This window comes from Anastrepha obliqua, chromosome 5 (genome assembly GCF_027943255.1).
Source record: "Anastrepha obliqua isolate idAnaObli1 chromosome 5, idAnaObli1_1.0, whole genome shotgun sequence".
In the NCBI taxonomy this organism is placed as follows: domain Eukaryota; kingdom Metazoa; phylum Arthropoda; class Insecta; order Diptera; family Tephritidae; genus Anastrepha; species Anastrepha obliqua.
In genome coordinates, this window is record NC_072896.1 from 67,266,858 (window position 1) to 67,394,290 (window position 127,433).

Genomic DNA, 127,433 nt, shown 5'->3' on the forward strand with positions numbered 1-127,433 from the left:
TTAGCAGCTTTTAAAACAGGTACAAATAAACAAATATTCCTTTTCTATATGGTATATAAGATAAGAAATTTCGTGTCAATGCCCGCACTATTTTCCCTTATATTATATTTCTTAGAATTTCTTTAATCTTTGAATATTCAGAATTTTTTTTTGTTAAAAATATTCACACCAGGATACAGATAGCCGCGAATAGTTTTGTTGGTGTTTAAGAATTACTCATGAAAATAAATCATCAATTGGAATGTCCTGTTCTTAGTGACTACTTGCCTTTCTGTATTTGAAGACGATGTTCCACTCTAACGTATATACATATGTATACAAATAGTCGGAGAAAAATGTTGAACTTGCTAGAAAAAATGTAAATAAAAAAAGTTGAAACCGGGATTGCAGAAAATATACAGAAAGATTATAAAAGAATATATTGTATGATGAGCGCGGATGTGGGCAGAGATATAATGGGAATAACTACGCCAATATATTCTATGGCATTTAAAGCTATTTTGTCCCATGACAGTTAAATTTAATACGTACAAATAAATATATTTGTAGACAAGCAGCGAGTAAAGTGTTTTGCATATCATTTGCAACGCTTCAACAAACTTTTGAAGTGTTTGTGATTGGTCCACTTTCTATTTCATTTTTAGGTACCGACTTTTTTATTTTTCGTAATTATTTGCTGTTATTTCTCGCAGTTAAAATAAGCATCCATGTGAAATGTTCACTTTTTCTTCAAGGCAATCAGGATGTTTACATATACATATACATACGTGCATATATGTGCGTAAATATTTCCTGTGTGGGTCTGCATGAAAGGGATATTTAAAGAGTAAATATGGGAAACTAAAATATTGCTGCCAAAAAGTGTTGCCTAAGCTCGGTTAGGCGTCTTCAAATATTCATACAGAATTTTCTTTATATGAAGTTTGGCATTCTCAACCCTCAATATCGCAGTTCAAAACTTGTATACTAAAAATAACTCGAATGAAAATTTGCAAATTTAGTCAAAGTTCTAAATTTAAATAAAAATAGAGAATGTAAGTAAATATATTTAAGATACAATTTAGAAATTTTATTTCAAGTCATATTTTAAATTGGAATGATATATGAGGTATGTATTTCGGAATCACAACCTCCAGTCACCGTTGCTGCAGCTTCCGATATCCAAATTGAAAGCATTGAAGGTATCTGTTCTGTCTTATGCTCGTACTTCTTGGTTATTAACTAATTTGGCAATATATACATATAGCTTCTGCTCAAATATGAACGAGACGTTATCAATAAAACGGTCCGCGGATGACATATGGCAAAAATAAATTTTTTGTTTTTTGGTAGGACTGTTATAAGCTTACATGGCAAATTTCAGCGTGATATGTCACATAGTTTGTTTTCTGTGCTACTGTAAACAAGTCAAGCTCGAGTGTGTTCTTCGAATTCTCTTTTATGACTTCAATTGTCTTAAAATGTTTTCTACGGAGCGGCAACTTGAGCTTGGGAAACAGGAAAAAGTCACATGGAGCCATATCAGGTGAATATGGTGCCTGCGGAACGATATTAACATTATTTTTGTTCAAATAATCGCGAAACCTCTAAATAATATTCAGCGTTAACTGATCGGCCTTGCGGAGGGAACTCCGAGTGCACCACACCTTCGTAATCGAAAAAAACAGTCAGCATAACCTTAATTTTTGAGCGACTTTGGCGTGGTTTTTTGGGTTGATGTACGGCCCTCTTTGAACGATTTGTACCACTGGAAAACACGTGCACGCGATAGAGCAGAGTCTCCATAGGTTGTCTGCAACATTTTTAAGGCGTCTGAAGCCGAAATTTTGTTGGAATAACAAAATTTCAAACAAATTCTTTGTTCAACTTGAATTTCCACCGTTAAATTCGAAGAACACACTCGAGCTTGACTTGTTTACAGTAGCACAGAAAACAAACTATGTGACATATCACGCTGAAATTTGCCATGTAAGCTTATAACAGTCCTACCAAAAAACAAAAAATTTATTTTTGCCATATGTTATCCGCGGACCATTTTATTGATAACGTCTCGTTCATATTTGAGTAGAAGGTACATACATGCTTAGACGGAAGCAAGGAAAATATGAAGAGAGCTGTGTTTGCCATAACAATCCAATTGATAATGGAATGTTCTTCATCTGACAGCAATGATGAAATGGAGCAAATTATTTTGTAAAAACTGAAATCATGTGATCCCTAAGCTCGTTATTTTGCATAATATTTGCTTTATTTTTTTCTAAATTTAATACGAGGTAACTCAATTGAAAATTTTTTTAATTTTTGTGATTTTCCCGCCAACAATTTAATCAGCTTTTCGCAAAACTTGCAATTTGTTACTGGTTTTGTGTTCATGTATTATACTTTTCCTTCTCGGAAATTAAGTTTCTGGATAACTTTTACATGAACATACCCAATATGACACCACGTGAAGCAGCCCCACCACCATGTGCCATCGTTTGTTTTACTTGATGTTTTTGCAGATTTTCATGCGGGCGGGGGCAGTAATACTGCTACCCAGCCGACTGAAAACGGTTAATACGAATCTTATTAGACCGTATCACCATTTCATCAGCACTCCAATGTTTGTACTATTTGCAAAATCTCAACCTGACTTTCCCGTTTTTGTGGCTTGATGGCGGCCTCCAACCCGATGTTTTTCGGCGCTCTGCGTGCTGTCTACTAACTGACGGACTTTTTAATCTTTTGTGCGGTTTCTTTTTTGGTGTTGTAACTGCTTGATGAGTAAATAATCGCTCTAATGCTCGCGCATCTCTGCCCGAAAGTAGATTGGGGCGTTTTTTGTATCCTTTATATTCCGTCGTTAACATTAAGTACGGTTTGATGGCAAATTTCCAAGCGTTGTGCTATTTCCCTTGAGTGCTCATTTTTAATCAATGAAATCATCTTCAACCTTTTTACCAATTTTCATCATTTCGATTAATATATGAAAACAATCCTTTTCATCTGAACAAAACATGTTTTAGATTTGTTTTGCTTATCGGGAGTCAAGAAACGAACATTTTAAGAATAAAGCTTTACTGATGAATTTGAATACATGTAAAATTGGTTAAACTCAATTATTTGCTGTATTTGTAATATTATTTTATTTTTTAATATTTTGTAAATTTGAATTAGTACGTTTTATTTCTTAATAAATAAATCATTCAACCTGAAAATTTGACACATCATTATTTTGAAAAATTACTCTAAAGTAATCAAAAATGCATGAATGTGGCAAAAATGTAGCCAGTTTGCTCGCCACTGAACATATTTGATTGTAATAGCAGAATGCGACATATTTTATTCCAAATTGTAGGAAATTTCATAAACTTTACTTCTACTGAAATAAGCGAAATATATATATGTTTAAGCGAAATATATATATGTATATATATATAATTGGCGCGTACTCTCTTTTTGGGTGTTTGGCCGAGCTCCTCCTCCTATTTGTGGCGTGCGTCTTGATGTTGTTGCACAAATGGAGGGACCTACAGTTTCAAGCCGACTCCGAATGGCAGATATTTTTTTATTAGGAGCTTTTTCATGGCAGAAATACACTCGGAGGCTTGCCATTGCTTGCCGAGGGGCGACCGCTATTAGAAAAAAATTTTTGTTTTTTTGATTTATTTTAGTCTTTCACCGAGATTCTCTCTGAAGTCCGAATACCTTATCTTTAATATAATAGAGCGATTTCATGTCAAGTCATCCAGGTATTTTAGGCATTATCGTAAATTTTTCAGAAAATTGCTTTATCTGTTGGCTTGGGGGAAATAAGAAGTAAACTGAAAACTTTTATTCCATCCTGAAAATGTTGGTACACGATGTTTCAAAGTGTTTTTTTTTTTTAATTTTTATGTGATTTTTTATTATTTTCAGGATAAAATATAACTAATGCCCCAAAGATATGTTAATTACAGCATCAAGTTTTTTGTACCAAAGTTATCTAAATATAAAAGTAATGTAATCGATTTATAGTTTGTATTTAAATACCCTGCTAATCAAATATTTGGAGTTACGCATAAAAGAAGTTTTCGAATGTTATTATACTCATATTTATACCCTCAAACGTAGGCTTGGGAAATATTTTCAACAAACATAGAAACTCTTATTCTATAGCCATCTACGCCCATATCGATAACCAAATGAAGCGAGAGTGATATTTAATTTACACCGAAATTTTATATTCGCTTGTAGCAATTAAATTTGTACTTATGTATGTATGCATGTAAGGGTCTACGTGCAATACGTAATTGCCTAGGGGAATAACAAGTTTTAATATTTATAAATACCCAAAATAAATAGAACGGTTAAAGGACACTCCAGTACAATGCGCCAACGTTGGGCAACAAAAGTCAAATACAAATAAGAGTACATGAGAACAAAATTACGTGGGACTAATGAATAATAAATGACTGCATTGACAGTGAAATTCTCAGGTGTGCACGCAAGCAGAAGAAATAAATCTAAAACTCGTGCGAAACACGAAGGAAAAACAAGAAGAAGCATATGAGCGTGAAAAAGTAGGGAAAATAAACTCAATTTCTAAAAAGTAGACGCTAGACCACCATGCAGTATTTATAACATAAATTGTATGCGTATGCATATACGTAAAAATTAAAAACAAAATTTTTGAAACCAACTGAGGAGATTCCCATACTCACATGCCGATGCATAGTTAATTTGTAGAAAGTATAACTGTGAACCCGAAATTCTTACATGAGCCTACAGGCGGGCGCTATCTATGTACAAATGCGTGAATTTTTTTACTCTGTGAACGACATGTGTCAATCTGAAAATCCAGTTCACAGCGTTAGAAATTTCTTACAACAGTGATTTTCCCCCATGCTGAATTGGTTCTTTATACTACTAGATGAGTAGCATAATATATTAATTATGTAATATTTCATGAGCTTCTCAAACGAAGTGCACTTGTTAAAATTAATTGAGTTGAATCGGATATCCGAATAGCAAAAGAGGCAATGAAAAGTGATTTTTGAACAGGAAAATGTTTCATCACATCGAGCAAAGTACAAAAGTGCAAAAAGAAAGTAAAAATTGTAAGTATATAGAAAATAAAAAAGATGTTCATGCTAAGCCTTCGTTTGACCCACGAGCACCGGCCTCGCTTTGGATCAAAATGTTTCGAATCCTCGTAAATAATATATTCATCTACTTGATTGACGCAATAACCGCTTAAGCGATTTTGGCCGAGTTTAACAAAGTGCGCCGGTCGTTTCTTTCTCGTGCTAACCGGCGCCATGTGTCACCATGTGAAGTCAAGTTCTTCTCCACCTGATCTTTCCAACGCAGAGGAGACTTTCCTCTTCCTCTGCTACCACCAGCTGTTACCGCATTGCATACTATCAGAGTCGGATTGTTTATATCCATTCGGACGAAATGACCCAGCCAGCGAAGCTGTTGGATCTTTATTCGCTGCACTACGTCTATGTCATCGTAAAGCTCATACACCTCAATATTCCAGCGTTTACGAAACTCGCCGTCACCAATCTTCCTCTTAAGGGACGCCTAATCGGATATTAACATCGTCCAGCTTCTGCGCCATGCGATAGGACGGGCATGGTGAGAGCCTTATAAGGTGTTAATTTGTTCGTCGAGAAAGGGCTTCACTACTCAATTGCCTACTTAGTCCAAAGTAACATTTGTTGGCAAGAGAGATTTTCCATTGGATTTCAAAGCCAATTGAACTGTACAATGTGATAAAATATGCAAATTTTTTGTTTTAAGCCTTGTAGCGTTCCATAATAATTATTTTAAGATTTTGAAATTTCTGTTGATTTTGCCACGCTCCCTTTTCAATACCTACCAGTTCTCATCACAAGACAGGTATTAGCAATTTGTTCCCGAAAATTCCCAAAACCTTCCACGGTTGCGCGTATACAACCGTACAAATCACAGATCTTGACACGCGACACTTGTAGGCAAACAGTATCGTTTAAATAAGATTTTTTGCCCGAGTTACATGTTTGGTTCTTGTAGGCAGTACTTATAGCGATTACGTTTCTCTCAAAAAAGTTTGCCTTTTCATTGCCCTTTATTTTCTTCTTTTTCTTAAAAAAAAAATCACTCAACGAAGGCAAAGAGGTAAATTTTTCTTATTGCGAAGCTTTGTGAGGGGAGTTGGTTGCCTTGAAAATCAGCTGACTACCTAATACGTTAATATTAAGAAATACGTGTGCCAAACAATTGTTGATATGTATATACACGCAGTGTTTTGTGCTCTTTGCATATGCATTTTTTCAGAGTTGTGTGCAAGGCAAATCTACATAGTATTAAAAGTTGTATCGGTAATTCAGTTGATTTGCTTTTTTTCTTTTGCCGTGTACATTCAGATGTTAGCATAAAATGAAAGGCGAAAAGCCGTTCCATTCACACTATTGTCAGCTGTTCAACGCAGTTCATCCTTTCGCTTTTCTTTTCTATTTTCTTCTGTCGTGAAAACTGACGTTGTTGTTGGCCTAGCACCATTACTTTTAATGAATGCACCTTGGTTGAGTCCAACATTGAACAACATGTACACTGTGGAAGGGTAACATTGTTTCGTAGAAAATATAAAATAGTTAAACTGATTAAAACTAAAAAATTTTTTTGGCCTTGTTTTTCGGCCTAATACCATTCTCTGTCTGGTATTAGTAGTATTAGTGATGAGATATGTCCCTAATTGATGTATGGATAAATTTGAAACTAAATAAAAAACAATTAAAAATATGAGCTATTATAGCCCAAACGTGCTGGACATTCTTTGTATAAATAAAAAAATAGAACGTTGCTTAAAAATAAATTTGCGCGCAGTGTATGTGTCTATGCAAATATTAAGTGCGCACGTGTGCGCGTAATAAAATGTATTTTTAACTAAATCTGCAGCAGAACTTTTTCACACTCACACATAGATAACTCTCACAGCATTGCGTTGACCTTAAGCTGACAGCTGCTGTTGTATGTATGCATTGCACCTTGCTACATCTACAAAGTAATTATATATTTTATTTTTAAATTGTGAATTTACCGAAAAAGGTAGAACGGTAGAAAGGTAGAAATTGCCACAGTTTTCCTCTAGTGCCTACATTTAGCTGAAGACAATTAAGCTTCAAATTTTAAAAGCAAATATATTGCAACAATTAAAATTGTAAGTGTGTTTTTAATTAAAACAGTCGCTTGGGGTTATAATAAAAATATTGAGTCACGTGCAATCTTCTTAGGTGTGTAGCTCGAACTTTGCCTAAAGTGTGGCGTCCTACAGTTTAATGCCGTCCATGAGCGACATTTGACTACAATTGCCTATTAAAATGAAGAGTGTTTTGTTTTATAATACCACGTTGTTCAATAAGTTTTGCAGTTCAATAAGAAAAATTGAAATACACTTTATTATTCAGTACAGTCTCCCCGCGTGTCCAAGTTTATAGCAAATTGCAGAACTTTAACGAATTTTGTCTCTAAATATTATTTTTCAAAATTGCATTCAGCATAAGACTAACAATTTTCAGTATTTCTATATGAAGTTTAATGATCTAAAAAGTTAGGAAACGAAGTTGGTATTTATTTAAAAATTCTTCCTTCTTTTTTGGTTAAAATTGAACGCTAGTTTTCAAACATTTCCCCAAATATACCAAAAAAATTTACTTTTAAGTATCCACATATGAGTCACTAGTTGCATACACTTAATACGAGGGTTGCTATTTATATTTCTCGCCTAACAATGGAAAAATTAACCTTTGTGGTTGAATGCTGTTTTTTTTTTTGGTTTTTAAAATATTCTCGATTATTATCAATCCACTTTTGCATTCATTTACACCAATATTCTAAGCGCTTTGTTCAATCGCTATTCCAGGTATTTTTTTAGTTTTGTGGGATTCAACGCGAACACATTTTTTTTTACCAAAAGGTGATCATACATAATGTTATTGCTGCTCGTCATACTATTGCCCAAAGATGCCTCAATATCACAGTACGTGACATGACGATCTTGCTTAACTATTTCGCTCACAGAATCCATATAGGTATACTTTGTGGCACAGTAACTCATTCGCGGAATTCGTCGGTTAGTGAACAGCGATCGCGGGAAAACTCGTTCAACCAATTTTTTACGGTCCTGCCTCGCTGAATAATAGTTTTGATCCATCGTTACATCTTTGCCTTGTTAATGAATGTCGAAAATTGTGTCGTACCACTGGAAGTGGAGCTAATTGAAAAATTAAAATAAAAAAATATAAAAAATTGGTTCACGCTCTCTAGCGCTATCCCTCAAACAAGCTCGGGTAGTGCCAGTAGGGTTTTTGGCTTTTACAAATATGTATGAGTACATAAGAAAAACAGCTCAAGGTGATTAAAATGTTTTCTATTACTATCGATATCATTTTTGGGCAATTATTTTTATCAAGGTCTATAAATGATCTTAAATGATCTACATATACACAAATACACTTTTTCTGTACAAATTTGAAATTCTGTCTTCACTTAACGAGTACATCGTCTTTTTATGATACCTTCTACAGCAAGATCTAATACTGCACGATTTACAGAATGGAGAGGTGTGGCCAACATCAGACCGGCTCTCAGCGATTTTGAAATAATCAGCTGATTTGCTTAGGTTATGGGAGATTATGACGGTGGTTTGTTTATGAAAAAAACTGAAATTATGTTGGTGATATAAGAACCAAAATCAACGCGACTATTACTCACATTTCTTCGTTGTCGTCTGTGAGTGATGGTGACGTAGCAGTCAAAGATGCTCTCATTATTTTGTTTCGAATGGCCATACCTAGTAATATATCACATTTGGTAATAATGAATCAAAGCGCTTTATTTTCTTTGATAGAGGAAAAAGCTCACCTGTTAAACTTTCACTAGATGTATAAGGGAGGAATCGTTTTAGTAGCTACACCATTCGATACAGTTGACGACGGTAACTGTAAGTGCGAAGGCATTTACCCACCACAAAAAAAAACATTCCATGCGATCCTTTAAAATTTTGCAGATACGTTAAGTTTTCCGTGATGCTATTGTATGGCATTTGTACACAGCTTAGGTCAAATGCATTAGAAGGTAAAATTAGTGGATATTTTTCAATTGAAATCAGGTATTAGGCAAAGGAATATAGATGGTATAGTCAACTTCTTGGTCACTCTCACATCAATTTTCTATTTTTATATAAAAAATATTTGTTTTGAACTCATGTCACCTGACAAAGGCACTGGTGACTGAAGAGTTAAAGGTCGTTTCTATATTATCCGCAGAACATCGATCTTTAAGAACACCCTCTCTCCCAGCTCTAACGTGGCCTATTTGCTGCCCGAATAGATATTTTGAAATTATTGCGCAAAATATTTTTTATAGAATTTAACATGAGGTGTGTCTGAAGTCTGTCTTCGAATCTTCAGTTTCTATTCATAAGAAGTCGATACTCCTCCCTTTAATCGAAATTACAATATTTTCGAAGACATAGGCCAATGATAGTCCCAAATTGGCTCCCATCTGCATATGCTTAGGTTCTTCGACAAAGATGTGTGAGTTCCCCAAACCCCAGATGCAGCAATCTCGTTTGGTAGTGTATTACGAAACTTCTTTTCAATAAACGTACAGTTTTGGGTATTCGCTTTTGAATAGAGTTGGCAACATTTTAATTATTAATATTTTTAAACTGACACTGGATTTCTGACACGCTTTTGAGGGCAAAACAGCGGCCAGTTTCAAAATAATTTATAGGCCATAAAGAACACCCGCCGATAGACCTCTATTTAATACTAAAATTGCACGAGATAAAGAAAAGAATAAAAAGGCGAGGATGAACATAGAAAGTTGAATTAACAGAATTCGTCTGTAGATAAAACACACTACTATGTGTAAATGAGTTTACTCTTATTTCGATTACTTTTAGTATGATACTTTAATTTTGTCGCATAGTGTTTGAGTACTTAGAAAGCAATAAAAACGTGTTTAAACAATTTTTTGTGTAGAATTTAGAAAGGAATGCATACATCTGCATTTATTGCTCTATGCAAACTACATACGTACCTTCATACCTATGAAATAAAATTTCTTTCGCTGGCATGAAGTGCTTTTGCGTTTTTTTTTTTATGTAAGTACCCATTTGTGTAAGTATCCACTAACAACAGCAATTGAATATGAGTATCTACATACCTATCTATGCATTTGATAAGTTGGTCATGCGAACCGGTTTTTCGGTTCATTAAATCAATTGCAGTGCAGGGCCAACCAGTTACTGTGTGCATTGGTAGTTGCCTGATTGAGCTGCCTTCATGTGGTTGCGGCTTTTCAATTTTCAGCTGTTAGAATTCCAACCGCAATCGAAAGTAAAACTCAAGAAAATTATTAATTTCAAAAATTAAACTTTCACCGCTACTTGTCTTTACCTACCGTTGGAGTGGTACATTTTGTATGCATATCGATGGTTTTCGAGAAAAGTGACACAATTCAAAAATACAAAATACTCAGGTGGGTCAGTTTTCTAGATAATTGAACGCCAATTCGATCACCTCACAAAATGACACTAACGCCATCTCTCAGAATTGCTTCAAGATTCGCTTATGACGCTTTTCCAGATAAAAATATATAAACTCTGTAGTTGATTTTTGCTTTTAACGGCAGAACTCCGAATTTGAGTTAATTTGGAGTTGTGTCGCTTTTCTCGAAAACCATCGGCATGTACACACACACATGGTGTGTGTTTGTGTATTTGTTATTAGAGAATTACAGAGCCTTTCCAAATCGTTATTCAAATCGGCTGAAAAATGGTAGAGTTATGGTAGACCGAAATTTAATTTCGATGCAAATTTTCATTATTTTAGGCATTCACCTTTTGCTTGTATTTATTTTTCAACGAAACATAAAATAATCCCGCTTTAGGACGATAGCCGTTTTTAAATGAACGCTTTGCGACTTTTCGAATTATATTCGGGTAAAAATTTATAATATTATAAGGAATGTAAAGAACCGGCCTATATTTACTTTTGTAATGAATTCTTAAATTTACGACAAAAAATTAAAAAACTTTAAATTGGATTATTTGAGATTGAGGATATTGAAAATTTAGTAGCTTTTTTAAAGCCCAAACATCGAATTTTTAATATATTTCAAAAACCGTTCTACGTTTATATTTTGCGATTACCATATCTGGATTTAACAGAAAGTTTTCTATAAGAATAACGTATGAGGGAAATTCTTTTGACGGGTAGTGTTATTCATACGCAATCTTATTTTTACCATAAATGAGTAAATTTCGGATAAAAATCGAAAAGCGAAAATTCGAAATCGGAATTGGCTACAGGAATGGTGGAGTCTAATTGAAAATTCTATCGTTCCAGACTGACTCAAAGATACCTACTTCGAAAACTCCGTGAGCGATTAGGGGGAGGATGTCAAGGCGCAGACTGCAAGTTGAACGAGAAGTTTAACCATCTCCCGATAAAGGACTTTATTTTTATATATACATACATAATTCTATATTCTTAAGGTCGAATGGGGCATACAATTATATTCTGGTTCCTTCTGTTGTCTATTATAATGAAACTCAAGCAAATTCTTCTCTAGATGTAGCTGATATTTATGCAGATTTACGCCGTCTAAATTCTGAATTAGACTCGGATTTGATTAATGAGTATCATTTTAACATGAATTTCTCGGTAAATAGTGGTTTGTTAAACTTCCGATGTTGAAGATGAAATTCGGTAACTCAAAGCATCAACAAAATTGGTGTATCTTTTTAAAAACCACTCTGCAATTGCCCATCCACTTTTATTAAATTTGAACAAATCCCTAGAATGGGGAGAGTTTATAGATACCTGGAAAGTACACAGATATTTCAAAAGCATTTGATAGGGTTAATCACACACTTTTAATTTCCAAATTCAGAGCTATAGGATTTCACCCCACTCTTTTAAAATGGATTAAATCCTCTCTCATCTCTCGGAAATGTGTTGCTATTGTTGATGGTGCGCCATCAATTATTTTTATAATTTTTGTTAATGACATTTCTAGTTATTTTAATAACGCAAATTTTCTTTTGTATACTGATGGTTTAAAAATATACTCGGCGGTTGCAAGTACAGCAGACTCTATAAATCTTCATTATGATTTAGATAAATTTAGATAAATAAGAAAAAAGTTAAATTTAAATATAAGTATGTATTTTTATGCCTTTTATTCTAAATTTTCTTCTTCTATATCTACTTTCTACCACATTGGTGGTTCTAGATTATGCAATCCAATTGAAATTATTGATTTTGGTTCGAGATTTGACTAGGGAATTTTCTTTTCTTGCTTTTATTCGACGTTTTAGTTCGGCTTATATTGACACTCTAAAGCTATTATATACCTACCCTGTGCGTTCGAAGCTGGAATATGTCGTCCTTATTTGGAGACTATATTAATATGTTGTCATATTAGTAGGCTTGATAGTGTCCGTTATGCTTTGTGTTCTTTACATTTCGCTGATCCAATTTCTTCCCATAAAAGTCGGTGCTTGCTCATTAATTTAAAAACATTGGATATTAGAAGGATCACTCTCTCCCTTATTTCCGTTTTCGATTTGTTAAATGGGTCAAGTGACTTCCCGTCGCTACTCGAGAAAACATCACGCTTCTGAGGCTTCATTTGAAAGTAAAGATGTGCAGCTCGACCAAATTTTTGTATATATTCGCGGTATTTCTCAATCCATTTTTGTTTGTGCCTCCTATATTCCGCCTAACAGTAGCTACAATCTCTACACAGTCCATATCGACAACATTCTTTCTTTGGCTTTGAATAAAGTAGGCGATGATATTTGTGTGCTGGGCGACTTTAATCTCTGCAATGTCAACTGGTCAAAAACTTTATCGAAATCACCTCTTATTGCCTGCGATGTTAGTAGTCCTGGTGAAATATGCTTAATTGATAGTTTTTTAAGTATTGATATCATGCAAGTCAATTGTTTTCCCAACAAACTTGGTCGTACTTTAGACTTGATATTTTTAAGTAAAAGCGTAAATTTTCCCCTACTTGAGTGTGCTCTATGTATTATAAAATCAGTAATGCATCATGTACCACTAGTTTTTACACTTGCATTTTATGATTATGTTGAAACTAGAAATTTTAATTCTAATTTTTCGTTTAATTTTAAGCTATGCGATTTTTTTAAACTGAACAATCTTTTGCTGAACATTATCTGGGATTTCTTGTTTCAACATCTTGAAGTTTCTAAGTGTTTCGAGATTTTTAGAACCACAGTGGTTGACGTTTGTAAAAGTGTAATTCCTCCTGTAACAAAAAAAAAAAAAACAATATAAAATACTCTGGCACAATGCTGCGTTGATTGAACTTCGAAATAAGAGAAACAAATTTCTCCGTAAATTCAAAAAATGTAAAAATTTAAATTTCTTTGCTCTGATAGGAAATTCGTCTGTTTGGATCAATTTTTACACAGAACCTACGTTTTTAGATTCGAAAAAAGTTTCAAATCGAATCCAAAAAATTATATTCCCAATATTCCGTCCGCTCTTTTTTCGGTGACAAAGCTGCAAATATTCCAGCCGATGCGGTTAATCTCTTCGCTAAGTTCTTTCAGTCCAATTTTACATCGGCCTTCGACAGTGAAGAAAAAGTTTTCTTCGATATACAATCATCTACTTCGACAAGCTAGTATTACTGAAGATGTCTTTAGAGGCATTACTCGACTTAAACCCTCTTCAAACACTGATGTTGATGGTTTGTCTGCGGTGTTATTCAAGCAGTGTGATCCTTTTCTATACCCTCTGTTGTTAACCTTTAACAAATCACTAAATTCGGGTACTTTGGCTTTCATTTCACGCATTTTCTAGAGCGGTAAACGCTAAAAGCGATATTAGTAACTAGAGGCCTATTTCGAAGCCTTAAGCCACTGCAAAGCAAGAACATGGTGCGTCCGGAGCAGCATGGCTTTCTTTCCGGACCGCTCAACATTGTCTAATTTAGTTGTATTTTCCGATTATCATATCGCTGCCTTCCAATCAGGGCACCAACTTTCCTAAGGCCTTTGATCGGGTTTCCCATACAATATTTATAAAAAAATTAGCCTGCATTGGCTTCCACTCAGCCCTCTTACTTTCAAAATCGCCATTGCTTGGTTGTCGTCGACAATGTTAGGTGTCTTCCTTTCGTTGCTTGCCCTGGGGTTCTACAGGGTAGTATTCTGGACCCGCTTCTTTTTGTTCTGTTTATCAATGATATTTACTCTTGCTTCTCGTTACCAAGTTTCCTGCTTTATGCAGGCGACTTTAGGATTTATTCGACGATTACTAGCTCCCTCGACTCTGAATTGATGTAAATTGTTTTAAATAATTTCAGCAACTGATGTCTAAATAATCGTCTATCGCTGAACATAAATAAGTGCTTCCAAATTACCTTTTCCAAGCGTGCCACTGTTATTGGCTCCTCTTATCACATTTCGAGTACACCCCTGTCACGTGTTAATTAATTAATTAAAGGCTTGGGTGTAATATTTAAATCGAATCTTACTTTTCCTAGTAATATAAAATTGCCAAATCTTACGCCGTGCTTGCTTTTGATAGGCATCATAGATCCGAGCTTTTGTATAGGCCGCTGAATCTTTTGTATAGGCCTTCGTGCGTTCCAAACGTGAGTATGCTTCCTTCATTTGGTCTCCGTATTATGCGTACCCTGCTGCTAGACTTGAACGAATCAAAAAGGTATTCTCACATTTCGCGTTGCGTAATTTGTGCAGTTTGGATCCTATCCCTACATATGAAGCGCAATACTTATTGATCAATTTAAAATCATTACAGTGCAGGAGAGTAATTCTATATTTATCTTTAAAATTTGACTCAATGCTATAATATTCCGGGCAGAGCTCTAAGTAGGTCGGAGTTCTTCTATGTTGGGTTTTTAGAATCTCTTTATGCTCAGAATAATTCTATAACTAGAGCCTTAATTGAGTTTAATAAAATCTCTAAATTTTTTGAGATAGATTTTTCATTTTCAAAAGATCCCCTATAGACATTTTTTAAATATTTATTATAAATAGTTTAATTGTACCTCCTTTTTTATTGCCTCAAAATGTGTCCACTTAGCCTATAAGAATATATTACTATATTCATTGGCTTAATAAATAAATAAATAAAATTAGATATAAATAAATCATGATATTTTTTGGTTAGGGATGATTAGAACTATCATAGTTATACTTCCAATGCTCCGATTTCTAGAGCGTCGAGAGAATTTAATACAAATTTCAAATCATATTGGCCTAGAACTTTCTTCCAGGAAGTACGACTTCAAAATGTTACTAAATTAATTGCTGATCTCGATTCTAAGTATTCCCTAATATTATTTCTCTGCAAACTATTAGAAATGTCACCTTTTTTCATTAAAACGAAATGTCTAAATTATAATTTTGATTTATTTTTGATTGAATTATTTATCATTAATCTGGTTTTCATAGTCTGTAGGAAACACTGTAGTTTTAGATTATTAAATAAATAATCAAGTACATTGGATGAGGGTACAGTCTGGAGCCTAATTTAGGTAGTTTCGCCATTGCTACTGCGAAGTTGTGTACCAATGCATTTTAGTTTTACTTTTTTACCCCACATCTAATTATTTCGAATCGATCCAGCTCTGTAAAATATGTGCCGGTGATTGTTTTACCTTTTTGTAGACAAACGATGTGATTTCCGAGCTCCTTTTAAAAACCATCTGCCACTCGGAGGTAACATTAAAGTGTAGAGCACTCAACTAAATATTAAAATGTATAGCGTAGAAGGTGACTCTCCGCCAAACAGCTATATTTTGTAAGTAAGCGCTTTCTTCCTGGAGTTTATTTCTCAGATATTCGACAGATGGTTTTTTAGCTGCCACAAAAAAATGGTTAAAATATTTGTCACTCACTTATGCCAGTATTGTGACTAAATTTGTGCTTAAAATGTTTGATCACATCGAGCCAAAATCCTATTGACCACTTGTCAGCTGTCAGCTATCACGTAATGACAACCTTCACAGCTTTTGTTCAGGAACTTAGGTGGCAATACGTTTTCGCGTGCGATGTGCCCCCTTTTCCTTTGCTTTGGAAGTTGAATTTCATTTTTTTTAGAGTACTGAAGAAAGCTAATCAATTTGTAACTTTTTTTTGCTTCGAAGAGTTATGGTTTGAAGTTACTCTGAGCTGGCAGTGACTGATGACTTAAAGTGGCAGCCACCGCATGGTTCTGGTAATATATTTTCATGTCCATTTATTTTTATTTTTTGTTTTGTTTCTGTGTTTTGCAAAAATTAACACACATACACACACACACTAGCGATAGCACTCGAAGATGGTTATATGCGCCATTTACCGCTGCTCCCTCTCAACTGTTGAATGTCAATCAAAAATATTTTCTAAAATTGCACAGATATGCTTTGCCGCACGAGCAGCTAAACAAAAAGCAGAAATACAACCATTTTAAACGGTGACTATACAAAAAAAGAAAAAAAAAAAACGCCAGCCAAGTAGCTGTAGCGAACGAGTGAATGTGCAACAAAGCGTGAAAACTGACAGGAACAAAAGACATAAATGTTAAAGGTTGGTGGTGAGAAAAAAATAAAATAAAATGCTGTTAAGGTGACGAAAGGAAAAACAAATAGCTGTGTAAAAAACGAAGAATTAAAGTACAAAAAGTGGAAAAAGTAAAAAAGGTAAAGCATAAAGCTGAATTAAAGCAAACAAAAAACAAAAAAGAAGACAATTCCTTTAAAATGTACAAAAGAAAGGTCTAAGGTGAGTGAGCAACCGGTGTTTTCAGATGCAACAAACGGTAAATCGATTGTTTAGAGAGGAGCAAGAAAATAAAGAAAGCGACATCTGCACATCTGTGGAAAGTGGCTGTAGTGATAGTGCAAATAGCCAGCAAATGTTTTAACGAACTGCGAGCGAATGTACCTGAAACTGACAAATAATTTTACTTAGTTTATGTGATCCATTAGAGAAAAACTAGACGAAAAAAAAACTTAATTTAAAAAGTAACTCAAATGCTGTTTAACTGCTTTAGGAAAACAAATTTATAAACATTTCAGTTTCGCGCCATTTTTATGCTTCATGCTACAAATATTTAATGTAACAACGTAAAACTCAAAACTAAACATATCACAAACAAGTAAATACCTAATAGAAATTCATTGCTAATTTTATTGAAAGCCAGCAGCCATCACATCCGACGCTTTAGTTGAAGTACTAGTGGCAAAACAACCCATCCACACGTACATAGCGACACCGATACCAATCTGCATACATACATACATTCCATCCAGCGACATTCCAAGCTGAGTGAAAATAAATGCACCAGCTGAGTTCACATTCCGTCTAATTATAGTATTCGACCCATTCGAACCTCCTAACCACCACGGCTACTGCAGTTGCCTTTGAAGTTGGTGTCACCTACCAAAACTAATCGAAGCGTCACATACAGTTAATTAAATATCGCAAAAAAGTCGTGCGAGCAGTGTAGAACGGAAGCACATAGGTTTCACTTGAAAGGTGTTAATTTAAAATTCATCAAAACGGCTAACGAAGCGTTCGCCCTGGCGGCTATATCAGCGCCAACAACACCACCAGCATCAGCGCTGCTGACACCTACATCGTCCACACCAACGACATCGACGCGCTCACCAGTGGAGACGCCAAGTTTAGGAGTCACGCCGACGCCACCCATTGAACGGGAGGTGGTGAAGTCAAGGTGTGAGGAGGAAGTGCAAAAGGTGGAAAGCGTGCGCGAAGAAAACGTGGGAGTGGGAGAAAACGAAGTACTGGTTGTGGAAACGGTGTTGGCGCCAAAGGGAAACGGTGCCAAAACATCAACAGCAGTGGTGGTTGAAAGCAGAATCTCAATAGACGGCCCCACCGAAGCTAAGCCTGTTGCTGTGAGTGCACAGCAGCCCACAGCACAACAGGACACTTCAGTAGCATCAGCATTAGCGTCATCAACAGCGGCAACCACTACGTCTACTGATCACCAGACGAAGCCGAATGAGTGCAGCAACATAAACGGCAATAATAACAGTTTTCGTCGCAATAGCAGCAGCTTAAAAAGCAATAGAAAGAATATTGCTACTGCCAACTTTGCTAAAGGGGTGAACAACCAACATAGCACTGGACGCACCAGCAACAACAATAAAGCGAAAATTACTCTGAAAATGCGTTTCAAAGTTGCCAAGCGAATTTGCCAGCGACGATTGCGCACAAAAAATATCGATGAAAACTATCCACAACCGCAGTAAGTCTAAAAAAATAACACTAATTTGGTCTATCAATACGGAAATCTTATTTTATTAAATTCAGTTAGTTTAATGTAATTAATTTAATATTAAATTGCTAAAATAACAGTAAACTATGAAAATGTTACAAGTGAAAAAAATCATAAAAAAGTTGTAAAGCATTACTTGGTCTGAGAGATATTTAATTTCTTTGGAGTTTAGGATAAAAATGAAAGAAATTCAAAGAAAATAATTTTTATTTCAATAGTTAGTAAAGCCGTTTGTGAACTTTTCAACTGAACTTGATGAGACAATGGTGTAAGTAGGAGATACTGAATGTTACGCTGTCACATCGTATTTTGAAATAACTCTATTTATGTCCACAGTCTCATCCAACAGAGTTTCGTAGTAGTAGTCCCTTGTCGCCTTATTGTACGGCTATTTGCATCGCCTTGTTTTAAACGCATCCTCTCTTTCAACGTTCGACGGCTGAACTTCTTCTAGTTTAAACGAATTCATTTGAATTGATGTCAACTCACTGGCACTGTCTCAGCTATTAATGAAAATAATAATAAATAAATCTGATTTTTTTTTTATTCCTTGATATCTCTTGTCAAATTAGCAATAAATAGTTTGTACATGAAATTATTTATATAGTTGTATGAAGAAATATCGCTCTTAATCAGAGCATAGGGCGGAAACAAACTCAGACCAACGTGAGCGATCTTGTGCAATTTTTCGAATTTCATGCCAGGAACATCTTGATTGGTATTCCGCGTGTGTTGATCGCATCCAAGTTGTTTGTGGTTGTCCTCTTCTTCTGGAACCTTGTGGATTCCATTCTAGGGCCATCTTTGCGATGTCATTGTCTTCTTTGCGTAAGGTGTGCCCAATCCAATGCCATTCCCTTTCTTTGATATCAGCTGCGATGGGCTTGCACATCGAAATATTTAAAAGATTTTCGTTGGTGATAACTCTTGGCCAAAATATGCGGTGAATAATGCGCAGACATCTGTTGATAACTGTTTGTAGGCTACTGTATATGGTATCTGTGACTTTCCATGTTTCGCACGCATAAAGTAACACTGGTTTGATGCTTGTATTGAAAATCCGCAATTTTGTTTTTGTGCTGATATGTTTTGATGACCAGATTCGATTCATCCTGTGGAAAGCGTGGTGAGCTTTGCTTATGCGGGAACTTACATCAGCTTCCGCTCCACCATTTTTTGACACTATGCTGCCAAGGTAGCAGAAGTTTTCGATTAACGGTTTCAAAAATGAGAAAAAAGTGTTCCCCAAATTGTTTTTTAACGAGTATTTTTTTCTAAAAAATAAAATAAAAATTAATAATTTATAAAAGTGTTAGAATATCTGACTTCAAAAAACTCTACACAAAAATTTTGAAGAAAATTTTCGAATTTTTAAATTTTTTTTCAAAATATTTCAGTTTACTTTTTATTATACTCAAGCCTACAAGTCAATTTTTAGAAAAATTGAAGGCCATCCAAAATACTTGGATCACTTGACATAGCTCACCCAGCTATCCCACCCCCATTCAAGTGTGCGGCTACTTGATTGCTTTCATGGAATCCTATCAGCCAAGCGATGGTAAAAATTGGCTGTTCGAAAAATATTTTCGGAACACAAAGAAGGGAACCCTCTTGTTGGAACTGGCTGCCTCATCTAGCAACCCTTAGAAAGAAGAAATCCGTACTCGCAAGTGTTCATCAAAGCGTACCTTGGATATGGAAATATTTGAGAGAGGAAAAACATTGTTCTAAATATAGTAAAAGTCATAGGCTTTAGGGTTTGCAGTAATTATAGTTAGAAGGACGCAACATGCTAGTACCAAGTGGTTCCTTCTTGCTGGACAAAAAAAAAAGCACAAAACTAGATATTCAGAGTTTTTGACATACAATAAACTTTGCGCCTCTGGAACTGGAGGAAGGTTTCAAGGTTTAGAGAAAAGGAACTATAGCTGAGGTTCACCATTTAGGTTTCTGTCTTTGACCAGCTGCCCTTTGATTTCAGGGTTTTTTTTCTTCTACTTGAATTTGAAACTTCCTCCTGAGCTATTACACCGTTAAAGTAGTTCATTATAAATAAAGTGAGTCCTGTAAATGTATAGCACCTCCGAACACCGAGTGACATCGATGAGAAACTGTTCCATTCACAAATGCATTCAGAGGTTTGCCGTTGCCCGTCGATGGCGAAGGTTACCAGAAAATTATTTATCTATCATACTGACATAGTGAGCACTCGATTTACTGCCTGTATGCCATGCTCAATACACTCTCGGTTTCAACGGCTGACCTTAAATATTTTTAGGAAGACCTGGAGTCTTCATCCGGAAATAGTGCCTTGGATATATGCAGTTCTATTGTGCAGCGGATTCTTGGTTTAGGGGGCAGCCCAACGTAACCCATGTATCATTCCGCACTAGGAAGAACAGAGAGAGACGTGCATTGGGCCGATAGGTGCAATGAGAACTTCTTCTCTGGTTGCCCTCTATATCTCGTTCCTATTGAACTACATATAATATACACCACATCTCATCAACATCTGTCAGCTCTGAAACACCTAGGTAGGAAGCGATAATCATGGTCAAATGATTTGTGTTTACTGGTCAGCATAAAATAGCACAAATTTGAGATATCACCTTAAAGCGATTACTTACACACAGACGATTCCAAGCTGAATCGTGAGTTTGAAGCTCGAGCTTCCTTGGCGTCTAGAGAAAGCAATTTCTTTAATCCTGTCGGATTTTGCCAACAAGTGCTACTTTGGTGAGTAGTAAAGTCCTCTCTCGACGAACAAAACTAACACTTTATAAGGCTCTCATCTAGACAAAAATCACTTAAGCGGTTTTTGCGCTAATCAAGAAGAAGAAGTCGGACAGCAAATTATAACCAAATCTCAAAAAGCAGGATTATTTTGCTCCACCATTTTTCAGAAGTCGGATCGTAGATGATTATGATGTCAGGCTGCCTAATTGTCGAACACAAATGACCTCAATACAAACATAAAACAAAGAAAATTATATTTATCTGACGTCGGGCGGCTCGCTGTCGTTTTTACTTCGAATTGACTTTTATTGGATACTTCGTACCCAAATATAGCGTATAGCATACAATGACTACTCTCTGAAAGATTTATCGGTCGGTTCGGACACAGTCATCCGAGGACGATAGTTCTGGAAAGGACACTTAGTTAATAAGTGGGCATAGTATTTGGTGGAAAAGACTCGTTTACTGGGCGTTCTGTTGGGTAAAGAAAATTTGATGCACTTAGTAGCAGAGTTACTATGGGAATACATTAATATTCCACGCATTTCATTCATGAAGTAGGATTTGGCGTTTTATATGAATATATGAGGAAAGCAGTGTATTTATAACCTTCCTTGACATGAAATAATTCTATCACTCGTGACGCAGGAAGCGTTACTTTAAACCCCTAATTTCCATGTACTCGTACCTCAATTTTCTCGAACCAATCGCCTTCAATTCAGGCGAAAGTTTACTTCAGAAATTATACATACACTCTCACACCTACATAGAATCTAAATTTACACACTGATATGTATGTACTCAAACATCACTTACTTTCGCCCACTTATGGAAAAATAAATATACGCAAATATTCGACTAAGTGAATACAATTTATATTTAACTTTTTTGAAATTGGATTAGATATGCTTATCATCACTGCTACTGTGACAGTCATCATCTCTGCTTGTCTGCCTGTCCCCACATCCACCACCCATTACAGGCACTCACAAACGACTAACCGACTGGCTCGTTCGGCTGCATGACTAGTAAGGTGGGTGGCTGCTTTTTTGGTACTTTAGCTACTCGCATGGCGCATTAATGATTTAAGAAGCAGAATCTGTCGCAGCTATAGCTCATTCAAATTCTAATGCGGGCTCAAAAAATAAATATAAATACTATATGACAGACACTAAGTTTTCAGACACACAACTATAGTTAGATGTTGATTTGATGCGGCTTCTGGTGGGTATGGGTGAGCGGATTGGTTTACGATTCGGTTTGTTGCACTGGTCGGTGAACGCTTTGTCCTGCAATTTCTATTTCGGTACAATATTCAATTCACTTTCAAAAAAGTGGCAAAAAGCGCTACACTCGTTTTTTGTTGTTGTTTATTTGTAGTTTTTGTTATTAGGCTACTATCGACATATGAACTTGTAAGCATACATTTTTACTCACCTTTTCTCTGATTTTATATATTTTTCTTTAACTTTTGCTTGATCTCATCTCAGCATCTGACTATGCCTGAAAGGACATCATATTAAAAATTTATTTTTGCTTTGCACATTTTCTCGTTTTTTGTTTTTTTTCCAGCATTCGCATCTACGCGCATGATGAATTTAAACTATCTAAATGGGGATGCGTCATTAATTCATAAGCTAAAGGCCATTTATTTTCGTATCTAACTTTCGAAATTCATTGGTAGTGCTTGAGTTTGCCAAAGATATCTAAATACATTTTTAATTTGGTTTAAAATTGGGCTAACCTTCATTATTTTACGGGAAATTACGTTCCAAGTCCCACACAAACTGAGTAGAAGCTTTTGGCGCATTTAAGGTTATCTAAATTTAATTTTTCATACTTGACTTTTAAAGAAATCAAATTTGATGAAAAAACATCCTAATTAATTTAATAAATCGAACGACAATGCTGCTTTGGGTATTTTGAACTCAAGGCAAAATTTGTGTTCCAATTTGATAGAATTTATCGGAGTTGGTTCTAATGAGCGTGAAAGCTTCACACTAATATTTTTCCCACTTGATAAACTAATCGCAAGAGGCAAAAAATTTAATTTTTACATATGAGATGACGCAATGAAATTCGAGTATTAGCTGGTATTTAAATACACCTGACATTTTCAAAAAATTAATATGTCTCAAATAGAATGCACACGATTAAACTTTGTATACAGTCTGTTTACTAAATGCCTACCACCAAGCCGCATTCCCGATGACTACACAAATATGAGCTTATTCAACACAGTGAAACCTCCCTTGGGTGGACACTCACCGTCAGCCAACTTTTGTCCGCCCAAGAGAGGTGTCTGCCCAAGGGGAGGATAGCTTAATTCAGAACATATAAATTTTAATAAATAATTGAATAATATTTCTCATTTAAATGAAAGATATTGATATTATAGTAAATCGTTCATATTTTTGCAAAAGTGCATACTTCATACTTACAAAGTGTAAGTAAAGTCATTCTCCCATCCATTTTGACCGAATAATCTCTTTGTTTTTGACGATGAACCTGTGTTTCTCCAATTTTGAGCATACACCTGGAGAATTGGACTTATTTCTTTTAAAATTTCATGCAGAGGCTCACTAGTGACATCATACCAAATGTACTGAATTAATTATATATATCAGGAAAAATTATGCTTGCATTTAATTAGTAAAACTAATAGTGGCTAATGCCTGGATATACAAGTTGTTTTTCTCGTAAGCGTTAATAAAATTACGGCACAAACCAAATAAAATATTAGTTTTGGGAAAAAGGAATACAATATTTTCTCGGTAGATTTGTAAAGCGATCGATAACTCGTAAAATATCGATCAAACAATTTAAATTTTATGCTCGTATTTCACACTAAAAAAAATCTTTAGCTGTTTTTTGTTTTTTTTTCATTCAGTTGTGAGTTACAGGGTGTTCGGTACATTTTACAGTTGTTCTTTGGTAAAGGCGAAAATGCAAGCCATTTGGAATGGTGTTTATGGTGCCGAATTTGTAACAGGTAATTACGTGCAATTTTGGTTTCGTCGATTTCATTCAGCCATTTTCAATATTAAAGAAAATGTCGATAAAACTACAGAAATAATCGAAGTTGATCGGCATATTAGTAGTCGTTGCATCGCCCAGGAGCTAAAGATCGACCATAAAACAGTTTTTAACTATTTGCGCATAAACTTTGCGCAAATACAGGGTGGCTGATGAATTTTGCTACATTAAGAAACTCAAATAACTTTTTTTTTAGTGTATGGAATTCATTTATTTTTTTTCAAGTTGAAGGTCATTAAATTTTATTAAATGTAGCTTAACTAGTTTTAAAAATAATTGAATTTAAATGCCCCCCATGCTCGTTGACACAAGTGCGGCATCTTAGTAAAAAGTTGTTCATTGCTGCTTTGACAGTTGCGACAGGAATAGCCGCAATTGTTGCCCGAATGGATTGTTTTAGTTCATCCAAATTTGTTGGCTTTGTTTTATAAACTTCTTGTTTACATAAACCCTACAAGAAAAAGTCAGGTGCAGTAAGGTCAGGCGACCTGGGGGGCCAACGAAATTCGGAGTTTCTTGAAATCAGTTTATTGGGAAATTTTCGTCGCAACTCTGTCATAACAGTCTGGGCTATGTGAGACGTTGCCCCATCTTGTTGAAACCACACAGAGTTGAAAGGAATTCTCTTTCGGCGTAGTTCTGGATAGAAAAATTCTTTCAGCATTTTCAAATAACTGTCTCCAGTAACCGTAACGGTGTGACCATTTTCTTCAAAAAAATAAGGCCCGACAATACAGCGTGAAGAAACCGCACACCACACTGTCACGCGAAGAGGATGCAATTCCGTCTCGTGGAGTATCTGTGGGTTAGAAGTGCTCCATATTCGACAATTTTGTTTGTTCACATTGCCGTTTAAATCGAAATGGGCCTCATCAGACATGAAAAGGCAGTTTAACATATTTTGGTCTTCTTCCACCATTTGCAGGATCTTCTGGCAAAATTCCAAGCGAATCGGCAAGCCTGCTGCATTCAGTTTGTTAACTATTTGAATTTTGTAGGGAAATAAGTCTAAATCTTTGTGCATTATTGTTTGCAAAGACTGTCGGCTGACACCAAGTTGAGCAGATAAGCTTCTTGTTGAAACCATTGGATTGCTTTGTATAGCTGCAGCTACAGCAGCGATCGTTTCCTCCGTCCGAACTGGTGGGTTTCGATGATAAGGCCTTCTTGCGACTGTTCCTTGCTCAGCAAAATTATTCACCAGTCTCATTATGGTCCATCTGCTCGGGGGATCGTCGCCAAACATCCGCCTGTACTCTCTCTGTACCAAAACTACGGACTCCAGTGCGTGATAGCGGCGGACTATCCAAATTCTTGTTTGCGTGTCCCAGTTATCCATTTTAATAAATTTTAAAGATCAATCTGCAAATTAAAACAAAAATGGAACAGATAACTTAAAAAGAAAAAAAGTTATTCAATTTTTTTTTTGGTAGCGGCTTTCATCAGCCACCCTGTATAAAGGATTTCTTTTACCCCAAACTAATATATTCATGTAGAAATATTACACTTTATCCAGGAATTCATCTTTTTTCCATTTAGTTAGTATACTCTCTCAATTTTTTCATATTTTGTCCGCCTATGAGGAGTTCGTGTCCGGTCAACAGACGTGTTTGTCTTGTCCCTCTACCTCGAAGCAGTCCCGGGGTGGAGGGAAAAATCCAAGAGAAGAGGAGGGATATTTTTAGTGGTTACTATATGGTGCGAAGGCATTTTTAACCCAACCTCACTGCCAAAAAAAAAAAATTGACTAACTGGTAATTAGCTGCATCATAGCATTTTGTTTTATAGGTCAATCTTATCCTCGAACATTGTCAAGCAGATTAAATAGCCGATAAGCGGCGTACGCGGGCATAACTTTCAAGAAGGCTCCTAAGATACCGAGTCGTAGTGCCCAAAATACATTGGTTTTTTATAAAACGTCTTCTCTACCTCAGGCCCTAGCCTACTTTACTTTAATACATTTTATATATATTAAATAAAAGCTTCATAAAAATATCAACATCTTTGACAAATGGCTGAGCCAACTCATGAAAACGCCAGACCCAATGCATTTACTTATATAATGGAAGCAATAAATGCATACCAATCGAGAAAAATGTATAAGGAAACACACGAATAGTATAGATGCTATGTCTGCGCATAGGTACATACAAACTGCAATGCTTTCATAAGTCTGAAGTGAAAATTCCAGTACTACAGGAAATAGAATAAATAGCCATAAGACCATTAATACTTTAGACCTATAATTTGAAAAAATAAGTGGATGGAAGTGCAAGGGTTCTTGGGCATATAAGCTGAAATTATTTATAGATTTGAGTTAATAAGTAAATATTACTATATGTGAGTATTAGGGCGGGTCGATTTAAAAATCGCTCATTGCTCTGTGAAAATCATATTCTAGGGATCAAAATAAGAAACTTTGCCGAAGGAACCATACCTCTAAAACGAATTCTAATGTCCCCCAATTTGGGTCGAACGAAAAATCCCACTTTGACCCATTTGTAGTGCTCCAATCGAGTCCAAATGTATGACCGACCCCCACTAACTTTGGACGGCCGATCCACCCATGCCAGTGTCACACCCCTTGGAACTCCCCTGGGGGACTCCCCATACAATCATTTAAAAATATCACCATTTTTGGCCTTTACATGAGAAAAGAAACTAAAAAGTTCGACCCAAATTGGGGGACATCAGAATTCGGTTTAGAGGTATGGTTCCTTCGGCAAAGTTTCTTATTTTGATCTCTAGAATATGATTTTCATAGAGCAATGGGCGATTTTTTTTTTGTATATGTTTGTATGTATGCAAGTAAAGGGTTTCGTGCCTATATTCGCGTTACCTTGTATATTAGTATTTCATTTTAATTTTTTTATTATTTTCAGTTTACATTTCTAAAGTTAGTTTGCGCTTCGCATAGCAACAAAGGAAGCCGCATGTTACGCATACGCCATGTTGGCCGGAAGTGCGTGGGCCACCCGCTGATACATACGTGTCATCCCATAGATTCCGTGGGACAGATTAAAACTACTCAAGCTATACAGTTATACGTGGTGCAGATATTAATAGTAGAGGTTTTTGCCAATTAATAAAAAGTTATTATTACAATGGAAGTCGGTGTTTTGTAGTTTTTGCAGCCATTGCGAAAGCTAAATATCTCACTCGATACATATATACACAGATAATTTGAAGCTTAGTGGTAGAGTAGGTGATGGTGTGTAATTATCATCAATCACTCTTTAATTCAATTATCTTCTCGACTACTGCAGCACCTTTTAGACTAATTGAACTGCTGATTAGCAACAAAAGTGATACATATATCTTTAATTATAAAAATTCTTTAATTATATACATATATCTTCTTTCTTTATTTATTTTTTTCTACTGGATTAACAGCAAGTTATTCATCACATTTAGTTTATTATTCTATAACTGGTGAATTGAAAAGTGGTTCTTTAAATGAATTAAGAGATGCAGGATGAGTTATGTTGCGTGGTATAAAAGGTTTATTGATTATGAGAAGTATTGGTAGTAGTATACTTACATGACTAATTTGTCCAACTCCTTATATAATTTGTTTACCATTTTAGTTGAAGTCATTAACTTTATGAAAATAGGCCTACTATAAACAGTTCTCCCACATAGCCTTAAATCGTAATAGTTCTACAATTAAGAATAGTTTAATAAATTCCTTGATCCGATAAAGCTAAGGTTAATTGAGTAGAGTCAAATGGACGCATATAGACGTAAATTGATAAATAATTGGTGTACAGAATCGCAGAATCGTTGGATCAATTATAGTCTGAGAATGCTTTTGGGGAAATGAGCTCGGTATATTTCGTCTTATAAATGGAATTATGTGTGTCCCAAGTCTAGATATATTTAGACTTAACGTGGGCAGGAAAATATTTGTATGCATTTTTATACGAAAAAACAAAAACGTGGCTTAAACTGACCATTCCAGTCACCAGATTTTAATCGCATCTACCACTTTAGACGTTGCACGCTTTTATGAATTATGGACGCGGGCTCTCTTGGCATGGAAATATATACCTAAAAAATCTAGTAGAGAGTATGCCAAAAATAATCGATGCAGTAAAAAACACGGTGCAACACTGAAAATACACCTGACAAATTACACACTGTAGGTTGTTTATATGGTCGAATAATGCATAAAAATATTTTTGTTATTTTTGTTGTACCCTTCAATTTTTATTTATTTATAAAAAACCGTTTTTTCAGACTTTGCGCGGTAATCTACGGATATCTCGGTCATTTTTTCACCGATTTTCAATATTTTATTGGAAGTTTGAATTAGTTTTAAAGGTTTTTTTCGAAGATTTGGGGCTTTATTGTGAAAAAACGGTACAAAATATTTTATTCGAAGTATTGGCCATCGCTAGCTACAACTTTCGCCCATCTTTCGGGCAATTTCCGGATGCCGTTTCTCCAAAATTCTGGCCGCTGCTTGGCTATCCATGACTCAACCCATATTTTGGTAGCCTCGTACGAGGAGAACCGCTGGTCCGCCAAATCGAGACTCATATTCCGGAACAAATGATAATCGGAGGGAGCTATGTCTGGACTATACGGCGGGTGGGGTAACACTTCCCAGCCAAGCGTTCCAAGGTATTTTTTGACAGGTTGAGCAACATGCGGCCGAGCGTTGTCATGTTGCAAAATAACCTTGTCGTGCCTTTTTACCGTTTCCGGCCGTTTTTCTTTCAATGCCCGGCTTAAACGCATCAATTGCAGTCGGTAACGATCCCCCGTGATTGTTTCGCCCGGTTGGAGCAGCTCAAAATATACGACGCCGACCTGATCCCACCAAATGCAGAGCATGATTTTCTTGCCGTGAATATTCTGCTTGGCCGTCGACGTTGATGCGTGGCCGGGCAAACCCCATGATTTTTTGCGTTTTGGGTTATCGTAGTGGATCCATTTTTCGTCGCCAGTCACCACCCGATGCAAAAAACCCTTCCGATTTTGTCGCTCGATCAGCAATTCGCACGTAAAAAATCGCCGTTCGACGTCGCGCAGCTTTAACTCGTACGGGACCCAATGTCCTTGCTTTTGGTCGAACTTTTTGGGCTGGCCAAGACGCTCCTTGTCTTCGGTGTGAAAATCACCACTTTTGAATCGTCGAAACCAGTACTCACATATTGAAATCGACGGAGTATGGTCTGGGTAGGCCTCCTGCAGCAATTCACGGGCTTGGGCTGTATTTTTTTTCAAATTGAAGCAGAAAAGCAAAGCTTCCCCCAAATTGCGTTTCGACGGCACGAAAGTTGACATACTCGGAGCACGAAAACACTGCGTTGTTTATACTTCAGCGAAATGACAGATACTGATAAACAAAGCCTAGGGATGAGGCTTTGTCATGAATATATATTCAGTATTGCCAACGCGATAAAGTGATAAATAGCGCCATCTGTGTATCACCTTTAAAACTAATTCAACCTCCCAATATATGTTTTGAATATGATATTGTCAGACCTTTCAAATGATGTACAACAATTAATTATTCAAACTAGTTAGTTCTGATTTTTATTTGATTAAACCTGGAGAAAGTGCTTTTTTATCATTTTTTTAACTCAAAACTTACCGAATTAGAGAGAGGTAAAGTTACTGCGTGGGAGGAGGAGGGTCTCTGCGCCTCAGAAATCGCGCAAAAATTATGTCGCAAAATTATATAGAAACACGTAAACCTTTCATTTGTAATTTATGATAAATTGTCATTGTCAAACATTTATTGTCAATACATAAAGAATGCAGTGATTTTTCCAAGTAAATAATCATCAAAGACCAAAACTATGGTTCCACAAATGGATAGATATTCAAGGCATTTTTTTCTACAATATTTACGGAAAACTAGCGTAGTTTACGCAATTTTTGTCCGATTATTGAAAGTAATACATTAATTTCTTCGTTAATAAATGCACTCAAAGAATATTAACAAACATCTTTAATTTTGTAGTAAAATTATGCAATAAAAAATTGTTAATGTCAGGTGTATTTCGTTTTTTTTTTTTTTTTTGTAGCACTGTGAAATCTGCCATTAGTCATACGAAATCCTAATGTTTACCTGACTCCGCTCTTAAGTCAAGGGACAAAAGTATTCACATTGGGCTGTTTTTTTTTTTACTTTATTCGTATGAAATGAATATATTTACATTTTTTAGTTAGTCCACTGACATACTTTTAAGTTCCTTTTTATACTTTCCAAAGTTTTTGAGTTTCGATGAACAATTTTGCCCTTTACTGTAGCCTTTGTTAAAAGGTAATGATTCTCTTTCCTTACATAATATTATTATGTACCGAAAAGTTCCAAATTTGTAATATATACCATATCGAATAGTGATGTACTTCAATTTTAGCTAAATTAACATTAAAATAGGATTAACGATATTAGTGAAACCTTCCAAAAACTTTTATCGACATTTTTGTAATTATTGGCAGTTACAGGGTACTCACAACAGAATGGAAAAAACACAGTAAAATAGTTTTGTTTAGTTTAAAATATCAGTTTGACAACGAGCATAAACTTGAAATTCTTTGGTCGATACTTTACGAAATATCGATCTCTCCACACATCTATTGAGAAAATAATGGATTTCTTTTTCACCAAACTAATATTATTTTGAGGCGGCAAACGCAGGCCTGGTTACATGGGAATAACTAGGCGCATGGGCTTAAAACCGCCTTACTCAAAAACGCCTACATTTCAAACTACCACTTTTTCTGTTATTTATATGCACATTACTTACAGAATATTTGATTTTTTTCTTTTGTTTTTGAGACATATATATAATTGGCGCGTACACCCTTTTTGGGTGTTTGGTCGAGCTTGCGTCTTGATGTTGTTTTTTGAGACATAGCGGATGTTTTTTTAACTGCATCGAAATCATTAATTATGATTTGAAAGCTGAGAATGGCAAACTGTGTTGACATTTCTATTCAGTAAGGTTTGAAAAGTTTTCATGAATCGTATAACGCCGAACAACACTTCCAATTTGTGGAAATTTATTCGAAAACAAACTAATTTCACTGTAATATATGTGTGTGTGTGCGTGTGGACCTAATAAAGTCTGCAATTGCTATAATTGCAATTAAAATGGCCTAAAGCAGCAGAAAGTGAGAATATTAGTGGTATACATATATAGTTACATACACACATACAGGCAGTTGGCACGACGTTCGAACGATATGCAATTAGCGATTATTGTAGTCATAAATTCCCCAACTCACAGCGTACTCGTACATTCATATATAAATACATTTATTTTTTTCATACATACAGAGGTACACAGCTGCTAGTAGATGCTGTATTGGTATAACGCTGTGCTAACTAATTGGAAGGAAAGTGAAAATTTGAGGAAATTTGTGAACCATATTGATTCTCTGCTTTTGAGACAATCGAATTTTGTTGGATTCATTCTTACAAGAACACGAGCAGCACTACCTTTTTACAATGTATTTGTGACTAATTTTTGGTAATTTCGCTTAAACGTATGTGTATCTGAGGGCGAAGATTTGTAAAGTCAGTCAAGGTCATAGGCGGCATTTTGACATTTTGTCTTCGCTTACTAAAAAAGTTGCTACCCTTAAATGCCATGCTAGTCAGTCATTAACGCAAGGTCCTTTGGTGTCCTTCATGACAATTTTTGTCAAAATGACAAGTATCCGTTTGCGTTTTTTTTAATTATGTGCCTTTTTGCTTGGCGGATTCTCGTGTTGGTGGCATGTTTGCGAATATGTTAAATCTAAACTTAATTTCTTGCGTGTTGTGCATAACAACGAGCGGCGTTTTTAAAAGGCATTTCACATAATTCACATTATTTTGTTTAAGGTGAAAAAGTCTTTTTTAAGTGTGAGTCGTCTTATTTCGCTTATTAACAGGCCTTTTAATGGCTGATGGGTGATTAAGCAATTACTAAAGAAGCATGCTACATCTAGCACTAATTTAGCTGCAACTACACCTATGCCATAAACGAACTCTTATTACTAATGAGTAAAACAAGTGAAATTAAATGCTGCCTCAAAAATGTTTAAAAACAGTGTCTTTTGCACCTTTGAGACCTGATTAAACAAAAACGGTTTATGTGACTAAAAAAATAGTAGTTTCATGCGACCTCAAATTAACCTAAAAAATTTCAAACGAACTAATAAAGACTATATAACTCATTCAGCTAAAAAAACACCCGAAGTTAGGATATTTATCCAGAATGAACCGAAAATATTTTAATGCAACTCTATGAGTCTTTAACAAAATATAAATAAATTTTTATTTTTCTTAAAACTACGATCAGTTAGATTTTGCCTTGACGATCGATTGGCAATTATCAGATTTCAGTAAGCTTATAATAATAATGCAATTTCAATCAAGTGATTCAAACATTTTGGACATAGTCGTACATTTTTCTGAAAACTGGTTTATTCGTAGGCGGGAGTATCAATACGAATCTATTCCAGGTTATACCAGTTGGTTGGTTGGTTAAAGTGGTGATTCTTCTCGAATTAGCGCTTCCGCACCATTTTGTTGCTCCATCCTCGTTACCAACTTGTTTAACGGTTATTTACAGCATGGCTATATCCAGTCTGTGCGGTTTAAGAACCTTATTCGATTGATGACGTCTAAGGCAGCCAGTTGTTCGGGACGCTCGAACAACGATTTGCCGAGGGTTAACATTCTGTCCTTCCATAGGGCAGGGCATTCACAGAGGAAATGGAATATTGTTTCCTTTTTCTCCGGTTGTTTAAAACTAATAGCAGTATGTGTTTTAAGAAAAAATGTAAAAATACTTATTTAATCGTTAATTCGGCCGCAGATTGGTGCGAATTGGTTGGTGCGCAAATAATATCTGGAAGTATCCGGCTTCGCAACCGCGAGTATAAAACACAAATGCACACCAAAGTTTTTTCTAATAGCAGTCGCTTCTCGGCTGGCAATAGCAAACCTCTGTCGTTTGGAAGCGGCATAAAGCTGTAGGTCACTCTATATGGAAGAACATCAAGATGCATACCACAAATTGGAGGAGGAGTTCGACAAATTAGAGGAGGAGTTCGGCGAAAACACCCAATATAGGGAGCAAGACCCAATTATATATGTACATACACATGTCACAAAAAGTATCCGTACATAAAGAAATGAAAGCAACATATTAAGAAATTCATTGTAAAAAAATTAAAATAGTCTAAACTTTTATGAAAAATATTTAGTTAGTAATTTTCTGGACAATTGGGGATTTGTGTTATACAGCAACCAGACCTTAATATTATATGCCGAATGCTTGGGATCATTATCATGCCGAAACCAAAAATCATCACCAAGCTCCAACTGTTGAACGCTTTGCATCATGCTAGTCTTTAAAATATTTAAATAATAAAATTGATCCATTGTTGACTCTATAAAAACAAGTTTGCCAACTTCTTGCGCCGCCATACACTCCCAGACCATCACACCTCGCCCGCCATGCTTCACAGTTGGTACAAGATTTTCTTTTTCGAGCGCAGTACCGCTCTTACGCCAAACTAGTTTTCTTCCCTTAATGCCAAATATGCAATATTTGCTTTCATCCGAAAAGTATTCTATTTTTCCAAAATTCTGGAGACTAGTTAACATGTTCGTTTGCAAAATCCATGCGTTTTTTTCTGTTGATTTCGGATATGTACGGTTTTCCACGTGTTACGCGTCCGCGGTACCCATCTTTTTTAAGTACAGTACATATGCTTTCCAATGGAAATATTTTTACATATTTGAGAAGCTGTAATGCCAGAATTATTTTTCACTGATTGCAATGTGGTTCGTTTTTCATGCACGGTCAGCTCGCTAGGTCGGCCAGAACGTGGCTTTGACACAATTGAACCGGTTGTACGAGTATTGTATGTTTGCACGACATACTGCATAGAAGAGTGACTGCTTCCTATGATTTGCCCAACTTCGCGGAAAGATTTGCCTTCATTTCTAAGTTTCAGGATAATTTTTCTCTCACCAACACTAATTTCCTTAAATTTCTTAATATCTTGCTTTCATTTTTTTTGTTTTTTTTTAAATTTAAATTGGAACGAAGCGAAAAGCTTAGCTTGAATCACAGTACGTAGAAATCGTTACGTATATTTTGCATATCATATTTGCATATAAAGGTTGTCAAAAAAGTCTTGCGGTATTTTTATTGAATTTTCTATTGTTCATAAAATTGGTTATAATAATGCGATTTAAGTCAAATATGCGCCGTTTTGTTCGATGATGAGTTCCCAACGAGATGCCAATTTCATAATGCCCCTCTTATAGAAGCTCGCTTCCCTATTGTCAAAAAACTCGGTGAGCCAATTTTCGCAGGACTCTCTTGTGGACAACTTCCGACTACCAAGCTCGTTCGCCATGGACAGAAATAGGTGGTAATCACTTGGTGCGAGATCCGGACTATACGGTGGATGCAAAAGAATCTCCCATCCGAGCTCCCGGAGCTTCTGGCGCGTCACCAAAGATGTGTGTGGCCTGGCGTTGTCCTGATGGAAGACAATTCGGCCTCTGTTGATCAAAGATGGCCTCTTCTGCATGAGTGCTGCATTCAAGCGGTCCAGTTGTTGGCAGTACAGGTCCGAATTGAGCGTTTGGCCATAGGGGAGCAGCTCATAGTGGATGATTCCCTGCCAATCCCACCAAACACACAGAAGAACCTTCCTGGCCGTCAATCCAGGCTTGGCCACCGTCTGGGCAGCTTCACCGATTTTCGACCACGACCGTTTGCGCTTCACGTTGTCGTAAGTGACCCACTTTTCATCGCCAGTCACCATCCGCTTCAAAAACGGGCCGATTTTGTTGCGATTCAGAAGCGATTCGCATGCATCCATACGGGCAAAAATGTTTTTTTGCGTCAAGTCGTGTGGCACCCATTCATCGAGCTTCTTTTTGAATCCAAGCTTCTTCCAATGGTTTATAACGGTTTGATGACTCATGCCCAGCTCTTGGCCGATGCTACGGCTGCTACTATGCCGGTCTCTTTCGATCAATTCAGCGATTTTATCGCAATTTTCGACGACAGGCCTTCCGGACCGTGGCGCATCTTCGATCACCTCTGCACCAGAACGAAAACGTTGAAACCATCGTTGTGCGGTGGAAATGGAAACTGTATCGGGTCCATAAACTGCACAAATTTTATTGGCAGCATGAGATGCATTTTTGCCTTTATCGTAGTAGTACTGTAAAATATGCCGTATTTTCTCTTTATTTTGCTCCATGTTTGCGACGCTATAACTCACGAACGAATAAAAGTAAACAACAATTAATCAAACACGTGTTATCACGTGAAAAGAGCTTTCCAAAAAGCTCTAGAGTGAACCGATGCGACGAATGCAACTAGAACTACGCACTTGCAAAGACAAGCTTGCGGAAATACCGCAAAACTTTTTTGCCAACCTTTATAATATTTTAAGAAGAAATATCTTCGGGTTTTTTAACATTTCAAATCCTTCTTCCTTTAATTTTTAGGTAAAATATTCCGATTAAAACACAATATTTGGGGAAAAAATTTAATTTTTATCATACAATTTTTTGGAAAAAACTAGCTTGCATTCATGGAAGAAGCGGGTTGGTTTACGGACACCTCTTTCTTTCTTTCCTTTCAGCATTAGACCTATGCTACCAATAGACACACGCCTTTTAAGAGCAGTCCCGCCAATCTTACCTAATATAGTCGATATTTTACGTATAAAGTACGACCAATTATTAATGCGTACTTTATAAGTTATTCGGCATTCGTACATCGTACACCCAGCAAACTAGCACACAAATTTATATTTTATAATTCCTGATCAAAATTTTGTGCACAACTACCACTGCAAAACCATAACCACAGGAAGCTGATTCGCTATTTTCATAAACAAGTTACTAGGTCACGCACTACTACACATGTGTGTATGTGTGAGTGTGCAAATGCTTTTAACAAATAATGCCACTTTGGGAATTAGTAGGCAAGAAGTTTAAAATGTACTTGGAAACACACTCCTTTAAGCGCATTTGTCGCCACAGATGAGGCTGATGCTAAATGAGCGACCTTATTGTTGCCACGCGACCAAAATAACTTGCACAAACTTGTGGTAGGCTGGCATTTGTGCGTGACGCGTGTCAGGTTTTACAAAACCATATATAAAATCTTAAGCGTGTGTATTAACCAACAAATATTTGAAGAAATGTCACTATTTGCAAAAGCTTTAGTATTCATAAACATATTTGCATATACCCTGCAGGGCATTTTACCGCTGTGTCCTACTTGCGAGCTGCAAAAAAATTATTAGCATTGAGAAGCATAAAAAGTTAGGTAACGAACTGGCAAAATATGGTTTTGAACTTTAATTCTAATCGCTTGTAATAATACGCTAAATTAAAAATAAATTGGTTAATCTTAATATATAGAAGTCGAAATATATTTATATAATTTCCTTTAACTCTGGTTGGAGCGTAGATCCAGGAAATGAAGATAATGGTAGCTAAATTTCAAACTCTGGGCGCACCCTAGTAGCTATGCTAGTAGTGATTATATTCCATTCTTGGGAAATAGAAGAAGTACTCACTAAAGATGTCGGTATTTTTCAGTTCTCAATAATTCCTGTATTATTTGCCAATAATGCCGGGACTTGTCGTTTCTTACGAACCAAATGAAATGCAGACAAAAAAATGCGTTTTATAGTAACAAAGCAACATTGAAAAGTCCCTTGTAACTAAAATGATTTTGTAAAATGCTGGGTATTTTTTTTTTCAATATTCCACTATTCAAATGGTTGGGAGTATTCGTTTTGTATCAAAATACATTAAGATAATAAATATGGGTAAACGACTATCCACTTCAGCTATCCAATTCAGGTATGTCATCATCATCTTCATAGTATTTCCACCCTGGGTTGAGCCAATGCTTCATTTACTATTGCGCTTCATACATCTCGGTTCATGGCATGGCTTCTTCGTGCGTTTATGCTAAGCAGGTTGTCTTCTACATCATCTGCCTACCATCTTGGTCTCCGTCCACGCTCTCTGCTGCCCAAAATGTGAGAGTTAAAACTCGTCTATGCAATTCTGTTGTCATTCATTCAAAGTATGTGTCCTAGCACTATTTTTTGCCCATTTATAAGTTCTTCGATCCCTATATTAGTAGTCAGAACCCTTGTTTCACAATAAAACATTGCTATAGGACTCATTAGGGTCCTAAAAATGTGTAGCTTACACGTCCATGACAATAATTTGTTTTTAAGCAGTTCAGATGTGCGTAAAGCTTTTATTTGCAACCTGCAGTCTATCGTTTATGCGGACAAGCGGACCTGCTTCAGGCATTTATGTATATAAATGAAGTTCTGACTATCATTCTTAATTCAAACCATATTAAATGGATTTTATCCCGCACAAATCGGTGTCAGAAAACTGCTTCCCATTTTTAAGTTTTTTTTTTCATTGATAGCGCTTTTTCGACATACCTTAAGTTACCTTATCAAATATTACACCGTGCGAAAGTTATTAAGACAAATTTTCATTTGCACGGGAAACTATAGATTTTGTATAGTAATGCCGCATACTTATATTTTCATTTCCTCATCAATTTAATTATTTGAACGATTAAGTTTTCAAGAAATGCTCATAAATACTTACATTCACTTTGTCATATTAATATGGATATCTGACGAAACAGGGTCTAGCCAGCTATTAAAAATTGCTTTCTTTACTTGTCGCCCAGACAAATATAGTAAAACTAGATTTAACCCGCGGCCCGCTCGCGTAGGAGTAGTTTTGAGGGATTTAGGATATGTATATAAAAGATTTACAAACAATAATTTCATAGAAAATAATTTTTTATTAAGAAGCATAATATTACAATACCCGGCATCCATTGCTATGCCTCGTTGAATAAAATCAAAACAACCAATCAGAAAAATATCAAGCAAAATTATTTTTATTAATTTTCTATCTCAAACCGTTTTTGAACTTTGCATTTGGGTCATAGTTGAACAGCTTATGTGGATTATGAAGTCTAGAGTGGGCTATAAATAGTGGTTATTATATATATATAGTGGTCAAATATTCGGTTATTAGTGAGAGTGGTGGCGCGGCCTGGGGGCTGTGGGAAGGGAGTTCCATCATAAAAACATGCATATAACCTTCATTGGGTGAAAATATGAATGTATAAAAATGTTTACGTCATTTGGTGTTGTCGTTTCGTAGTGATGCGCGGACAACGTACAGACGTTCACCTTATAGTATAGATAATGCCTTTGAATAATTGTTCGTTAAATATTTTTGAAATTTCCTGTGGTAATACTTCAAATTCGTTCTCCTCCTTTATAAAAATGTCAACAAAATAGTTGAACTTTTATTTTAGGAAAAAGGTTTTCCACAATGGATGGCTCGACTTCCCCTTTGACGTGCATATGAAATTTTAAATATTGCCTTTTGTTTTGTTACCGCTTGGAATTACCGCTTTGCTGTTGTCTACGATACGATATTGGATTTATAAGCAAACATACATTTTTTAAGCCGCCTGTTTCGAGTTTTTATGTTTTTATGTTATGTTTTTACCTTCTTTCACACAACTGGCTCCACCAAACACACAAAAATTTTAAAGAATTTTTTCAAATATAATGTTACCTTTAAAACAATTAATGGCATATTCGGTATTAAAAAATGTATTAAAAAACAGCTTCTCACAAAAAACGATTTGCCGTTCGGAGTCGGATTAAAACTGTAGGCACCTCCACAATTAGGAGAAGAAGCTCGGCGAAACAGCTAACAGAAGTGTTCACGCCAATTTTTTATTTACTTTATTTATCTTTATAGCATATTTTGATGCTATTTAAACTTGCCATAAAAACTTTTTATTTCACCCACATTCCCCTTACTTTAAAATAATAGGGAGCCAAAAGCAGCAAGAGGCCTCTGGCACTTTAAGCAACTGAACATGAATAAATACAAACGTAAACGGATTTAACTCCAAGCTCAGGCTAACTACTCGCACTGCTCAATAGCAACTTTCCATACGTTGAAAAAAAAAAAAAATGGTCGGCTCATTCTACATTTACGAGTATCATAAACTATTTATATTTTAGATATAATATTGTGTTTAAAAAAGCAAAATTTGGATGCTAAAAAAGCCTGATTTTGGTTCACATACATATATAAATATGTATATAACGTTTTTGTTAAATCTCAATCCGCATTAAATGATTTGAAATTAACGAATTTAATTAAAAACAAACACCAGCTTAATGTGTGAGCGTCACATGAATTGGCAATAGAAAATTTAATAGAACGAATTCCCATCTGTCAACTCTTCTAAAAAATTAGGAAATCGAGTTATTTATAAACCGAATGATTGCTGATGAATAGAAAGATAAGTAGGCCTCTGGGAAAGAGATTTGAGAGGAATATATTAAGAGCAACTCGTTGAAATGAAATATAATATAAAATCGGCGCATACAACAATAATATAGGCAAAATGTTTTATCAAATGACACCAAAGCTGGAAGCTGGACAAGATTGGAACGAAGTTCTACTTACATAATATGTTATGAGCTGCTCGCCTCGAATCAAATGATTGATTTTGAAATCTACTGTGAGTAATAAATGGGATTAAGGCAAGTAATCCCTTTGAAATGTTTAGAAATGATCAGCGGAAAGTGTGCCGAGTCTCATCATAGCCAAACCAAGGCATCTAATCCCACTAAGTTGGGCAGATATCAAAAACAAAGAAAACATGGATTGAAATGACTCACATTTGGTTTAACAAACTTCATAACAAATTATAATAAGTAAAAATGCATTTGCTTCAACTTTTAAGACTATTCAGTAATGCAGAATAATTTACTTGACTTGAAAACAGTTATTTCAATATAGTTCAATATATAGTTAGTGATTGGTTTTCTCTATCGGGCATTTAAGCGCTCAGTTTTGTCACATACAACATATAAAAATTCTTCCCTTTATTTATGTGTACTCATTATGCTTTTGAAATATTATTAGAATGCAAAGCGTGAAATACACAAATACATGAAATGCCACTCACTCGTATTTTACGAGAGAAAGCATCAGAGAAAGTTTATTTCTATTTGCCAAAACTTGCTGATGAATTTCCGTCGTTGCATTGTGTTTAACACGTAGGAGAGAATAAAGCGGCATTATAAATTTCTTTGCGGCTTTTTAAAACCAGAAACCTAAGAAGCTGTAATGATTTTCTGAAAAGAGAGATTTAATTAAAAGAGAATGCTTCAATTCGTATCATAATATATCATTACGTTGATTAATTAAATTACATAGTACATACGGGTATGTATGTTGAATGTTGGCTAAGTGAAAGTGGCTGTATGGTAAAGTATGTGAGTGTGTCCCTCCCTTAAAACTCAAAAAGGATAGAGAATTTTTGCGATATGCTTTACAAAATGTAACTGATTTCCAAACTAATACGAAAAGTTAGAAGTTAGTTAGTCAGAAGTTAATGCCGAAACTAAAAATCAATATCGCCTTAGCGGCGAGAATAGAAGTTTGAGAGGATGGGAATTGGGATTGAGAATGAGAAAGATGCCATCATCATCATCATTTTCTTGAAAGATGTCACATCTTTTTCCTTATTGGCGCAGTAACCGTTCAGCGATGTTGGCCAATTTCCTCAAAGATAGCTAATCTGTTTTCCTTGTGCTTACTGACGCTAATTGAAATTACCAAAGCTAGGTCTTCCATTTTGCCTTTCCAATGGAGAAGAGGTATTTCTCCTCCTCTGTCAATAAACTATAAGTGGCTTCCCCATCGATTACTTTTAGGGTGAAAGCGTTAGTGTCCACTCTTATGGCATCATCGAGCTAGCGCAACTGCAAGATCACTATTCTCGGCATTAAGTTTATGACGCCATGATTTTCATACAGCACATCGCTCCATCATCTGTAACATCCGCCCTCATCAACATGCAAATATCCACAAATTAGTCGGAAAATTGTATAGCCCCACTAGAATGAGTCCGTTGCATTCATTGTGTCAGCGAATTTGAATGTCAGCCGAATCGATTGTCTAAAATTCTTATATATACTCGCCCATAAGACAACGGAAAATTAGGTGAAATTCTAAAACGTTTATAAGGATGAGAACTTAAACTAAATGTTTAGATTTATTTAGATATGAATTCAATGTAAAAGGTGAAGTCCAAAATAAGCAAGACTAGCGTCATAAAAATGTTTTTGATGGCGCCATCTTTTTAGTGAGGTAGAAGTTACATCTCTAGCTGACTTCCAGTGAAAGCTTGGTGACATTCGGTTCAGTGGAAGCGAAGTTATTGCGTCTAAAATGTCAGTATGTTTGCGTCAATGATACAAAAATAGGTTTCGAAGAAAGAGCTAATATCAAATATTGTTTTAAAATTGGTAAAACGTTTACCAAAACATTTGAATTGATGAAAAAAGTCGATGATTGTCTATCTCGTACCAGAGTTCATGAGTGGCTTACACGTTTCAAAGATGGTTGGAGGACATAAATGGTAATCACCCAAAATCAGTAATCACCGCAAACTCCATCGAAATTGTTAATCACAAATGAACCGAAATCATCGTTCAAATTCATTCCAGACCGAGAAATATGCAATTTCCCATCAAGTCGATTTTCAGTTTCAGAGGTATTACATTTCCCTTGGGGCTGAACTGTTCTTCGAAAATCTCCTCTTAGTTGAAGAATTAACTTTTTAACAAACTGTAGCTGAGACATGGGCTTCTCATTTCTTTGTACTTCGGTACCTTTATACAGAATGTATGCATTTACTACGGATACTTCCAGTCCCCAAAAGAAAAGTTTACGCCACCATTTAAGACTTTTCCTCATAAACGGAGGAAGCTGCTCGATCGACACCACCCATATTTTTAGTATAATCTAAAACTATGGTGGGTTTTTGAACAGTCTGGACATGATCAACAAACCAGGGATGTACCAAATTCCAATATATGTTAAATAAAACTACAGGGATGATAAATAAATGAAATGAAAACTTAATTCTTTTCTTGCCCCGTATCGATGCCTTTCGTTTTCTATCGCATAAGTACTATGCCCCCGTAGCGGGGCTTTTCGGCCGTTAAGGGTAAGAAAAGGAAGAATTAACGGTTGTTGAGTTCATTTAAATAAATATTGTCGCCATACGCCAGCAATTGTGCGCTCTTTTACAAGCTTGAGCGTCTTATGATTGAACAATATTTTGCACCAACGAATTAAGGAAATCATACGGTAGGAAAACACCCGTATTATTTCAGCAGTATTCAAACTGATCCCTGTGAGAAAAATTACGACAAAAAATTATATTCCAGATTAAAACTGGAAAAGTTTATTTTGTGTAACCCCTAAAAAGTTCGGTAAAACGTTTTGTGAGCTGAGCTTGTTCAACTCTCTCCCCGAGTATCTTTTGGGGTGGGCCATATAGCGTTTGCTTTTTGAACCACCTATTTTTTTGAGAAAGGTAACACAAATGACATGTCAAATGTGTTCATAATTTACTTAAAGGTTTGACATTTACGAAATGGGACGCTATACGCTTGAACAAAATTGGGAAATATTGAAAATCTATTTCTAAAGTGGTGAGTCTTCTTCTTCTTTTCTGATTTTCACATCGGTGGCTACGTCAATAAGCAAAATTGTCGGATTTGGGGCTCAGAAAATCCACACGTTACTGTAGAGAAGCAAATGCATCCACAACGAGTCACTGTTTGGTGCGGTTTTTGGTCTGGCGGCATCGTCGGGCCATTTTTTTTCTAAAATGAGCGAGGAGCCAAAAATTGAAGAGGATGACATGGACGACAATTGGTTTCAACAGGACGGTGCAACATTCTCAATCGCATCTTATCATTTCCTCAAATACGCCTTCGATCAATATTGACAAATTTTCAGCTTAAATTGTTCAAGTCGCACACACAATCAAAATTTTATGTAGGCTTACATCACATATGAGCACGCGATAGCAATCGGGTGCTGGAAATGTGGCATTATCGCATCCGCCGTTGCTTGTGTTCATCGGGTGACTCGTGCACGCCAACTTAACGATAGCGCCGACCGCCACATCTCAGCTCAGCTCAAGTCAGTTCAATATGAACGCGACGAAGCGAAAATTAATTGTCGCGCTTGTCAATGGGCAACGTGCAACTTGCAACAACGAACAATGGCCGTTACAAACATTACTAAATCATCACCTTGCTATGAGCGATAGGTTAGATGGAAAATGCTGTTGGGTGTTCGGGTTGTTGCTAATCAAGGTGGTGAAGGTGAAGATGATTGCGGAGTGCGGGGATAGGCGAGAGATAGGACTCATATTGCATTGTTTAAAATATTACAAGCTCTTGTGTATGCATACACACATCCATGTGAAGACTAGAGCTATTCCCCTGTAGTATAGGGCAGTCCGCTGAGATGACGACCAAAGCAAAGACAACAACAAATTTAATAGCTAAGCGGCAGCAATATAGAAATCGCATTCTATGCCTGATGAAAATGTTAGCTTGGTGGCGCTTCCGAATGTCAACGGTTGACATTATTGCAACAAAATGTGTATGTTTTTTTTGTTTTTAAATTCTTGTCATTCCTCTCTTCCCGCTCGTAATGCTTGTGTTTGTGTTTATGGCAAGCCTTGCATTTGAGTTGATTTCATTAGATGAATTGTTATTATTGCCGTCTATTTGCGTCTATTAAATCTTTGTTCTTGTTATTGTTGCAGTTCTCATTCTCTCTGCTTGAGTGTTGTTGTTCGGTGTGCTTTTACAACGTCGCAAGTTTATTAGTTTATGAACTTGATATGACAGACAGTGTGTTGTTGGTCTTGTTGTTGCCTCTAGTAGTTTCTATCTGTTTTGTTGTTTTGTTACGACTACCTTTGTTGTTCTTAGTATTGTTATTACTGTTGCAATTGCCGAAGGTGGTTACACCATCCCACTGATTGCTATTGTAGTTTACTTTACATACCCGTATATGTATGTGTGTATGCATATATGTACGTATGTATGTATTACTGTGTACTACAGTGCACTCGCGATAACTCGAACTAATTAAAACAGGCGCTGTTCGATTTATCGAATTTGTTCGACTTATCAATTGAGTGTGCTATGTTAAAAAAGCAGTCATCGATATCGGTTTTTTTCAATTAAATTTATTTATTTATTTACATATGGATATGAACATGAATATGTTTAAAATAATTAATTCGTTTCAATATTTTTCATCAAATATTTGGCAGTTACACAAAAAAAGTCAGCTTTAACAGAAAAGTTAGGCCGAAAAGAAAGTTGTAATGTGTGTTTGTCTTTTCTTGCCTGCAGCAATGTTGAAGAGTGTTAACCTTTGCGGGGCTTACTTGTTCAGTTGTGGCCCACTGAATTACCTTATTGATAGAGCTAACTGCCCCCTCAGATGATATCCGCTCACATGTCTCAGTTGTGTTGTTAAACTCAGACTCAGAATCACTAGTTTCAATTATTACTTCTGTGTCGGTAAATTCGGCACCATCATTCCATTTGTTAACATCATAAAGCGTAAATTCGACCTGTAAATTATGTTTTTCATGTTATGTTCTTTCAAGATGAGTCCACTTATTGGGTAATTCTTTTTTCTTTGGGACAGAAACCATTTGTATAAAGCGGCTTTCATTTTAGGAAACTCAGAAGCTTTTAAAGTTCTCCTCTTCCCAGGACCCAAAATCGTGTTGTTTACTGCTTTTAAAATTGCCTTGTCTTTCTTTTTTATAAGACTTATGGTGGACTTGGCTACCCCATATTCCTTCGCTAGAGAAGTAACACTACATCCACGTTTAATTTTGTTAAGGACTTCAGCCCTCTCTTTTAATGTTAAACACTTCAACCTTTTACGATCCATTACTCACATGCACTGATACACTACAAATGACAAATTTAAAGCAATTTGGTCAATGCAAGATGTTGTTCCCAGAAAACTAACGGGATATTAACGTCGAAATATTCATATGGACAATACACTAGTATACATATAATTTATATCCATATACTATTACATATGTATGTATGTACAAAATGTACATGTTTGAAAAGAATGTGTGTACAAATAAATTTGTTTTTTTGTTCGAGTTATAGCGCTTTAATATTGTTCGAGTTACAAACTAGTCAATAGGGAAAAAATGTGTTCGAGTTAGCACGTCGTTCGACTTAGCGGCTATTCGAGTTACCGCGAGTGCACTGTAAAACATTTTAACGAAACTCCTTAGTCTGATTACTTTTTAATGAAAATGAGGAGTTATTGAGGAGTTTGTGCTAATTACTTTTTGATGACGAAAATGAGTAGTTTGGCCCATCAGTGCTGATTACTTGTTGAGAACAAAAATGAGAAGTTGCCTTGCCTTTAGAGCATAGTAGATATATTTTTCAGCTATAAGAAATAGCTATTGGTAAAAGAGAGATAGAATATCACACCGACAAGAGGAAACTATCAAAACTTTTCCATGGCTACAACAAAAATGTGTAGTTGGATGAGGATAGTGATGATGATAATATGAGTGCTTATATGATAGTCAGCTGTCTTGTAGGGGTATTAGAGACTAATAAAATACTTGTAAATGTGTTAGAATTTTTGTCGAAAGTGCTCAGCACTGTGTTGTAGGGTGTTGTTACCCCTGTTACGTCGGCCAATCAGTTGATTGCTGAGAGCCGAATAGCGGGTTAATGTTGGTTCCACCGCTGACATTGATAACTGGGGACTATAATTCTATGTAACGAGAAGAATTATGAATTAACTTGGACTCATCATTTATGAGCGACCAGATCGGGGCAAATCTTCCACGACTTCTCGGTCGTCTGCAAAAGCCTTATACCACTCGTAGAGCCATGTTTTTTGTAAAGCACACTAAAGCATGTTTGTTTTTTTGGCACACGAAATCTGGTTCAAAACACAAAATTTAAGAAACATTTTTTGCTCGATATTTTTATCCATGGTGAAAATGGCAGAGCACACTTGCGCTTGACTTATATAATTAAATGCCAAAAACAAGCTAATTAACAGATTACACAAATAGGAGAAGGAGCTCGGCCAAACACCCAAAACGGGTGTACGCGCCAATTAAATATATATATATATATATATATAATAAATTAAACAAAAAGATATTCGTATGTTATTATTTCGGATCATTTTCGTTTTGACGCTTGATCAATAAAAGCAGAATATTTCCCTCAAACACTCCAAGACACGCCTCATAGGATGTTGCCATCGTCCAAGCTTCTACGCCATGCAATAGGACGGACATTACAAGAGACTTAAAAATAGTCGTTTTGGTTCATCAACAAAGGACTTTACTGCTCAATTTCTTATATAGTCCAAAGGAAGACTTGTTAGTAAGAGAGGTTCTACATTGGATTCCAAAGCTGGCATTATTATCGGTCTTAATGCTGGTTTCCAAGTAAAGGGAGAGCACTAATAACTACTTCAAAATTATAACTTCGAGGTACTTCGTTTTGTCTTCGTTTACCACTATTTCCACCCATTGCTGCTGCATAATTACATTACATTAATTTCTTTTGTTAATACAAAACAGAAACTTTTTACGGGTGCAGTTTTTGTATAGTCACGAAGATGCTCCTTTAAAATGATTGGTCATGTTTCCTTTGCATGTAGTAGTTAAAGGTAGTTATGATTGATTGAATATTCATTTATTTAAATGAAACCTGAGTAGTTTTGCATGCGTTGCGGCTTGTCTTTTTCATTATTGTTAAATAACATTTGTAAAATGCACGTCTGTCCTTAATGACATACGAGTATGACAGGTAACTTTTGAAACTTTTGTATTCGGGCTCATAAATTTACATAAAATTTTCCAATGCAAATTAATACTTTTTGCTTACTCATATTTACTTCTATTAAATATACCCACGCGCACTAGTGCACAAGGGTATTATAAATTTGGTCATATATGTATGTAACTGTTCTTTGAAACTCTTTGAAAATTTGAATTAGAAAAAAACAAAATTCATACACACTTATGTATTCCTCTTTCTCCAAGAGAGTTTGGTATTCAGAATGAGCGGAATTAGTCCATGGTTATTGACCTCCTACATAACGGTAAATTTCGCAAAAGGAAACATCGTGATATCTCTGTTATCAATGAACCAAAATTATTCCAATTTGGTACAGTTGATGAGCCCAAACAAAATTATGAGAAATGGGGAGTCACGTCCACTTTTGGGTAAATGTTTGTAACTCCTTAAGGGCTTCATAAGAATTCACCAAAACTTGGTACATGCATTGCTATCGACCTCATTTAGGTTCGGCTTAAATATTATTGAGGTCGGCCTAAAATCATGCCCGTCCGTTCGTCTGATATTTCAAACTATAACTCGGAAAGAATTGGAGCAATTTTTGCAAAACTCAATCAGGAGGACACTTTAAACTTTGACTAAGTTGTCAAATGTCAAAATGAACAAAATTGGTCAATGACCACTCCATCTATCCATGTAATGGGCATTTTCAAGCAAGTAAGAATTGCCTAAACTCGTACGGAACCAAAATTTATATATGTAGCTGTGCACATTTTAATAAAATGTAATTTGCACTGGCTGTTAATTTTTGGAATCAAACAAAATCATAGACAACGAAAAATGAAGGCATATCTCCTATATTAATACATATTCATTAGGCCGTACCCAAGTAAAATTTTACTAAAATGTGTGGCGATATAAAAAATTCTGTACGGACCAAATTTCGTAATATTATTTTGCGGCTAAGCTTGAATACGGGATCATTAAAGACTAGTTTGCGATCAACAATACCAAACGCCTAGAGCGGCTTGCTCAAAGCCGATAAAGAATATACGGCGAATTTTTGAGAAGGCAGAGGAGGTATAGAAATCTGAAGTACGCTCTACTTTGGGAAATCTTTGTATGTATTAAAAACAATCAGTACTTCAAGTATCAAACGTTAGTTGACTTACCCTATATACGATTTCTATAAATATCTCGACCACACCTTTCTGGGCATTCCCACAACAACTCACCAAAATTTCAATCAGATGAAGGGCATAGCAATGTCAAAATCACAAACAAACAATATATTCAAACTGTTTTGTGTGAAATTAGTTTTTATTGATTTCAAAGACAAAATTGTACAAAAATGAGTACAATATCTCACCACCTTCTGCCTTGACTATAGCCTTCAAACGGTCAAAAAATGAGTTGAATGCGGCACGAATGTGATCTTGAAGTATTTTGGCCCATTCTCGTATAATCGCTTTTTTCAGCGCATCCATACCTACTGGCATATTTTTTAGTCCTCACCTTGCTCTCAAAAATGGACTAGATGGAATAGTCCATCGGATTTGCGTCTAGCGAATTCGAAAGCCATTGTGTGGACGAAATGAAGTGTGGAACATGATTTTTTAACCATTCTTCGTTCACACGAGCTTTATGAGATGGTGCCGAGTCCTGTTGGAACGTCCATGGTCTACGATCGTGCGTGTCCACGGCTCTAAAGCAGCTTCTAAAACATTTTCCCGATAATAAGTCGCATTCACTTTGAAACCAGGCTCGATAAAAACGATTGGAGAGCGTCCATCAGCGGTCACTGAGGCCCAAACCATTACTTGCGATGGGAAATTGCTTCGCGTGGCCATACGTAGGCTCAAATTCTCGTATGAGCATTCGGTCAAGTAAACACGATCGTTTTGAGTGTTTATGAACTGCTCAATTGGGAAATTTTTTTCATCAGAAAACATAATGTTAGGAAATTCGCCATGTTCGTGCAAGCGCAACAACTCCTTTGCTCTTTCGCACCGAACTCTTTTTTGCTGGGGTGAAAGATCGCGTGCTTTTTGGAACTTGTAAGCCTTGACCTTGAGCTCATTTTTCAATATGCGTCGAATGCTGTCTTGCGATATTTTCAGTTCTTTGGCCATTTTTCCTCCACTTCGACGTGGATTTCGTTCAAGTCGGGCCTTCACTTTCCGAACCATTTCTGGCGTTGTTGCGGTTATTTTGGTCCACCTCCATAACGTTTTGCAATTCTACCAGTATCATTGTAACGTTTTATAGTGTGATACACAAACATTTTATTCACTTTGAGGTGGCTGTGATTTTCCAGCCAACTATATCGCAATCACACTATTACGTTTGAATTCCGTCACAGAAAAACAAATTCAACAAAACTGAGATGCAAATGCTTTTGATGGCTTATAAACAATATATTGAACTGTCATTAGAACAATTTTGACGTTGATGTCATGAGCTGTTTTACAGATACCAGCAGTGGGAAGTTGGTAACACTTCATATCACCCTGTATAAGAAGAACTCATTCACCCTGTATATGGAGAATAATAAATACATATTTCTCCGATCTTGAAATACTAACTTAGCCTAACCTGAAGGGCACTAAGTAAATAAATGACCGACGTGTAACAATTAGATTGCGAGCGCTCTTCTAAATTTTCTGTCACATTATGCGTCAAGCTACAACATAAAGGATAGCAATAATTCTGTTTTTACTTGTACATACATACTTGACCAAATGCCATTTCTTAAATACGCTTGACTGCATTGCCAATAGGTACTAATCAGATTAAAAAAAATATGTGTATGTATAGTATCCCCAAACTCAAAACAGTTTTTATGTGCTTGTAGCTACAAAAACCACCACCCATACACACTTGCCCACAAAAACTTAAAAACTTACAAGCTAGTCATTACTTTAAGTTCAGCTTTTTAGTAAAGCTCATAATCTCAAGCTTTTATTATTTCTAAGCTTTTCTCATCAATTTTTGTAATTTCCCATTTCTACGTGCATAAATTGACATTAACGCGTTCTCCATATACGAATACAAGTCCGTCAAAGCGGAGAACATTGTGAGATGGCAACCTGATGTGGAACATTCACTGCTGTCGCAAGAAAACTTGAATGAGTGAGTGATTGAGTGGCAGGCGCACAACGAAAAGCTGAGTTGGGTGGGTTGTAGTTTGGCTGTTAATGCTGCGTTGTAGTGTAAGGTGGCTTTTAAATTTGTATGAGCGTGAACGTATAAATTTCTGAGTGCAGTTATTATGGTTGAATTGGCGAGAACAACAACAACATCTGCAGAAATGCATTCAAAATTAGTCATCTTCAATATTAGGGGTTTTGCTTGCATTACTATGGAGTTTTTTTTTAGTTTAAAGTTTTTTTGATAGAAAACTAGCTGTACCCGGCGCGCGTTGCTACGACAACAACAAAAATAAATTTAAGAAAAATAAATTAAAATATACAATTCATTCTAAACCATTTTATTGATTTTGTTTATTTCGAAAAAATCGGTTGAACGGGGCAGAAGTTGCTACTCTGCAGCGCCACCTGGTGGCGAGTGGCAGCAATAAGCATATTCTACAAACCTTCTCCGTGGAAAAATACATATATATACCAATTTTTTTTAATAATCGGTCCAGTAGTTTTTGAGTTCATCGAGGACATACAGACAAACATTCATTTTTATATATAAAGAAGAAGATTAGAAAAAAATTTTGTTTCGTTTTTTATTCTTTTATTTTAATTTTTTAATCTCATGGAAAATCAATGTTGGCAAAACATTGCATTATAAAATCTCTTCTATTCGCCACTTCTCTGCTCGGTTCACTAGACGAAAAAATTGCGTCGGAAAGCAACAACAAAATTACCGAGCAAGATTCGCCACTACCGAGTATGGCTATATCTCCGAAAACTGATATAACTCACTATTTTATAAACAGCGCTACCAAGATACTTTTATTCATACCAGTTGCTCCATCCATTCGCCATCTGCTGACGCTTGGCGAAAAGAAGAGGCCTATAATTACAGAACATGAGAACGCATACAAATGCATGTATCATATGTACATATGTAGGCGTAACTATTATTATTTTACCTGCTAATACAGCTTTGCTCTCTACAATGAATAGAACATTCGTTCATTCGTAGGCCGGTTCTATGTAAGAGCTAAACAAATCAGCTGATCGTCATCTTTCCAAAGCTAACGGGTATATTTTTGATATCATGTGGATCGACTGCAAAAAAAAAAGCAAACAACTGGTAACAATAAATGATGTGAGACTAGACGAACGAGAATTAATGCTCCGTCAGACAAAAACATTGTTATTAATACGGAAATGAGTCATACAGATTAGGGAAAAAGAAAATATTGAAATCTAATAGTTCGAAATCTATGAAATGTACATAGAAGTGTGCGCCCCATTGATTTTATTTGAATGGGGACTGGGAGGAACTTGGGTCAATCTCAGAAGGCTAAAATGGTTCACATACGGCTCGAAAACAAATACTGGAGTCGGAGAGGGACTATGGTCAAACACAAAAATCTCTGATCCAGTGGGCAAATGGTCTAACGTCTTTCATGCTGAAAATGAACCAATTTCAATCTGCGCGAGAATATGAGGTTAACAAGGGAGAATATGAGGTCAACAAGGGTGCCCACATAGCTGTATACTCGGGGAGTCAAACTGCATTAAAATCACTACCTTCACACCCTGTGGAATCGAAACTAATGTATGAATGCCTTTACAATAAATAAAATTGTACTTTACTGAGATCCGGGCTACTCTGGAATAAAAAGTATTGAAATTTCTGATGAACTCGCTAGAAAAGGGTCGGCAGCAGATTTTCGCGGTCCAGAATCATACTGTGGTATAAACTGCGCAGAAAGCTAAATGGAGGGTAAATAGCTGCGAAAATTCTCAAAGAATTACGTATTGGGAAGTCACAAAAGTACTCCGTCAAGCCGAAACGTCCTAAGGAAAGTAGTCCTAAGGAAAATGGTTTTCAACCAATTCCCAACCTGAGGCAGGTAGCATCTAGGTTAAATAGAACCTGCTGCAATACATTTAAGGTAGTAATGTCAGTCCATAGGACTAGTATTAACTACTTGTAAAACAAGTAGTAAGACACTACAGATAAAAAATTATTATTATATTAACCTTCTGAGTGAATAGCGTGCAAGGCGGGAAGTTTTGTTGGAATCAAATATACACCAAAAATACTCGATTGGATATGGTACTTAGCCCATTATGGCAAAAGAGTCTATCTAATACAGCCAACGTTTAGTAGATCTAATAGCTGAAAGATGAAACGCATGTTTCCATCAGAGACTCTCTAAATTCCCTCGATTTATCTGCGCGCCTAACAAATACTCGCAGAAAAACAAGAAGGAATCCTGTTCTATTTTGGTGAAAATGTAGGAGTATTACATATTTATATTTTATATAAGATGATACAAACAATTTATTGTTGTCAGACTTGGTAATAATAGTGCGAAGCGAATGGGTCTGGTGGTGAATGAGGACAAAACGAAGTACCTCCTGTCATCAAACAAACAGTCTGCGCACTCGCGTATCGGCACCCACGTCACTGTTGACAGTTATAATTTCAAAGTTGTAAAAGACTTCGTTTATATAGGAACCAGCATTAACACCGATAACAATGTCAGCATTGAAATCCAACGTAGAAACTCTCTTGCCAACAAGTGCTTCTTTGGGTAAGTAGGCAAATGAGCAGTAAAGTCCTCTCTCGACGAACAAAACCTACACTGTACAAGGCTTTCATTATGCCCGTCCTAACGTATGGCGCAGAAGCGTGGACGAGGGCAACATCCGATGAAGCGACGCTTGGAGTGTTTGAGAGAAAGATTCTGCAGACAACGGCGAATATCGCAGGCGATGGAGAGATGAGCTGCATGTGCTTTACGACGACATACACACAGCGCAGCGAATAAAGATCCAGCGGCTACGTTGGTTGGGTCATGTGGTCCGAATGGATACAAACGTTCCGGCTCTGAAAGTATTCGATGCGGTACCAATTGGTGGTAGCAGAGGAAGAGGAAGGCCTCCTTTGCGTTGGAAAGATCAGGTGGAGAAGGACTTGACTTCACTTGGTGTGTCAAACTGGCGCCGGTTAGCACGAGAAGGAAACGACTGCCGCGCTTTGTTAAACTTGGCCAAAATCGCGTAAGCGGTTATCGCGCCGATTAAGAAGAAGAAAGATGAGGTGTGACATGTACAATTCTGATAACTAACTTTTCGCCGCAAGTTGGACCAAATTCATATCTTTTTTCTTCATTTCGGAAACGCCACTTTCTAAATAGGTACATAAAAATACAATTTTTTATTTTTGAATTTACATTTTTAAAGCTTTTTTGTTTAATTCACACTGACAATCTTTGACAAAACTTAGTACAACACACAATTAAAGTACTAAGTATACAATGAAGCAATGAGAAAGACTTTTTGAACTTAGAATTTTGTTCTAACAAATTATATAAGCAATTACACTTTGTAGCCCAGAAAAGCAAGCGCATTTTATAAATTTTATTTATGGTATTTTTTCTTCCCGAAAAAAGTCCGCTCATTATATGCCAACGCTACGGAAATATTAAAATGCGCCATACGTGAAAAGGTTGTATATTTCATATGAGAAAAGAAGAAGAAAAATTCAGTACTTCCTCAAATTATAGACTTACATAATAAAAAATATACATTATATACACACGTACTGAATATAATGAAATAGAACGATTTACACAGATTCACAATAACACTGGTACACAAATAAACTAAAAGCGGAGCATTGTGCTCACATCCACTTTTTGTAGAGGATAGAAAATGCCACACTTTCGCCTGGTGCGAGTACAACAGTTTGAGAAAAGAAAACGCTACTCTATGAATATGCGGAGAAATGCAAACGAAAATTTGACAGCCCTGGCACAGAGTGAAATAAATGCGACATTATTAGGAGAAAATAAAACACACTTAGATTACTCATGCGTGAAAGATAGAAAGGTGGAAGCGGACGAATGGAAAGTTGAAATGAGCATTTTCTGGTTGAATTTGATTGTCAGACGCAACAACTATTTCATTGCAATATTTGAAATCATCCAGAAAAACAACGTGAATTAGATTGGTAAGGTAATGGATCCATCTGGATAATCCAAAGTGAAAAAACTCGAAGAACCAGGCGGTGTACTTCAATATCAATGCCTAAGCTAAATATCCATGGCTCGAAACTCGTTATTTTTTAAGTTGAAAACCTATAATGGGAACGCACTACTGAGGGCAACTAATGCGCTTTTTTAGCGGCTCTCCAACAGATTGTCGGTTTGAGCCTACATGAAATCATTTCTTTAGGACCAATTATTCACGGCAAGCGGACACTGGTTCTTCTAAGCTTGACATGAGCCGAACATAACGCTTACATCCTTTGTTGGGTGTTTGACCGAGCTGCTCCTCTAATTTATGGTGTGCGTCTTGATGCTGTTTCAAAAATAGAGGGACCTACAGTTCATGTCGCCTCCGGTAAATTAGTTTTGTCAGAGTTTTCGTGGCAGAAATATACACGAATGTTTGGCATTGCCTGCCGAGGGCGACCGTTTCAAAAAAAAAAAAAAAAAAAAAAAAAAAAAACATTTGTTATTTTTTCGGTATTGCCGGTTTTAAAGCCGTGCACTTTCAAATGACAGTCTTTCACCAACTCATTCGGCTATAGCGGTCACGTGCCGTGTCTCACCCATAGGTGACGAATTGAAGAATAATTTCACCGGAGTATCATGGTCCCTATAAATGGCATGGCTAAGCTAACGCACGTAGTCGAATGGGTTGGTGCATGGCTACCATTCGGAATCCAGAGAGAACGTAGGTTCGAGTCTCGGTGAAACAGCAAAATGAAGAAAAACTTTCTTTTTTTACACCTCGGCAGGAGATGGCAAGCCTCCGAGTGTATTTCTGCCATGAAAAAGCTCCTCATAACAAAGTATCTGCCATTCGGAGCCGACTCGAAACTGTAGGTCTCTCCATTTGAGGGGCAATATCAGACGCTCGCCACAAATAGGAGGATGAACTCGGCCAAACACCCAAAAAAGGTGTACGCGCCAATATATATACATAAGCTAACGCACTCGTTGAATAAGCCTCTTATGCACAATGTCTATACCATTTAAAAGTTTTTACAATACATCACTATATCTATTTCGGTACCCACTTTTGTACGCCTTCAACCATTTGTCAATGACATATAAGAGGGCGGTCAAGAAAGTGTGATTTTTGTTCGCCGCGAAATGACTCTTGCTCTCGTTTGCTTTTCGAAATGCTTAAGAGTTCCGATATAAGAAGAAGATATCAGAAGAAGTTTCGGGCCAAAACAATGGAATCATTACTCAAGAGCTTTGAAAACTACGAATTATTTAGTGAATAATAAATTTTAAAATACAAGATGTTTATTAAATATTATTCATGCAAGATGGGAGAAGAAACAAAGAGACCAAACAAGAGCTAGAACTGCAGGCGTCAAGCAATCGCGAAATAGACAATGCAAATCGTTCGTAATTGAAGCAAAGTCTGAGTGTCGTGGATCTGAGTGCAAATCAACAACAAACAAACAGAGTGCATAGATCGGTAGTAAAAATCAACGGTAAACAAGGGAGCGAACAAACAAAAAAGAAAAAAGAAAAGAAATGAATAACAAATCAGACGCAGCCATAAAATATAAATCAGAAATCATCCTATTAAAAGGCGAAAGGCTGAGGACAACAAAAATAACACAATAAAAATAGCAACAAGAAAACTAACGTCTGTCAGTGAAAAGTGAGTGGCTGGCGGAAGTGACGAGGCAGCGATGATGATGAGAGTAATAGAGATAATGAAAGTAAAGTTAAGTTGAAATATGAGAGATTAAAGCGTGGGTGGGCGGTGCACTGATGAAAATTACTGAGATGCTAGGAAGTAGCCTATCAGAGAGCGTTGCAGTGTAAAGTGTAGCTGAACAATTTAATAGGTGAATCAGCCGAGCATTGCAGGCAACTGACAGGCACCAGGAGTATTGTCGTCCACAGTCACGGGCTGTCAAGTTATCTGACACTTGAGCGTCAACATGCGACGATCAACGCGCCACATGTGAGAGTCAATTTGAGTAATTTGCTTGTAAGTGGGGTATCAAGATAAATGACTGTGGCTTAATGTCTGCGCTCTCAAATTAAAAGTCATAAAAGACACAAAAAAACAAAAAAGCACTAACAAAGAGAGACTAAAATAAATCAAGAATTAAATGAAAATAAACTAACATATGTATGTATGTATATACATACGCAATACAAGAAGAAGAAAAAACAAAAATCGAAAACATACCAGTAAAAAAGTGGACAATACAAAATAGGGGAAAAATCAGCGATAAGCTGTTAGTATTGCCGGAGCAGTTATGGTGACAGATATGCGCGAAAAGTGAACACGGACAACAAATTTGATGAAGGGAGAAATTCCACAAAGGAATAAAATTTTATAGCAACAACAAAAAGAATGCTTAAAAGCGCTAACACATAATAAACTATAGAGTAGTAGTTTGAAGCAAGTACGAGTGGAAAATCATAGCAACAATTCCAAGAAATACCAATACGTGCCCCCATAGCGTAACTGATTCAGTACTTCATTTATTTTGCCCAGCGTTTAGTTTGCGCGGCTAAGCGCCAGTGAAAATTTGTGCGCCATACCAAAAAATTCAGTTGAACAGCTAAGCGTGAACGAGGTAGTGCGAAGTGCGGTTCGTTGAGCGAATATTTTACGAATATCGTCCTTTAACGCTAGAACACAAAAAAATGATAAAAATAAAACACTGCGTGATGCGAAACTAGAAACAACTTCACAAAAAATAGTAAAATTAAAAACTCAATAACAAAAAATAAGTATTTAAAAGATTTGAATTATTGTAATATGTAAAGCACATACATACATCCACAAAAATTTCCTACAATCTACAAAGAAACTTGTGCAAACCATTTGGGAGACATTTAAACTTGTGCTTACATCATTAAAAGAAAAATTTATATAAAAAGTTAATTTTAATATTATCCAATAGAGACATTTAAAAGACATACTCAGACCATGAGACTTGGATCACTGCTCTGACCAAAGATTCAACATCAACAAAAAAATTTCGAATACGAAAAATACAATCGCAGAAGATGACGACACAATACAAAAATAATTTCGAGCTACGCTTTACCGATGAGTATGTGTAAAGATTTCAGAAAAATACGATTACATATACATATTTAATATTTTGAAAAAATATATTTCTTAAGACTTGTATGCATTTCGTGTGGACAATATGGTCCTAAAATTTTGTTATTGGTTTTAGTAGTTTTTCAAATTTCTATGAATGAGAAATGTTTTTGAGCTGAACACGTGATAAGGTGTTCCATTTTCCCGTCTAGAACATAAAATTATTCTTATTTTCTTATGTATTGTGTTACATAAAAATTTCATCAGATGTACTGTTGCAGCACTCATTGGAGTTGATACGGGAGTACTGCATATAAGAGGAATTGATGCTTATAAAAAAACTCATATTAAATGAGTCTTATGACTGAATTTGTGCTAAAATGTGTCCTGAACAGCGTATCCTGGGCATAGATATATTTGTATATATTCAGAAGCCACAAAAAAAAAAACACTTCTTAAAATGGATTTCAGAAATTATAATGTACGCATTAACTGCCGAAATGTCTATAATTTTTGAAACCGCCCTATCCACACTGCCTCAAGAATAAAAATTCAGCAATAATTTATTATAAAGGGTAAATATGGGAATAAATGAACATTTTGTTTTATTGTAGTCGTGAATAATAAATTTTCGTCAAAATAGAATGTAATCCTCAGGGACCTACAGTTTTAAGCCGACTCCGAACGGTAAATGATTTTTTATAAAAAGCTTTTTCATGGCAGAAATACACTCGAAGATTTGCCATTGCCTGCCGAGAGGCGACCGCTATAAGAAAAAAACTGTTTCATTTGGTGTTTCACGCCCGGAATTTCGAACCTGTGCAGTTTCGAATGGAAGAACATTGATCTTATTGGTTGTTCTGATTCATAAACCAACTTCGTTTCTCTCCTCATATAATATTCGAAAACATACCGTCATTGAAATAGATGCACTATATCGAGATGCTCTATATCGAGAGGTTTTGATCAAGTTTTTTTTTTTCTTTTTATTATGATACTGGCAGCGAATTGTCGATATTATCATCTGCACAATAAGGTGTTGTAGCCTATTTTCCACTTTACTAAAAACTTGGATGAACAAATATGTAATTATCTTAAAAACAAAACTAAATCTTCAATACGAGAAGACTGTTAGGGGAATAAAAACTGCTCTAAATGCAGCTTTTTTTTCAAAAATAATGGGTGACGACCGGTTGTGTTAACCGCTTCAAGCTGCTGCTGAATTTCATGAGGTGCTTAATATCAAGGCCTGACATATCAGCAGGTGGAGCCGGCCGCCGTAGCCGAATAGATTGAGGCGTGACTACCATTCATAGAGAACGTAGATTAAAATCTTGGTGGAACACCAAAAAAATTAAGAAAACGTTTTTTCTAATAGCGGTCGCCCCTCTGCAGGCAATGGCAACCCTCTGAGAGTATTTCTGTCATGAAAAAGCTCCTCATAAAAATGTCTGCCGTTCGGAGTCGGCTTGAAACTGTAGGTCCCTCCATTTGTGGAACAACATCAAGACGCACGCCACAAATGGGAGGAGGAGCTCGGCCAATCACCCAAAAAGGATTAGATGGAATAAGAGCCAAGATACCTTAGTCCTAGCCCTGCGAAAGGTGCTGAGATAATTCCACCTCATACTCCATACAGCTGATGAAAAATGGGCTCAAAATAACAAACAGGTTCACCAGGCCCTGTCTCCAAATGCGGAAATGTAACTTGCCCTTAATCTTTTATAATACAAGTATAAACCTTCCAGACCAGATTAACAAATTTGACTTAACTAAGATATATGTATGACTAAGAATTTAAAGATTCACGCACTGAGCCAAAACAAGATCTCGGGTGAGCAAAATCTAAATCAGGGCTATTGAATATTCTATTGCATTCGTCGAGAGCTCTTGCTAGAGGGTAAATAAAATTCTAGTTAGTTTTAATCACCTTGGCGCGAAATGGAAGCTGAAAGTCTAGACTTCCATGGAATAGAAAAGTATTATACAGTTCACAGTCAAATTCACAGTTAAACATCTTGAACAAAAAAACCTATGAGTTGACTTTGAAAAGACGCGCCTAGATGTTGTTTTGAAGTAAAACATTTATGAATTTAAATTCTCTCAGGTTTCGCTATTTTTACTCAAAATATGGCTTTTAACAATTATATGTGAAACTGTCCGAAACTGTCGATATGTTTGTGATATGTTGTTCTTAAAGATGGACTATTTTCAAATAATTTCTACACATATCTACTTGACAAATGTTAAAGATGACACACAAAAAAGATACTGTCAAGGAATTACTCACTGGGGTGAACTTAAAGATAAGTCATATGAGACTGATTATTTTTGAAATTACTATTTCAAAGAATATGATTAGAAAACAAAAAAGGAAAATGCTTTAACTTTTCTTTTCATTTCTTGATTATAATTTGAGCCCCTAATAGCGAATTTATGTTAACTCTAGGCAATCTTTCGTCTCGTTAGGTCACAAAATACTTGATCCCAGAAAACGCTTTAGTTATAGAAACATTTTCTTTATCGATGGGCTGAAGAACGAGTAAATATCATTCAAGTAACGAATTTTATATAACATTTGAGTAAACGGAAATGAGTTATATATTATTATACATGATTTTACTCTCATTTATATGAGCAAATAGATATAGTTAATGTCTCTTATCAAAACTAATCGCATTATAGAGCGATTACTGTATTAATTTTTATTTTTATTATTATTATTATACTAAAATGTTACTCTCATTTATATGAGCAAATATATTTAGTTAACGTCTCCTACCAAAAATAGTTCACATTATCGAGGGAATACTGTATTAATAGGTCTATCGATAAGTTCGTGCGGTTTTACAACAGATGGCGTAACTTGATTATTATTCCATCGATCCACATTTCCAAACATTCATTGGAGAGCTACTGTCGTAAGGCACAAACGTCAGTATAAGTTTTTTATTTGAAGCGTAAACAACAATATTTTTACCACACTTGAAAATGTCGAATTTCGTGCCAAATAATGTGTTTTTGCGGGGAATTCTTCTTCATTATTTTAATATGAAGAAAAAAGCAGCCGAAAGTCATCGTATCTTGGTGGAAGTTTATGGTGAGCATGCTCTAGCTGAGCGAACGTGCCAGAAGTGGTTTGCACGCTTTAAAAGTGGTGATTTTGGCTTGGAAGACGAAGAACGCGAGGGTGCGCCGCCAAAGTTCATGGATACCGAATTGGAGGAATTGCTCGATCAAGATCCGGCTCAAACGCAAGAAGAGGTTGCAAAAACTTTGGGAGTTGATCAATCAACCATTTCCAAACGCTTAAAAGCCATGGGAATGATCCGAAAGGTAGGCCATTGGGTGCCGTATGAATTGAAGCCAAGAGACGTTGAACGCCGTTTTATGGCATGCGAACAACTGCTTCAACGGCACAAAAGAAAGGGTTTTTTGCATCGAATTGTGACTGGCGATGAAAAGTGGGTCCATTACGACAATCCAAAACGTCGGGCAACGTATGGATACCCTGGCCATGCTTCAACATCGACGTCGGCGCAGAATATTCATGGCCTGAAGGTTATGCTGTGTATCTGGTGGGACCAGCTGGGTGTTGTGTATTATGAGCTACTGAAACCGAATGAAACGATTACGGAGGATGTCTACCGACGACAATTGATGCGTTTGAGCCGAGCACTGCGAGAAAAACGGCCGCAATACGCCGATAGACACGACAAAGTTATTTTGCAACATGACAATGCTCGGCCACATGTTGCACAAGTGGTCAAAACATACTTAGAAACGCTCAAAGGGGATGTCCTACCCCACCCGCTGTATAGTCCAGACCTTGCGCCATCCGATTACTATCTCTTCCGATCGATGCAACATGGCCTGGCTGACCAGCACTTCCGTAATTACGATGAAGTCAAAAAATGGATCGATTCGTGGATTGCGGCAAAACCGACCGAATTTTTCACAAAGGGAATCCGTGAATTGCCAGAAAGATGGGAAAAAGTAGTAGTAAGCGATGGACAATACTTTGAATATTAAATTTGTAACCATTTTACGTCAATAAAGTTTCAAATTTCGAAAAAAAACCGCACGAACTTAAACATAGTCCTATTAAAATGAGGTTTTTTTCAAATGTTATTAATTAAAAGTTGAAGGCTTCTGTATACCAAATATTCCGATATATAAAGTTATTTTTCGACTAAAGCATCAATTGCTTGTGGCTCCAGTTTCATATCCCGACCCACTTTCATGTAATATTACATAGCACATCGACGCCTTGAATTCGATTTTAATTAAAAACTTATTTAAAAATTAGTTAACTCAGTAAAAACAAAAAAAATCTTACTTTTCCGAATCTTTAAAAAAAAAATTTTAATTCACAAAATATCCAAAAAGAAAAAAATCTTCACCATCAGCACATTTCAAAGTAAATTCGGCTTTAAAACTTCCTCAGGCTTACGTCTTAGTACGTTGATAAGTTATGTCAAACACAGTTAAAGTCACGTTTGAATAATATTTATTTATTTTTTGTTTTCTTTCTCAACTTTATGGTGCCAAATTTCGTTTTTACTATTTTTTAATAACTGTTTGTTTTTTGTTGTTGTTGGCTATTGCTGTTAACAATGCATTGCAGCTACTTTGTTGCTATTTTTCTCTTTTTTTCTTTAACTATGCTTTGCTTTATCATTCAATTGAATCCAGTCTCAGCTCTAATTTCATTCTATTCTACATTTCGGCACGTGATTTTCCAGCTCTTGTGCTCGCATTTCACAAAAAGGTATTTGTTGTGTGTCTGAAACTGTTTATAAATTTTGTTATATTTATAATGTGAATGAAATTTAAATTCATTTAATTTTTAATTTAGTTTTTTAGAATGGATCCTAAAGTTAACTTTAGTGATTTTTAGTGTCAGAATAATGCGAGTATTAAGAGGTAGGTTCTGGGTTCTATATGGTCGCGAGTGTTCATAAAGGTGGTAAGGAGTAATCGGTGAATGTCATTGATAACCTATCTGCATGCTGTGAGTTGGTATTCCGGGTTATTGTGTACGACCGGATATTGTCAGTTAGTTGTTAACAATGTCTTCCAACAAACCTAAGAGCTGGTTCAGCCTGCAGTTAACTTGGTTTCGCTCATTGCGTTCTACTAGAAACCGATTACCTAGACAGGCATACACCGCCAACAGATCGTCTTAACTGTCATCGATAAACGTTTCTTTGCTTTGTCCTAAGTTGTACTGTCGACTTGAAGGTTTGTTTTGCTGCTATGAACCTTAATTGGGCTCGTCTCACCCGCTTTCGTAGAGTTACACGTAATCTTAAAGCAGCATGGGATGCATATACATACATGTCTCCTGTTTCATCCATCTATTGGGAAAGCTCGCTCTTTAACTACTTTAAAATCAGCTTTATAGTATAAGGCAAAGTTGGATAAGAGGGATATTTCTAAAAACAAACTTTGTTTGTCGTATGGAACAACTTGAATTATTTGAAAAGAATACAAAATCTATGCCCAGGACAATTGATTTCAAAAAGACAATGCTATGTCTTTACAAGAAAGGTTCGGTTTATAATACATTTTAGCCTTTTATATAGGGTAGGATTAGGTTACAACTAGCACATAAGCATATCGTTGTCTAACTTAAGTAAAAGAGATTAAGTAAAAGCCTAAGAGGTAAGGCCTTTATAGGAAATTCAAAAATTATTATCTTTTATTTAAGAGATTCCCTAAAAAAACATGGTGAAGATATTAAAGAAGAAACCACTTACTTCTAATTTTGAATTTTGGTGCATTCCATCACAGTCAGATGCTCACCGTATCGAAAATCTTAAACGAGGTTTTCTCAAAACTATATTTTTTAAGGCAGCCAGACCTACAACTCGAGTAAATCTTGAAATAGTTGTATTTTAATCCCACTGTACATTCAGAACTACATTCTCCAAGGCAATACGGAGTGTTAGATTCATATAAAATAACCCAGAAAAACCTAAGTAAAAGTAAGAAAGCATTGTAAATTCAATTGCCCTTTAGAAAAACTATATGAGGAGGCGCAAAATTAATCACCCTGTAGGGATATTTATAATTTGTTGCAAATGACACCATACGCCTATCATATTTGAGACTTGTGGACTGGACAGTTGCAGAATATAGATTTAAATTACTCAACCACATTTTTTTTTCTTATTTAGTAAAAAAGTTATTAAAGAAAATGTATGATTAATGTTGTGCCACCTTGTATATCTCGTGATCTTACATATACTCAAATAAAGTCAAAAATCATGTTGATTGCTCGGAATATCTGGAAAACATCCTGTGGGTATTTTGAAGTGTGATCGGATTCTACTCGTCAGTCACTTTTGAAAAGTTGTATTCTAATTCTTGGTTCTGAAATCAAATCAATGTTCTTGGTTGCATCTTTAGTTCAATATTTTCGAGATGAGTTGAAAATTTTGCTCTCTTCCTAAAAATACATTTTTTTAATTCATATTAATACATTGTTTTTTTTTGCAAACTCATTTGAAACACATTGACGGCCATTTATTATTGTTTTGAACTAAAGTCATCCATACGAGGATATCATCGCCCCCACGACGTCGGTTCTACGTAACCGGAACGACGCGCATTTATACTCGGCCAAGGACTGTCACAGCAGCATTCGCCATATACATATACTCGTATGTATGGGGAATGTTTATGCTACTACAACCACAACAACACCGAGCATATCATCATTTGTCCAATATCCCTTATTCCATCACTGGCAAGCCAACAATTAAGCACTTGCAGCCAACGAAAAAGGATGATGACGTGCACTGACGGTTGGATAAAAATTAATAATGAAGGCATGACACACGATAAGTGGGATATGAAAAGGGCATAAGCGCGCAAGTGGGCGAGAATGAAAGGAAATTTGATTCAATTAATCAAGTAAACATCAGTCAAGGTTAATTTAAAATGACAAACTATGTATGTGCACAAAACAAAAATTAAATAAAATCAGAATAACCGAAAAAACGAGCCGCCGATGAAATAAAAAAAAACAAAAACATAGTTGCATATGTATTGTATGCATGTTTGTATATTTGAATTTGAGCCACAATTCCATTCAGGAACGCACATGCAAATACACTATGAGTATGTGTGCATCTGTTTGTATTCCTGATTATCGACGTCGTATTCATTTATCTTCCAAAACAGCAGGACAAATAAGATAAAGAGTGGATATAGGCATATTATGTTCACGCCTGAAAATAAACATCGTAATTAGTGCCGCATCATAGTGGTCATCTACATATGTATGTACATCTGTATATGCATACATACGAGAATGCATATATGTTCATATGTATTTACAGATTGCAAATAGTTAGCGCATACAACCATTATTGTGTGTTTGGCTGGGTTTATTCTCCTATTTGTGGAATGACCCTTGATGCTGTTGTCCAAATGTAGAGATGCGCAGTTTTATGCCGCTTCCGAACAGTAGATGGTTTTTAGAGTAAATTTTTCATGGCAAAAATACTCTCGGAGAATTGCCATTGCCTGCTGAGGGGCAATTGCTCAATCATGGACGATTGAAAATACAAAATTTTTAGACTTAACTTAACTTAGGTAAAAACTATAAAAACCAGGAATTTAAAGCAAAGAAAATTAAAGTAGGAAATCCACGTTCTACAGAATGCAGAGGTGTGACTAACATCAGCCCGTTAATAGGCTCTCAACGGCTTTGAAGGAATCAACAAATTGGCTTACGTCATGCGGGTTGTAACGGTAGTTTGTTTACAAAAAAACTGAGATTGTGTTGGCGATATTCGAAAAAAATCACCACAGCCCTCAATCATTTTACTTCAATACCGCCTGAACAACGACTGTTTGGACGAGTGTGGCAATTAGAGAGAATTCTGCTGCCGAGTCCCAGGAGACGTAGCAGTCCAAGTTACTTTCACAATTTTGCTTCGAACAGTCAAACCTGGTAATCTATAATCTTTGAGTAAAACATATTTCCGGCGGCCGCCGTAATCAAATGAGTTGGTGCGTGATTACCATTTGGAATTCACAGAGAAACTCCAAAATTACCAAATGAAACACCAAAAATTAAGAACAACATTTTTCTAATAGCGGTCGCCCCTCGTCAGGCAATGGCAAACCTCAGATTATTTTTCGGCCATGAAAAACCTCCTCATAAAAAAAATATCTGCCGTTCGGAGTCGGCTTGAAACTGTAGGTCCCTCCATTTGTGGAACTACATCAAGACGCACGCCACAAATAGGAGGAGGAGCTCGGCCAAACACCCAAAAAGTACGCGCCAATTATATATATGTATATTAGGCCAGGCCGCTTTGTGGGGAGGCAAAATAATCGCCCATTGCTCTGTGAAAATCATATTCTAGGGATCAAAATAAGAAACTTTGCCGAAGGAACCATACCTCTAAAACGAATTCTGATGTCCCCCAATTTGGGTCGAACTTTTTAGTTTCTTTTCTCATGTAAAGGCCAAAAATGGTGATATTTTGAAATGATTGTATGGGGAACTCCCCAGGGGAGTTCCAGGGGGTCTGCCACTGGCATGGGTGGATCGGCCGTCAAAAGTTAGTGGGGGTCGGTCATACATTTGGATTCGATTGGAGCACTCTAAATGGGTCAAAGTGGGATTTTTCGTTCGACCCAAATTGGGGGACATCAGAATTCGTTTTAGAAGTAGGGTTCCTTCAGCAAAGTTTCTTATTTTGATCCCTAGAATACGATTTTCACAGAGCAATGAGCGATTTTTAAATCGACCCGCCCTAATATATATATAACATATTTCTTTAACAGGGGCGCTCGTGGCAAAAAAATTTTTTTTTTTTAATTTTATGCCTCGCTGTGAAATAATATTTATAATAAGTTTTAAAAAATTTCACGGATTTTTGACAACGTTGAAAATAATCTTCATATGAAGAGAATAGATGGGCTAACTTTGCCCATTTTCAGCAAAACGAACCAAAATGGTAAAAAATCAATGCTATTTTTGAGCCACTTGAACTTTACATTTATTATATTAAAATTATATCGGCTACAAAATTACGCAGTCGAAATTTTTTCAACAATTCTGATTAAAAAGTAAGAAAAATTATGACCATTTTTTTTTTTAATTTGCATCATTCAATTTTTTTTTACTAAATAAGCAAAATAATTTTGAGAGATGGAGATCTTAATTTTTACCTTCACGAGCGCCATTGCTTGTCTGTTTATATATTGCAGGTGTAGAGTTCACAAGTGTCAAATATTCCGAATGTACGATGCCATATACAAAAATTAAGTCCTCCCATATGATGATTAATTTTGTGCCAACTTGTAAAAGGTTTTTGTACTATTCTTATAATAAAATAATAATATTTATTATATAAATAAATAAATAGTTTTATTTCTTCCCCTGGTTAAATATGTTTACCCAGCGCTTGTGCATCAGGGCTAGACCCGACGCTAACACATGTTTTGTCTTCCTTTCTACAGAAAAGTTCCATTGGAGTATATTCCCAGGTTAATAAGATGGTGATTCAATCTACAATGCTCTATTAGAAATCCTGAGATGATTCTAACATTATTAATATTTAATTTGAGACAATATTTAAATCGGTTTAGGTTAAAGCTAACTATTATTGATTTTGGTAGCGAGCGTGGGTGAGAGAAGGTCCGCTAAGCCATAAGTCCCAGTAGCACTGTAAGCTCACAATTACTCAGTAAGGTGAGCAGATATCAGCGAGGTGCAACGTTAAAATATAATCTGCTACCCCCGACTTCAAACAAATCAAGCTGATCAATAGCCAATTTGATGTGTAATATGGGATAGGATCAGAAAATTTTACTGACCCTAGTATCATATTCAGAGACACCTTTTGTACACGTTCGATCCTGCCGATTAAAAATGTGTGGAATGGCCTCAAAATAAAGGCGGCGTATTCCAACCTTGGCAGCATATGATTTGGATAAGATAAAATTAATGTGACTATTATATGAAAAACTACTGTAAAAAATTACACCTAAGTCTTTAGATTCTTTAACAGATTGAAATACAATATTAGTTATAAAAAGTTTGAAAGACAATAGGTGTTTTGGATAAAGTGGCATGATAGCATATTTTGATACTTAAGGAAAGTTGAGCTTTTTGGCACCATATAACAAATTTTTCTATAACTGCTTGAAACCTGCATCCGCCAATTGTGTTATTTATGATATAACCGAAAATATTTTGAGTAGTCAACTACTATACTTACAGAAAATTGGCAAATGAGAAGCAATTTCTAATGTGTTTGATGAATAACATAAAGAGTAGTGGACCTTAAGCAATTCCCTGAAGCACTCCAGAGCAAGCAATGAATGTTTCAGAGGATACACCATCAATTGCGATCACACAACGCCATCGGCATAAGCAGGATTTTAACCATTGAAATTATACCTTGTGTATAAGTGCGATCGAATATGAATATGATTCACAACAGTGTGGGTTGACGAAATCATTAAAGGTCCGTTCTTGCACACAGCATATTGGTGGCACTGAATAGCCTTGTAAATGCAAAAATCCAGCCCTCCTGCCGGCACATACTCTTTTTTCCATTCTTTCTTATCGCTATCTATTAAAGGGGAAAACAAAAGCTCTAGATTTCGCATTGACATAAATATATGTATATGCATATACACAAAATACATACATACATAATACTATATAATATATGTAAAATACATATATAAGTATATGCATGCAGGTAAAAAAAAGCTCGCAGAATTATGGCTCAACGCATTAATACATACAGTTTAGATTTAAATTTAAATTTAAAATTAAATAAATTGACGCCCTTGATGCACTTCAGTGCAGTAACAAAATTATGTTTATTTAATTAAATAAAATATAATAAAGTTAAATAGCCTTCAAAACAAAAATCTAACTGCACATTTACATGCATTTAATACTTTTACAAGGCAAGTGATTCACCCTACTGTGCATTCAAAATTATCATTCTATGTTATCATATTCCATTTGTTTATTGTTAAAACCATTTCCGCATTTGTCGAACAACTTGCAGCAAGTGCGCGTACTTTTGTGTTTCATAGACTTGATGTGCAAGAGATTAACACACCCACAAACACAACATGCAACTCACGATGAGAACGAAAATGATGGACGGCGCATATAGATACATATGTACTTGTATGCACGAAGATATTTGCATACCCCATAGGGAAATGCAGAAGCACCCATCAAGGGAATTTATGGCTACATAGAGGCTAGTTTGCCTTCCTTCTCTTTAACAAAGAAGTGATTGGCACACCCTATGGAAGGGCAATTGCTTCACACTGCATATCTTTCGCGTTAGTTCGGAACAAATACTAAAATTGAAAAATGCGATCTAGTATACTAGGATTTCTTCTTTGCACTTTTAGCTATGAAAAACACCATTTAGCATGCGCTGAGGCCGTTAAACTCACAAATTATGGGTATTCGATTGATATTTGTGAGGTCTTAATTATGGTTCTTCGAGTAACTAAAAAGATTTTCCGTTGTGATTTAAATGTCTAGAAATTTCAATTTTCATATGAAATGACGATATATTTTCTGATTATATGGAAAATATTATATTAATTTCGAATATATTTTAGATGAAATATTTTGGACAAGTGGCGCATTTATTCACGAATCCGATCAAATAAAAAATTTAGCTCGCACCTCTGGCTTCTCGATTGAGTTTGCAAGCGCACAGTTCAGTTCATCTGCTATTCAATATTTACGTTTAGCTACATATGTAAATAATCCAAGGGAATTAGTCATAGCGCTCGCATTAAGCACGTCCAGCTTGCACATAATGGCAACTTCAAAAATGCAAAAAATGTTATATTTGAGTAATTGATTACTGTATTAGAATTGTTTTTTAAATTATGATAACGGAAGAGCCAAATACACTTGTTCATAAACTTTGGATAATAGGCGTCGCCCCATTTACTTTCGGGTGGAAAAACAAATGCGATTTATTTGAATTTAAAACGTGCGTCAGCATTTTTTCACTAGTACAGATTTTCGCTGCAGGGTATGTAGAGTGTGTGGATCACTGCATTGATATATGGACAGTAGGCAGTTAGTCTGTTAGTCTGTTAGTCAATCTTTATATCATAAGCGCGACCAATTGTATATCTTAGCTTAGATTTCATATCATGACCGCTATGGTGGCGAACCGCAATGTCGACGCAATGATAATCTATTCTACAAAGCTTCCAGTAAGAGTAGTTAGCAGCCTTCAATCTGCACCTTCGTTAACTGTACCGAATTACTGCTTGCATTTCTGCTTAGTTGCTTTTGTTTCTTCTCCCGTTTTTTATAGTAATTTTCAAATTATGATTAGTATTATTTACATTTTTCAAGTGAACTATTTGAAATTGAGAAGAGGCGTCGTACCTAGCGGTATGAGTCGTCAATCTAAATATATGAGTACTTTTTTCCGCTCAATCTTCAGTGAACTGCTGCACACATTTGTTCATACAAATACAATTTAACATTACGCCTGTGATTAACCACTTATTCTAGTCGGTAACAGACTTTCGAGCAGCCACTTAAATATTTTTTACACTCAACCATGCTGATATACATACATACATACACATATATGTACATTTCTACATTTTTAAGAAATGTTCTCAGCGCTTGCGTTTGAAACATTTTTCATGGCTGCGCGTTTGATAAAGATTTCTGGATTTTTATTGTCATCTGTCCAAATTGAGATTAGTGGCTTTTTATTTGACAGACAAGGCACAATTTACTATTTACTGCGGATAAAGTCTAAAACTGTGTGCGATTAGCAATAAATATACTTATTATCATATATATGTATGTGTGTATAGGCGTGTGCATGTTTGTGTGTAATTGAAATTTAAATTTAAATTAAAGGCTCAGAGCAACGCGCCTTCCAGCCAGAAGGAAATTTTATAGCGGCTATTGTTGCAGACCGGCTTCAGCGAATTGACGCTGGGAATAAATGCACGTGACTACATCAGCGTTATATTGCAAATGATACGAGACTTCACTTCGATTCCCCTTACACTTCTACATCTTAGCTGGTTTCTTTGTATTCTTTTATTGTACTAATCTCGTTGCACTAATTGAAATCGAATCACAGTGTGTAAAAAATTAATTTGACTGGCTTGATTTGGTTTGCTGTACAGCTACTGAAAGTTTATAACCAAAGAATGGCCGAGCCTCGGTTATGTTCGTATGCACAAGTTTGGTCCGGTTTCACCCAAGAATGTGCATTTAAACAAAATTTGAAAATTGAAAAAAGCAAGCCAAGAAGCACTAAGAGATTTGGTAACTCCTAAAACCCTCAGGCTAGAAGGCCCATTGCATTTAAAGCTTTGGAAAGTAAAAGGAAGGAAAGGAGGCAAGTAACAGAAGGAAGATGATAGAATAGAATAAAGACATAGAAGTAGCTAGACGTGTGAGAATTTTCCAGATTCTTTGGTAAATTTGAAAACATCCTTCAGTTTGGGAGAATGTCATTCTCAAGACAGGTTAGGTTAGGTTAGGTTGTAATGGTTGCCCAATAGGGCCCACTTGGACGAAATAGTTTGGTTCGTCCTTTGTGATACCATTGAAGGACAAGGAGGGGGGAAGGGAAGGTATGGGGAGTGGTGAGTGCTTGTGGACTACGAACGGTGACTAGTCCGCGGTTGTGTTAACCTCATTATGCTGCTGATGTAGTTCATCAGATTTTTGTTATCAACGCCTGCTATATCAGCAGGCGCAGAAAAGAAGTGAGAACCAAGGTATTTGAATCTTAGTCCTGCGAAGGCTGGGCAGCTTAGGAGCAGGTGCTGAGATGATTCCGCCTCATCCTCCATACAGCTGACGCAAAAAGGACTCGAAGTAATTCCGAGTCTCACGGCATGGGTACCTCGCGGACAGTGCCCCGTGATGATGCCCACGAAATTTGAGAGATGACATTTTGTCATCCCCAGGATATCCCTCGAGCGCCTCCTATCTAAACGTGGCCAGAAGGACTTCGCGACCCTACACGTTCGTGTACTTGCCCAGCGTTCGCTGAGTTGGTGCATAGCACATCCTTCCAGGAGTAGAGCGCAGGTTGTCAGGGGGATCCCGATTCTCTCCTTTCGCGGACACATTGCCTCACAGGTCCCCTGTCTGGCCAGCTCGTCGGCTTCGCAGTTTCCTTCAATGTCACTGTGACCAGGTACCCAAATTATCTTAATGTCGAAGAATTCTGATGCAATCGAGAGTGAGACCAGGCATTCCCTGACCAGCTTCGAGTGCACCATAATAGAGCCTAGAGCCCTAATGGCCGCTTGGCTATCGGAGTAAATATTTACCTTTTTTGCAGTTATTCTCAAGACATTGGAACCCAAAATCCACAGCCTTGCTCTAGCAAATGCAGGACATTCACATTCAGTGCTATCCGCCTTTTCTAAGCAAGACAGGCAAATCGGGTCCTTAATGATTTCAACGGTGGTCATATGCTGACCCCATGGATTGTGTCTTGTAATAATACCGACCATCAACCGAACGTCTTTTCTTCCACGTTTTAGAAGAAAGTTCGACAGTTTTCTGTTCGGGCTTGTCCTAAAACACTTTGCAGGTCTGCGGAGTTCTAGACCGGACCATCGCTGTTTATGTAGATTGCATGCATAATCCATTATCCACTTTATGATTCCTGCAGAACTGATTCCAATTATTGGCTCCGGTTCCTGTGGCGTAACCGCTGATCCACAGTTGGCCAGTTCATCGGTAATTTCATTCCCTTGAACACCGCAGTTTCCTGGAAGCCATATAAGTACGAGATTATTCTGTCTTGCAACATAATTAAGCTTTTTCTTAATTTTTTGAACAATCTTTGAGGTTTGCTTTGTATTCTCCAGATCCTTCGGTGACTGTAACTAAAGAGACCAATATGTTTCCTGCTCCATCTCTTCTCAATTATCCATTCTGCTACTTTCAGAATGGCAAAAATTTCCGTTTGAAAAACAGTTGCCATCCCTCCCTTAGCGTAATGATATTTCTTACAATCGCTTAAGTACCATCCGGCTCCAGAACCTATTACGTTCTTGAACTCATCGGTAAAGAAAATAAATAGTTATGGTATTTTCAATTGGATGAACTTATGAAATGAATGGAAAAAAGTTCAAAAACATTATATGTATTTAAGTGGGAAAAATATAGCATTTCTGTTGAATGCTTTGAGGTAGATGCATATTTAAAGTCTTTCATTCATACTCGAAATTCTAAATGGAAATTTAAAGATGATGGGATGTTGTTGAGATTTAGAACAGTTTTACCAAATTGACCCGGTTTTCTCGGCAGACATATCTGGCAGCCCTACTGAAAGATACTGTTAGTGAACTTTCTACAATTTAATCGAAATACATTTCAGCTTTCTTTTGGTATTTTTAAATATCAACTGAAACTAATATGCCCTGATTTGTCTCATCAATACTTTTTTTAAGTGATCGAAATTCGATTCGGCTTCGGCCTCGATAAGTATTGTTCGGTCGTCCCTTCTGATATCTAAAACTGCGTGGAAAACTGACATCTAGACATATTACGATGAAAACGCATAGTCATTTATGTATCTTCCTATGTTTCACACAAACGTACATTCTTCTTCTTCTAAATTGGCGCAATAACCGCTTACGCGATTTTGGCCGAGTTTAACAAAGCGCGACGGTCGTTAACTAAACGGCTAACCGGCGCCAATTGGACACACCAAGTGAAGCCAAGTCCTTCTACACCTGATCTTTCCAACCCAGAGGAGGCCTTCCTCTTCCTCTGCTACCACCAGCTGGTACCGCATCGAATACTTTCAGAGCCGGAGCGTTTGTATCCATTCAGACCACATGACCCAACCAACGTAGCCGCTGAATCTGCGATATTCGCCTGCGATATTCGCCGTTGCCAACGTGCAAAGGTCCAAAAATCTTACGCAAAATCTTTCACTCAAACACCCCAAGCATCGCTTCATCGGATGTTGTCATCGTCCACGCTTCTGCGCCATACGTTAGGACGGGCATAATGAAAGCCTTATACAGTGTAGGTTTTGTTCGTCGGGAGAGGACTATACTGTTCATTTGCCTGCTTAGTCCAAAGAAGCACTTGTTGGCAAGAGAGATTCTACGTTGGATTTCAAGGCTGACATTGTTATTGGTGTTAATGCGGGTTCCTATATAAACGAAGTCTTTTACAACCACGTCGAAACAGTGACGTGGGTGTCGATACGCGAGTGCGTCGATTGTTTGTTTGAAGACAGGAGGTGCTTCGTTTTGTCCTCGCTCACCACCAGACCCATTCACTTTGCCTCTTTATCCAGGTTGGAGAAGGCAGAACTAACAGCGCGGTTCTTAAGGCCGATGATGTCAATATCATCGGCATACGCCAACAATTGTACGCTTTTATGAAATATTGTGCCTGAGCGATTAAGTTCCTTTTCGTACTGTCGAATTCAGCTTCGAAATCGACAAAAAGATGGTGTGTGTCGATTCTCCTTTCATGGGTATTTTCCAAGATTTGGCGTATTGTGAATATTTGGTCGATGGTAGACTTTCCAGGCCTGAGGCCTCACTGATAAGGTTCGCTAGAACCTTATAGGCGATATTTAGAAGACTAATCCCGCGGTAATTGGCACAGATTGCAGGATCGTCCTTCTTATGGATTGGACAGAGCACTCTTAAATTCCAATCGGGAGGCATGCTTTCTTACCAGCTCCTCGCCGCCATGTTTTAATAGCTCGGCCGGCAGTCCGTCGGCGCCCGCGGCTTTGTTGTTCCTTATTCGCGTTATCGCTATTCTCACCCCGTCATGGTCGGGTAGCGGAACGTCAAATCCGTGGTCAACGATTGGGGTATCGGAATCTTCCCATTCTTGGTGACATGCGCAGCTGTTACTGCTTAGCAGTTTCGAGAAGTGTTCCCTCCATATTTTAAGATTTCTCTGTACGTCAGTCACCAGATCGCCGTCTAGGTTCTTACAGGAAAACGCCCCGGTCTTGAAACCTCCTGTAAGCCGCCGAACATTTTTTGCGTAGGTAGGTTTTTTGCTGCACAGAGGCGTGTGCGCAGTTTGGCTGCAACAAGGTAATGATCCGAGTCGATGTTTGGTCCTCGGATCGTACGTACATCTAATACACTAGAAGCGTGTCTTCCATCTATAACAAGATGATCGATGTGGTTTCGCGTTTTTCGATCAGGGCACAGCCAGGTAGCTTGGTGGATCTTTTTATGCTCGCATCTGGCACTGCAGACTATCATGTTTCGGGCCCCGGCGAAGTCGATCAGCCTTTGTCCGTTACCGGATGTTTCGTTGTGCAGGCTGAATTTTCCGACTGTGGGACCAAAAATTCCCTCCTTGCCCACCCTGGCTTTGAAGTCGCCAAGCACGATTTTTATGTCGTGGCGGAGGCAGCGCTCATAGGAACGTTCTAAGCGCTCATAGAAGGAATCTTTGGTCGCATCGTCCTTCTCTCCTTCGGGGCGTGGGCGCAAATGAGCAATATGTTAAAAAATCGCGCTTTGATGCGGATTATTGCGAGACGCTCGTCCACCGGAGTGAACAACAGTACTTGGCGACGAAGTCTCTCTCCCACAACAAATCCGACACCGAATTTGCGCTCATTTACATGGCAGCTGTAGTAGACGTCGCAAGGCCCTATGTTTTTCTTGCCTTGTCCCGTCCATCGCGTTTCTTGAATGGCAGTGATGTCAGCCTTTACTCTCACGAGGATATCAACCAGCCAGGCAGAGGCACCTTCCCCATTAAGGGACCGGACATTCCAGGTGCATGCCCTCAAATCATATTCCTTATTTCGTTTGCAGGGGTCGTCATCAGTAAAGGTAGTTCTCATCCGAGGCTTTGTAATGCTTTTCATTGGGGGGGATTTTTAAGTGGCGGGTCCCAAACCCAGCGCACAACCAGCTACTCGTATCCTGGAATGCTTCGCCTTCTCACGTTAGCTCACTCACGAACGGGTGTTCGGAAGCTACCCAGAGGATACGTGGGCTAATCCCGGACTTTGTGAGCTACTTGAACCATATGCAGAAGAATCGCCCTGGCCACTCCCAGGTGAATGGCGATCAGTAACTTTCCCCACTTGCGTGGACTTCTACACATGGAACCATCTTCCATACGTACATACATATGTATATAAAAAGCTGAGCTCGAATGGATTATTGGATTAAAAACCTCTGACAGCTATTTGCTTTTTCACGTATCCGATTCATTTGACGATCGGTGATAAAGTGCAGCGCGGTGCACCGACTTTCAGGAACTTTTAGCGCGTACTCCCCTTTTTGCACTAATTAAGTCAGCTTTATGTTCATATTACCCATGCTTACATGTGTAAATACAAAAAATATATTACATTTATAGGAAAATGTGAAACTTGTACACGATTGAGACTGTAGGTTCGTATGACTCGCGCCACGCTTATTAAATCAACTAAAATATAAACAAAACTTTTCACTTTTTTCTTTTGGATAACTAATTAACAGTGGTTACAAAAAATATGACTAATATGCTTTTTTTTAACTATTTGGAAGAATCACTTTCTTTCCGATAGCCAAACTAGGATCAAAGCCATGATGACGCCATGGTGAAGATCCGAACTGGTAAACTCCTGTAAGGAGGAGATCAAATCTCTTAGGTGTGCAAGTAACATTTCTCTGATCTACGTAAGCAACAGCTCGTTAAAGGTGCTTTAGTGCTACTTGAGGAGTGCCAATCAATATTAGCCACTTGGCACATACCTACCCACCTAAAACTCATAGTATTAAAATCGTAAAAAAAGGTTTAGGGAAATTCTCCTAGCCGTTATTATGCTGCAACTTAGACTGTGTGACTATGTGAATGAAATGGTAAGCCAAAAATCATTTTTCATTGAATTTAGAATGCCCCAATTAAGAGGGATCAACTGTCAAAACCTTCCCCATAGTTTTGAGTTTACATAGAGTTATTCATAATTTTGGGTAATTTTCTCTTAATTGTAAACTGTCCTAATATTTATTTAAGTGGAGTAAAACATTTTCTGTTGCCGGCTTCGATATTTTTCTATTAAATTCGACAAGGTTCGAAGTCAATTGTGGGCATGAAACACCAAATGAGAGAAAAGATTTTTTATAATAGCGGTCGCCTCTCGGCAGACAATGACAAACCTCAGAGTATATTGCTGCCATAAAAACCCCCTCATAAAAAGTTCCACATAAAACTGTCCTTCCAATTCTGGAACAAGATCAAGATGCACACCACAAATTAGGGGTGGCGCTCGGCGCAACATCAAAGGCTGCACGCGCCAACCAGACATGTAAATATTGTATAAATACATATGTATACTCGTATATACCTGTACATATATACTGCACTTATTTTCCGCATTTTTAATCCACTACTGTAAGTTTCTTCTTTGCGAATAAGTACTCGAATTGCATGTAAACAAGCAGCGCGCGGCGATTCACTACTCTCCGCTGTGGATAGTATAATAATTTTGATTATGGCTTCAATTTCAATTTTCACAATTTCTTGGTTTCTGTTATATGTTTTGCATTTTGAATTCACAATTCATTGACAAAAATAACCAGTGTTGTTGTTAGCTGCTATTTTTAGCGCACAAAGTGCAATTGCTTGCGTCAAAATTTTTATGTAGCTGGAGAATTTCCACTTGCATAACTCATTTGTAGAACAATAAACCGTGTTTGTGTGTATACGTGCGTGTGTGTGCACTCTCATAAATGTACTAGGCTAACTAATTGAAATTAAAATGTTTTTGGGTTACTATTTAATCACATTTACATACATACACACGAAAGCACATTTATGATCATTGGCGTAATTAAGTGAAGAGTTACGATGAAAAGAGGACAAGCCCACAAAAAAATCAAATTAAATAAACTTATTGAAATTGTTTAAAATAGTGAAGAGCATTTCCTTCATATGACTGAAAGTAGTGAATATTGTTTTGATGGTGGAACAAACTTAAGGCTAATTATAATAAGATTGTCAAATGAGAAGAAACGTGAAGGTAGAGATTGATTGCATGTAAACAAACAAATTTATGGGCATCGCCTCTGAAGCAATTCGTAAATTTTGACAAGAAAGGCGTTTTTTAACATACTAACGTAACATAACTAACTGCATTTAGTAGATTTTAATGCATTTACCAGCATTTTTCATCCTTAAGTATAGTAAATAGATACAGCTCTTTTATTTATTTTTCTTTTTAATTTAAAGAACCTAGTATGATAAATACTAAAAAACCATAAATATGTAAAAAAAAATAATTAAAAATAGTTGTAAAATGTAATCACGTAAAGTGAAACTTGTATTGTATTATTGTATATTATTTAATTGCTATTATTTCGTTTATTTTAATTTTATCGCTTTTTGACACTGGCCATTAAGCGATGTATATAAATCCTGACCAAATTGTTAAACAACATACTTAATGTCAAAAGACAGATGTATAAAATAAATGGAAAAAAAAAAAAATTTTAAGAAAATTATAAAACTAGAATCAAAATAAGTTTTAGTGTACTAATGTCTTCCTTTATTTCGAGTTGTTATGTTTAATATATACGAGGGGTGCCTTCGCAACCCTGGTGTTGCAATCTGGCAACTGACATCGCAAAGTTTGACATTTTTTGACTTTTACGTACTCAGAACGTTTTGAAATACCAGCGCTATTTGTGTTGTTTACAGTAACTTAAAATATTCATCTCGGTCCAAAAATTTAAATCGTGAACATTTTCGTGCGATTATTTTTTACAACTTTCGACGTGGATTAACTCAGCAACATTGCATGGATGAACTTAATTCATTTTTTGGCGATGAAGCTCCATCAAGGACCAGTGTTTATCGATGGTATGGTGAATTCAATCGTGGTCGTAGTTCACTCCAAGACGAATTTCGTGAAAGTCGTCCAAAATCAGTTGTTGTTCCGAAAACCGTTGATGATGTGCGCGAACTAATATTGCAAGATCGTCATGTGACCTATCGTGAGATTGAGACAATCTTAGGCATTAGTGGGACCAGCATACATTCAATATTGCATAAACATTTGACTGTCAAAAAAATTTGTTCGCGTTGGATCCCACACAATTTTTCAATCGCTCAAAAAAAGGCTCGTGTCGATTGGCCGAAGGAAATGCTCAAAAAATACGATCGCGGGGCTTCGAAACACGTCCATGACATCGTGACAGGTGATGAATCATGGATTTACGCGTATGAGCCCGAAAGTAAACAGCAGTCGACTGTATGGGTGTTTCAAGATGAGCCAAATCCAACAAAAGTTGTTCGCGCACGAAGCACTTCCAAGCAAATGGTCGCCTGTTTTTTCGGAAAAACTGGACATGTCGCAACCGTACCACTAGAACAACGCAGAACAGTAAATTCTGAGTGGTACACAACCATTTGTTTGCCAGTTGTCTTCCAAGAAATTAGGAAAATCAATCGCCAAAGACGGATCACTCTTCACCAGGACAATGCGAGCTCTCACACATCGGCTCAAACAACTGCATTTTTGAGCACCCAAAACATCGAATTAATGGGTCATCCGCCTTATAGTCCTGACTTAGCACCGAATGACTTCTTTTTATTCCCGTACTTAAAAAACAAACTGAGAGGTCAACGTTTTTCGACACCTGAAGAAGCGGTTGCGGCATTCAGAATGCATGTTTTGGAGGTACCTCATTCAGAGTGGTAAAAGTGCTTCGACAATTGGTTCAAACGCATGCAAAAGTGTATAGATCTTCATGGAGAATATTTTGAAAAACAATAAAGTGATTTTCGATGATTAAAATTTGTTTTTGTTCTCTAATCCCGACATATAAAAGGCACCCCTCGTAACAATCCCAACAGGCTGAAAATAAAATGAAGTAAATAAACTTCAATCTAATTAGATAATAAAAAGTAATTACAAAATAAATAAAAAATAGACAAAATTAAAAAAATATTATAGTAAAATAAAATAAAACAAAACCCAAAATTAAATAAAGTAAAATAAAATAAAATAAGGAAATAAAGTAAAATAAAATAAAACCAGGTAAAATTGAAATAAAAAAATTAAGTAAAAAAATAAAATCTAGTGAAATAAAATAAAATTGTAAAAAACATATAGTAAGATAGAATAAAAATAAAAAATTATGTGAAATAAAATAAAATAAAACCAAGTAAAATAAAATAAAATCAAGTAAAACAAAAAAAAATAGAATACAATAAAATAAGAAAATCAAGTAAAACAAAATGAAACCAACTAAAATAAAATAAAATATAATGAAATCAAATTCCGTTTCATTAATACTTCTTTGGTGGTTTTCAATTTACTCGTAAGCATTTTGTGGGAATTTCGTCTTCAACATATGGTAGTTGCCGTGCTTTACAGCAACTGCGCCCGAAGTGAATCCAAGTTCTGTAAAAGAGGCTTAAACTCGGAGTTCTGAGCGATCTCTGCTTTTTTTAACTAACTCCACAGTACTACTTTGTTGAAAATTGCGTAGTCACAATCGAGTTGTTGCAGAGCTTTGTCTGTGTACTAGTTGTCGACCTCTGGAAATAGAAGAGGAATAAATTGTTTGTGTTAAAAAATATCAATGTTTACATAATTACAGGCGGGTGAAGGAAAGGTTTTGAGGGGCCTGCTCCTAGCCTGTCCATGCTTGAAAACGTCCTATAATATTAAAATTAACACACATATTGACACACAAAAATATAAAGAAGACGGCGATATCTGGTAGATAATTTCATGGCATTTATTTTTAAATCACATGTTCCATTCGATCAGCCCAATTTTTGACTACTTTTTCCAATAATTCTGGCCGTATGGCGTCAAGAAAGGATTGGATATTTGAATAAATGGGTTGATAAGCGCGCTGTAGGGTAAGTTCCGTGTTTTTGGAACGAAATGTCTTCGATGTTTAACTGGTTAATTTTTGGAAACAAAAATTCAGTCAGCAAGGCTCGATAGCGCCTGCCATTCATCGTAACGACAGCTTCTTCCTCATTTCGAAAGAAATAAGGTTAGGTAAGGTAGCAATGGTTACCCAGAGAGTGGGCCCACTTGGACGAAAGAAGTATGGTTCATCCTTGGTGATACCATTGCAAGAGGGGGCAAAAACGATAGGACAAAAAGGAGAGGGGTGGGAGGGTATCTGTGGACTAAGAACGGTGACTAATTTGCGGTTGTGTTAGCCTATTTATGCTACTGATAAAGTTCATCAGATTTTTGATATCAAGACCTGTTATATCAGCTAGCGCAGAAAAGAAGTGAGAACCAGGATGCTTGAATCTTAGTCACGCGAGAGCTGGGAAGCTAAGGAGCAGGTGCTAAGATGTTTCCACCTCATCCTCCATACAGCTGACGCAAAAAGGGCTCGAAATAATTCCGAATCTCACGGCATGTATGTATACCCCGCGAATAGTACCCCGTGAGGATGCCCACGAAATTTGAGAAAGAAATAAGGATTGATGATAGTTATTACTTCGAGTTTTTAAGTAAATTTCCACAAATTGGAAGCTTATAGTAAAACGGAAACAAAATGCATTAACACACATGTATATATATATTATATATATATATAATTGGCGCATACACTCTTTCTGAGTGTTTGGCCGGGCTCCTCCTCCTATTTGTGGTGTGCGTCTTGATGTTGTTCCACCTACAGTTTCAAGCCGACTCTGAATGGCAGATATTTTTATGAAGAGCTTTTCATGGCAGAAATACACTCAGAGGTTTGCCATTGCTTGCCGAGGGGCGAACGCTATTAGAAAAAACGTTTTCTTAATTTTGGTGTTTCACCGAGATTCGAACCTACGTTCCCTATGAATTCCGAATGGTAGTCACGCCCCAACCCATTCATCTACGGTGGCCGCATAAACATACACGTCTTTTAAATTTTCCATATTATTGATATACTTTGTTTTTAATAAAAAACATATTTGTCATGTATTCAAAGTTTGTAGTTATTAGCAAATTTTCATGCGCAAATTTTCATTTAATCTTCCTCATTGCAATTTAAGTGCATTAGAATATATTTTATTAGCAGTTATATATAATTTGGGTTAGTATTAAAAACAAAACAAAATCAGGTATCTGTCAAAAATTTGTTTTTTTGGATCTGAGTGCAGTCAATGCTTCAAATTTTAAATTCAATAATAGCCTAGGCAAACGACGGCATTAATGGGATTACCGGTGCAGTTAATTCTGATTAAAATTGTAGTGTCTCAAACGGTGGTTACACGGATTAGTGAGTTTTGTCAGTAAAAGATGGATCGCAGGCGACAAATACCGGTATTAGCTGTTTTGATACTAAAAAATAATTATTTATTTAAAGAAAAATCTTAAAATGCTATTTCTCAAACTGCTCCGCAATATTAAAACAATTAATGAAATTTCAAACGTGTTAGTGCAAACTAGCATTGCATCTCTGCATTTGCGCGTCCTCCCCATTGGTTATGAGCGCCTGTTCATCCCTCTCCGTCCAAGATGAATGTTTACTTCTACTTGCCATTTGAAATTGCAAAAACGCATTTTTAAGCTTAAAAATAAATGGAAATACCATAAAATATTCCTGTTGGGCTAATCATATTGTTCCAGAATTTTAATGCTCCAATGATTGTTTTTCCCTAATCCGCTTAAATTATTAGAATTAAGTCTAGTTGTCAATCCGAATTAATTCCTGAGATAATTTCGTATTAAGTCGTTAATCCCGATTGACGCCACGCTATAAACCACTTAAGAGATGCCGAAATGAGCTAAGTGAATGCGGAGATAAATAAATAAATAGCGCAACTTGCTGCATACTTACAGGCGAGAGAAATATTAAGCACTATTCGCATAAACAACCATCATTAACAACATAAAACAATGAAATTTGTTCGAAGCAGCCTTTATTAACATCGTATGGCCGATATTTATTAATATTAGAACGCGTAAGATGTCACTTGGATCATTTTTTATAATTAATAGGCTGTCGCGTAGTGTGATTATGAATGAATGATGCCGTTTTGATTATATACATAAATGTAAATAGGTATAAGGACGTATATATATTCGCATGTATTTTGGTATAATTGCCGCCCACTGTACAAATCCGCTACGTGCCACTCCAACACCAGACTACAAATAGGCTATTGCGAGCCTGTGGGCATCGGCCCGCAGATGTCATTTAGCCAGTAAACGATTTATGTACATTTATAAGAACAACAACAAAAACAACGCAAAGGAGGGATGCAATAAATGATTGCAACATTAATTTTGACAGAAAGAATAATAAAATAATCAAGTACATAAATCTACGGCCTCCTAAAAACAAACAATAGTCTTATTCATTTTACTCATTATTATTGTAGTACTTTAAGTTTCTTAGCCAGCCAAAACAAATTGTCACTTAATTTCATTTTTGTTTCTTTCTTGCAGCGAGGTTACAGAAGGTGCCTTACAAGTATGGCGTGCGCTACCCGAGCGCATACGTCAGGACCCGAGCTTAGCATCGTTCCGCTTGGAACATGAACGCATTCATGGCGGTGAGTAAATAGAAATGAGAGTAAAATTATAAATACAAGCAAACCTGTAAGAAAATTTATATAAGATAAAAGAAAGAAGAAAGAAAAGAAAATTTATATAACATAAAAATAAGGGATACTTGGTTTTTGCTACTCTACTGCATAAGAGATCGCTTCAACGTATGGTGTGCAATTTAGAAGTGCATGTGATCACTTAATTGCCTGTAGTGCAGTAGGTATTGCCATCGCGATTGCCTTCTTTGTCTAGTTCCAAGGTTGACTTCTTGACTATTTTTCGTGATCTGTTGCTCAAATTTCTTTTCCCACTTATACTTATATAATAACGCACTGGGTAACATGTCAAGCGCTTTCAAGGGACACAGAATACGTAAAGCTCAGTTAGAGGATTTTAAAAGTTACTTTGAACCCTGTAGCAAGCAGTAACTTAGACTTAGTCTTTTCTGAATTAGCTCTTTTAGACTTAACGGATTTGCTCCAATTGTGTACTAGTTTCAATTCAGTCATTCCGCTTCCGCTTGCAAAAAATATCATTAATTATCAAGACTTTTGCTTAGCCGGAAACTGTGTTCTTTTTTCCTCTTAGGCCATAAATAGTATTTAAGTGTCACTTTTTATTGCTTCGCGGCGTAGTTGTAAGCATTTTTGTATTATGTGGATTTTATTGGTCTGGCGGTCTAATGTTTAGACGGTCGCCAAATGTGCGCCAAAAATATATTTACATTAGGGTTCCTCATCAAAAAAAAGTTTTAGTTTTCGGTAGGAATTATGAAATTTATTTTGTTTTAAGACTTCCGTCTGGGTCTCTCTGGCCGTGTTCGGCGTTTAGCCACCTTACTGCAACCATGTGTGTGTACTGAAGGAGAATGTCCGCTCATTATTGGCAGAAACTAATCATTCAGGACCCGCCGATAAGAGACACCGTCCACAGAAATTGCTTGCCCTCAACGATTTTAAAAAAATATAGTAAAATTATTCCACAGCTTGATAATGCACACCAAACCGCCACTTTGGGGCTGTGAAGTAGCTGTTTATGTTGTGGTTTCTGTCTTTTAGGTGACCAATATCGGCAATTTTGCTTACATGCACTTCAATTTTCCTCATTCCAAAAGATAGTGTTTACCATACGAAATCGCTTCAGAGTTATCTCGCAGAAATTTCAAAAAATCGTAATTGTTAGGCTTAAGGGGGGGGTAGGGTCACAAAATCGAAATTTTTTTTCTTCACTCATCTTATAGTAAATCATTTCAAGAATGTTGTGTCAAAATTTTAAGTGGATCGGAGCAGAACTCTCAAAGTTATAGCCTTTGTAGGCACTCTACCTCGAATGCGGAGCATCGATAATTTCTCAGAGTCATTTTTTCAAACGCGTTTTTCCCGAAACGACTTCTTAAAAGTCGGTGCCAATCACAACTCCGAAACTATTCAACCGATTCTTTTCAAATTTGGCACACATTTTCTAAATCAAAAATACCTCCCCCCTACACTGTTTTTTTTTTATTTTTTGTTTTTTAAGGTTGTTTTTCACTTACAAATATGGCGAAATTTTTCGCCAAAAATGCTCGTTTTACGTTTTTTTGCCACCAAAACTACAAAAATGAAAAAAAAAAAATTTTATTAATGTAGGGGGGAGCATTACGTCATACTTTAACTGAAAAATTCGACTTTTTTAGTTTCAGATGATTCTACGACGAATGCCGATTGGCACCGCAGAGCACCTCTCGAAAAACATATCTCCAAAAAAACTCTGTCATGGGCTTATTTGTCAATATTTTATTATTAATATTTTTTAAAAACTTATTGAACAGATGTACAATAACATGTAACTGATTTTATTAAAGTATCTTAAGCCATATTTCTGTAAAAAATTAAAAAAAAAAAGTGTTTTTTTTTAGTGCTAAGCCCTACCTCCCCCTTAAGTGCTTGCAGGATTTCACTTTTGAAAGGGAGATCTTTCCTCAATATTTCATCCAATATAGTTTTTGGAAGTTTCAGCCACTCTCTTGTGCACAGACTGTTTGTAGGTGGGCTGTTTGCCACCGAACTTGTTGCCCGAAACCTTCGCACTCATGAACGAATAAAATTTTCACTTGGTGCATCATGTAATGATCAAAATCTATGACGAACAGTAGCATATGCATCATTGACCTTGAAATATGCTTCGATTGTCACGTTGTCCACCCATCCAACGAAGTTAACGAGGTCATCTCACACTCATGTGCTCGGCGGTTAGGGAGAAACTTTTAATTAAAAACCACCGGACACCCTGTATCTCCAGAAATCGAGAATTTTGTTAATTATGTTTGAAAATTGGATCAATTAAATCAAAGCAATGAGATTTTCGATGCCATTTTTTGTGCTTTATTTGGGATATTGGTTTAAGGAAACCTTGAATAAAATCTTCACCAATTTAGACTTTAATTTTTTTTTTTCATATATCGCTATATTTTGAAAATTTTAAGCATTATTAAACAGACCCTTTAAGCTTAAACTCTTTTATCATCTGAGGTGCTCTGTTGGGAAAAAACACTTTTAAAAACTAATTTTATTTATAAAAACTCGATTTTCGGAGGCACTCTTAAATCGATCCAATTCCCGCAAATCTTGATAAAAGTCTTAATATATAATCTTTTTTTTTTAATTCCCCTGAAAAACCAATACCCCTTTTATTTTGTATGAAGAGTGATCACCCTATTGTGACAATGACAATTTGCAAATCGCCGCCGCCATCGCAATGGATATACCAATGTAAATGTGTACACATGCGAGTGTATGCATGGCTATATGAACTTTTATATCTATTTTTGGGACTCAACTTCCATAATTCCAAATATACTCACGCCCATACTCACATTCACAGAAGCATACACACATATTTATTTCACTTTCAATTACTTGTGCACACCATAAGTGAATACACTCCAGCTGAGAGCAATATTTACCTAGAAGTGTTGTTGTTATTATCTCACAAAATAATATAAGCCTTAAACATCTGTCTGGTTTTAATACAATAATTTGCATTCATTGTTTAATCATTACTGACTGAAGTTATAAAATTATTACATATTTACGAATAAATTTGTCTTTTCCTTCTTAATGAACGCTGTAGCTGCCCAAACGGTTTTTAGCTGAATTCCAGATAACACGCCAGTTGTTTACTTTTTCTCGTGCTATTAAAGGAAGTCCTTCTCTACTTGAATTGTTCAGCGTAGGCAGGTTTGGGCATTTTGCACCACCACTAATTTGCACTATCACTAATTTTTTAGTGGTTTTAAAATAAGCGTTTTATTGTCACTAAATCTTCAATTCACTAAATCCGCATATTTTAATAATTATTTAGTGCACTATGCCCAACCCTGAGCATAGGGAAGGCCTTTTTCTTCTTCTGCCATCAGTAGCAACTACCGAATTGAGTAGCTTGAGGCGCTGCAACTCATTGTCTGATCGCCTGCGTTATTTGCACCTACCGCAGAATCATTCTCTCGAACAGTATACTGTCTATCAGAGAACTAAGTGTACCGGGGTATCTACTGCGCACAATTCGTAGTTACTTCACCAACAGAATTTCGAAATACGATGCAGAAAGCGACCAAACGCACCAAATCTCTAGCGGGGGTTCCCCAAGGATCTGTCCTTGGTCCAACACCTTGGAATGTCATGTAGGTCGAGGTCCTCAAACTAAAACTACCAGACGGTGCTACTATCATAGGCTATGCGCATAATATTGCGCTTGTAGTTACGGATATATACATACATAGGCCAGCTGGAAGCAAAAAGCCATGACGTAGCAGCAATGGTGAGACTATGGTTGGTAAAGACCGGAATGGAATTGGCAGCTCTAAAAGCCCAGGCGGTACTTATTAGTGCGCGGAGAAAAAAGGAGGAAATACTTCCTAAGGAGTCGATTAAGTACACTTATCAGCGCTCAGCGCAAGAACTTATACCATCAGTGGAACCCTAACACGAATGCTACCTAATATTGCGGGACCGTAAGACAAAAGAAGACGTCTCTTAGCTCCTAGTTCCTAATTGAGTAAATAGAGTTCTCTACTCCTTCAAAATTATGACTGTGAACTGTGGCATTGAGCTGATACCTAAAATGTTAGGCGAGAGATTTCATGACAAGAGATACTCGGTCTTTTCCTCTTTTCCTCTTTCCCTCAAGACCCATGCACTTCAATTTTTATGCAGACATAATCAATAGCTTCGATGATATCACCCCCTACATTTGACGACGACACATTTAATTTGGTTCGCGCTTCTTGATTAGCGCGATAACCGCTTTAGCGATTTGGGCCATAATTAATAAAGTGCGGTAGTCGTTTCTTGGTTGCGCCGGCGTCAGTTGTATGCACTAAGTGAAGCCAAGTTCTTCTTTACCTAATATTTCCAATGCAAAGGAGGCCTTCCTCTTCTACTGCAGCCGCTAGCAGGTAACCCATCGTATACTCTACTTTCAGAGATGGAGTGTTTGTCTACCTAGCCAACAGAGTCGCTGCATCTTTATTCGCTGCACTATATCTATATCATATCTATGTATATTCAGCCGCCGTAGCCGAATGGGTTGGTGCGTGACTACCATTCGGAATTCGCATAGCGAACGTAGGTTCGAATCTCGGTGAAACACCAAAATTAAGAAAAACATTTTTCTAATAGCGGTCGCCCCTCGGCAGGCAATGGCAAACCTCCGATGAAAAAGCTCCTCATAAAAATATTATATCTTTGTTCCAAATACTTTTGTAAAATTGTATATTTTATTCTGCAAAATTACAAAATAAAATTATAAGAGTTATACAAAATTTTAAAAATCTCTATACCATAATTTTGAACAAAGAATAAATATTTCAATTATAAAAAAATGTTTCAAACATTTTTCACTTTACTTCTTATGATACTCAAGCCTACAAATAAACAAAAAACTTTTCCGTTCCGTCCTTTAGCTAGTCTTCCTGGATCGTCATAGTTAAGTATTTGTCTTGATATACCTGGTGCACTTTTACTCTTCAAGAAAATTTCGACTGAAGACCTTCGAAATCCTAATTTTTCACTTAGGTTTCGGGTTGCATATTTTTCTTTCCGAGGGATCAACATTTTGCTTCTTTTATGGTTTGTCATTTTCTTCTCCGCAAACTTTCGACAAATCTTCTGTTCCTTAACTACTCCATTTGCTACCCATTGTGATTATAAATATTCTTTTATGACATTCCCAAGCACTGTAATCAAACTTCATTATTTCTTATAGTAATCACTTCTGTCACTTCCATCAACACGCCCACTCCTGATACAAACACACCTGCATACATATATATTATATATTTGTTTATATCACTTCTTGTGTCCTTATTCTTTTCAAACAAATTACATTTATTCGTTTCGTTTCCTTATTCAACATAATCCTATGCTGTAATCTTTGTATAAAAGGAAAAAAATATATGGGGTAATTTTTCTAACTAAATCAAATTCTGCCCCATGAGCAGTAGCCTAAAAGAATGGGAAATAATAAAAAAAGTGCGACGTGATTGCGCGAACAAATCGTCGAACTGAACATGTGTCAATTGACTGCTGTCAATATTGTTTATAGGAAAAACGTAAAATAAAGTAATGCACATGTTTTTCTTAACATGTCCATTTTCGATAATTTTTTAGACGACCCATGACCCACTTCAAAGCGAATGCTGCGAGTGTACCATAATTTCCTGTTTGTTAGATAAACACAGACACGAAACGCAAGGAACGCAACATTGCGTTGGGTACCGGAATAAAGCAGTTTGTTGTTGTAGCGAAGGACCTTCCTTTGCGGTTTTGTGTATCCTTCACCCAAACCTGCCAATCACCCAAGGCTGCCAATTGTCAATTGTCCACCTTTCGGCGATAATTCCACTTTTACCTCCTCTTGAGTGTGTATATATTCTTATTTTTATTTGTCTTTTTATATATGTATGTAAGTTCAATAAGTAAATAAAATTAATTAAATTGTGTATTATATGGTTAGCAAGGAAGTGCTAAGTATCAAATTTAATTTTTCTTCCTCTTCTGATGTAAACAGACTTGGATGCGTTGCCTTCGCCGGATGTGTCCGAACACTATGTTAAGTCGCCAAATGCCTTTACCAAGGTGGGCATCAATGTGACCAATGAGCTGGGGCAAGTGCGTATCTTGGAAGTTAGGTAAGTGCAGAACTGAGTGTAAATTAAACCATAGAATTACCTAAGCGATTTATTCCTTTGCACTCAGGGACATGGAGAATAATAACGAAGATCATCATGACGAGCACGATGAGCCACATTCGCGTAGGAGGGTAAGTTCAATTACCGCTAAGATTATGTACGACTAGTTAAATTTTCATTGGGTAAAATCCATCACTCAGTTGGCACTTCACTACATTTTACATAAATTTAGTAGCAAGTTTCGAAAAAATTGCTATCGAGGTAAGCCTACGAATTGTTTAAAACACAAAAACTTAAAACAGCTATACAAAAAGAGGCTGAAACAAAACATTCTTTGGAGGCGCACCTAGGGTGACGGAAATACTTTGACTGGTTGGACTATGGCTGCGAGAGAATTCGAAATGACGGCCAAAACTAAATAATTATTAATGGGTACGAGAGGCCAAATAAAATCAAAAACAGGCACAACTAGATTCTACTACCTCAAAAAACTTCATTCGCAAGAGAAGTTCTTTCTTTCAAACAATTCGCTCACTTCTATCCGGCAATCGCAAGTCCATTCGAAGCCTATGCACCGAATAGAAAAATTATTTGCTGCAGATGAAGTTATTAATGGCTCTACCAGTACGTTCATATCCCAACCAGGATTGACCGCCTTCTTGGTGTCCACCATGGTGGCAAACAACGTCTGAAAAATGTTCATTAGGAATAAGCGTTTCTTACTTTTCATTTGCCTATTATGATTTTCTAGTCGGTACCATTTTGGCGAGAACTGTAGGTATTTCTCTTAGATGACAACGCGCACCGTTCCCCTGTCTTGCTGTTACATCGGCGATTATTTAATTCAATTAACGGCCAGTAGGGTGTGCTCATATCGAATTGAAACAGAGAAAAAAAATGATTTGTTGCGGCCACTTCGTGACATGAACTTCAGGATATAATCTATACTGCATACAGTGGTCTGTGTTTTTTCTTCCCTCGCTTTCTAAGAAAACGCGGGAAATTTCACAAACTCAAAGATTTCAACTTCTGAGGCTCTACTGGCAGAGCTTTGTCTAAGATAGGTATATAACTATTACATCGCTGCGTCAACTATTATATAATAAAGTCTAAGGTTGCAAAAATGCCCAGCTGGGGTACATATCGTGCTACACAAACGCTAATTTCAAGCTTGAAACTTGTCGATGAAAGCTCTTGTTGTGTTTCGAGATCGTTAGTTTTAGAATAAGTCAGTCATTCAACAGTTGAGTGTTCTTAAAAACATAAATTGAAAACAATCTTCAGCAAAACACAATTTATCAGCTGCAAGTACTTAATGCAAGGATATGGGATTGCACTACATCTATAAGGCCAACAGCAGCAAGCGAAGGTCTTATTGCCTTCTTTAACAAAGGTCTTATTGCCTTCTGTAATATGTAAATTTTCTTGAGTTGAATTTTCGAAAGTCGAACGCTGGCTGAGAGTCACTGAAGACTAACAGCTTATTTACATAGCTCTCGGACGGCGCCCGTAACTCAACGACTTGAGCCTCCCTGGTTGATGCAATGGTATCAAATCCCGATGGGACAAATAATTGCCCGGCATATGATGAAGTTCCCTAGAATGAATATTTCTCATATCTATCAGCCTGAAGACCCAGCCATTTAAATGGGTAAAGTCTATGCAATAACACATTCGAAACTTTTCGAGTTCTCTTCTGTAGAATGCCAATTACGGCTAGATTCGTGTTATAGTATATCTATGTCGCAGTAAATCTCATACAGCTCATTGTTCGAAAGGTCCAAAGATATCTGTCCGAGATACCGCTATGAGATAATTACCATAGACTGACGTTGTAAAAAAAATTATTTTGATTTCATTCTTCTAATATGCAAATAATTCTTTATTAGATGTTTGGCCGAGCTCGTACTCCAATCTGTGGTATGCGTTCTAATGTTGTTTCTAGAGTCGTATGTCACTTCCAAAGAGCAGATGATTTTTTATGAGGAGCCATGACAGAAATACACCTAGCCGGATGGTTTGACACTGGGATACAGTACTTGGCTATACACATTTTTATATAATCGTTTTAACGTATGGGGAAAAAACCTACTTGGGGTAACCACTGCGAAACGGGATTCTATGCTTGTAACTGCCGTTAATAAATCTGTTAAAGATTCTGCTAAATACTTAAAGCTATATGTCAAAACTCTGATTTAAATTCAATGATCTTTATAATTATTTTTCTTTTTTCATAACTTTTTCTTTTTAATTATTTTCATTTAGAATATATTGAAGTGGTTCAAAATTTCGGTGCTAATAGTAGTTTGGGCTGTGTTTACTGCATTTCTTATGTCGAATAACGAGCATGTCGATGAACTCAGACTGATGAGTATTCCTAAAAGTGGTGAAGAAAAATGTAAGTATTCGAGTTTCATTAACTTATTCTAAATTCTTAAGCCACGCGTTTTTTCATACCCGCCTAGTGTTCCCCATAACGACCGCTTCGTTGTCCCGTGTCGGGCTCAAGCTGAAGGGCGCCTTCCGCCAACAAGAAGCCGAGACAATTGGCAAAAATAAGAGCGCCTACTCCGCACCACCAGCACTCCATGTACAGATCCAACGCAAATACTACAATGCCAGCGGTGATGAGTTCTACGTAGAAGATGCTTCTAAAGTTTGGAAATTATCGATCGTCTATCCAGAACAGTTAGATGTCACAAAGGAAACGTGGAAAGCGAACAATTATGACATATCTCCAGCCGATGAAGAACTACTGCTGCAATCCAACTACACCCAATTGAATTTGCGTTTCATCACCAACATCGAAACCGAATTTCCATTGCAGCTGTCTATCGACGAATCGCCCATCTACAAGAAGGAGGGTGTCATCTATGCGGCGATAGTGCTGTGCGGCCTGTATATTATGATTATTTGGGAAATAGTCAATCGTACCTTTGCGGCGATTATTGCTTCCACGCTGTCGATTGGTATTCTGGCGGCACTAAACTCACGTCCCTCCATGGCGACAATAATGGGTTGGATCGATGTGGAGACTTTATTGCTGCTCTTCGGCATGATGATATTAGTGGCCATACTCTCCGAGACTGGCATTTTCGACTATTTGGCTGTGTATGCTTATAAGGTACTGAGTTGGATCAATTCAGTGGAAATATAGAGAACTGATAAGCTTATGTTGCATATTTTGCATATTACAGATAACGAACGGTCACATTTGGCCACTTATCAACTGTCTGTGTTTGTTCACGGCGGTACTTTCCTCATTTCTGGACAATGTGACGACCGTATTGCTGATGACACCGGTCACTATACGCCTCTGTGAGGTTATGTCGCTGAATCCGGTGCCTATACTGATGTGCATGGTGATTTATTCGAATATTGGTGGGGCGCTAACGCCCGTCGGTGATCCACCAAATGTGATAATTGCTTCGAATAATTTCATTGCAAGAAACGTGCGTTGCAGTGCGATGACACTGGTGTTGTAAATAAAATGTAAAATCTGTTCTTCTCCCCTAGGGTGTCAATTTTGCCATATTCACGCTGCATATGCTACCTGGTGTGATATTGGTGATGCTGCAAACATATTTGCAGTTACGTTTTAAGTTCCGCAATACGAACGACCTGCAGTTCAAAGACTCACCCGAGGTGGAAGAAATACGTCACGAGATACATGTGTGGAAGCGCGCAGCCCAAAGTCTGTCAGCCTATTCCAAAGACGAAGAAATTGTGCGTCAAACGCTGATGAAAAAAGTGAATCGTTTGAAGCATAGTTTGAAGAAGCGTGTATCCGAGGCGGTAGAACCGGCGCCGAACTACAAACAAACATTGACGCAGTTGCAAGCGAAAGTAAGCTTTTACAAAAGTATGCCACAGTAACTACTCTGAACTTTCACTCAATTTTCGCAGTATCCCATCCGCAACAAGTCGCTGCTTATCAAGTGCTCATTCGCTCTTGTCTTTGTCATCAGCTTGTTTTTCCTACACTCAGTGCCCGAATTACAACGCCTCTCTTTGGGGTGGACTGCCCTCTTGGGCGCCATATTTCTGCTCATCTTGGCCGATATCGAGGACATGGAAGCGATATTGGCACGTGTAGAATGGTCTACGTTGTTGTTCTTCGCGGCGCTTTTTATTCTCATGGAAGCGCTTTCCGAACTGGGTCTCATTGAATGGATTGGCCAGATGACAGAGAGCATCATTTTGGGTGTGAGCGAAGGTTCCCGTCTAATGGTGGCGGTATTGATTATACTTTGGGTGCGTAGAGTGCTTTCATTTATTCAAATCTATAGTTAATTGAATGTTTTTGTTTTTAATTCAGGTTTCAGCCATAACCTCTGCTTTTGTCGACAATATCCCACTAACAACAATGATGGTCAAAATTACAATATCTTTGGCGGAAAACTCAGCGTTGAATTTGCCGCTGCAACCACTGGTGTGGGCCTTAGCTTTGGGAGCTTGTTTGGGCGGTAAGTGAATTACTGATTATTTTTTAACAAAAACTTTATTGAGATTACGAGTATTATTGAAGTATAATCAAATGGCAAGAGTGATTTAGGTACAAAAATGAGAGAACTAAAAGAAATGTCTGGTTTTGAGTTCGCCTCTGTTCAGCCCCTTTTTCGCTCGATACACTTCAGTAGAGTTTTTCCCATTACTTTATGTTATGATTTTTCGGGGAGCTTTGTTCATCGATTATAGTAAAGTGCATACGAAAAAAATTGGGAATTTTTCATCGGAATTGTAAAATATGTATTATATTTAAAGACTTCCGCCAAAATATTTAAGAACAATATTAAGATTTGGACCGATTTGAAGGTACCTCAAAATACTCTATATTTTGATTTGGCTGATTCAATTTTTTTGCATGTCTCTAAAGCTGATAAAAGTATTACGCATGCATCTTCTTTCATCTGAGGTGATTTAAAAAAAAATTAAAACTTTTTTTATTTATAAAAAAAATTCGATTTATGGAGATATATTCAATCGAGACAGATATAAACATATATATATCAAAATTATCGGAATAATCGGAGGTGTCGATTTAACCATGTCTGTCCGTTCGTCCGTCCACCCTTGCGCACTATAAATGTATTAGTACGTACATCACTCTTTATCCCAGGTAGTTTGGTTTAGAAAATGGGCGACATCAATCAATAACCAAGCCCATCTCCCATGTAGCTGTGATTTTCAAAAAAGAAAAAAAACGTGGAAAGTCGATTATAAGTAAAGCAAGATTACTCACGTTTGATACAAATTATGACCACAAAAACATAAATATGACACCAATAAAATTTAAGAAAATTAGCGGTATAGTCACCACTTTTGGTTAAATGCGTATATTTCGATAATCTCTTAATAAAACTGGCTCTAACTTCGTATACATACCTACACGACATAAATATATTAATATTATTGACATCAGACATAAATCACACCAACTTTATTTAACTTAATACAAAATTTTCGTTAATTCTTGTGATGTTAACAGCTATTACTCTCATTGTCACTGGCGGTCTTTGATCCCAAAAATTAACAACCAGCACAAATTAAATTTTACCAAAATAAAGTTTGGTCCGGACCGAACTTAGCGCATCTAAACTTTAGTATAATCTGCACCATTCCATTCCTCAGTCTATTTTCTAAATATTTTAATATGCTTCTAATATCTTCTTCTAAAGATATTTTGGTTAAACCCGTTTTTGTTACATACAATAATATATACTACTGTGGGCAAAAAGTAAGGTGAATTTGGTTGTAAAAATAATATCTTAATATAATAAAATCTTTATTTATTCTTGTAAATCAATTTCATCCCCTTCAAAATAATCCCCTCTCGATGAAATACACTTATGCCAACGATTTTTCCAATCCCCGAAACATGCCAAATAGTCCATTTCCGGTATAGCCATCAGCACCTTCTGCGATTCAGCTTTCATCTCCTCAATCGACTCGAAACGCGTTCCCCGGAGTGGTCTCTTGAGTTTTGGGAATAGCCAGAAGTCACACGGAGCCAAATCAGGCGAATACGGTGGTTGCGGAAAGATATGCGTGAAATTTTTGGCGAAATGGTCACGAAGAACGAGTGCAGTGTGAGACGGTGCATTATCGTGATGCAAAAACCTCGAGTTGTTGGCCCATAATTCTGGTCTTTTTAGACGAATTGCTTCACGTAAACGACGCATAACGCTCAAATAATATTCCTTATTAACAGTTTGGCCAGGTGGAAGGAATTCATAGTGCACCACACCACGAAAATCGAAAAAAACTGTCATCATGACCTTTATTTTTGAACGATTTTGACGTGCTCTTTTCGGTCTGGCCTCGCCTTTAGCACGATATGCGCTTGATTGGTCGGTTGTTTCAGGGTCGTAAGCATAAATCCAAGTCTCATCTCCCGTAATGATGCATTTGAGCTTGTCCTGATAGTATGAAAGCATTGTTTCACACACATTACCGCGACGACTTTTTTCCAAGAAATTGAGAGTTTTCGGTACCAAACGAGATTTAACTTTTCGTAGGCCCAAATGGTCTTTCAAAATGGTTTTCACAGATCCTTCTGATATTCCGATCATATCAGTAAGGTCTTTAACAGTCAACCGACGATTTATTAACGTGTTGGTCATCTGTTGACGTCGATGGCCGGCCGGAGCGTTCCAAGTCATCAACACGTTCTCGACCCTCTTGGAAGTCTTTGTACCACCTATAAACATTTTGCTGTGACATGGTCGAATCACCAAATGCCTTCTGCAACATTCTAAACGTTTCCGCAGCCGAAATTTCATTCAGCAAACAAAATTTGATGGCACTTCTCTGCTCAATCAAATCAGACATTGTAAAAATCGAAAAATGCCCTATTGGTCGTTTGGTAAACACAAGCGTAAATATATTACTGATAATGACATTCACATGAAAGTTGGGCCAGATGTTATTAACAGTGCTGCCAACTCATGAAAAAAATAACTAGAGCGAAATTTTAATCCCGCGAAGTTTGACAAATAAATTCACCTTACTTTTTGCCCACAGAGTATATAACATATTACACGATTTTACAAATGTTAACTTTCAAATTATTTGTTATACAGTTACTTACAGTTTATTTGATGCAGATACGATTTTTTTGTTAAGTGTTTTATATTTTATAATGTTTTGCGAAAATGGAAACACAAAGTATGCAGACATTTTATTTATTTTGTTTTATTTCATTTCTCAACATAAAATGCAAAAAAACGTCCACTCATTTCACTGTAATGCAAAACAAGCAAAAACATACAGAGAATTCACGCCGCAACTTAAATGATACAGTTAAAATTTATTGTAATTGTAGTGTGCGAGAGTCTCTACAAACTGATTGTAATTGTATTTTTAGTAAGTGAGAGTCCCTACAAATTGACATAGAGACAGACTGAGTTTGACATAAAGCAATTTAAATTTTATATACGCTTGTTTGTTTAACCATGGGACCGCGTACTTCGTTAGAAAATCGTGTGTTATTTTTGGAGCATTTCAAAAAAGCAACGTGCACCGTAAAATAGCTGAAATTGTACTGTTTCTCAACAGTTCAGCACCTTATTGAACGCTTTATGCATGAAAATCGTTTGGTAAATAACCGACGACTAGCTCTAAATAAAACTTTCACAAAGAAAGGGTGTCTGTGGTTACTGCGTCAAGTGAAGAAAAATTCAGCAACAAGCGCTCCAAAGTTAACTGAAATAGCCAAAGCTTGCTATCCAGGTTAGGTGGAAGCGGTTGTCCTGTGGGACATACTCAGGTTCATAGCCCATTGTGAGGCCGCGTGGGGGCTTGTTTCTATATCTCCTAAAATCAATGTGTGCTTTTCAAAAATTTTAAAATATCTCTAATTTCTGCAGCACTGTAGAATTGTACACCTACGTCTGCATAGAGGAGGCAATGTCTCTTCCTCCTCCTCATCCAGACAACTTCTACAGAAGTCATGTGTTTGCACACCCATCCTTTGGTCGTGTCTACTTATTAGGCAGTGCCCCGTTATGACTCAAATCAGTGTGCTAAGACTATGCTTATTTTGGCTTAGCAGAGATTTTGTGCGTTTAGCATTGAGCGTCGGCCACAGTTGTCGGGCGATTATGCAGGTAGTTTCATTACTCCATCTTTCGTTCGCTGTTCTTACGATTTCTTCTAGGATAAGTAGCTTACCTGTACATGTTTGTAAGGGTATCCCTATGTCATTGTCTATGTACTCATCGGCCAATTTGGTGCCGAGTCTCGCTAGTTCATCGGCTCTACAGTTGCCCTCAATGTCGCGATGGTCAGAAACCCATGTTACCTTTATGTGAAATGACTCAGCCATCTCGTTAAGAGATGTGCGGAGGGCCGAATGCTGAAGGAGATCCCCAGATGTGTAGAGTATACACCTCTGCCCACCCTGTCTTCGAGTTGTTGGCCATCTGTCTTTCAGCGCCCCGTTCCCACTCTTCCCTTGAGGGTAGAAGGGTCGTGAGCGCTATAATGGCAATTGTACGCCGGAGTGCATAGTTTACTAATCCGTGAAGCCCCAAAGTGGCAGCCAGGATTTTGTCGTGACCGTAATCCGTGTTTGACTACTTACTTAGAGTGTTCAGCCTTATTGCCATACTGCGTGCGTTATATAATATATTGCCTACGGATCTAGCGGAAGAATGTTTAATGTCGTATATAATGCTTTAGATGCTGTGGTTGACATCGAACCGGCTATAAGAACAGATGCCATATTACAATACCATAGTAGAGAATTGGCCTATCCTCTGCTGTGTAGAGCCAATATATCGCTGGGTTCTAATCACCATTTTTTCCCAATTAGTCTTCCGCAGAAGTACAACGCGGAGATAGCTTTGCATGCGCTTTATAAAAAACTCGCATCTGTATCAAATAAGCTGTGAATAACCCATTTCCATTTTATTCTTTTCTTTCAGTTTTTATTTTCCTTTTTTTATTAACTTCAAAAGCTTTCTTTACCTTTTAATTAATGTCTTATTTATTATAATAAATTCAGGTAAATTTTATTCCACTTGTCACTGCTCCATTCGCAACCGATAACAAATACATTTTTCAATTTATATCACTCCTATTTATGTATTGCTCTTCTTTGTTCCTACTTCCTTATTCGGATCCATTCTATTGAAATTTTAACGAATTAAGTTTTCTTCTCCTTTTGTTTTATTTCAGGATTTGAATTCCATAAATTACCTTCATAATTAAGTTTTTCCCATTCCAATGGAGTGTCGTTCGTTTTTTTATTTGAGCTGACTTTTACATTTTCCTTAATTTTTACCTACTTTATTTGACTCCACCTCTCCAATTGAATTTCTTTCAGTGCCCCTATGACTCTTTTGTACTAGCTGCTTTCGATTCACCACTTCTCTGCTCGCTAAGCGAAAAATTTACATGTGAAAACAACAACAAAATAGTTGAACATGTTCAAGCGACTTTGTTTTTAGCCGCTTAGCTCACGAGCGACACGCCTAGGTCAATGCTTCCAAGTATAAGTAGGGATATTATTATATTATATTTTGCATATTTTCATGCAGAATGCTTTGAAAAGGAGTGTGCTTACACAAGAGTTTGAGCGACATGCAGTAAAAAGCACGGCATGGTGAAAAAAATTTAGATGTGGCCACTATTATTCCATTAAGCGGTTGCCAGTGAATTGGAAATAATCAGCTGAGAAAAACTGAGATTGTGTTGGTGATATATGAAAAAAATCAACATAGCCCACGGCTGATTTGAAGAATATGTGAATACTTGTAAATTCTGCTACCGAGTCCGCGGTGACGTGGTAGTCGAAGTTATTAGCTTAAGCCCGTTTTTCATCACAGCTGAAGGCCAATTATGGTAATCTATCATCCTTGAAGTAGGGCACTCGTCTTTGGCCGTCTAACGACGGGATCGAACTATTTGGCATACATATCGCACCCTAGGGTCACAACTCAAAATTTTCCACACTCGAGCTTGACTTGTTTACAGTAGCACAGAAAACAAACTATGTGACATATTACGCTGAAATTTGCCATGTAAGCTTATAACAGTACTACCAAAAACAAAAAATTTATTTTTGCCATATGTCATCCGCGGACCGTTTTATTGATAACGTCTCGTTCATATTTGAGCAGAAAGTACATTTTGAGTTGTGACCCTTTTGTATTTAGGGTGCGATATATACTTTCTTTACTTTATAGGACTGCACAACAGTTTGTCTAAACGGAAACAATGCAATGATACCAGATTATACGCAACGTTGGATTTAAGTGAAATTATATTCACTACTCGCTAGGTGGTTGCTGAATCGAAAGCGACAGATATTTAATTTTAGACATTTTAATTTACTTTATCCCATTTCATTTCATTAACATTCCACAACTTTATTTCCAGTTACACTTTTTCTGTAAATATTTGATTTCCAACTGACAATTTGCGATTTTAATATTTCTGAGTAATTCCCCTTTTATCCCCATAGGCAATGGCACACTGATTGGCGCCTCGGCGAATGTGGTTTGCGCAGGTGTGGCCGAACAGCATGGCTACAAATTCACTTTCCTAGAATTTTTCAAGTAAGTTGGCAACACTAACCCTTAATCTTATTGAAATAATAATAAAAAAACTCGTTTATTTTCCACAGGGTCGGTTTTCCAGTCATGATTGGTAGCATTATTGTCTCCACCACATATCTACTTTTCACGCATGTCCTCTTCGCTTGGCACTGATCGGCAGTTGTTGGAATTGGCAGTTAATTGCAGTAAAAATACAAATACCTCGTCTAACAGGAAAGGCGTTGAAAGGAATTTCGACGTGCGAAAAAACGAGCTTAGCAACCCCATTATTTTTGTTTTTCTTCGTTTTTTGTAGATATAAAATAATTCACCCTAGGTCTATTATACCAAGATCCGTGTGCGTAAATCAATTGAAAAGTTTTTATTAGAAAAGTTTAATATTTGAATTTTGAAATTTACTTAGTACGTTGAAAAAGAATTTTCTCGGTTCTAAATAGAATTGATGAAATTTCTTTAACACTTTTAGGGAAAATTGTATAGAAAAAACAACGTTGCGTTTAAAGTTATTTTGGTGTAAAATAAAATAAATATGAAACGGCAAAATGAATAGCATTCTAAATAATAAACGAAAGCTAAATTTAAGTGTAGAAAATTATAGTAATATTGAAGTAAAAGACCAAACGAAAACAAAAAAAAAAACAAATTATTTTTACACCTGTTGAGAGTTTAGTCGATAGTCTGTGAAAAGTCTGTATGCAGTGTAGCAAAGCGAATGTGATGCGAAGTATTTTGGGGCACCGAGCACGTTAGCGTACAGTGTTGTGTATTAGTTTACGCTCAATAGAGTTGTGAAGGAAACTTTCATGACAAATTTATTGCGTAAAAATTAAGGTACTGGAGACTAAAAGGAAAAGGGGCCATTACGAAGTGCTGTAAATTTGTAGTAATATTAAATAAGTACTTTTTTCCAATATTTGCTTAAACAATTTTTTTAATATATTTCTTGTTTTTTGCTCCTCTGACATTTTTCTTAAGCATTATAATATATATTTCGAAATCATACATACATACATAACTACGTAAATTTAAATGAGCTACTAACATTAATAGCAAACTAAAAATTTGCATAATATAGAAATATGCCTTGAGAACTATACACGTATAGATATTTGATTTTAGTTTAATACTATTTCGTTGTTAGTATAACATTTAGATATTTTATCTACATACAATTAAGAATTACAGTTATTCATATAATTAAATAAAATCAATTCTACAAAAACATTATAAAACCAGACAAAATTGCATTTTTGTAGTCGTGCACACGAAGCATAAAATTGATCAGAAGGGTCGGAAAATATTGAAAATTTCAGAGTTAAACGGCAGATGGGAGATATGTCATCTTAATAGCAGTTGGTAGTTTGGCTTTGTGGAATTTCTTGTAATGTTTTTTATATAGGTGTGGTCTATGGACCCACGAGCAAGGTGTTCGTCAATGTCAAGCAGTCATGACTAGTCATCGCACATAATATCTATTACAGGTGGGAGGTATTCGATAGACTTAAATTGAGCAGTAGCGGGATTCACTAAGATATTTTAACGATATGCGCTTTGTTATGTTTTGTTGGTTGGTTAAAGTGGTGATTCTTCCAGAATCCAACTAACGCTTCCGCACCATTTTGTTGCCACATCCTCGTTACCAACTTGTTCAACAGTTATTTACAGCATGACTATATCCAGTCTATGCGGTTTAAGAACCTTATTAGGTTGTTGTCGTCTGAGCCAGACAGTTGTACGAGATACTCGAACGGCGGTCGGCCCAGGGTTAACATTCTGTCCTTCCATAGGGCAGGGCATTCACAGAGCAAATGGAAGATTGTTTCCTTTTTCTGCGGTTGTTTACAACTGTGACTGTATGTATTGTGAGGGATACCCATTTCGGCTGCTTATTCTCCGATAGGCCCGATAGCCAGTTATGACTCCAGGCGTCCCGTCGTTTCATTCTTATTAATGCCGATGATTGCTTGAGGTTGTAGGTGGGCCATAATGTTCTGCTAATTTTGCATTTCGTCTGGTCTTTCCACCTACAATCTGCGATTCGAAAGTATTTTTAGGAAATTGCATTCTTGACTGCACCTAATGGTGTGAATACCGATTCTTCATGGTAGATGCCCCTCTTGACAGTTCATCTGCTTTTTCGTTGTAGAGGTTATAGTAGCCGAACCCAGTGCCTGGATTGCAGCTTGGCTATCCGAAAGAATAGCGATATTGCCCTTAAACGAAAAATCTCTGATTAGTAGCCTACAGGCTTCCCCAATTGCCCGTACTTCACACTGGAAGACACTGCTGGTATTAGGGAGACGCACAGATTTCTCAATTTTAAGTCTGTGAGAATATATACCAGCTCCAACACCGCAGCCCATTTGACTGTCATCCGTATAGACTGTAGTGTCGAAATTGTTTAGAGAGAATCCCTTATTCCATTCTTCCTTAGATGAAAAGAGAGTGGCAAAATTCCTATTGAAAGTTACCGTCGGAACGATGTGGTCAATCCTCACCGAGATTAACTAAGCTTGTCGCAACAATAGACTAGCGTGACCATACGTTTTTTCTTTCCAGCTACCCGCTTCATTTTACCTTAATTCACTAATGGTTGTCGTCTTCTTAATATGTAGGTCTATTTCAAATAGTTTGCCTAGAAGTATGCGCAGTTGCTCCATCTTGTTGAAACCACAAATTAGGATTCTGCGTCGCCATCGGCTGCAAAAAGTTTTCAATCAATGTTCTGTAAGAAGCTCCTGAAATCGATTCCGGCGTTTCTAGTGGCCATAACACCGCACCAAATAGTACATTTAGAGGGGTGCAACTGATGTTGGTGTGTTGCCCTTGGATTTTCAGAGCCCCACAATCTACAGCTTTGTTTGTTGGCATAACCATTTAAATGGAAATGCGCTTCATCCGACATCAAAACATTATTTAAAAACATTAAAACAATTGATCGTTGACAAGAATAGAAAAATTCGATCATGTTTACGCGTTGTGTTGTACTGTAGGGTTCCATAATAAATTTCCAACAATTCAATTATAACCTACAAAACGAGAAAAATAAATATGTCAAAAAATAAAAAAGTTATTTGTGCTTAACATTCGTAGGTCTTATTTGGCCCACCCTGTACTAACATAAAAGGTGACGCTGAATTATATGAAGCTTTTTGGAGTTTCATGAAATCTAAAAATAGTGCTTGAGCATTCCCCCTGCCGAGTGGAAATTGGCTTTTATTACATCAAGAGTGAATTGAGAAATTATAGATCTAACGGGTGATTTTTTAGCTATTATCTTTTTAAACAGTTGGTTTAAACAGCTGACGCACGTTTCGTGTTTTGTTTCACTGTCAAACATCTTCAGTTTGGTCTATAATTCAACCATGAATCGTCTTACAAACGAACAACGCTTGCAAATCATTGAATTTTATTATAAAAATGCGTGTTCTGTTAAGAAAGTTTATCGCACGCTTCTTCCATTTTATGGTCAGTTTAATGGACCCACTGAAGCGGCTATTCGAGCAATTGTGACTAAATTTAGAACCAAATTTACATTATTGGACATCAAACCACCAACACGCTTACGTAGAGTGCGAACTGAAGAAAATGTCGCAGCTGTATCGGCCAGTGTTAATGATCACCATCAATTATCGATTCGTCGCCGTTCGCAACAATTGGGCCTCTGTTACTCAACAACGTGGAAAATTTTGCGAAAGGATTTAGGGGTGATTTAGGCGTTTCAAAATACAGCTGGTGCAAGAATTGAAGCCGAACGACCTACCACAACGCAGAATTTTTGGTGAATGGGCTCTTGGAAACTTTGCCGAAAAATCCACTTTTTGTGTTCAGCGACGAAGCTCCCATTTGGATCAATGGGTACATAAATAAGCAGAATTGTCGATTTTGGAGTGAAGTTCAGCCAGAAGAATTGCAAGAGCTACCAATGTATCCAGAAAAGATCACCGTTTGGTGCGGTTTATGGGCTGGAGGTATCATTGGACCGTACTTCTTCAAAGATGCTGCGAATCGTAACATAACTGTGAATGGTGAGCGCTACCGTGAAATGATATCCAACTTTTTTTGCCGAAAATGCAAGAGCTTGACTTGCATGACATGTGGTTTCAGCAAGACGGCGCCACATGCCACACAGCACGCGTAACAATGAACTTGTTGAGCGGCGAGTTCTATGAACATTTTATTTCACTTTCGGGACCTGTCAATTGGCCACCCAGATCGTGTGATATAACGCCTTCAGATTATTTTTTGTGGGGCTATGTTAAAGCCCATGTCTATTCAGACAAGCCTACTTCAATTAACGCATTGGAAGACAGCAAGCATTAAATTATATGGACTGTACTATCAATTTAAATCAAAATTTCATGCATTTTTCTGAGTTTTACGTGTGTTTTTTTGAAAAACTTTCCTCTTAAAAAATCACCCTTTGGCATATTTCCAAGCTTTCGACTCCCTCTAAGTTGTTTGAATGCCTTGTAAAAGATAAGATGATTTTTGCCGTCAAAAGCTTATTTTGTCCGGCACGGCTTCATTCCTGGTAGATCAAATTTGACTGTTTTCTGAGAGGATTACATATCAGCTTTTCAGAATGGTACCCGTTTTTATTTGATGCCGAGAACCTTAGAATATTTTCTATTGTAAGAAACTCATTGGATTCACAAATGTTCCCAAATGAGCTTGATATATTTCTTTCTTGGTGTACTAGTAGTCAACTATTTTTAAATATTTCGATATTTCACTTTAATTTCGCCAAGTGTTTTTCGCCCTTGAAGACATCTTATTTTATCCTATTTGTTGTCTAAGATCGGCCAGTGAAATATTAGACTTAGGAGTCATTTTTAAAGCAAAGCAAAAGTGGAATATGCATCCTTCATCTGATCATGCCTATCACACAATTCGAATTGAACGTTTCCAAAAAGTTTTCATTGGTTCTGCTTTACGTTCCCTTCGTACTTTCATACTATTCTAGATGGCTGCTTATAAATTTTAAATCTCTGCAGTCTTGGCGATCTATTTCGTTTTCATCTCTCCTGGCTTCCCTTTTGGAGCGAACCTATCTAATACCCCATTTACTAAGTTGTTCAATAAGTTGTGCGATTTCATAAGAGAGGGCTTTGCTACTAGCCTAAATTTTGTGTTGTTATATTGGTACACTCTTCATATTAACGCATATGACGTTTCATTTCAATCGGTCAATTCATTATTTCATTACAAGCCATTTAGTATCGACGTGTCACAGTATTTTATACAACCAAAAAATCAAAGTGGAGAGATTGAATTTTTATTTTTGGAAGGTTTAAAAGCAAAGAAAATTCATGAACGTATTATGAAAGTGTATAAGGACTTTTCGGTATTGTTTCGCAATGATCCAAAATTAAAACAAAACAGTAAAGAGTGGTGTGAGCCTGGTTCTTGGGCTCCAAAACGAGTTCGTATCACAGGACATTGGTTTGTGGATTACTTGCAAACTGGTAAACCAATAATTCTGTATTGTAACCTTCTAGACCAACTGAAGGGAAAAAGTAGTGAAAAATACCCAGTTTGCAACGAAAGAAATTACTTTCCATCGGTGTAATGCACCGTGTCACAAGAGCATTTTAACTATGGTTTTGGTTTGAATTGTTGGAGCATCCACCGTATTCACCAGATTTGGTCCGTAGTCACTTCCATCTGTTTCCAGACCTAAAAAAATGCATGTGTAGAAACCGTTTTTCATCAATGATGAGGCCTTAACAGCTGTGGATGCGTATTTTGCAGCCCTTCCAGATTCTCACTTCAGGGATGGAATTCATAAATTGGAATCTCATTGGAACAAGTTCATTGATATTCAGGGGACTGTAAGGAGTAATAAAGGGTATTTCAAATTTTCAAAATTTCAAATTTCAATGGTGCGCGCACAGGTCAAATTAAAGATTTCCATCACTGCAAATCCTTTTTTTTTTAATTTAGTAAAAGAGTTATTCAAAAACAAAATTTTATAATTAATTTTGCGCCGCCATGCATCGGGTAAGGTTGTCAGCATATTGAAAATTGCTCTTGTTTGAAATTTAATGTACATAAATCGGACTACCCTGTAGTGTACGCTGTCCTTCGAAAGCTTAAAAGCTCTGCACGCATAAAAGTTACACACATGCGCAGTTACACACAAGCACATGTGTTTATATTACATTTATACAGGTGCTAGAATCATCCTTTATTCCTTTGCCGCAATTAAATACTTTCATACGTATTCTGCTATATAACTAAGCCGCACTATTATACAACCAAATAGTGCAAAACAGAGAAAGAAAGGATCTAACCCAAATTTAAAAAAAAATTAACTGTTATATAAGTAAAATCTAAAATTTTAATCAGTGCTGTGTATCGATTTTCCGCTTACGTGACGCAAATTTTCGTGTTTATTTTTGTGGCTGCCTTTCTGCTGGTAACCGTTAAATCTCCTGTAAGCTTCTCAGTATGCTAATGCGTAACTTTATATTTCGCACCAACTATTTACCCATACGGTCACCCCATTTTCTGTTATGACGACATTTAACTTTGCGTCAGTACCAGAAATTTCGCTATCGCTTCTTTAAAACCGCAACAAACTGTTCAGATACACCTATAACAACAAATGATACTGAGCAGTATTGCCGGTACGAGTATAATAATTTTAATAACAATCAACAACAGTTACATTTCGCAGACAACCAGTTGTGTTGTTGTGACGATGAACAGCGAAATTGTAAAAGAATTGAAAAAGAGCTACATCCATCACATATCGCCATCGACATTGATGGTGGTGGCCAGCTAAAGCATTTTAATGAAGCGCACTCGCAGTGGTGCCTCTGCGGATACGGACGAAACGCTTTCATAAACCCCAGAAATCATCAATACACAACTTTTGGAGCATCTGCCAAATCGAAACGCAAAATTTTTGTCGTACTCAAAATAAGCGCCACAGCAACGGCTGTCACACTTCTGTGGCACTACTGCTTTGGCTGGATGAGTGGTCTACCGGCAATGTTCGCGGTGCTGTTTGCAATCTTACTGGTGACTTTGGGTTGGCGTTGGTTTTATATTGCCGCTGTAACGTCCAAACGTGACATGACGTAAGGCTTTTCATATTTTAATACTAATCAGTAATTCAATAGTTGTTGTTTTATCTTACTTCTCCTTAAAGCGCATTGTGGGCTTATATAAAACTGCTTTTACTTGTGAAGAGATATGAACGAAATAATTTATCTATAGGCGATATATTTCACAAGCATGCGATGAAGCATCCTGAGAGGACGGCCATAATAAGTGAAACGCAATGCTGGACTTTTCAACAACTAAATGAATTTTCTAATCGTATTGCCTATTTATTCCATAGTCATGGTTATAAAAAAGGAGATGTGATTGGTCTTATATTGGAAAATCGCCCAGAGTATGTTGGCATTTGGTTGGGTCTATCGAAAATTGGTATTATAACATCACTTATCAACACCAACTTAAAGGGTGCGTCGCTTCTTCACAGTGTCAATGTAGCTAAATGCTCAGCTCTTATATATGGGGAAGCTTTTAGTGATACAATTGAAAATATTGCGACTGATATTTCCACGAGATTTTACCAATTCAATAATGAAATAAATAAGCCAGTGCGTTACATGGCAGAAGACTTGGCAACTTTACTTAGCTCATGCACCTGTGAAAAATTACCCACCACAGCTCAACACCCGAATCACCACGACAGACTGGTTTACATATACACCTCTGGCACAACTGGTTTCCCGAAGGCGGCAGTGATCTCCCATTCACGGTATGCTTGCAAATAAGTAAATAAGAAATGATTATACAGAATAGAAATATTGTTTAAATGCATTTATTTATTATAATCTGGTAGATAATTTCACGGCATTTATTTTTCGAATATCATATCCGGCATATGTATGTCCGCTGCGGCTAAGAGTTACCTAGTCCATTCGCTGTCCATTTTTGAACCATATGTCGTCGAGATTAGCTGATTTATTTTGGGAAAGAAGAATTCAGTCAGCATGGCTTGATAGCGCTCGCCATTCGCCGTGGCGGCAGCTCCTTCCTCATTTCGAAAGTGCTCTATGAACTTCGCGAACAGATTTTTTTTTTTTCAAAGTAAATTGCCACATAGTTCCGATACAGCTAAAAGCACACCAATATATCTTGTGAATGCGTAAAATATAATACAACAACCCATCACATAATTCTGGAGCAAAGTAATGATATTTTCGAAAAACTAAAGGATGCTTGTAAAAGATGTACCAACAGCATTTTTTTTAATAATTCTATAAAAAACACCACACAATACTTTCCAATAATTATAAATTTTTTTCAACTAATTAATTTTATTACGTGTTTTAAGCTCTCGGGCCATATTTTAAATTATTGATCAACAAATTATTATACCCACGGAATTTCATCATCGTTCCCTTCCTAGCACCAAATGCAATATACATAATATGTATAATATGAACAAATGAAAGAGCACTCAGTGAGCCAACGGTTGCCGATCATTGATTTCAAAGTTAATCGGCGAGCTATTTAGCTTCATGGTGAAAAATGTTCGGAAGGTGTGGGCAATATCAGACTGTTAACCGGCTCTCAGCGAAAGTGAGAATCAGTTGATTGGCTGGCATAGCCTGAGTCATGACAGCAGTTAGTTTACGAAAAAACTGTGATTGTGTTAGTGAAATAAGAAAAAAATTAACACAGTGCGCCCTCATATTTCTGATTGGTTGAGTGAGTAAATGCGTGTGAAATGAGCGGGCAGGATTCTGTTGACATGTACCCAGTGACGAGACAGCCGGAGTTACTCGATCAATTTAGTTTTTCACCATAGCAGGTTGTCCAAACCTGGTAATCTGTCATCCTTGCTTTAGCACTGTCAAGTTTGAGTGAAGTGAAATTTGAAGTCACTGCTGATTTGGCTCACCGGCATTATTCATGGTGAAAAGATTTTAAAGGTGAGCTCTTTAGCAGACCGTTATTCAGCTCTCAGCGAATTTGACAGAATCAGCCGATGGGTTCACGTCACTTAGAGTGTGTTTACATAAAAACTGATATTGTATTGGTAATATACGAAAAAAATTAACCAATGACACTTCGTTGCCGTCTAAACAACGACTGATTGAACGAGTGTGTGGCAGCCACAGTTCCCCTCACAATTTTCTTTTTGGGAATTTTTACACCATTTGTTATGCCCATCAGTTAAGAAAACGAAAAAGCTATACCTTAAATAAGAAGCATACCTTAATATCAAATTAGATTACCTTAAAGTTAGGAATAGTTTATTGGTTCGGTCAGTAAAGCACATTTTATTCTTTAGACGGGGAGTAATATTTCAAATTAATTGTCGAATATAACTTCCTCAAATGGCTGCCATAGTAAGACCTGAAAGAGCCCAACCTATCAACCAGTTTTCCAATGGATTGGCCACTATTCACTTTAAGGTCTGGATCTTTCTGTATTATAAATATAATATTATACACATAATAGGCGTTAACACCCTTCTTCGGGTGATTGGCCGCTCCTTCTATTTGTGATGTGCGTCTTAGTGTCTTCCTTCAATGGACAGACCTACAGCTTTAAGCCGACTCCGAGTGGCAAATGGCTTTTTATGAGGAGCTTTGAAAAGCTTATGAAAAGAGAGAGAGAGAGAGAGAGAAGCGGTACCATGAAGAAATAAACTCGAAGTCTTATAAACCTTTTTCTATAAATTAGTGCATCGTGTCCGGAGTTTGGAATCTGTGCACTTCCGAATGGTAGTCACGCTCTAACCTATTCGGTTATGGCGGCCGACATATTTATTACCTTATAACTTTGGCCTTTGACAGTAGCCGCCAAATTAAGACTGGGTCTAACCGCAGCGCAATGATCACCAAAACGACTCATTAACAATTATCTAGAGACGTATTTTTTATGCACCATTCTTCTGATATTCATTGATATCTTTAATTTCACCCCATAATCCCAAAGACGATTCCACGGGCTACCGGAAAATCGGATGAATGTAATGACTTCTCGACATTCCAGACTTCTTTTTTCAAGATACTAAATACGGCCGGAATGGTTACCGAGCTGAGAATACGCCTTGCTTGGCACTTCTTTTCATTAAATACCAAATTTGGGCAAAACAGCGCTCACTTTGAAACCAGATGTTATACTGTGTTCCAATTCTTTTTTTGGTGCGAAACACCCTCAAAACTGATTTAGCAAACCGTTTGAGAATTAATATTTTCATGCGAATTAATATTTTGATAAAAAAACTAGTTATAAATTAAAGTTTACAGATATAGCAACGCATCTTCATATTAATATTTTCATTGCATTACAATGTATTTAAATGTGTGACAGCCAAATAGTTCTCATTGATTCCGATATGGACTACCATCCAGTTCTAGAGTTGGCCAAAAGTAGATAGCAAATAAAATGTTAGTATTCAGAACAGAGTGCTTACATCCTTTTTAAAATGTTTGGCAGAGATGTTGTTCTTGGCTATAGTATTTACACTCTAATATTGTCTTGCCTTCCGAAGGGCGATCGCTATTAGAAAAAACGTCTAGTATTATTTCATTATTCTTGTCGGTCTACTGTGGAACCAAACCCCATCCTATGGAATAGTTATCAGCTCAAAATCACTCATTTATTTGCGCATCCTAACAACGGCAGTATAAGCGCCAATTATAAATACATATATATATTATATTTAACAAAGGGAGATTTTGACGTCGATGACTTTCGTGAGAAGATCCCTAATTTTACAAAGAATGATTTTCTAGAACGTTCTAAACCATTAATGCAATAAGCAATTTTCAAATTTGTTTTTGGAGTGTTCTTGAAGTAAGTGCCAAAACAGTCTCTTTAGGTGGGAGCCAATGGGTTAAAATGTACTACGAAAATATTTTCCGTGAAATTTTAGTTCATATGTCTTAACTTTTCATATCACTCAGAAAAATATTTCAACTATTTTTTCCACTTTTTGCAAAATAACTCAGGCCGGGACGTGAAAAGTTTAATAGGTCGTAAAACAAATTTTAGCTAACTTTTGAAAATCCCTCGAATGTTTTATTACTGGATAGGTATACTTTCAGAAAATATTAACAACGTGTGGGCTGCTTTCGGTTGTTACACAGTGTAATTCTTCACATACCCCGAATTAGTTAGTTGATACCCTTAGCAATTGCTATCAACTCTTTGCTAGCGGGATTCTTATGCAGTATTTTGAAATTTCCCAAACTTTGACTCGTGAAATTGAGACATATAATGTATGCAAGCACCTTATTGTTTTCAAAACAAATTCGTCATTCTACCTGAATGGATGTATGTATATATTAACCATGACAGTATGATATCATATCTGCTAAATATCTAACCAAAAAATCTAGCTCTAAAAATCTGGCACTACCATGCAAACTCGAAATGGCCTAGTAACCCAACTATAATTTACTGTTTTTTATATTGCCAGAAGCTGAAATAGTGTTTCTTAACAAGATTGAGATTCCAGGTGCCTTATCTTGAATCTCTAATAGAAAAGTAAGTTTCGCCCCCTTAATTGACGCCAGGCTCATCTGGCCAAGAGACGACCACAAATACCCACATTTTCGTTGCACAGAAAACTGAATCAAGTGAGACCTACCTAAACTTAGTCAGTTCCCATTAATAAAATATAAATAAAATAAATTGCGAAATTAAAAAAAAGTGCGTGTAGCGTAATACGCATAACAGAAGTGAAACTTTCAAGGCAGACAAAAAAAGAGGGAGAGACCCGAAAGAGAATGGGAGGGAGAGAGAGAGAGATAGAGAGAGAAAGAGTATATATTTAAATAAATTTATAACATTTGCAGCAATACCAATAAATCCGACGCCGGAATGGATAGCACTTTATAGTACGCACAAGCACTAGCCAGGAAACGGCAATAAACGCCAAAAAGTTGGCACCAAAAAACAAACGCCAAAAAAATTAGGACCAAAAAACGTCCCAAACTGTAGGCACCAAGGAAATATAACGCCAAAAAGTAAGCACCAAATATATATTCCCTACAAGTTTGCACCAACAAACAAGCGCTAAAAAATAGGCAGTATTATTTCTCACTAGAAATTAGAAACCACAAATAAAAACTCATGAAAAATTGCCTAAAGTCTAAGATATATATAGATATATATAAGGTATAGCTCTCTCTCTTTCCTTTTCCTCTACGTTATACCTTTTTTCTCTCTCGCGGAACGAAAATGCCCAAAACGTTGCATGGCCTTCAAATTTTACTCTCCATTCTCGCTCGTCCATAGACGGCTAAGAAGTTTCACTTCAAAAATTACCTGGTCTGAAATACAAATAAATGTGAATTGACCTTAAACAGAAAATATACCTTTATAAATATATTTACAGGTACATATTTATAGCGGCTGGTATTCACTACACTTTGAATTTCAAAAACAAAGACGTGTATTACACCCCCCTGCCGCTCTACCATACAGCTGGTGGCGTTATTAGTATAGGCCAAGCCTTGCTTTTTGGTTCAACCGTCGTTATAAGGAAAAAGTTTTCAGCGTCCGAGTATTTTGCTGATTGCGTTCGTTTCAAATGCACAGTAAGCCAATTGTTTACAATAGTTTTCGTTTTTGGTTTATGGTATAAGATTACGATTCCAGATTGCTCAATACATTGGAGAAATAGCGCGGTATATCTTGGCAACGCCACCATCTGAGTACGATCGCAAGCACAAAATTCGTATGATCTTCGGCAACGGCTTGCGCCCACAAATCTGGTCGCGTTTCGTCAAGCGTTTTAACATTCCCAAAGTGGGGGAGTTCTATGGTGCCACAGAGGGCAATGCCAATATTATGAATAATGACAACACGATCGGTGCCATTGGTTTTGTTTCGCGTATATTTCCTCATATTTATCCCATAGCCATTATAAAAGCTGATCCTGATACTGGTGAACCAATTCGTGGACTCGACGGATTGTGCCAGCGCTGTGAGCCAGGAGAATCGGGAGTATTCATTGGGAAGATCATTAAGGGCAACCCCTCCCGCGAATTTCTTGGTTATGCTGATGAGAATGCTTCGACGAAGAAAATTGCATATGACGTCTTTAAAAAGGGAGATATGGCATTTTTATCCGGCGATTTGTTGACGTCTGATGAACGAGGTTATCTTTACTTTATGGATCGAACAGGTGATACCTACCGCTGGAAAGGAGAGAATGTAGCGACTAGTGAGGTAGAGGCTCAAGTGAGTAATGTAGCCAATTACAAGGACACAATCGTCTACGGGGTGTCGATACCGCATACAGAGGGGCGTGCTGGAATGGCCGCCATTTACGATCCAGAGCGACAGGTGGACCTGGAACGTTTCGCACAGGATATATCCAAGGTGTTGCCTGCATATGCTAGGCCTCAGTTTATAAGATTTTTAACTAAAATTGACATTACCGGCACTTACAAATTACGTAAAGTGGATCTACAAAAAGAAGGTTACAATCCAAATATTCTGCAGGATGCCATTTATTACCGAACAGCCTCTGGGACATACGAAATACTAACTAGTGAAATTTTTGAAAAGATAAGCAGGGGCGAAGCTCGATTTTAGAAAGTGTATAGAATTGACTGTAGATTCATTAGACAAATTCACAGTAGCAAATACAAAGGCATAGTTACACAGATACACGTTTACGTATTTTTTAATTAGTTTTCAAATAAAAATTTGACTAAATTTGGAACCGATATATTATAATTTTGCTGTTTAATTTTTTAATTTAATGTAAGAAAATCATTTTAAAGTTATAAAACAAAGAAACGAGATAAATGAAGAAAAGATATTTCGGTAATACAATAATGGAGAAGCGAACTGTATCCCGATATCATATTCTTAATCTCCAATATCCAAGACACCTTCAGGCTTCCTTATAAAATGCAATGGGATCGTGATAGCTGCATCTCTAATAATCAAAGGATCAGCCACCCTTTTCTTACAAGGTAAGGCTGGGTTGACCTGGCTGGCTGGTTGTACCAGATGGAGTTAGAAGTTTCTCTATAGTGGACATCTTGTAATAAGTCTGCGTCTTTTGCGAATCTAAGCAAACTCTGAAGCTCTAACCACGAGATACAGTCCAACTTCTCATATTGTTGAGCTCCTAAGCATTTTATTCGTGTTTTAGCTAATGCAGGGCACGAACATAGAAGGTGTTCTCAAGTTTCCCTCTCTTGCAGTTCATTGAAAAATCTGCAATTCTCATTGTTTGTAATTCCTATTTTGTATGCGTGTGCCGCTAGCAAATTGTGGCCTGCCAGTATATCTACGATAGTAGTCTTACAAAGTATCTTACAAATATAGCGGTCACCTTAGCCGAAAAGGTAGACGCGTGACTGACAATGGCAAACCTTCAAATGTATTTTTGCCATGAAACAGTTACTCATAGAAAGCCATTCGCCGTTCGGAGGCGGCGTAAAACTGTAGGTCTCTCTATTTGTGGAAAACATCAACACGAATACCCAAAATAGGAGGATGAACTCAATGTACATAGATCCAGCCAAATCTGAATGTATGTACGGTGTTCCATATATACTATACCTGACAAAATGCAGCAATTTCGATCTTCTTCATAGCAAAATCACAGCTATCAAATCGGACGAGCGAAGAGACTGGTTAAAACCGCCATAGCGGTTGAGGGAACATTATCTTATGTAAATGGCCTACCATACCGTGTGGTATGTAGCGCCATCCTGCTACAACCAATAATCCTCCAACTGATTTTCCTCGATACAAGGCAGTAAAAATTCGGTGACCCTATTAACAGTTACGATATGGTATTCGGCGTCTTCCTCGAAAAATAATGGCCCGATAATGCTCATAGCGCACACTTCATACCCAGCAGTGTCTTTAGCACGATGCAGAAGTTGTCCATACATAATTGAGGGCTTTCAGCGCCAAAGAACCGACAATTTTGTTTATTTACCCTTCCTTTGAGAGTAAAATTTACGCACGCTGAGTTAAAATATTCGAAATGTTATCTTCAAAATAATTGTACTGCACTGATGTTTATAAAATTCTATAGGTCGAGCAATATCCGTCAAAGTTGTCATGTGTTAAGTATTGATGGAATACCCTGTATACTTATAATAAGCGCTACATCCTGTGGTGTGGTGTGCATCTAAATAGCAGATATTGTTTTTTTTTTTTTGAGGAGCTTTTTCATAACAGAAATACACTCAGGGATTTTCCATTGTCCTCTTAGTTGCCATTGCTATTAGGAAGAACTTTTGGTTTTTCATGACCCCGGTGGGTTTCGAGCCCGTGCCCCTCCGAATGGCTACAGTGGCCGCCAATTCCGAGTATTTCCATAAAATATTTCGAGATGCTTCATCGTCCTTCAGACATAGCGCGCACTCTGATGCAGTAGATGCGAACGCTGTCGAAAAACCAGCCGATTTACACCATTTCAGTTAAGGCAAATTCTTATAAAGTATTAGCAGTAGAACAATTGGTTTTTTTTTTCTTACGATTTGTTGGTTTGAATTTTGAAGTGTCTGTTTTTTTTGTTCTTTGTTTATTTAATTGTTTACCTCTTGAATGAAATTTGAACATTCAAGCTAGCAAATTTACTTTATATAAATCCGATTTCGAAAGCAATGCCGAAGCAGGTTTTTATACCTCAGTAAAAAATTATCCCAGTACGCACGCCACTCTGAGTATACCAACTTTTTTATAAACTTTCTCGACGTAAAATGGTTCAGGTTGCTTGAATGATCAGCTACCATAAGCAGCGTTACTGGATGTTAAGAGCAATACTTTACTAGCTGAGACGACGAGGAAGACGCATGCGGCTAAGTTCTGCAGCATACATTTGACACGCAGAACCTGGTGCGATAATGGCTCTAACCGAAAAAAGCCAAAATATCATCGGTCGGTATTTCACATATTTGGTTTAAAAAAGAGTACACCAAAAACAACATTTTTTTAATTTGTTGCCAAACTTTTTAGACAGCCCAATATATGTATAAGTTTACGAGTGCGCTTAAAAAGCGCCAAAAAGAATGCTAAGTTAAAATGCAACAACCTTTATATGAGCCGTTTTCTTTGAAAGTGGTTTAAGTGTATTTTTTTATATGGAGATATTTAAGGTTTTGCTTTCGAATAATTTGAAAAATATGGATATATATTATTACATTAGTTTTGTGTTTTTTCAACATTAATTTGATTTAAACTTATACTCGTAATGCAATCATTTATACTTTTAATGACTTTCAAAAGGCTTACACCACTTTCAAGTCTGCAACAAGTAAAAATCTTTCATTTACAAAAGATTTACTACGAGATCTCAATTGAAACCAACCAATTGTTTTATGAACTTTTTTATATACTTCAACAATAAAGAAATAAAATAAAAAAGTTTTATTTCAACATTTACTATTCAACCAAAATAGTCAGGAAGTATTGGATCGATCATATCTACAAATTCTTCGATACGATGGGTCTGAATTGTGCTATAACGTGTTAGTACTATATTTCCAAAGCTGTGTGGTCTTCTCCGTGAGAGCAATAATTTTAGTGATTTAAAATCCTGATTCTCACTAAATGAAGTTTTATTGCACATTGCATAGTACATGGTTTGCTTTTTAAAACTCTATCCAATTGGTTGGCATTTAGATAATTCTTCTCCATTGATATTTTTCGCTTTTTGAAAAAGGGTGATGCTAATCTTTTGTAGCGACAAAATAAGCTAGTTTCATTTCATGCAAAATAAACTTTTATATTTTCGGCATTGTTTTATATTAATATTAGTTTGGGGAAAAAGAAATACATGCTCGTTGCCAATGTGACATTTCACACTAAAAAAATTAGTTTGATGATTTTTGTTTGTTCCATTCAGTTGTGAGTTACAAGGTATAAACAATGGAAGTCAACGAAGAGGAAATTTGGTACATTTTGCAGTTTTTCTTAAATGAAGGTGAAAATGTAAGTCCGCTGAAATTGTGAATGGTGTTTATGATGCCGATACTGTAACCGCTAATTGCATGCAATTTGGGTTTCGACGATTCCGGTCTGGCATTTTTGATGTTGAAGAAAATGTTGAAAAAGTCGGTAAAAGCTCAGAAATATCGAAGTTAACCGGAATGTTAGTAGCAGCAACATCACCCAGACGCTAAAGATCCACCATATATGTATACTTTTATACATATGTATGTATGTACACATATTCATAAGACATGACAATTTGTCGTCTGGCATTTTCCTTAAATATAAATAAAATAACCAACTAGTTAAACTCCGCTATCAAATAATTTCTATAGCGTAAAGCTGAATAGAAGAAGCTTAAAATATTTCTCCAATTTTCATCGTTTTCTTAGTATAATGTGCTTATAACTTATTTTTCTGTAGATCCTGATTTTTCTAAATAAATATTTATAAACTCAGCAAGTACAGGACATCTTCCACATGCTCCACATTTTCTTCTTCCTTCAAGTTACAGAGGCTGCACATTTCTGACACGTTTCCGAATTTATTGGCATTTACTCGTAACATAAGCATGCCACATCGTGCTTTGAAAATCTTCAATCCGCAGTCCTTCTTTTATGTATGTAAGTTGAACCGTAAGAAATTAGAAGGGCCACCACGTCTACCGAAAAATGGGCGCAATGCGCGCAACGTTTGCGTTAATGAACACTCATTTTGATAATAAAGTTTTATCATTTGAACGTGCTGTTCAATCGTGTAACTTGCCATGATGATTTGGCATAAACAACTGAATAATAAACAAAAGATTTGACAGATGTCACCAAAACAAAATGGCTACCACAGGGCGCCAAAATCGACCCGCGCCAATTGAAACACCCTTTATAAGAGAATCAACAATTCCGCTATCGTGGAGTGATCAATGAAAAACAGCAGTAGCGTTAACGGCTAATCACCATCACATGGAGAATCCGGTAATAAAGACTGCTTTGGCGCCCTACAACTATCCGCAAGAGACAGCAGTAACATCATGCACGACAGCAACAGGTACTCACTACTCCATTATCACTACATCAGCAACAGCTCTAAGCCGCAACACGCAGTGCTGAATGTAGCGCACCAACTAGGTACACTGATCGCATCGTCATCAACAGAAACGCACAATACAAGAATGCAAATGCAAAACGAAAAAAAAAACTTTGTGCAATCCAGTTAAAGAGAAACCGAGATAAGCAATCACCAAACAAACTCGAACTCTCAAATAATAACAAAAAAACAAAAGAACAAAATGCAAAGCTCCACATAAACAACCTTACAAGAGTATTGGTTAGTGCCCATTTACACAGGGAAACATTTTGTTCGGTGGTGAAGGACGGCCGCGGAAGAGAGAAGGGAATTTGTCTCCTGTACTGGCGACACGATTTGCTCTTCTTATTCGTATTTTCAATCTTAAAGCTAAATACACACCAGGCAACCGTTGCAGCAACTCGGCCATGTTGAAGCAACCGTTGCCTCGTGTGTAGCTGTGTTGCCAATTGATTTTCGTGTTGCTGCAACCGTTGCCTGAAATATCAAATAAATTTGATTTTTGGGATAGGTTGCTGCAACCGTTGCCTCGTGTGTATCATTGTTTACTGCTTTTACTCGTTCAGTTCGTTGAACACAAGCAAAGAAGAAGGTTCGTGCGGAGTAAAATAAAGTGAAAAAGGAAAAAATGGCAATTGAAAATAATGAAAATTATGTTAATTTTATTAACGAATATAAAAATTAGCTCTCTCAAATTTTTATATTCGTTAATAAAATTAACATAATTTTCATTATTTTCAATTGCCATTTTTGGGATATAAATAGTGAAAAATATAAAAATACAAATTTTAGAAAAAAAGCATACGAACAATTAAAAAATGAATACAATAAAATTGTTAAAAATTTTAAGTCCGCAAAAGCGTTTCCTGTTGCAAGATACCGCAAAGTTATTGCCAGTCTAATTTCTGCTGATATTTCCTCTCTCATTATGGTATCTTGTTTCGTTATTTTGGCCTTTACGAAGTCCAACAATTTTCTAAACAGGGCTTCGTCCATCCTCATGTAATTTTTATAGTCCGCTGGCTCATTTTCCTTCAGTTCTTTTAGCAGCCTCTCGTTCGAAAATTCGATTTTTTTAAAAGCCAATTTTTGGACCAGATTTTTTTTCTCTTCTTTTGTTGCATCTCTTCTTCCTCATTTTCGTACAAAAGTTCGTCAATTATAATAAGAGAAGTAATTTTACGCATTTCGTCGATCATTTAAAAAATTTAATTTTACGTATCTTCCGCTTGTACCTTTCCTGCACCACAGTTATACACAATACTGAGATTGAAGCAACGGTTGCAACGTGTTTCTTAAATAAAGGCAACACGTTGCTGCAACCGTTGCTTCAACGGTTGCCTGGTGTGTATTTAGCTTAAAGCAATTTTTAACAGTTGCTTCATTTGTTTTCTTCTTTTGTGGGAGAAAGTTCTGAGTTATTTGTTGGTTTTCAATCAAACGGAAGATAACAACGATTACAAACATCCGAACGCTGCTTGGGAAATGCACGATTATTTTTGCCACTAAAGTAGGTATAATTTAAAAAAGTTATGGGACATGTTTATGTTGAATTTAAATTTTTCCCCGCATTTCTAGATACTCAAGTTAATTATTTATATATGAAGTATTTTTAATTTAATTTTTTTTATTCAAGTACAACAATTTATAAATATATTTAAATGAGAAAAACAACAAATTGTTTATTATTTAACCAGTTTTCATTCTTCATTGTTATATTTAAGAAACTGTTGACGAACGTTTTCCGCTTTAATGTTTATCTAGCACAGGTTAAAGAACAAATAATTCCAATACTAATTTAAAAATAATTACTTATTGTTTAAATTTAACAGATTTTAATTTAAAAAGGGAAACAATAAAAAAATTTTGTTTTGTGAAAATGAGCTTACATCACTTTTAAAGAAAGCGGCTCATATAATAAAAAGAAATTTATTTGTCCGAAAACCAACATAAAAATGTTCGTTTTACTGCACTTTGCGAAAATATAACCAAATAAATAAAAATTGGCACTTAAGTCTGTACTTATAAGTAGGCTTTAATGATATGCTGAAAAGGCGAAGGCGCACTATGCGTTATGGTATAGTACATGAAAGGGAAAGACTTGCGCAAATATAGTGCATTGGAAAAGTTATCCAACACCAGGCGTTAAAATAAGCAATTGACACGTATTTTGTGTAAATATTTTGCGAGCACTGCTGATATAAGTAAGTATGTGGAAAGGTTTGCAAGTTATTCAAGTTTACGTGTGTGCGTTTGCATGCAGGCTGTGACGCAGTGAATGACCTGTAGTTAGTTGATGTATTTGATGCAAGTCACTTCATGTATGCATATATACATACATATATGCATATTAATAGCAAAATGGAAAGAAATAAATATTGTTGTCAATAAACGAATGTAGATATTGGCAGAAAGAGAAACTCACACAGGAGAAGCCCTCATTCAGAAATGCTCAATATGTGATGTATTTCTAAAAATTTCTCTTTTCGGAAACTTAACTTTTATTTTTTATGTGTGCCCAATGGCCGACACTTCGACATATAGTAAAAGATATTTTGTGTCCGCCTTCTATAACTTAACTCTGAGTAAGGGTGTTTCACAATTAAATGAAAATGACCTGACATTATGGCAAATATGTACAGGCATTTTGTTGCTGTGTTGCCATAGTACAGGGTGCGGCACTCGAAGTGTAACCAATTAAAAAGACCATACATTTCGTTTGGAAAATTACTTTTATTCAATTCAAAGTAAAAAATGTGTGAAAATAATACAAAATTAAGAATCAATTTACTCTTTCTCGATATGACCACCTTTTGTCTGGACTATGGCCTTGAGATGGTCCAGAAACGAATGGGAAGCTGTCCGAATGTGACTTGCAGGTATTTTGGTACACTCGCGGACCTCTAGACTGGTGAATCTTTTAGTTCGAAATTTGCTCTCCAAAATTGCCGAAAGAAATTAATCCATCCGGTTCGTATTTGAAAGCTATTGTGTGGACGTTATGACGTTCGGAACGTTGTTTTTCAGCCATTCTTGATTCACTCGAGCTTTGTGAGACGGTGCCGAGTCCTGTGGAAATATAAATAGTCTGCCACCGAAATGTTTGTCTGCCCACGGCTTCAACATCCAGATTACTCTTCCGATAATGTTTCGCATTTACCTTGACGCCAGGCTCGATGAAAACGATTGGAGAGTGCCCATCTGTGGTTACAGTGGCCTAAACCATTACTTGTGGCGGGTGCCGTCTCTTGGTGGCCAATCGATGGCTCAAATTCTCGTATGAACAGTCGGTCAAATAAACCCTATCGTTTTGGGAGTTAACGAATTGCTCAATTTGAAAAATCGCTCTATCGACTCCGACTCGTTGCTCTCTCAACTCCGACTTGTTGCTGCTTTGGTGTGAGATCATGCGCCTTTTCGATCTTGTAAGACTTGACTTTGAGATCACTTTTCAATATGCGACGGATGCTACGGTCAGATATTTTCAGTTCTTTCGCCATTTGATTGGCACTTCGTCGGGGATTGCGCTCAAGTCACTTCTTTACTTTTTGAACCATTTCACGTGACGTTGCAGTCTTTTGATGACCACCTCCATGATGTTTCGCGATGGTACTAGTATCATTCTAAGGAGTATACATATATATATATATATATATAATTGGCGCGTACACCCTTTTTGGGTGTTTGGGCGAGCTCCTCCTCCTATTTGTGCGGTGCGTCTTGATGTTGTTCCACAAATGAAGGGACCTACAGTTTCAAGCCGACTCCGAACGGCAGATATTTTTATGAGGAGCTTTTTCATGGCAGAAATACACTCGGAGGTTTGCCATTGCCCGCGAGGGGTGACCGCTATTAGAAAAATGTTTTTCTTAATTTTGGTGTTTCACCAAGATTGGAACCAACGTTTTCTCTGTGAATTCCGAATGGTAGTCACGCACCAACCCATTCGGCTACGGCGGCCGCCCTAAGTAAGGAGTAATGGGGCGATAAACAAAAATTGTTTTTACTTTAAGGTGCTCGAACTCACGAACAATGGCTGGTTGTGATTTTTCAACCAAATATAATTCAATCACACTACTACGATTGAAATCCACTACTGATCTTCTTTCTTCGCGTTTACTCTCGGCAAAATGTTTCCGCGCGTTTGAAAACAATACTCTGGACTGTCATTTAGCCAACTAACAGACAGCTGATGTCCGGTTATGAGTAACACTTAAAAATATTTCAAGTTTCAGTGCTTTTGTTTGTCTCCAATGATTTATCAGCGTACAAATATATGTATGTATACAAATTTAAATATGAGGGTTGCCTTTTATATTTTGCGGTCAATTATGAAAACGGTGTAAAATAATAGCGAAACTTACTTTATTTTACACCGTTTTCATTATTGGCGGCATATCGAAAATTGCTTTATTGTTTTTAAAATATTCTGAGTGGAAGTCAACACACTTCTGCATTAATTTTAAAGCACTTTTGCCACTCAAAAGTGTATATCTCCAAAACCAGCTGTTTAAAGGCTCCTTCTGCCGTTGAAAAACGTTGACCTCGAGTTTTATTTTGGGTGTTCAGGAACAAAAAGAAACCATTAGGTGCCAAATCATGGCTGAAAGACGGCTACCCTATGAATTCGATCTTTTGAATGCTGAAAAGCTCTCTTAAGTTAACCGATATGTGAGAGCTGTCTTTGCCTTGGTGAAGGATGATTCGTCATCGGGGATTTTTTCAGTTCTATGAAAACTCCTAGCAAAGAAATGGTTTTATACCACTCAGAATTGACTGTTTTAGTTTTCTCTAGTGGTACAGTTGGGAAATGACCAAATTTTCCGAAAAACAAGCGACATTTAATTTGAGGTGTTTTTCCGCGAACAAATTTTGTTGGAATAAGCTCGCCTTGGAAAACCCATACTTCCGATTGCTATTGCATAGATCCAAGATTTGTGATCTGTTACAATGTCAAAGACGTGCTTTGAACCACCGCCGTAGAATATATACAACTATCGACACGGGTACTTTTTTGGGTATCCTTTGCGGTATTCAACGAGCACAAACCAGAGGACCTCTATCTCCCTATACATCAAGATGGTCGCAATATCAATTGAAGCATAACATCTATTGTTTCTCGCACAACATCCGCTTTGGACGATTATCACGAATTTCACCCGCCAAGGATCGGCGGCCATGTTGGAACTCGTTGTACCAGCGTTTCACAGTGCCTAAGTCAGGTGCTTCAACGGCAAAAGTCAAAGTAACTTCTGTGTCGATAATCCTAGTGAACCACCGCACGAAATAATTTTACGAGCTAAGCGTTTCCAGTGTTCCAAAGACAACTCTCATATTTATGCATATAGTATACATATGTAATATAATAAAAATAATGAAATTTTTCATGCTATTTTCGATTTTTTAGATTTAAGGAAAATTTACATAGCTCAACCGAATCTTGACCGATTTAGACTTCAGGGGATCATTAGAGACGAATTTTCTTATGTTTTAAGCATGCGTTATATGGAGATGCGTAACCCCGTTAAGATAAAAAAATATAATAAATCGGGGGATTTTTTAGCAACTTTTTCGTAAATTTTAAGCATTTCATTATACTAAAACTTAACAAACTATAGAACTGCACACTAAAAATCTTTCTCGAAATTCAAATTAAAACCGTGGACTTTTATAATAATTTTTATGACGAATAATTTTTATGAAGCGCAAACCTCCAATAAATCTAATCTATGAATACTTTGTGAAATCTTTGTAATTTTTGGGTGAAATTTGAAAATTGTATTTATATGGTGTTTGCTGGGCAATAGGTTATAATTTTATAAGAAAAAATAAGGAAACCAATGAACAATAAAAACGAAAGGAAAAATAGTTAAAACTGGTGAAAATGTTGATGTGCAATCGTTTTGTTTAGATATGTAGGTTATAGGTAAGAAAGAAGTTCATCTAAAGTACAACGAAACCTGCCACTTTCTCCACATACGTTTCGCCAAAGTGCTATATCTTTCTCTCAACTTCAAATAGTTGAGCTCTACAGTCTTCTTATAAGATTCCGCACTCTTCGCTCCTAAATAAAGTTGGCAAGATTAGGGTTCTCCACAACTTTATTCGATGGTTGTCTTTATATTTGCCGAACAGAAAATAAATTTTATCTATAGAAACACAACCTCAAAATTAATTTCATTGCATTCAGTTTTCGTTCCCTAATGTTCCATCTAATGTTTCACAATATTCTGCAGCTTTTATATCATAATCGCTAATGTTTTGAAACTTTTTCATTCATATAGGTTATCAAATGAAATGCGGCTTTTGCAAACCAGTTTCGAAAATATGGGAAAATGGTCTTGGGTCAGACTTTATCCAAAGTCCAAATTTTACAAGAGCAGCTTTTCAAAATTTACCCAAAATTTGATTGAATTTGCGACCATCAGCTCGAACAACAAAATCTGATGATTCATGAAACGGTGATCAAAATAATTTACACCATTGGATAGACCAACTCTTATCCCGGTAAATAAAGACAGACTTGAAAACAGAAAATTATTTTGTACTTAACGAAATTCGGAATTCTTCGTTGAGTCAGGATTTACGCTAAGATTTTAATAATCATTCAAATGATTTTATCACCACATTTTCTGAAATTAGGCGGTGTTGACTGAGCGTACTGATTTTATTGAGTATGTGAGTGGATTCCGTAACTATTCGTTCTATAGAGTTGGAGATGATATCAATACGGTCTGCTTTTCATGAACACTACCATGAGGTTACAGAGTAGCGGGAGCTGATACAGCTCACGGACATTGGTCTGTCGGCTCTTCAGCTTCGGATAAGAGGTGGAAGGCACATTAAGTTTCATCACGATACATTAAACAAGTATCAGCAGCAAGAATGCAATTGACAATGGTTAATGTGCCTTGGTTTTGACGAGTCCAAAATAGCTATAGAAGGTGAAACGACCTCTTCTACAACATAATCCACTAATTGCATATAACGACGTACTACACCAACGAGATCCAGGACCACATCACGACTGTAACTAGTGAAATGAGCAGTCATAAATTAAACGAAATTCATCGGGAATCTCTTACCACCTTCCTAAGCATCCGATCCCATAGTGTCGTTATCGGAGTCCAACCACCATCCATTGGAGACGAAGACCTTCTGTTGCTCGTAAGTTCAGCGTAATTTTAGCTCTATTACGTTTTGAATATTGTAGTAGGTTAAACTCGTACTTATCCAGCAAATTCCATATACTTATTGTATATGTAAAGGTACCTCGCACAATATTAATCACCAGGAATCAAACAAACATTTTATGATGTATAATCAAGCAGAAAGGTACTTGCATGCGTATGCATGTATAGGGTGGGCCATGTAAAATTTGTTTTTTGAATCGGCTATAAAAAAAAACTAATCAATATTTTTTCAAACTTTTTTTTTTATTTTGAAGATTGAACATTGTCATTTATGAATGAAAAATAATATCGTTCAAATGACTACCACGACTGGATTTACAGTAGGCCATTCGATCAACCCAATTTTTAAGCACATTTCCGTTTGTTTGGGTTCCAATTTCATGAACGGCTATTTCGATTTCATGTTTTAAAGCATCAATCGTCTCAAGATGGTTCGCATAGCATTTGTCCTTAACGGCTCCCCACAAAAAATAGTCCAATGGGCTTAAATCACAGCTCCGAGGCGGCCAATTGATATCTGAATTTCGGCTGATTATTTGGTTTTCAAAAACGGTAGCCAAAAGTTCGAGTGTAACTTTGGCAGTGTGACAAGTTGCACCGTCCTGTTGAAACCAAATGTCGTCCATGTCATCCTCTTCAATTTTTGGCAAAAACTCGTTGAGCATGTCACTGCATTCCGCGGCTCCTCGTTCATTTTCGAAAAAAAATGGCCCGATGATGCCGCCAGACCGAAAACCGCACCAAACAGTGACTCGTTGTTTATGCATTTGCTTCTCTACAGTAACGTGTGGATTTTCTGAGCCCCAAATCCGACAATTTTGCTTATTGACGTAGCCACCGATGTGAAAATCAGAAAAGAAGAAGAAGACTCACCACTTTAGAAATAGGTTTTCAATATTTCTCAATTTTGTTCAAGCGTATAGTGTCCCATTTCGTAAATGTCAAACCTTTAAGTAAATTATGAACACATTTGACATGTCATTTGTGTTACCATTCTCAAAAATATAGGTGGTTCAAAAAGCAAACGCTATATGGCCCACCGTGTATGTACACATAAGTATATATGGCAACCGTTGATAGTTGGGGGGGGCAGTTATGCTTGACTACCTGCTATGGTAAACACAAAAGTAGATGTGTGGGAAGACAATTTGAAACAAATGGCTACACGGTGAGTAACAGCAGTAATACTTTGATGTTGTCAATATAACTGCCAAAAATATTACGCAATTACAATTATGAGTTTAAACAATGAAATAGAAATAGCAAATAAAGAAAAGTTCCAAAAATGGGGTTATCCAAGCGTGTTGAAATTAATATTATAAAATTGATAGATAATGCATAATTACTTTAGGAAGTGGTTGAAATTCGTGATATACAAAGCCTGGAAACTTTTGTGCTCCATTTATTTGACAGGCACGAATTTCCGTATAATTTTTTAATTTTCACTTATTTCTAAAGTCAAAAATAAACGATTCAATTTATTTATGCACTTAAAAATATTTCGTCTCCCCGGTTTATCCTAGAAAGTATCTGGATTAACTAATACAATAATATTAATTAAATAACTATAGCGTTAACTAACTACAGAGTGGCCCATACGGTAGTTTATTTTTGGAATTTGAAAAAATCCAACACAAATAAATGTTTTCCTCATATTACTGGTTTATTCGAGAGAGCAAATATTCCTTTTATTCATATGACTTCCTCGGCTGGGTTCGCAGTAGCGCATCCTGTTAACCCGGTATTAAAAGACTTGAGGGCCTAAATTGTTTATAGGTTATTCGTATGACATCGGTCCTTCACGGCTTCCAGTTTAACTCCGTGTTGGCCTATTGACATCGCTGGGATGTCTGATAAACGGTTACTTTTCGAGCGCAAAATCGATCGATTGTGGCATGAGCTGTATGGGATTGAGCGCCAAAGATCTTCCAAGTACATGTCTTTAATTCGCGGCCACAAAAAATCATTTATCATGCCTCTGTAGTGCTCACCGTTGACGGAAATGGCATTTACAGCTGCATTTTCAAAGAAAAATGGGCCAATGAAGCCAGCGCTCCAAAATCTAAACCATCGCACTAAACTATCAATCTTTGAGGATGCATTAGCCCCTCTATGATCACGCGCAGAATTTTCGATCCCCCGATGCGACAGTTTTGCATGCTACATTGGCGCCGAGATGGAAATGCCCTTCGCCAGAAAAGTGAATTTTGACTTTTTTACAGTAAACGCACTGTTTGGGCTACACATCATTCACTCTGGAAACAAGTTAGCAATATTTCCCAAGGTTGTTCTAACGCAAGGCGATGCATTTCGCTCCCCGGAGACATAATAATGGAATAATCTTGGAAGAATATTTCCTGCGGGTTAAATCTGTCACTGTGAAAATAACAAACACCTTATTGACCACCCTGTTTGAAATTTTGACGAAAATTTTTTAAATTTTCTTTAAATTTGCACCAGTTCTGAAACTTCAGTTTTTTATAATTGTTGTAGGAGAATGTGCAATATTTTCATAAAAAAATTATTAAAATTAAATAGGAAACAAATAAATTGTCAAAACTAGTCAATAAGTCCTTAGGCTATAGTGATTTAACGCAGACCATTTTTGTAATTTCTTTGACAGCTCATTTCCAAAATCTATTATTATGGTATATTGCATCAAAAACTTCTTGCCATAAAAGCAACTTTCCAAGAGTCCCCCGAGCATTAAGACTCAATCAATTTAAAAGCCCTCAACTGTGAAAATAATGAGAAGGCCGAACTCAAGCTTTGATAAGTCCGGTAGTGTTACTTTTTATCAGATTTTAAGGTACAGAACAAAATGAAAATTTATTCCCCCAGATCTTATCTCTAGAACTCCAAATAACCAATATT

General features: G+C 36.7%; 2 protein-coding genes across 3 annotated transcripts; both read left to right on the top strand.

Annotated features, from left to right (window-relative positions):
- The first annotated feature begins 17,993 nt into the window (after nucleotides 1-17,993).
- On the top strand, nucleotides 17,994-99,972 carry LOC129249459 (P protein). 2 transcript variants are annotated; one of them, XM_054889287.1, is made up of 12 exons: nucleotides 17,994-18,272; nucleotides 82,501-82,607; nucleotides 88,651-88,771; nucleotides 88,839-88,902; nucleotides 91,037-91,169; nucleotides 91,237-91,895; nucleotides 91,969-92,223; nucleotides 92,288-92,617; nucleotides 92,678-93,025; nucleotides 93,090-93,237; nucleotides 99,240-99,333; nucleotides 99,402-99,972. In XM_054889287.1, exons 1-12 carry the CDS (start codon nucleotides 18,193-18,195, stop codon nucleotides 99,484-99,486), a joined length of 2,424 nt encoding a protein of 807 aa, XP_054745262.1. In that variant the 5' UTR covers nucleotides 17,994-18,192; the 3' UTR covers nucleotides 99,487-99,972. The 2 variants fall into 2 exon arrangements, with proteins under 2 accessions (XP_054745262.1, XP_054745263.1); XM_054889288.1 differs by lacking the exon at nucleotides 17,994-18,272 and adding an exon at nucleotides 56,186-57,083.
- Nucleotides 99,973-105,861: 5,889 nt separating this feature from the next.
- On the top strand, nucleotides 105,862-113,061 carry LOC129247598 (long-chain fatty acid transport protein 4-like). Its single transcript, XM_054886778.1, has 4 exons — nucleotides 105,862-106,421; nucleotides 106,493-107,110; nucleotides 111,713-111,914; nucleotides 111,976-113,061. Exons 1-4 carry the CDS (start codon nucleotides 106,315-106,317, stop codon nucleotides 112,915-112,917), a joined length of 1,869 nt encoding a protein of 622 aa, XP_054742753.1. The 5' UTR covers nucleotides 105,862-106,314; the 3' UTR covers nucleotides 112,918-113,061.
- The last annotated feature ends 14,372 nt before the right edge of the window (nucleotides 113,062-127,433 follow it).

Coding starts and splice junctions, on each gene's coding strand:
- LOC129249459 (XM_054889287.1), top strand. CDS start 18,193: ATGCGTTTCAAAGTTGCCAAGCGAATTTGCCAGCGACGATTGCGCACA. Junction 88,903..91,036: donor AGCCACATTCGCGTAGGAGG/GTAAGTTCAATT, acceptor ATTTTCATTTAG/AATATATTGAAGTGGTTCAA. Junction 93,238..99,239: donor TTTGGGAGCTTGTTTGGGCG/GTAAGTGAATTA, acceptor TTATCCCCATAG/GCAATGGCACACTGATTGGC.
- LOC129247598 (XM_054886778.1), top strand. CDS start 106,315: ATGAGTGGTCTACCGGCAATGTTCGCGGTGCTGTTTGCAATCTTACTG. Junction 106,422..106,492: donor ACGTCCAAACGTGACATGAC/GTAAGGCTTTTC, acceptor TTCTCCTTAAAG/CGCATTGTGGGCTTATATAA. Junction 111,915..111,975: donor GCGTTCGTTTCAAATGCACA/GTAAGCCAATTG, acceptor TTACGATTCCAG/ATTGCTCAATACATTGGAGA.